The sequence below is a fragment of the Quercus lobata genome, chromosome 6 (assembly GCF_001633185.2).
Source record: "Quercus lobata isolate SW786 chromosome 6, ValleyOak3.0 Primary Assembly, whole genome shotgun sequence".
Classification (NCBI taxonomy): domain Eukaryota; kingdom Viridiplantae; phylum Streptophyta; class Magnoliopsida; order Fagales; family Fagaceae; genus Quercus; species Quercus lobata.
The window spans coordinates 50,928,569-51,044,369 of NC_044909.1; the positions used below are offsets into that span (position 1 = coordinate 50,928,569).

The 115,801-nt window shown below is 36.2% G+C and overlaps 9 protein-coding genes, 1 non-coding gene and 1 pseudogene across 10 annotated transcripts; 7 read left to right on the forward strand and 4 right to left on the reverse strand.

Annotated features, from left to right (window-relative positions):
- The first annotated feature begins 449 nt into the window (after positions 1-449).
- LOC115993566 (alpha-mannosidase-like) lies at positions 450-13,422 on the forward strand. Its single transcript, XM_031117505.1, has 29 exons — positions 450-755; positions 879-962; positions 1,455-1,543; positions 1,649-1,823; positions 1,976-2,095; positions 2,183-2,266; positions 2,370-2,441; positions 2,571-2,684; positions 3,769-3,869; positions 4,291-4,384; positions 4,762-4,929; positions 5,052-5,141; positions 5,317-5,382; positions 5,469-5,525; positions 6,055-6,274; positions 6,500-6,636; positions 7,420-7,485; positions 7,562-7,618; positions 7,871-7,942; positions 8,676-8,723; positions 8,906-9,025; positions 10,240-10,305; positions 10,982-11,094; positions 11,197-11,281; positions 11,981-12,091; positions 12,162-12,257; positions 12,335-12,382; positions 12,801-12,869; positions 13,147-13,422. Exons 1-29 carry the CDS (start codon positions 531-533, stop codon positions 13,333-13,335), a joined length of 3,036 nt encoding a protein of 1,011 aa, XP_030973365.1. The 5' UTR covers positions 450-530; the 3' UTR covers positions 13,336-13,422.
- Positions 13,423-20,060: 6,638 nt separating this feature from the next.
- Positions 20,061-21,312, reverse strand: LOC115950453. The gene is made up of 3 exons (XM_031067646.1): positions 20,784-21,312; positions 20,464-20,668; positions 20,061-20,367 (listed from the first exon to the last, which is right to left on the reverse strand). Exons 1-3 carry the CDS (start codon positions 21,310-21,312, stop codon positions 20,061-20,063), a joined length of 1,041 nt encoding a protein of 346 aa, XP_030923506.1.
- Positions 21,313-26,792: 5,480 nt separating this feature from the next.
- Positions 26,793-39,277, forward strand: LOC115994504 (protein EARLY-RESPONSIVE TO DEHYDRATION 7, chloroplastic-like). The gene is made up of 4 exons (XM_031118675.1): positions 26,793-27,918; positions 28,203-28,369; positions 38,324-38,408; positions 38,799-39,277. Exons 1-4 carry the CDS (start codon positions 27,020-27,022, stop codon positions 38,986-38,988), a joined length of 1,341 nt encoding a protein of 446 aa, XP_030974535.1. The 5' UTR covers positions 26,793-27,019; the 3' UTR covers positions 38,989-39,277.
- Positions 39,278-55,395: 16,118 nt separating this feature from the next.
- LOC115993702 (histidine kinase 1) lies at positions 55,396-62,989 on the forward strand. The gene is made up of 13 exons (XM_031117659.1): positions 55,396-55,993; positions 56,584-56,826; positions 56,946-57,701; positions 57,955-58,202; positions 58,284-58,443; positions 58,806-58,932; positions 59,046-59,135; positions 59,991-60,185; positions 60,291-60,360; positions 60,559-60,601; positions 60,883-61,023; positions 61,131-62,318; positions 62,612-62,989. Exons 1-13 carry the CDS (start codon positions 55,739-55,741, stop codon positions 62,825-62,827), a joined length of 3,732 nt encoding a protein of 1,243 aa, XP_030973519.1. The 5' UTR covers positions 55,396-55,738; the 3' UTR covers positions 62,828-62,989.
- A 6,550-nt stretch (positions 62,990-69,539) lies between these two features.
- Positions 69,540-73,840, forward strand: LOC115949620 (proteasome subunit alpha type-7). Its single transcript, XM_031066896.1, has 3 exons — positions 69,540-69,849; positions 70,751-71,165; positions 73,349-73,840. Exons 1-3 carry the CDS (start codon positions 69,677-69,679, stop codon positions 73,508-73,510), a joined length of 750 nt encoding a protein of 249 aa, XP_030922756.1. The 5' UTR covers positions 69,540-69,676; the 3' UTR covers positions 73,511-73,840.
- Positions 73,841-75,352: 1,512 nt separating this feature from the next.
- Positions 75,353-75,426, reverse strand: TRNAI-AAU. Its single transcript has one exon. It is a non-coding gene; the product is annotated as a tRNA-Ile (tRNA).
- A 64-nt stretch (positions 75,427-75,490) lies between these two features.
- Positions 75,491-78,307, forward strand: LOC115994471. The gene is made up of 3 exons (XM_031118641.1): positions 75,491-75,605; positions 77,604-77,717; positions 77,957-78,307. The coding sequence occupies exons 1-3, from the start codon at positions 75,582-75,584 to the stop codon at positions 78,095-78,097; spliced, it is 279 nt and encodes a 92-aa protein (XP_030974501.1). The 5' UTR covers positions 75,491-75,581; the 3' UTR covers positions 78,098-78,307.
- Positions 78,308-83,322: 5,015 nt separating this feature from the next.
- On the reverse strand, positions 83,323-84,671 carry LOC115994469 (myb-related protein 308-like). The gene is made up of 2 exons (XM_031118640.1): positions 84,293-84,671; positions 83,323-84,043 (listed from the first exon to the last, which is right to left on the reverse strand). Exons 1-2 carry the CDS (start codon positions 84,553-84,555, stop codon positions 83,677-83,679), a joined length of 630 nt encoding a protein of 209 aa, XP_030974500.1. The 5' UTR covers positions 84,556-84,671; the 3' UTR covers positions 83,323-83,676.
- Positions 84,672-103,727: 19,056 nt separating this feature from the next.
- Positions 103,728-104,502, forward strand: LOC115994470 (annotated as a pseudogene).
- A 1,898-nt stretch (positions 104,503-106,400) lies between these two features.
- LOC115994467 (protein POLLENLESS 3-LIKE 2) lies at positions 106,401-108,556 on the forward strand. The gene is made up of 4 exons (XM_031118638.1): positions 106,401-106,694; positions 106,802-107,014; positions 107,158-107,313; positions 107,405-108,556. Exons 1-4 carry the CDS (start codon positions 106,527-106,529, stop codon positions 108,317-108,319), a joined length of 1,452 nt encoding a protein of 483 aa, XP_030974498.1. The 5' UTR covers positions 106,401-106,526; the 3' UTR covers positions 108,320-108,556.
- Positions 108,557-108,654: 98 nt separating this feature from the next.
- LOC115994468 (L-ascorbate peroxidase 3-like) lies at positions 108,655-113,691 on the reverse strand. Its single transcript, XM_031118639.1, has 9 exons — positions 113,484-113,691; positions 113,040-113,164; positions 112,829-112,878; positions 110,855-110,920; positions 110,738-110,786; positions 109,516-109,598; positions 109,343-109,425; positions 109,109-109,211; positions 108,655-108,966 (listed from the first exon to the last, which is right to left on the reverse strand). The coding sequence occupies exons 1-9, from the start codon at positions 113,594-113,596 to the stop codon at positions 108,772-108,774; spliced, it is 867 nt and encodes a 288-aa protein (XP_030974499.1). The 5' UTR covers positions 113,597-113,691; the 3' UTR covers positions 108,655-108,771.
- Positions 113,692-115,801: the final 2,110 nt, after the last annotated feature.

Here is a 115,801-nt window from a genome sequence, read left to right on the forward strand (position 1 = left end):
TAATAATTTACATTTATTATAATTTAGAAATATTTTAAAAAATTTCAAACAAATAAAAAAGATAAACTTTAGAGATAAATAGTAATTGTAATTTCTTTTTTGAATGTGAAGAGAAAAAAATTCTAAATTTTAGAAATTTTCTTTTTTAATTCAAAATGAAATTTATTATTTATAGGTAGAGTCCGCCGTGGAAAAAAAAAAAAAAGAGAGTTCAAAATTACATTTTACATTGACATTTGGCAAACTCTGTAATGGAACCTCATCCAATGATCAGTACGGACACTTCATTTCTTGCATTTATAAATCCAATGGCTAGGCCGGCCGGCCAATATTCCCATTGGAGAAACCGATGTTCAAGTCTCATACATTTATACATATATATATATATATATATATATACTATATTTTTTTCCTTATTTGTCACACCTTGAATTCACAAAACATTGGTTCTATAAATATTAAACACAGCTAGCTCGCAAACCGAGTAGGCATATTGGTTATCTGAGAAAGTTTTGTTTCAGGTTTGGAAAATGAGACAGCTATTTGGCCGTTTAGCTTTCTCTTTTTTTGTGTGTGTAGTGTTTCTGTGTCTTAGTTTGTATGGGAGTGTTAGTGGCAGTTATGTGAAGTACAACACTGGTGGTAGTATTGTGGAAGGCAAACTGAATGTTCATCTGGTTCCACATTCCCATGACGATGTGGGATGGTTGAAAACAATTGATCAGTACTACGTTGGATCAAATAACAGTATCCAGGTCATAGTTCTTCCATCTATGTATTTATGTGTGTAGTTATAAACTTATAATTAAGGTTTGTTGTGAATTTTGGATCATATAAAGACTAATTTTTGTAATGTTGTAAGATTTTTTGGAGTATAGGGGGCTTGTGTGGAGAATGTGCTGGACTCAGTTGTTGAATCGTTGCTACGTGATCCAAATAGGAAGTTTGTGTTTGCAGAGATGGTGAGTTCTCTGAATTGTGTGAGGGGTTTCCGGGTTTACTTAATGTGTAGCTGTATAATCGTTAGTGTTTAAGTTTCAATGTTATGATTTGTTTTTATTGGTAAGTTATACATGAACTTAATGGATTATGAATTCATGACCTTACCTGACCCTTGTGAGGTGAGTCGAGGAAGTGACATTTGAGACAAGGATCATGGCTTTCAATTTATGATGTCACATCAATAGTTTTGACTAAATAGCACGATGTTCTTAATCACATTACATATATTTGATATATACATTGCAATGTAATTGAATATTGACTGATTTTGACTTTTTGTGATTCATGAGTTAAATTTGCAATGATATTGTAAGAATGTCATAATTAATCTCTTAAATTCGTGAAAAATGTAATACATTTGTTTAAGTTGCATTGTTGGTAAATTTTTTCCATATCATGATATTGCTGTTTTCACATCTTTGTTCCTAAAGGAATTTAACATTGAATGATAGGCTTTTTTCACTCGATGGTGGGTAGAGCAAAGTGTGGAAACACAAGAAACAGTGAGAAAACTTGTAGATTCTGGACAATTGGAATTCATGTAAGACATTAGCAAGCAGCTTGAATAACTTGAATGTGTGTGTGAGAGAGACCCAATTTTAAATGCATTTCTATGGATGATAAACAACCTTTTTTCTATCTGCAGAAATGGTGGTTGGTGTATGCACGATGAAGCAACATGCCATTATATAGACATGATTGACCAAACAACTCTAGGTCATCGCTTCATAAAGGAGCAATTCAATTATATTCCTCGTGCTGGATGGCAAATTGATCCATTTGGACATTCTGCTGTTCAAGCTTACCTACTTGGGGCTGAGGTACACTATTTCATGAGTGTTTATTCACTATTTTGTAAACATTATAATTCTCTTATGCTGTGACCAACATCTGAATATGTTATGTTTTAAACAGTTTAGTTTCCTTAATACTAAGTAAGAACTGATACATCTTGATTCTTAATTCTCTGTAGCTTGGGTTCGATTCTGTACATTTTGCAAGGATAGATTATCAAGACAGAGCAAAACGCAAGAATGACAAATCTCTTGAAGTTATATGGCGTGGGTCCAAAACTTTTGGTTCATCATCTCAGGTTTGGAATTGTGACCTCTGCACTTTTACCATTCTTCTTTAAAAAGGGCGTTTGAACTCACCATTCACATGTTGGGGCACTTTGCAGATTTTCACCAATGCCTTTCCTGTTCATTATAGTCCTCCATCTGGTTTCCATTTTGAAGTCAATGATGACTATGAGCCCGTCCAGGTTAAAATTTTTCAACAATAGTTACTTTTGCCAAGCATTCTCTGAATATCAGATATTCTTGTGGAGTGTACCACCTTAATCTGGTATATATTGTGAGTTGCAGGATAATCCTTTACTATATGACTACAACGTTGAAAAGCGAGTTAATGATTTTATTAATAATGCCACATTCCAGGTAAAATCTTTGCTGACTAATATCTCTTAAAATTGTCTGTCTTAAGGGTCCTGATAAGAATATAGTTCACTAATGTATTTAGAGCTAAAGGAGACTGAAATATAACAGTTACTGTAAATATATATACAGGCAAATGTGACACGGACAAACCATATCATGTGGACAATGGGTGATGATTTTCGGTACCAATATGCTGAGTCTTGGTTCAAGCAAATGGACAAGTTTATTCACTATGTTAACAAGGTAGAGTCTTAATGAAAATAATCAATGTGTTGACTGGAAATTTGATTTCAAGGTTGCAATATCTTTGCTGGATTTGCGTTCAATTTGATGCTTGACATGGTTCTAAACATGAACCTAAGTATTTTGGTGTGGTCTAAATCACAATAACTCCTTATTTGGTCCAGCTTGCCCCTCCCCTGGATATCAAATCCATACTAGTTTCATGACTTGCAACATTTAAAAAATATATATACTGATAAGTATCCCAATTTGTATGATGGCTTTCAATAAAGGTTTATGTTATAATCAATGTGTAATTTCCCTCAAATATAAACTAGATAATTTTCCTCAAAAGCAATAGGTATTAGAGTCTGGGAACTAGCCTCTCTAAATAAATTGGGGGTTAGGCTATCTACCAATCACCTCATTTAGACCCAGCAAAAGTGGGAGATTTGTGCACTAGGTATGACCCTTGGTATACTAGAGAAATTTTCAAAACTCAAATATAGCACTAGATTTGCTAGATAATGACTCTTGATATCAAGACCATTACTAGATGATTTGGATAATGGCTCTCAAAAAAGATTGAGCATTTAAGTTGTGGAATTTTCTTTGATTTCTCCACATATTTATACCACTTCTTTCTCTACTAGCATATTTGAGGTTAAAGTGTTCTTAGAATCTGTGTTAAACCATGCTGCATTTCATGTTCTGTACTAAAACTTATTTGTGAGTTGGTATGTTAATAATTACAACATTTAGCTTGGTACTTCGAAAGATATTATGATTTCCTACCATGATATCAGTAAATTGTGTCTTTCAAGGACACATCTTCTAAATTAATTTCGATAATCTTTACTCTTTGTTTGATACTCTTAGTTAGTCATTGTATAAATATACTTTTATGGAGGTATTCACTTTTTATAATTCTATTCTTATCATTATAAATGGTTATGCATCTTTTCTTGGTATGTATTTTAATTAATTTCAAATTGGGAATGGAGCTTTAGAACATTCTTGTTTTTCTTCCTTTCTCTTTATCAGTTGTTCAATATGTTTCACTTAGTTTTTGTAATCCATTTATGAGTGTGGTTAATATTCTCAGGATGGTCGAGTTAATGCCTTGTATTCTACACCATCTATCTATACTAAGGCAAAAAATGCAGCTAATGAATCATGGCCACTGAAAACCAATGATTATTTCCCGTAAGCATTACTTTTTTTCCTTCTACCTTTACGCTCTGTTTGTTTCAGCAATTATGATTTCTAGAAAATGAGTCATTTTTCAAAAATCATTTTCTATAAAACTATCTTATTTTCCAATGTTTGGTAGCAACTTTAAATGAGTTGAAAAACAATTTCCTAACTTCCCTTATTTAGCTTGCTGTGAGATAGAATTGTTTTCCAAAAAAATTTAATGGAAAACAATGTCTAAAAATAAGTCATGCTTTTTATGTTGACCAAAGATAGTTTTTCTTTGACTCATCTTTTTTATGCTATCAAACATTAGAAAACACAGAAAACTATCTTTATACAAAGTTTTCCATCGAAACAAACGGAGCGTTAGTTGACTAAGCAATTTAAATTATCTACTGCATTAATAAGCTTCTCTAATGCTTGTTGGCAGATATGCAGACAGGGCAAATGCATATTGGACTGGCTTTTTCACTAGTCGCCCAGCCATGAAGCGATATGTCCGAATTCTGAGTGGATATTATTTGGTATGACATCAGTGTCACTCTGCCTTGCTGATTATGTTGAGTCAGAATAGATAGGGAGATGCTATTTCCTCCATTCCTGTAAACTTGGTTTTCTGGGTGCAAACAACCTAGCATCTCATGCTACCATCCTAGAAAATCCTGGTTATATATGCTTGGGATTTGGTCTCAAAAGTTGTTCTGGAAAATCCAGGTTATATATGCTTGGGATTTGGTCTCAAAAGTTGTTCACTTAGATAGCAAGAACTCTGCAAGGAACACAAAGATGTGTTCCGTGCAGAGAGAGGATAACTTCTTCCTATCATCAATAGGGCGGAGTTTTCTCATCATTTATTTGGGCTAGAAACATAATGAAGTGAATTTCCTTCTGTTAAAAATAGGCAGCACGACAAATTGAATATTTGGCTGGAAAGAGATCAAAAGGTCCCAACACTGGCAGCTTGGCAGATGCTTTAGGGATTGTTCAGCATCATGATGCCGTCTCTGGCACTGCTAAACAACATACAACCAATGACTATGAAAAACGCTTGGCTTTTGGAGCCTCTGAGGTAGGCAGCTAATCTTCATCTGAATTTGACCTTATGAGTCTTGTTTTATAGTCTTTGCACCATTGTTATCGTATGATACATTTCTCTAAGCTATCCTTTAAAATGCAACAACTTTTTCATAGACAGAAGCTGTAGTTAATGTTGCCCTATCTTGCCTTGCTAACAACAAATCAAGAGATCAATGTACGACGCCTGCATCTATGTTTACTCAGGTGGTGTTTCAATGTGGTTCCTAGCAATTTTGCTTCTATATCTATTTTCCTTATATTTTTCTTGAACTTTCCATCATTTGTTATATGTGGCAGCTCAGATAATCAGCTTGCTCCCCCTCTAGCCTAATCCTGATTCTTCTCTTTTTTCTCCCTTTTTCCTTCAATGTTTGAGCAGTGTCAATTACTCAATATCAGTTACTGCCCACCAACAGAAGAAGATACTCCAGAAGGGAAGAGTTTGGTAATTTTTTCTAATCTTTCTAACTGTGGTATTAGATAATGCTTTGTTGGGATTTTTATTCATTATGTATTAATGTTTACTTTCAGGTTGTAGTTGCATATAATCCCCTTGGATGGAACCGTACAGACATTATTAAGATACCAGTGAGTACATGCTTATTTTGTGACTGTGATATCATCTTCTTATTTCATCAAAAAGACATCAAGGGTTCTTCAACCAAGTATACGAGAAGTATACAACAGAAGAAAATCAATAACAACAGAATAATAAAATCCTCAAAAGGATCTATTTTATAAGCTTGAGTCTGACTTTCAAGTTTATGGCATGCTCAAAAAAAAAAAGACGGTACTTGATTTAATTTATGTTATCAAAAGTACTTGCCTTTTGAAAATTTGAATTTTTAAATTATTATGCACTGAGCATTTCAAGGAATTGATTTGCTCATTTAGTGTATGTAGTGTAGTGTCTGCTGTGTTCATATATCTTGTTGTATTGTTTGACTTTCTCATTCTACATCTTAGTAATTTAAGTGTCAATTTGGCGTCTACTTGTTCTTTGAAATGCAAAATTTAAACGTTTAGTGCAGAAATTTGCTCTCTTTCCTTCCTTTGATTTTGCAAATAGATAGGATGATTACATTTCAGTGTGATCTGAAAGTGGAATAACTGCCAGGTTGACGATGCCAATCTTGTTGTCCAAGATTCTTCTGGCAATACCATTGAGGCACAATATGTAGCTTTAGATCACGTTACAGCCAACTTAAGAATCTTTTATACAAAGGCCTACTTGGGGCAGTCACCAAAACAAATGCCTAAATACTGGCTCCTCTTTCAAGCATCTGTGCCGCCACTTGGTTGGAACACTTACTTCATTTCTAATGCATCTGGGAAAGGTATATGTCTGCTTTCTTTTCTCATTATTGAATGCCATTTGACTTCTCTCTCTCTCTCTCTTTTTTCCCTATTCCCTAAGAATTTTTTTAGGCTGTGAATGCTACTTAACTATGTTGGACTCTTATGAAGTTCATTTACAAGAATGGATTGGCGCAGATAGTATAATATTGAGGCTGAACTTATTTTAGTTAATCTTATTTCATATGCACTCCCATATGGTGCAGGGGAAATGAGAAATGGATTTCTTTCAACGATGGGCACTCCACAGAATGAGACCATTGAAATTGGACCTGGGAATCTAAAGATGTCCTTTTCTTCGACTTCTGGTCAACTCAAACGTATTTACAATACTAAAACAGGGGTAATTTCTTTCACAGTACCCAAATAGTTGCCTTGAATTTGGATAATATTGGTTGAACCAGTTTTTGTACATTATAAACTGCTGACCAAATGATCCAAATTAGATTGTTGTGGCATCATACTAAAGAATATATATATATATATATATATATAGATTTAGAAAGTCAACAAGGAGGAGTAATATTGAGACGGTATCTCATGCGCCTGGTGCATGTATGCATGTAGATGATTTATTTTGTCATTACCAAAATCCTCAAAGTCATCCATGTAGTACATCAGAATCTGTTTAAGTAGCAAAAGAGGGTTTAGATTAGGACTTTGTTTGTCGGGGGAAGCATTAAAGTTGACTTCTTGACCTGTTTGCGCCATTTATTCAATTATTTTTAAACCTTACAAAATTACTTGTTGGTACAATCCAATTTTCCTTCTGGGCTTTTAAAAGAGCGGGATTGTCTCTTCTTGTGTGGTCTGTTATTTAGTTTTGAAGGTTGTAACTATCTGTCTTGCTGTAAAAAAATTATGCATTACCCAATATGATTTTCCATGAATGTCCACAAATTCAATTTTCATATCATTCTATCTTGGGAAGTTGATATTCAATCTTATGTAGATTCAAGAGAAGAGAAAATTTTTGTTTAGCAGTGATGGGTACTGTTCACTTTCCCTGGACGTTCTACCTTGTTCCACCTAAATATATTTAGTTTGTTTCATTCTACTACTAGAGATGCTTCAGAGACTATTTTAGTTAAACTGAAAATTGTCTTTAAATGATTGTCATGGCCAGGTCGATGTACCAGCACAACAGAGTTACCTCTGGTATGCTTCAAGCCCAGGTTATGTCGATCCCCAGGTATGCAAAATTTATGCAGGTTTGGAAGTAATTATGACTGGATTCAGTGATATGATAATTATATTGTCTCTTACAGGCTTCTGGTGCATATATTTTCCGGCCTAGTGGCCCTCCCAATATTGTTGCAAGATCAGTAAGCCTTCTTTTCCCATTGTCACTCATGCTTGCCAAATGTCCAACCACTCACCTGTGACATGTGAATGGAATTAAATAATAAACATGCGTTAGAAACTAATAATGTACTCAACTCAAATCAACAAAACCTTTCCTAACTATTTGGGGTTTGCTGCACTGGATGCTATTCTACTTTTTCTTGTATTTGTTCTAATAATATCTGTTATATATGGTTTCCTTTATATTCTAAAAGTAATTTGATATGCTACAGGTGCCCTTGAAGGTCATTCGTGGACCATTGGTTGATGAGGTTCATCAACAGTTTAATTCATGGATATACCAGGTTATCAATTTGTTTACATGTTTGGTTTGTCAAGTGCAATCTGTTTTGCATTGTCAGGTTATCAATTAGTATGGTGCTTGTACTTTTCTCCATAATTCAGCAAGTTGTATTGTGATCTAGAACTTGTAGGCACTATAACTATGGCTATGTTATCCCCTACTATTTTTGAACACTTAGTATGATTGTTGCAAATCACTGTGGGATATGGGATGTTAAACTCACTTGTCCACCATAAACTAGACAGGAGGACATGGCCTTTTTTTTTTGTCTGCAAATTCACCATATTGAGTGAGCTGCAAAAGACAATTGTTGTGAAAAATATCCAAAATAATAAAATAGCAAGCTCCACAAAGAAAGTTTTATTCTGGTATTCTCACACTAGCTCACATATTAGGACAAGATTTATCTTCTGACATTCACACTCTTAAACAAATGCTATACTACCACTTTAATTTATAGGGACTTTCATACCTTCATATGTCTCTTATTAGCATGCAAGATTACCAATCATACATAGGAATTATTACATCTTTTTATATATTTTAAAATAGCAATACGAAATTCCAAAACCAACAAAGAAATCTCTAAACTTACTACCTTATTATTATGACCCAGTGACAACTGTTTAATAAATACATTAAGTGTTATTGTTATTCTTTATTTATATACTTCAATGTTTTGTGTCTTCCACCATCTATGTCGTGATTATTTTTACTGGTGGTTTTTTTATTAGGTCACCAAACTTTACAGAGACAAGGAGCATGCAGAAGTTGAATTCACTGTGAGTCATAGAACCTTTCTTTTCTAAAGATTTTGATGAAAGAAACATCTTCTATACATTTTAACTATGTAAATAATATGAAAACTGTGGCCAGTAATGATTTCTGTTTACTGCATGTAAAGTAAAAATTGTCTAATCTTTCTGAACTCAAATTAAGTGGCTTTGACAAATCTTATTTGCAGATTGGTCCAATTCCTGTGGATGATAGTGTTGGTAAAGAGGTCATCATGCGAATGACAACAAATATGGTCACTAACAAGGTGTTTTATACTGATTCTAATGGAAGAGATTTTCTAGAACGGGTATGAGTCATGACTCTGTCTCACACACCATTTTCCTCTTTAAAAAAAAAAAATATATATATATATATTGTGGGTACCTAAGGCATGCTTAGGCATGCTTGGCAGCGTCCTAGGCATGCTTGCAACGTCCTCGGCCGTCCTCGGCATGCCTTGCAACGTCCTAGGCATGCTTTGCAACGTCCTAGGCATGCTTGACAACGTCCTTGGCCGACCTAGGCATGCTTTGCAACGTCCTAGGCGTCCCACATCGAAGGAAAACCCCCCCACTTTCTGCCTTATAAGCTGTGAAGTAAAGGGAGTAGTGTACCACCAAGTATCTCTGTGATCACAAGAGACTTGGTGGTACACTACTCCCTTTGCTTCACAGCTTATAAGGCAGAAAGTGGGGGGGTTTTCCTTCGATGTGGGACGCCTAGGACGTTGCAAAGCATGCCTAGGTCGGCCAAGGACGTTGTCAAGCATGCCTAGGACGTTTCAAGGCATGCCGAGGACGGCCGAGGACGTTGCAAGCATGCCTAGGACGTTGCCAAGCATGCCTAAGCATGCCTTAGGTACCCACATATATATATATATATATTAGGGAACCCTTCATGTAGTAGTGCTACTTTCAGCTATAAGCTTCAGAGTATCCCAACCTGGCCACAGGTTGGGACTCAATGGAGGGTAGATTTATGTATTTTTCCCTTTTCTTTGCTAGGTAGGAAAATTTAAATCCTAACTCTTGAAGATTTTCATTGATTTATGCATGTTTGTAGGCCTCAATTCTGTGAAAAGTTTATTGATTTTTTAAAATAAATTGAAGTCCTAGATAATGTACTCTCTATGGATACAGATCTGTTCTTGGTTCTCTCTGGCATGCAAATCATGCAACAAATATAAACTGTTATATTCTAGTCCTCTTGGCTGGCTGATCATAGCTTCCAAATAACACATTTGTCCAGTTTTATGCTAAGTTTCCTTTAAAGAAGTTAGCCAATGAATTTCAGTTCCTCAAAATTATATCTCTAGAATATCATTGTAGTAACATCTTTTCACAGTAAAATCCTCTCTTCTTTCCTTAACACCCCCTTCTATTTCTTTCTTTTTTTATTTTTTATTTTTGAGTTCCTGCATTTGCAGTGTAAAACATTAAGAGTGTTGCCCCCTTCAATGGAGTTTAATGTTCTCAATGTTTATTGTGTTGTAACTGGAAATCTATGGTCATAATTTTGCAGATTCGTGATTATAGAGCAGATTGGCCACTTTCAGTTAATCAACCTGTAGCAGGAAACTACTATCCAGTAATCTTCTTAATACTCTATCAATTAACATTAACCATATATGTGTAAAACACTAGCAGCACTGGATTATTTTACTTGGGGGTGCATTAGGAAAAATGCATTATTAATGAATTAGGCTGCATTGTTTGAGCTTACAAGGATCTTGTTAATTCTTGATCTTGACAATCCTTATGGGTTTTTATTTTTTATTTTTTATATTATAATTTTTCATTTTGAGATTAGAGTTGACTCGTGGTTTCTAATTGCATTCAAAGATCAAGAATTCGAACTCTCTGATTTATAATTTTCTTGATGTCTATATCGGTCCTATCATTTAAATATACAAATATGAAACAACATTCGAACATAAGACTATAACTCCATGTCCACATATAATAATGCATGCGTGCTGTAGGTGTGTGGTTGGCTGGTTGTGAGGAGAATTTTCCTCTTGAATGGTTAATCACACAGCACCTAGCCTAGGCTACTATTCACTTTTGCAATGCATGAAGATCAGGGACACATTTAAGGCCAATACTAGTATAGGACAATAATTATATTCGGGCTCTTTAAAATTAAATATGGTTTTCTTAAAAAGTGATCAAGAGGCTCCCACCTGTTCTTTCTCATTGTGTTTAATGACTAAAATAACATTAATTCTGTAATGGTAATCTTCTTCTTCTTCTTCTTTTTTCAGCTTAATCTTGGAATTTATACAAGGGATAATAAATCTGAATTATCAGTCTTGGTTGACCGTGCAACTGGTGGAGCCAGCATTAAAGATGGAGAATTAGAGATAATGCTCCATAGGTTCAAATTTCATATTTTCTTGCTGTTTAACATTCAGGTTAAATTTGTGTTTTGGTTTAGATGTGGGCATGCTAAGCTGATTATCCTTTCTTTTCATACAAGGCGTACAATCTATGATGACTCTAGAGGAGTGGGTGAAGCACTGGATGAAAGTGTGTGCGTTGATGAATCATGTGAAGGATTAACGGTATGATAGCACAAAGAATGAGTAATTTATGCATTTGAATTACCATTTTTTTCTACACTTACCTCTATGTGAGGATGGCCATATCAAAATGTAAAGAAATGAATGAATTTCATTGAGGAGTAATAGAATAATCTAATACATTGATCTCTGTTATATATAGCTTTGTTCTCTGTTATCCACTGTAGCTTTCTTCCTGCTCTTCTAATATTTTCCAAAAGATGCATTCAATATTATGATTTCGTTCTCAATAAAAAAAGAAAACCAATACATCCTGATTTAATGCTATAACTTGATTACCACACACTGCCTCTGCACGATAGAAGGCATGGGATTTCTTAATTGGTGTTAAATACGTACATTTTCTTTTTATATATAATTTTAGAAAGTTTACATGTCTAATTTATTTAATCTTTACATGCTGGCCGGACTTACAATGAGTGTGCTTTTCCATTGGATTAATTTTGGAGTTGAAAGCTTTTTGTTCAGACTTGCATGTTTTTGATTCTCTTTCTTACTTTTACTTTGATTGTAGGGTTGTTATTTGTTATGTATTAGTGCCCAAGGCTTGCTGAATTTTGCCAGCAAAAGTGCTTTTTAGTATTAAACCAATGGCCATATAATTGAACTACTTCAAAGATAGAAAATGACTCGATTGTATTATCCATAATCCTGATTTCTCATTTGATATCTTTCATACAGGTTCGCGGAAATTATTATGTAAGCATTAACCAGGTAGGGGCTGGAGCACGCTGGCGCCGAACAACTGGCCAAGAAGTGTACTCGCCTCTTCTTTTAGCTTTCACTCATGAGGTATGGCTGGATTGCTGTTTCCAATGTTATCTTCATAGCTGGTTTACATACTAATATAATTAATTTTCAGAAGTTGGAGGACTGGAAAGCATCTCATTTGACAAAAGCAACGGCCATTGATCCAAACTACAGCTTGCCTCTCAATGTTGCTTTGATTACTCTTCAGGTTTCTATGTTTACTCACTGTAGAATAAATTGAGTTTTTGATTCTCTCTTTCTTGCTCCCTAACACTAATGTTGCAGGAGTTGGATGATGGAAGTGTGCTCCTCCGTTTGGCTCATTTATACGAGGTAAATTATAAAAAGCATAAGCTCCTCTTTGTACTCCGATTGATGTGAACCAAGTATGAGTGAAAAAAATCTCGCGTGGGATGGGTACATGCACCCATTGTCTTACTGACATGTGGGTCCATGTGGATCACATGGACCCACATACCCACATAGACCCACATGTCAGTGAGACAATAGGCGCATGCGCCCGTCTCACAAGATACCATCTCCTACGAGTGACTCTTAGATATGTGTCAACTTAAGAGGCTCTTCTCCCAAGTCATACATACAATATCCACTAAGCCCTAGTCCAAACATGACATATCCTACATCTTTTTTTCATTTTCTTTTCCTGGGCTCTAATATAATTTCCTTCCATGTTGCTACGTCAAATATGTAGTTCTTATATACTTTTTGGTGTTGGTGAAAATGTATTCAGGTGGGTGAAGATGCTGAATATTCAACACTAGCCAATGTTGAACTGAAGAAGATTTTTGCTGGGAAAACGGTATGTCTAATTTCTTTTTTTCTTTTTTTTTTTGAGAAACCGGTATGTCTGATTTCTGCCTAGTGTTATTGCAGTAATTTTCATCCTAACAAGGTAGTAAAAGTATGGTCCCAGATCATTCTCTATGATTAAATCATTTAATCTGAAACAAATACTTGGGAAGACACAAACACAAAGAACTGTTATTAACATATATTTTGGAAGAGAGGATAAATCCGAAAAGCCATGTTATGAGGGTGTAAAATATCAATGTGATTATTAGTTTTTGAACTTTCAGATAAAGGAGGTGAAGGAAATGAGCTTATCAACAAACCAAGAGAAGTCAGAAATGAAGAGGATGACATGGAGAGTTGAAGGGGACAGCAGAACGGAACCTAACCCAATTAGAGGCGGTCCAATCAACAATTCAACTCTTGTTGTTGAGCTTGGTCCTATGGAGATTCGTACTTTTTTGTTGAAATTTTAGCAGATCTATCATCGTTGTATAATTTGAACAGGACACAGGAAATAATATTTTTATGCTGTGTTGTATGCCTGTATCAACAAGACAACAAGTCTAGAGTTAAAAAATAAAAAATAAAAAATAAAAAAAAAACTTATATCACTATGTGTTAAATTATTATTGATCGATAAATAAGCAATGTTCGTAATATGTTTAAATGAGAATTAAAAGACAATATCGAACAGCCTAGGTAAATATTTAGAACTCAATAACTAATTTTACGGCTTAATCACTTTTTACTTTTAAACTAGCAATTAGTCCAAATATAAGTGATTAATCAAATTTCATATTGCACGCATATTAGCATAAGAACTAAAGCATAAATAGAGCAAGTTTAATGTGGACGATAGTTTTTGGCCAAAGAATGTAGACTTAGTTTTTGCTATAAAAAAAACATGGTTGATAGTTTATGGTATACAAGTTTACTTTGTCCCAATATTTGCTTGGTTTTAAGATATAATTTATTTTTTTAAATGAACAAATTCAAAAAAAAAAAATTGAAATGAAAATGACTTTACATATTTGCAATTTTTTTTTTTGAAACATTTACAAATTTTTTTCATAATCACTTTACATAAATTTTTTTTCATAATCACTTTACATAAATTAAAATTTTTTTTTCTTTTGGATGTAATTTTTTTTTCTTTTGGATGTAATTTTTTTTTAATGAATCATTATTATATTCATTGATTTTTTTTTTAACATAGAATTTCTCTTTTCTCAAAAGGACAAGTGTCATTAAAAAAAAAAAAAGTGTTTTAAAAATTAGACAAATGAGCGAGTTTTTTTTTTTTTTTTTGAGAAACCTTCATCTGAATTAATAAACTGAAATCAGCCAAAATCGGCTAAAAGTACATCATTGACTTGTGGTCGAACATCCTCCATCCACACAGAGAAACCAACAATATGTCTCGCATATTTTACTAAAGAATGAGCTACTGAGTTGCCCGATCTACGAGTGTGTGAAAAAGAAATACAAGTGCAGGAATGTAAATAATGCTTAATAGAGGAAATTAAATGGCCAAAAGAAGAGAAAGATTCTTTTTCCTTTCTTAAGGCAGAGATGACCACCTTTGAGTCTCCCTTGACAATAAAAGAGGATAGGTTGAGGTCCAATGCTAAGGTGACAGCTCGAACTGCTGCTAATGCTTCCGCTTCATCTGAAGAGGATGGGAGCTGAATGTTTTCTGCCAAGGAGGCAATGACCATCCCATGCGAATCACGTACAACCACTCCTAGTCCAGCCTCGCCCTTATCCTTAAACACAGTTCCATCAAAGTTGATCTTCAATAAAGGTGAAGGAGGAGGCTCCCACTTGGGTGGTTGCCTTTGTGGCCGAGGCAAAGGAGTAGAAATAGCTGGTTGAGCTTGAGTGAAATCTTGGAGCATCTGTTTGGCTGAAGGGAGAACTTGAGAGAGCGGATAAAGCTTGTTGCTTGTTCGGAGCTGGTTGCGCCTAGACCAGATTGTCCACGCCAAAACTGCAAACAGTTCAGGATCCCTACCATTCTCCAACACGAAACTTGCTAACTCATAGAAGTTTGTAAACTTTTTTGACCTGCAAAACAGCCATAAAATGTCAGCTTCCCAAATGGCCGAAAGATTAGCGCAATCCCACAGCGCATGGACACCATCTTTTGCTTTCAAATTACAGTGGCAGCAAATGTCTTCGGTTAAGACTTTCAGACGAACCAAATTAGTCTTAACTAGTAAAGCTTCCGTACACGCCCTCCATAGGAAGTTTTTAACTTTGTTCGGCACCGAAAGCCCCCTTATCCGACGCCAAACACTTGGAGAATCCACCTGAGCTTGAAGAGAAGGCAATGAACCAGCTTTTTCTTTCACCGTATACACGTCATTGGAAACATGGGGCCATATGAGTTTGTCTTCAACGTTTGTAGGGCTAAGTGAGATTTTTAGTATCAAGTCAGCTTCCAAAGGAGCAAAGAAACCAGCCACCACATCCCTATCCCAGCTTCTACTCATTGGGCTGAATAGGCAGTTTACTGTAGCTTCATGTAAATCGCCAATGACTAGAGATAAGACCCTCGGGTGCTTTAAGCTAGGCAGCCAAGGGTAGTCCCAAATCTTGATAGATTCTCCATTACCCACTCTCCAACGTGCTCCTCTCCACAACACCTCCCTGCCCTTAAGTAAACTACTCCAAGCATACAAACCACTAGCACACTCTAGGGCCTCCATGAAAGAACAGTCCGGATAAATGAGCGAGTTGGATACATAGAACAACATAGATGTATTATATAACCCTTCTAGGCTAAATGAGTTATAATTAAAGAACTCATTTGGTTTGAGTGGGTTTGACCATATCATTTGGTGATTTGTCTTTTTAGTTATTTGTTACTTTATTATTGGCCCACTTTTACACATTGCTACAATTGCATATTAACACATTACAGCTGATATGCTCCCATATTAACAATTTACTTTATGCTTTGGTCCCAAATCAATAAGTTAAGAGGTACAAAAGTTTTCAAAAAAACCTTCTAAAAAAAAAGTTTTCAAAAAAAAAAAAAAAGAGAGTAACCGTTGTTAAGATGGTAAGTTGTTAATGGTAGTGACAAAGTAATGTCAATTGCAAGCCCTAATAAAACCAATAAAAAAAAAAACTATCAATTCGGATGATACGAAAATGGTTGTGTTTGTAGTATTACGCCCTTTCAATTTAAGAACTCTAGAAAAAAATGTTTCCCTCCTAATTTTTTTTATTTTAAAAAACCAAATATTTACAATAATGGAACCTTCAAAGATAAAATGATCTTTTATCTGAGAATAAATATATAAGCATATTACACAGAAAATATAAACGTTCAATTCACATTTAATTTAATATAAATAAATCTTTTTGTCAAGAGCTTGTAGTTCGGTAGGTCCCAATCCCTCATCCCTTTTTTTGCAATTATCGAATTAAAAAAAGTAAGCCTTTAAATTATTTAATATTGTCATAGCTAATAGGAAGTCATCTAATTAAAAGTTATAAGGTTAAAATTTTCAAAAAAGAAATTGATTCAATAAATCTATTACTCCACCTATGTATACATACTGAAAGTATCATAGTAGCACTAGGTTCTTCCCAAAAGAATCTCCAAACCTTATTTGATTAAATTAAACATAATGTGCTTGTTGGGCAGTATAATTTTTTCCTCAAACAAATAAAGGTAAAATCAAGTACTTATTAATTAGGTGTGGTGGTTAATGAAAATGCATTGGATTCTCGAAGAATTGCTACAGTCAATTGATTTATTATTATTTTTTGGGTTGTTTTCATAGCTGAAGCTTGTTGCGCAACAAAATCTTTAAAACATAATTGTGACTCTTGTCTATTTCTTAATGGTTTTCATTTAAGGGTACTATTAATTAGTGTTGTTAGGGCAATTATTAACAAATTATTTTAGGGAAGTTTTAATACAACTTTTATGAGAAATCTGTCAAAATATCAATCATTTTTTTTTTCCTAAAATCACTATAAAAAACTGGGGCCATTGCAATGTTTTTAAACCGCGGCTACAATCCAAAAACCGTCAGTATAGGTCCAAATAGGCTATCCTAGTGTTTTTTTTCCTGGCGCTTCCTAGCATTGTCTAACGAGTGTGACAATAGGTCCAGCTGACCTACACTGCTGGTATAGGTTTCGGCAGTTTTGAAACCCTACCCTGGCACTTTTTAAAAACTGCTGGAATAACCTATACTAGCGGTTTTGTAATCCTATATCTGTGCTTTTTAGAAATTGAAAATTGTCGTAGTAGGTTGAATTTATACCAACGATTTTAAATCATTGCTATAGACATTTTTATATTTTTTTAATACAACCTTTACCGACGGTTTTTTAACTTTATACTGGCAGTTTTTCGAAACTTAAAATCACCGTAATAGGCCTAACATATACCTGCGGTTTAAAAAATACTGCAATAGGAATTTTTATACTTTTCTCATATAGCCTATACTAGCAGTTTCTAAACAGCCGCTATAGGTTTTTTTTTTTTTTTCTTTTTTCTTTTTTCAAGCACATAAATTTTTCCTACATTTTGCTTTTCACATCCACTTTATAGCTAAAAAAATACCATACTAAATACAAGAAATGATCTAGTTTAAACCACCAAAATTTTAAGTACACCATATAAGTAAATATACATTACCAACTTAAGCTTATGATCTTTCTCAAAAAAAAACTTAAGCTTATGATAAATGCCAAAAGAATACATTTCAATTTCCAAATGTCTAGAATGTTTTGTGCCCAAATAATTTACATTCCAAATTACATTAATGATTCACTAACTAATGCATTTAGAGCACCTGTTAACATTTGCCTTCACTTAAAAAAAACACAATTATGATTCATGTCTGGTTCTTTATTGGTTTCACACTTTGGCGATGAAATGGTCAGACTTTTGGACTAAAAAGTGAAATATGTGTCAATTTTTTTTTTTCTTGTCTAGTAACCCACGCCTAATGATTCTCCAATTTGCTTTTGGCTTAGGGATTATGGAGGTATATATAGAGAGAAATAGCTGAAGCTGAAGGAGACGAAGCTGTGAAGAAAGGGTGACGTGAAATTAGAATATTTATATGTTCCCCGCACGTTAACCAACTATCAGCTTTTTGACTACAATAGCCATGTCAAGAGAAAACTCAATTTTACATTACAACTAGTACCCGTTTGGATTGCACTGAATCTGCGTTTACATTTTCTGGCTTTTTTTTTATTTTTTATTTTAGTTTTCACATGTTTTAGGGAGTAATGCGGCTACTGTTTATGCACTGTTCATGAACAGTAGCCGCAAAGGTTGACTTTTCCACGATGAACAGTGCACCCGTGCACTGTTCACGGACCTACAAATTCCACTTTTCAATAACTTTTTCATTAAAAATGGGTCCCATGGCACTATTCACACATTTAAAAATTATTTTACTACAGTGTTTTCAGTTTCAGCAAAAATAAGCTCAATCCAAACATACCCCTAATATTATGCTAACCTATGTGATGTACGCCTTAATTAAAAAATTATATGTAAATAAATCAAAATTATATTAACATTTAGATGAGAGTTTGAAACTTTAATAGTGCTTTTCTTAAAATAAATTAAGTATTTTAATAGTAAGTCGCATGAGGACACCAATCAATTTTTGGTGTAGGCAAGGATTGAACCCAGATCTCTTATATAGCCATCAGAGACTTTACCAATTAAGCTAACTGGAACCCATCATGAACTTACATGTTATACATACATATATATTAAATTCCTAAAAAAAAAAAAAAAAAACATACATATATTAAATCACTTTGCGCAATATGGTGTGCAGTGCATAAACTTTAATATAATTTACCATAATACATACATATGATATCTTACGTCTCTTTGAGACTTTTGGTGTAGAAAATATTCAAACCGTAATGTTTTTATTAGTTTTTTTTTTCTTTCTTTTTTTTGGAGAATCGTTTTTATTAGTTAAAATATATTAAGTATTAACATGTATCATACTTCAATTTCTATAATTCATAATCACAGTTAATATAATCTAGTACTTTTTAAAATAAAATCCAATTTGACAAATCTTTTTTTGAATAATTGGATAAAATGGGTTCAATCTTATCCTTGTCTATCCTCAATGAAATTGATCACATTTAATAACTACGTTAAATATCTTGTTTACAAACAAGTTGGTCTAGTAATAAGGATTTGGGCCAACATGCCTTAGACATGAGTTCTTGTTTAACAACACGTCGGATGGTCCAGTGGTAAAGGCTTAAGCCAGCATGTCTTAGGACATGGATTCAAGTTCCTCTATTAGTAGCGTGTAAGACTCATTATACCCTAGTTACAGGATGTTCATCTAGCTTATCAGTGATTGTGATACGAAATCTTATTCCTAAAGCGGTTAAAGTGCTACTAAGGTCACGTCTAGATAAGAAAGTCATACAGATCACTCCCTTATAACCATTTTTTGTTTACACAAAGAAAGAAGATAAAAATGCCTTGTTTAACTAGGCCTACATAAAAATATCACATATCTTTACTATCATAATCAACAACCTAAGGAGACGAAGAAATGAAGAAGACCAGAGGCCAAATAATTTGTACTTTAATTAAATAGGATTAAGAACATTGTGATTGTATTCACTGTTCATAGGTTTCATGTCTACTAGTCCCACTAATTTACCAACCGAGTATATATCGGATTGGTACATCCCCAAGTCTTAAGCCTTGGGGTTTAGGAGGTTCTAATATTTCTAATTCACAAAGTTATTAATACCGTTTCGGTTTGCCCAGTGGAACGGAATATTTTGGTACCGGCCGATTTCGGCATACTGTTTCAGGGTGTTTCGGGGTTCCTAAAAAATAATTTATATATATTCTTGTAGAACATAAAATTGTCAATTCTAATAAATAAATAACTAAATATCAAATAATACAAATCATTTAATCTTAACTCTTAAGTCTTAAACATCAACATAACATCAATTCAACATAACCTTAGTCTTAAGTCTTAAACATCAATTCAACATAACATCAATTCAACATACACTTAGTCTTAAGTCTTAAACATCAATTCAACATAACATCAATTCAACATAACATCAATTCAACATACACTTAGTCTTAAGTCTTAAGTCTTAAACAAATATAGTATCACACAATAAAAACATTTAAGATTAATTTAACATAATATTCCTACTCCTCCTCCTCATCATCCATGAAAAATGGATCAAATTCATCATCAAAAGAACTTCCACAAGAACTACTGGCACCCATTGGAAGATTTGTCAAGACATGTTCATTGTTGTTGTCATCATCATCATTGTCATCAACATCAATAGTTTCAAATTCAGCATCCTCTTCCACATTCACTTCATTAAGGCAATCCCAATTTATGTCATCTGGATTAAGAAGTGTAGGTTCTTCAGCCACCCAATCTCCCATTAAGTCAATGTTATCCAAGCTTATAGGATCCATTGCATATTTATTCCTTTGAATGTTCCTACCAATGAAAATATTAAACATTAGTAACATTTTATAAATTATAATTATATGAAAGTACATTTTATTTACATATGAGTAACGATTATAAATTTACCTTTCTCGAAGCCTCAAATTATAATGGACAAAGACCAAATCATTTACTCGTTTATGTTCCAATCTATTTCTCTTCTTTGAGTGAACATACTCAAATGTGCTCCAATTTCTCTCACAACCGGTTGCACTACAACATTGACTTAGCACACGAATGGCAAATGATTGTAAGTCTGGAGCTCCAAGTCCAAACTGCTCCCACCATGAAACTATAATAACAAATAAAAATGTAAAATAAACATTGCTCATGTAATCTTACAATAACAACTATAAAGAATAAATAGACATATTGAAAGGAAATACTATTAAATTATTAATGTTTACCTGGATTTAGTCTCTCTCGTTGGCGGATTGCTAGTGATGTGCCAAAGTCACCAATTGATTTTTTGTACTCATCAAGTTGTGAACTTATTTTGTCTTGAATGTCAGGATCGGGAACCAACCTCATTAGAGTGCTTAGCAACCCTCTTTGAACTTCATTTTGCCTTTTAAATGAAGGCCTAAAGTATATTGCAGGGTTAAGAAAGCAACCTGCTGCATGCAGAGGACTATGAAGTTGTTTGTCCCATCTAGTATCAATAACTCTAACATAATGTCCATACAAAGAAACTTTGTTCTTCAACCTTCTTTTTATTTCCTCTTTTGCTTTGTCCATTGCTTCATACAAATACCCCATAGCAGGTTTCTCATCCCCATCAACAAGACGAAGTACTCTAACTAAAGGCTCACTAACTTTCACTATGTGCTTGCATTGAGACCAAAACGCATAATCTTCCAAAACAATTTTACTTATCTCCTTCCCAACGGCGGTCTTAGCATGAGGGCATGAAAGCCATTTATCACAAGTGAACATTTGTCTAAGCTCTTTTTTGAACCTTAGCATGCTTTGTAGACTTAAGAAGTTAGTGGCAAACCTTGTAATTGCAGGACGACATAACTCTCTTCCATTTGTAAAGTCTTGCCTCATCAAGTCTAAAACAACTCTATGGTTGTAAATGAACTTTGTTATCTTTTTTGCCTTTTTAATTGCTTCATCAATAAGAGGGAACCACCTAGGATTAGCAATATTCTCCAACACCAAAACAAAGTACCATACTTCTGCTGTAATTTTTTTCCAGCTTTTTTATAGGCAGAAGCATTATCTGTAATCAATTGCACAATATATTCCACACCAATTTCTTGAACAACAGAATCAAATATATTAAACAAAGTTTCAGCATCCTTTGTAAGGCTTGAAGTGTCAATTGATTTTAAGAACATGGCTCCCCTTGGACAATACACCAAAAAATTCACTATTGGTTGTTGCTTTTGATTTGTCCACCCATCAGACATCAGTGAACAGCCATATACTTTCCAATCATTTTTTATATCTAACAAAAAATCATTAACTTCATGGACAGCATTTTTCAAAAGGGGTCCCTTCAACTCATAAAAAGAAGGCCCCTTAAATCCCGGCCCAATAGCAGCAACAGAATCAATCATAGGTTGATAATAAGGTGACTAGATGCATAAAAGGGTACATTAGAATGATACCACCATCTTGCCACACTCATTTTTGCATTATCAATCATTGCTTTTGTAGCCAAAGCACTTCTTATAGAGGGTTGAGCACCGGGGGTTGTTCTAGGAGCAAAATAACTCTTAATTTTCTTCTTTCCTCTTATTTGACTCACATCATTGTCAACATCCTTTCCCCTAGATTTTCGTTTACCTAATGTTTGAGGGGGACTCTTTTCAACAACCCTAACCTCATCATCCTCCTCCTCCTCATCATCCTCCTCATCAATATCATATGGGTTCCCAATTTCTAATTGAATCCTCTTTTTAGTTTGTTTAGATTTTTTCAAGTCTTCAATCATTTGTTTCATTTGAAACCTAATATCAGATGAAGCCTTTTTACATGGTTCAACTTGACCCCTAATCCCAGCAAGATGATACTTAAGTCTAGTAATACCACCCCCTTTAATCAACTTATTACAATGCAAACATATAGTGTTATTTTTTGCATTAGGCACTGCACGAGCATGAGCCCAAGCGGGATCATCTGATCTTGCAGGGGCAGAGGCCACAGAAGCAGAGGAAGCACCTGCACGGGCATGAGCCCATGCGGGATCCCCTGAACTATGATGAGCCATAATTTACTGTTCAATGAAATGAAATGAAATTCAATCAAATGCATGAACAGCCATATGTAGTTAATGAACAAATAAATCAAGTTAAGAAAAAAACTAAACATGGTTTTAAATGCTAATTTATGCAGTTTACCCAATTTATGCAGTTTACCCAATTTGTTCAATCACATAACTTAACAAACAAATCACATATCTAATATCTTAGTAAGTTCTTAAATCTTAACCACAAAACAAATCATAAGAAAAAAAAAAATAATGATTTGGCTGAACTGAAGCTCCAATCCGAGAGAGTGAGAGTAATATTTCTCATCCCCAATTTGTTCAATCACATATCTTAACCAACAAATCACATATCTAATATTTTAGTAACATTAAATCTTAAGTCTTAACCACAAAGCAAATCATAAGGAAAAAAAAAAAAAAAAAATTGGCTGAAGCTGAACTGAAGGTTGAATCCGAGAGAGTAAGAGTAGAGAAAGAATACCTTGGCTGTTCAATCCGAGAGAGTGAAACTGTGAGAGAGTCAGAGACAGCTGAGCAACGGCAGTGAGGACGACGGCGGTGGGACGAGGACGACGGCAGTGAGGATTTGAGAGTGAAAGTGAGAGTGAACGAATGAAAGAAGAAAAGGGTCTGAGCTAGGTATTTACTCAAGTCCAAAACGGCGTCGTTTGGACCTTTTTTTTTTTTTTTTTTTAACTCAGAATCACGTACCGGCCGAAATTGGCTGGAACGGCTGAAACGGGCCGAAACACCCCGAAATCTGGCCCGAGGTGGAACGGGGGGGTTTCCGGTTCCGGTCTTCATGCCGGCACGAAAAATTCCGTCCGTTCGGCCGGAACGGAACGGAATTAATAACAATGCTAATTCAGCCCCCAACCCCCCCCCAAAAAAATCCACTAATTTGTTTTGTTAAAATGGTTAGATGAAGCCAAAAAAAAAAAAAAAAACACACACACACACACACACACACAAACACAAACAATGTTCTCTGGATAGAATTTTTTTTATTTTATAGAAAACTATGATACAATTATTATCCTTTTTGAGTGATATTGATTGTAGGGATGAAGAGCCCAGATATAAGTATTGGGCCGTAGGCCGTGCCCGAGAACGTTAAGTAGCCTAAGGACAGATAGATACTAGCAAAGACATATAGATTAATGGGTCGTGGAAGAAGTCTGGTCATAATGAGTAGGAGACGTTGTCCGAGGAGAAATACCTCATCGGCTATGTCGAGTAAAGGTCAAAGGTCCAACCATCTATCAAGAACAGGGCAACAAGCAATCTTGCTTGGAAGGATAAACATCAGAGAGGGATGAGACAAAAGAGAGTTGAGAAATATCTGAGAAGAAAGTTGCTACCACCGCATTGAATGCTCTGCATCTAACCCCCTGGCCGCATTAATGTGAAAGTGATACCTAAACAGTAATTTTTAGCCTTACAGCTACCACCAAAGACTTTAGGAAGGTGCTGATGGGACATGTATCAAGAGGATTAGAATCTAACCTACACGTGAAGGGCTGAGATGAAAGAAGGGGAGGGAATATAAAAGAAAAGAGCCCCATTACAAAGAGGATGATCAAAAAATATAAAGAAAAATCACTGTATACTCAAGAACTGTAATTTTGTATAAGTCTCAGAGAAATATATAAGAATAGACCTTTCTCAGACTTGACCGAGGAGAACTTTTCTTGTTCAAAACTGCTTGCTTTATTCTTTCTAGTAATAACTAACCTATCGTGATCGTTGTCCACCTAACTCATTGAAAATTTAGTTTCAAGCCCACTCTCTAACAAATTCATTGTTTTGGGCTATTTGGGCCATTGACTATCCATTTGAGCCTTGGGAGCAAATCTAGGCCTTACATTGATAATGCACAATCAATAAATGAAGTCTTTCCCATTAAACAAAATGAAGCCTTTTGCATATATATTAGAGTTTCATCTTATCCCCTTTAAGTAGGGCTGTCCACGGGTTGGGTTTGGGCCTGACCTGGACTCAACTTGACTGGGTCAGGTTACCAAAAATGTGACCCACAACCGACCTGATATATGGGTTGGACCCGGCAGTTTAGGTCATCGGTTGAACGAGTCAAATTTGTCCGTTAGGCGGGTTTGGGCTTCGAATTGGGTCGCTCCTCACATGCCTCACTCTCAACACACACTTTCTCCAAAGCTCAACTGTGACCACTCATCCATCTCGGCAATAGCACTGCTCCAGCACCACCTCACGCACCAACGCAACGAAGCTCAACTCCGACCACCCAATCCGTCCTTTTCCTCCACTTAATGGTGAGTTTTCTCCATCTTTTCTTCCCACTCAACCTCACTGCCCTGCTCCACCACTGCATGTCTCCAATCCACCATTGCCAACATCCAAGCTACCCTCCTCCATGAGTTCTGATCCACATTTAAGCTACCCATCTACCCACATAACCCAATCCCCATTTTGGCAAACCCACACCCACCTTGCCAATCCACACCCACCATACACCCACACCCACCTTGGCCGATCCACATCCCGCATACCCACACCCACCAATCCATATCCAAGATGAAAAACCCATATCTCAAAATAGAGGAAAAGATAGATGAAAAAGGAAGAAAATACTCCTAAGAGTCTTGAGACTAAGAAGTTGATCTGTGAGCATGAGAATGCTTAACCCATGGTTGAAAGTGAGGCGAAGCCATGAGTGTGGTGATGAGGCGGCTGTGGCAACAACTAGGGTTTGGAAAGGAGTGTGGATTGTGGAGGGTATGGAGTGAAGGATTAAGACTTGGGACTAGAAAGACTTAAGATTGAGAGTAGAGAGAACGAAGACTGAGATTGAGAGTGAGATTTTGATTTATGAGAGAGTGAGATACTGAGAACAGTGTTTGAGATGGGATTGAAGACTGAGGCTTGTGTGTGGAACTGTGAAAGACTGATTTCCATTTCAATTTTAGTCGTTCTGAACTGCAGGTGATTTGATTTTTACTTTGCTGATTTGATTTTTGCTTTTGCGTGTAAGATTCTAAATGCATGTAGTTCTCAATTTGACAGTGCTTTAGTCTTATCATCCTCAGTCTCACGTGCTCACCTCAAAAGAACTGAGATATATATATATATATATATATGGTGTGGTTTGGATTGCACATCTGCGTCTGGCGTTTTGCTTCTCTTTTTTTTTTTTTCAAGCCGCTTATGTTGACTTTCAGAGACAAAATTTACTGTTCATGAACAGTGTATGCACTATTCACGTATTTAAAAATATTAAAAATGGGTCACACAATACTATTCACACACTTAAAAATTATTTTGCTACAGTGTTTTCAGTTTTCAGTTTCAGCAAAAATAAGTTTAATCCAAATGGACCTATTATATATATATTTTACTCTAAAACTTTCGGTCAGGTCGAGTTATATAGATTTTTAAACTCTTAACCTGCTACCCAAACCGAATATTCGGGTTTTCCTAGAGAAGAACTCGAACCTGACCGATCATGGGCTTCAGGTCGGTCGGTTTGGTCGGGTCCTAGACCCGTTGGACAACCCTACCTTTAAGGATGAAGAATGTTCCATTATCAATTTTCTCTTTTATCCCGGCTAATTTAGCCTCTTTTTCGTAATAAAGATAGTTGTCTTACTTCTCAAAAAAAAAAAAAAAAAATTTATCCCCTTTAAGAAGGACAAGTAATAACTTTGATATTTGATAATAACAATGAGGAGTGATATATTTATAACATTTTCACAATATTTATTATAATTTTCTAATTTGAATTCAGAATGAAAATTACATTCTTGTGGAGTAGTAAAATAAATAAAATATTATGTACATAGGATTTCTCTTATAAAAAAGAGAAATCCTATATTTATAATATTTTTAAGCAGGTTGTTACTAGTTGTTATTTTTGGATCTAAAAAGTAATCTTAACAGTATGTTTAAATTTGAACAAAAAAACAACTAACCACCAATAATTTGTTATGAAAAAGTAACCATATCCATGCGGGAAGGACCCGAGAATGTTAAATTGCTCACAAGGAGGTTAAGGCCTCATTTAGTATGCAAGTTTAAACACATGTTTTCAGTTTTTAAATAACATTACACATATTTTCACATACTTTTTACCCCACGTATTTCTAAACACACGTACCAAACAGATCATAAATGGCACAGACGACGTATCGTCTGTCTTTTTATCAAAAAAAAAAAAAACATTGTCGGTCCCTCCACGTTTCCAACGCGGGAACTTCGCCACGTATGTCATAAGACGTTACACTCTCCGTTCCCCACCTTCCTCTCCAAAACTCAACTTCCCCAACTCCAACGACAACGCCAACCGCCGATTTAGCTTCTCTGTATAATCATTTTATTTCAAGCCCTTTCATGCTCAAATCATCCCTAATGAATCAGTAACAAACAAAACACCAACACAAAATTTAATCAATGGCTTCCTATTCCCACAGAACTCCTCTCTACCCGGAGGTGGCGATCCAATCAAACCCTAACCCTTATTCCTCCTCCTCCTCCTCCAATCTTTACCCCTCATTCGATATGCGAGACCTCGCCGGTAACCTCTTCCCGGAACCCACAGTCGACCACCAAACTTCTTCCACGGCTCCGCCGAAGGCCATCGAAGAGGTCCTCATCAAGATCCCCGGCGCCATTCTCAACCTCATCGACAAGCACTACAGCGTCGAGCTCGCTTGCGGCGATCTCACCGTCGTCCGTCTCCGCCAGGACGATGACGTCGTCGCCGTCCTCGCCTGTGTCGCCGACGAGATCCAATGGCCTCTGGTGAAAGACGAAGCTGCCGTCAAGCTTGACCATTCGCATTACTTCTTCACCCTCCCCGCCTCGAAGCAACACGCCTCCGATTCCGACGACGACGATGATAAAGACTCTGATAACATGTTGAATTACGGATTGACGATCGCGTCCAAGGGGCAGGAAAAGCTTCTGAAAGACCTGGATTCGATTTTGCAGAATTACAGTAGCTTCTCGGAGCAGAGAGTTTCGGACAACGCGAAGAAGAAGGGGGAGGCGCTGGACGGTTCGATGGCGATGGAGACTTCACCGGCGGATTTGAAGTCTGTGAAGAAGAAAGAGCGGATGGAGAAGCAGTGCGCCGCGTATTGGACTACGCTGGCGCCCAATGTGGAGGATTACAGTAGCACTACTGCGAAGATGATCGCGGCGGGTTCGGGAAAACTGATCCAGGGGATCTTGTGGTGCGGGGATGTCACGATAGAGAGCTTGAGGTTGGGGAATAATGTTATGAAGAAAAGGTTGAGTCCGGGTTCCAATTCCGAGATCAGTCCCCAAACCTTGAAGCGGATTAAAAGGTATGGGAATGAGTACAAATCAACAATAAACTGTGGTGGTTAATGAAATTCTTGTTTTGGTCTTTTTTATATTGGTTAAGGGCATGTTTTATGTAGAAATATATGTATGTTTGTGGTTGAAATGAAAATGGGAGCTATGTCACTGATAGGTGGTAAAGTTTTGAAATGGTTTAGTTGAAAATGGGAAAAGAAACTCAAATACTGTGATACTCTCTCTGGGTGTAGTTGCCAAGTCTTGATTAAAATTTTAAAGATTGTTTTTTTGGCTTTGATTGTTTATGTAGGGCTAAGAGGGTGACCAAAATGACAGAGAAAGTTGCAACTGGGGTCCTCTCTGGGGTTGTCAAAGTCTCTGGATTTATAACAGGCTCAGTGGCAAATTCAAAAGTGGGGAAGAAGTTTTTTGGCTACCTACCAGGGGAGATTGTGCTTGCTTCCCTAGATGGATTTAGTATGTTGATCATCTCAAACCCTTGCGTTATATATTATAATATATTAGCATATATTTCTTTTCTGAATGGCTGTTTTTACTCTATCAAACAGCTTTTAATCCAAAAGTTCATAAATAGATGCATTATAAAATCTATGAAGTTAATGTGGGTTTGCTTCACCTTGCTTCCTATTTGATTACCACAAAATAGCAGAGTGGCACACATGATGTGTGTGGAAACTGGAAAGGGAAAATATTTATAACTGCAGGAAAGGGGCAATAGGGTGTTGAAGGTAGATTTGAGAAAAAAGGAGGATGACAGGCCATTTAATTTCAATTCTAGAGGATTTAAATGTGTGTTCTGGTTTTTTATCTCCTCTTATGGTTCACGTGAATTGAGTGGATGGTACTGGTTTTTCGCCCTTCTGTTCATGGCTTGTCATTGCTTTGATAGACTTCATTAAATATTCTTGTCGTACTTTAGTTCCTGGCTGGAACTATGTTCTCACTGTGTTGCCAAAAAATATCTGTTTAATTGAATCAATCATCCATGAAGTAAGGTTGGTGGGATGGCTTTACATTGCTTTAAGGTGATGGGTTAATGTTAAATAGGATAGGGATATTCGTTGAATTGCATCGTACATGTATTAAGGTTGGTGGGTTGGCTTTTGATTGCTTAAAGGTGATGGGTAGTGTAGGAAAGGGGTTATAAGATGTTGTATGCATAAGAATGGTTTTGGACAGAAAACTATTAACCACCATCAGAGAAATTAAAGGTAAGAGCAGGTGTGAAGGTAGAATAGTAACCATCCAAACATGGTTGAGTAACCATTCCCCTCCCCTATCTACTCTCCTCCCATCTGGACTTCACTCTCCTCTCCCTCCACACACACACCAAAAAAAAAAAAAAAAAAACCCAAAACGCTCATTATCCATTCTAATAAATTGTGAGACCTCTGAAAACTAGAATGAAAGCCAACAAGATCTTTGTGACTGTTTTGAGCCCTCAAATGAGGGTCATTTCAAATTTTTGTCTTCCCTCTCCCCCATCTAAAGATTATTGTTTTTCCCATCATTTTGTGTTACCAAGGATGAACTCCTTGGCAATCAATATGTAGCCAATGATTTTTTTCAGCAATGAGTTTTAAAGATTGGATTACAATGCTTCCATTGGTACTTTTTATTTTATTATTTTTATTGATAATACTTTTTCTGTGAGTTCAATTTTTTACATGTGTCTTCAGATTTCCTTTGTCGAACAGGTTTAATATATTTTACTGTTTCATTATATTAGATGGTTTTTATCATTCTGTGCAAGTATGGTTTGGAAAACAATATATTAAACACTGGCAAAGAACAGAGCACATGTCACATGCACACTTCTTAATTATTTTCATCAACACCAATTTCAAATAATTCTGTTAAAGTTTGGGTAAATTTTACTTTTGACCCTTGAAATATGGGGTAAGTTTGATTTTGGTCACTTAATTCTCAAATATTTGAAAAGGAACTATTTAGTCCTTTTAATTAATTTTTCATCCATTTTTTGTTAGCATGGCTAACAGTATGCTGAATAGATAATGACATAGCTATAGGTATACTTTTGGTCTGTGAAACATGAGATCAGTTCAATTTTGGTCAAATATTTTTTGACAAGGTCACTCAAATATATATATATATTTTTTTGGTCAAAAGGAAATTATATTAAAACTAACTGGAAAAACCAGAGCCAGGACAAAGCTTGTTACAGAAAACACCCAAGGAGTCAGCCTCAATCAAAGGGATCAGCTCTTGAGGGGGGAAAGAATGAACAGAAAAAACCAAAGATTGAGCCAGACCAAACTTAGCTAACCGATCCGCACATTTGTTGGCTTCCCGGAAAATATGCTCAACACAAACCTGAGGGAATTGATCGATTAAGAGCTTGCAATCATCCATCAGGGGAGAAATCATAGTATTGCAGTATGAAGACTTATTTAGAACGTCCACCAGTGACTTTGCATCAAGTTCAATCACAACAGCACCAATGTTCAGATGATGGCAAAGCTGGAGACCATCCCGGAGAGCCCAAATTTCAGCCACAAAGCTGTCAACTCTTCCAATCTTCCTTGAAAAACCCATCACCCAATTGCCACGGTCATCCCTTATCAAACCACCACCAGCTGCATTACCTGCCGAGCCATTTGCTGCACCGTCTGTATTGAGTTTAAACCAGCCCAAATCTGGTTTTTCCCATCTGACTTGCTTGACCACCATATGAATGTTACGATTTGGTTTCGCACCACAAAGCAAGAACTCAGTAGCTAATTTAGTTACCACCTTGTCAATATTCGGATTGGGCCTTTTGTTGGAAAAACAAACATTGTTTCTCTGCTTCCATATCATCCATATCGCATAAGGGAAGAGATTGTTCCAAGGAAGACCAGCTGCATTCTGGGAGGACTTGAGGCTGGAATTAGAAATCAACCATCTTTAATGCCTTGGGAGAAGAAAGAAGGACACAGACAGCTGGTTCCAAGTTTAAGCCAAATCGGTTTAACCATGTTGCAATCCCGGAGGGCATGAGTTAAAGTTTCAGCTTCAGAATGGCACATCGGGCAGGAAGTATCGATAAGGATTCCTCTTTTTGCTATAACCTCCTTGATTGCAATACTATTGTGCATGCATCTCCAAATGAACATCTGAATTCTAGGCAGCGTTTGGAGTTTCCAAATCCAAGATCCAGCAAAAGATTCTGCTTCCATAAGATTTAAGGCAATAAGATAAGCACTCCCCATGTCAAAACTCCCTTTTGGAGAAAACTTCCATGCCAACTTATCATTATTCCTTGCTAGGAGGGGAATCGAGGTTGCTTGGATTTCCTCTCTAATCCCTAAAGGGAGGTTGAAAGGGATCTTCGACCAATCCCATCTTCCCATAGATATCACATCTTTAAGCTTGAGGGTGGACGAGTCTAGAGGGAGGGGACCCTGAATGAGGGCTCTAATGGAGCCAAGATTAGACCAGCAATCAGCCCAAAAATTGAGGTTGCTCTCGTGTCTTGGGATCCACTTTAACCCTTTCTTGAAAGTATCCTTACCTATCTTCATACCTTTCCAAGTAGGGGAGCTTGGGAGATTAGCTTCATTCCTCGAGTTGATTCTCTGTCTCATACAATATTTATATTTAAGAACCTTGACCCAAGGAGCATCATTCTCAGTGTGAAATCTCCAGTTAAGCTTGGCAAGGAGAGCTGTATTCCTGCCTTTAGCCGATTGCAATCCCAGACCTCCCAACTTTTTTGGCTTAGTGACAGCATCCCAATTGACCCAATGCATTTTCCTAGCATGATCAGAGGATCCCCATAAAAAGTTCCTATTGACCCTATCAATGCCCTTGAGGATTTTATTTGGGAGCGAAGCCTGCTGCATGACATAATTTGGAATGGTAGAGGAAGCAGCTTGGATAAGCACCAACTGGCCAGCCATGGAGAGTAAATTAGCTTTCCAACCCGCTAACTTTTTCTTGACTCTATCTAGCACAAAATCAAAATCATGCTTTCGAACCCCTGCATGTTTCAACGGAAAGCCCAAATACTTACCAAGATTGTCAGTAGAGTTAAAGCCAAGCATTTTAGAAAGGAGGTCTCTTTGATCAGGATCTACATTAGGCGAAAAGAAAACACGGGATTTTGCTTCGCTAACCTTCTGGCCTGATCTAGAACAAAACTCCTGAAGAGCTTCATTAATAGCAATACAATTTCCCATATCAGTCTCGGCAAATAAAACCAGGTCATCTGCAAAGAAAAGATGCGAAAAAGAAGGCCCACTCCTTGAAGTTTTAACTGGAATCCAAGCCTTGGCAGCACACTTATCTTCAATTAGATGACCCAAATATTCCATACAGAGAATGAATAGATAGGGCGATAATGGGTCCCCTTGTCTGATGCCTCTAGACGGCCGGAAGGATTCTAAGCAGCCCCCATTGAAGAGGAGAGAAGTTGAAACCGAAGAGACACAACTCATGATAATATCTGTAAGCTTGCTAGGAAAGTTGAACTTAACAAGCATTTCTCTGATAAAACTCCACTCAATTCTGTCATAGGCCTTCTCTAGATCAATCTTGATAGCCATGTACCCTTTCCTTCCTTTTGCACGACCAATGGTGTGAATTAATTCTTGCACAATGATAACATTATCCATACCTCTCCTACCCAGAATGAATACTGTTTGGAAGGGAGAGACAATGTTCTCCAAATGAGGTCTAAGTCGATTAACAATGACTTTGGAAATGATCTTGTAAACAGATTTACAAAGACTAATAGGCCTATAGTTCCCAATAGACTCCGGCCCTTTGATTTTTGGGATGAGAACAATAAGAGTTTTGTTGAGATAATTAGGCACTTTTTTGTCAAGAAAAACCCTCATAACTTCCTTCTTCACCGAATCCCCCACTGTGAGCCAAAAACGCTAATAAAAACCAGCATGTAACCCATCCGGACCCGGAGATTCGTAGGGCTTCATAGACCAAAGAGCTTCCTTAATTTCCTCTAGGGTAACCATCACATCTAAAGAACAACTAACTTCATCAGGCAGTTGCACTTGCCATTGAACATCGTGGCTTGGAACCCTCTCTACCTCCACAAGGGAAGTGGTATATAAGGAGACAAAACCCTTCCTAAAATGCTCCCTCACTTCTCCCCCATCAGTAATTCACTGCCCTCTCTCATCCTTAACCGAGGCTATATGGTTTCTTTACCTCCTAGCAAGAGCGGAAATATGATAGAAAGAGGTGTTGCAGTCCCCTTGAATCATCTAGTTAATCCTAGATTTCAACATCCAGAGGTCTCTCTCTTGGTCAAGGATAGACTCAAGCTCTAACTGTAATTGATTCTCCAAATTGATTAGGGAGGAACTAGGAACATTAGATAGAGCTTTCTGAACCCCATAAATTCTAGCCAAGACTCTTCTATTCCTGTGATGAATATTGCCAAAGTGAGACTTGTTCCACAAAGTTGCCTCTTTAGAGAAAGTATCTATGGCATCCACAAGGCTTCTATCACTACTCCACGCCTTAGAAACAATATTGGGAAAAGACAGATCAGACAACCAGAATTCCTAGAATCTAAAAGGCTTGTTAGGAGCTTGGGTACAGTTAGGGACGGCTTCCATAAGCACAGGGCAATGATCCGAATGACAATGGGGGAGATGGGTAACTTTCGCATCCGGATACAGCACACACCAATCCGGATTCATGATATATCTATCTATCCTCTCCAGAATCAGATTACTAACATCTCTCTTATTGGTCCAGGTGTACCTAGGACCAGCAAAACTCATATCAACCATATTACACCCATCAAGACAATCTTTGAAGGCCAGGGAACGATTAACACTAACTCCCCTGCCTCCAAATTTATCTTCATCTACCAGAGGTTTATTAAAGTCTCCAGCCATGACCCAAGGTTTATTGTGAAGCTCTGCAACCTTTATAAGGTTATTCCATAAGACACATCTATCTTCATTTCTAGGACTAGCATAAATGGCAGAGAAAATCCAAGAAAGGTTGGATGCACGCACCTTTACTTTGACATGAATTTCCTGTTCTGTCTTAGCTAGTTCCTCCGCCAAAACTTTATCATCATTCCACAGCAACCAGAGACCTCCTGAAAGACCGATAGTTTCCGTATGGATTGCTCCATCAAAAGGCAACCTCTCCGTAATCTCCTTTGCTCTGATGCCTCCCAATTTAGTCTCCATAATAACAAATATGGCAAGATCATGTTTCTGAGTAAACTCATGTATGTAATTTTGAAAAGTGGGCTTTTGAGCCCCTCTACAATTCCAAATTAAAAAATTCATAGGGGAAAAATAACAAAAGAAATAGCACAAATTAAACAGGGGAGGGCATTCCAACCTCATCCTCCAATTCCATACCAGCAACACCCACTCCATCTCGATCTGACCCTTCACTGACACCGGGACAAGGGCGAAACCCAACACCCTCATCTCCTTTGCCTTGTGTGATAGGCGTCCCTGCCTTGACTAGATCGACAGAAAGGTCCTTGCCATGTTCGCCGTGAAGCTCACTCTCAACTAAGGGAGGAGCTGTGAACTCAAAGGTAGACTCGGTGAACCCATCTTTCTCGCGATTGGTAGACGAGGCGTGATCGGAAGAGAGTGAGTTGATGTTTGCAGCGAAGCTTTCAGAGAGTGGATTAACGGCGTCACTGGGTTTGGCTTTTAAGGAAGTTCCTCTGGCGATGATTTTCTTTCCTTTTACTGAAGACGCCAGTTTCTTAATAGGCTGGGCTGCTGGGCTTGAGTTGGAGACGCTAATTTGGCCTGACTTAAAGGATATGGGCTTATCAAGCCCCAGATTGCTTCTATTAAGGCCCGAATAAGAAGCACCCACAGGCCCATTAGCTTTAACAGCCCACTTCTTAGCCCCCCTACTGGGAATACCTCCTTCTTTACGTGACTCCCTCTGCCTATCCGCTCTTCCGTTGGATGGCATGCTCGACACATGCGGATCTTTTTTGGTACTCTTACTCCCGTACCTTTTCCTGGCCACTACCATCCAAGGGCCGTACTAACTCTCGCGTTCCACTTCCTCCATTCCATTTGTCGTGTTGCAATCCGTATTTGGCCATTGGTCCTCATGCTTATCGCGTGAGTTGCCAGCTACTCCATTCCGTTCGTACTCTGCCGGAATTCCCGCATCATTCCCACGCCAGATCGTGTATGGGCAAGTCTCCACCATATGGCCAACTCTTCCATAGGTAAAACAAAGCTTGTGAATGCCCTCATACATTACCGGTTGCTCGAAGCACCCAATAAGGATTGTGTCTACCAACGGTTTGCTAACATCAATCTGGATACACAACCTCGCGTATTTCCCCCGAGCTTCCATTGTAGTATGGGCATCTATTCTTAACACTCTACCCAAGGACTCACCAATTTGTTTAAGTGCATTGGTCTCATATAGTTCAATAGGAAGCTCATGAAGCCTGACCCAAACAGCAATGGAGGACACACTCGCCTCTAACGGTTTGAAGAAAGGCTCCCATGGCCTTAAAGAAAGGAAGAAGTCGCCAATAAACCACGGCCCTTTCTCCAAAACTGCATCCAAATCCTCCTTGGCGTAGAATTGAACTAGGAAAAACCCGTGCGTAAGGTCCACACAATCCATTCTCCCCGTCGGTCTCCAAAGTTGAACAAGTTTGCTTTGCATGTAGCCGAAACCGACTGTCCTACCCACCAACTTCACAATGACGGTCTTAGACCAAGATTTCCTAATGCGGTTCTTGGTTTCTTTTGTTAACTTGATTGCAACCATTCCTTTCCGGAGCGACCCAAGTGTTTCAGGATCATCGTCGTCGGAATAAGCGTCTTCATCCATTTGGTCGGTGAGGTCGAAAGCTTTGGCGAAAGCCCCTGGAATAGTACCTATCAATTTGTCTCTGAAGGAAGCGTCCTTGGCAAAAGGTTGCCTTGACCATTCGGAGGGAGGGGGTTCTCCAGACCGTTCATAAAACCCATCCTTAAACCCTTCATGGTGTCCACCCTTAACCTTTTTGTTGCTGCGCGCTAGTTCAGCCTCCTCCTCTCTAGAGAGCATTCTTGGCTTCATCCGTACTGTGGTAATGGTAGCACTAGGGATATTTACTTCACTCAAATATTTAAAAGTTACTAGTTTAGTCCCTCCGTCAATTTCTGTCCCTTTTTGATTATGTTGCTTACATCAAGTTAATTTGACATTTTTTATTTTTGGGCAAAACTTAGATACAGTACCTCATGTCATGTGGCTACATAACAAAATTACTTAACCCCATTAAAACACCTACTCTTCCAGTGAGAAAACCTGATAAAGACAAATTTGCTATGAACGCTTTCTCTCTCAATTCAGTCTGCCTCTTCTCTCTTTGCTAGTAATCACAAATCCATGCCCTCTTTGAACAGAAATCAAGAACTTTTAGTGGAAGTACTCAAACAGGAGTGGTGGCGGCCATGGAATTCGAATCAAATGCGGAACTCCAAAACTTTCATTGACAGATCAAAATTGGAAGGTGAAAGAAGAAGAAGGGGCAAAAATCGAGTCTTCATTGAAAGAGAAGGGGGACTTGTTGAATCACTTTAGGGTCCTTGGATTTGGAATTTTGGATGGTGGATTTGGAATAAGGGATTTTTGTGGATTGCTTTTTATGTTCTTGGATTTTGTAGGACAAGGAACAGAGGTGTCGTCGTCGTGGAAATGCCTGACAACAATGTCAATTATTGGAAAGATGGGAGTTTAGTCAGTTTAACCATTAGTACAAAACGTACAGAACCTTGGACCATTTTTCTAGACCCAAATTCTATATAAGGTCTGCGATTGTACTAGCAAAATCAATTTCTTTACTTCTGAGGAAGAGAAGATGACACAAGAGTATACAGTCCTGAAGGAATTTTTGGACTCAATTTGCAATGAGTTACCTGCTCCATCTGGGAAGTTCTCTTACGGCTGTATCAACAAATATCTTGGGGTTCCACCTCTGAGGCGAATTTTAAGTCTACCACCACTTCTATTAGAGTGATCGTACCAAAATTGTTTGATTTCTGTTCAAGATGGTGTGGGATTTTGATTTCTAGCAAAGAGACAAGGGGGCTGAAAGAGTTTTGCATCTTGAGTTCAGGGGAAGTGACAGAGAAAGGGCTGGGTTTTTCTCACAGGAGAATAGAAAGAGTTTTAAACATTTAACACCATTTAGTGAATTCTGTTAAGTAGCCACATGACTAAATTTATAATGGGGAATCTAAGGTATAGGACATAAGGTACTGTATATAACTTTTGCCCTTTATTTTCATTCTTTTTCCTTCTCTCATTTCTTTTCAAGATTTTTCTCCTCCACTCTTTTTTCTTTTCTTCTCCAGCTGCTGGCCACATCTTTCTTAAGAAATTTAAACTATGCTTCACGGTGGTGGCTAGAGGTGAATGGGATGATCCCAAATAAACTTTTTCCACTGTGAGGTCCCTCTGGATCTGGTCTTCAGTGACCTGTGTGCCATATATGCTTTAGCTGTCCCCTGCCACATAATAAGCTCTTTCAAACATCAATTGAAGGGGTCTCAGTTATGTCACAGATATCTTTCTTGAAAGCAAAACCCAAGATGACAATCTTCTTATTTGAAACAATGTTAATAGAGGAAAATGCAGCCGGCATCTGGAGAAGAATTGACAGAGGGATTAAATTCTAAACCTTTTAAATATTTTAGATAATTCTCACTTTTTAAATTTGAGGTTTCAAAATCAAATTTATCCTATCTATCAGGGACTGAAAGTATGATTTACACTAATATTTAATTAATGCCATATTAGTTAAAGAATGTCACTCCAGCAAAAATAGACTTACCTTTTAAATATTTGAGGGACCAAAAGTGTATTTTAGCTTTAAAGTTGTTTTCAAGACAAAAGTAAGGATGAACTTGACTTGATCTTGAAAGTTGTGTGACAACATTGACATAACTAATAGTTGAGGGACCAAATTAAACTTTATCCAATGGTCTGTGGACCAGATTATTAATTTAACCTAAACTCAAATTTTTGTAGTCCATAATAATTATAGGCTTGTGGATACCATCCCTTTTCTAATAGGGATATAACTCCCAATTTGGGAACTAATAAACTCCTACAGACTAGCATGAAAGTGACAAAGATCTTTGAAACTATTGTTAGCTTTTGAATGGGGGATATTTTAAAGCTTTAGCTCCCCTTAACCCACGTCCCCCACCACCCACACCCCCCCCCCCCCCCCCAACACAACAAAACTTTCCACTTTTCGAGTGATGTGAACTCATTTGCAATGAATACTTCCAATGAATATGTTCAGCATTGATTTTCTAAAGATGTGATATCAATGCTTCTATTGGTAATTTTTTCTTAATAATAAATTATTTCCAAGTTAAAATATTTATTTTTTAGATTGTATTATTTATGTTTCTAATTCCTTGTAAATAGGCAAAGTCTGTGACGCTGTTGAAGTTGCTGGAAGAAATGTCATGTCAAAATCATCCTCTGTGACTACTGAACTTGTCTCCCACAGGTAAATTAAGCAGATGTGTTTTTATTTATTTATAAATATTATGAATGTAGGTATAAATTAAGCAAATGTGTAAAGACTTGAGTTAAATAGAATGAAGCTTATAGACGCATTAAGCGATATCATTTGGGGGCAATTAACATTAGCAATACCGTAACTGGTGAGCAATGTTTTTCTCAAGAAGGAAAAAATGACAACCAATCAAAGTTTGTTTTCTTGCATTCATGCTTTAGTAATGTTGTGAATCACTTTCGGCTTTGCTTTGCCCAACTTTTATGTATTTCTGCCACAAATATTGGGACTACGTTTTCATCCCCAACATGTTTTACAAAGTGGGTCATCATGCGTCTCTAACTATTTAGAGTTTGAATTTGGATGATGTTTGTCCTGCAGGTATGGGGAACAAGCAGGTCATGCAACAAGTGAAGGGCTTGATGCTGCTGGCCATGCTATAGGCACTGGATGGGCTGCTTTTAAGATCCGAAAGGCATTCAACCCTAAAAGTGTTCTGAAACCTACCACCCTCGCCAAGACTGCTGCTAAAGCTGCAGCTGCTGATAGGAAGGCTAAGATTTCCAAGTAATTGCTGATGGAATTTGTTGATAGTGTAGTAGATGTCTGGCCATTTAATATAGTATTTTCTCCCATTTTTACTTAAGTTAGATGAAACATTTAAGTTGTTATTGTTGTTGTTGTAGATATGCCTAGTGTGTATTTGATTCGTTTGTTCTAAAAACAACAAAGCTTTGGTTTTGTGTCACAATACAAACTCGGTCAAGTATGGTCAACAAGAATGTATACAGATCTAAAATGTAATCATGGTATTGTCCTTCCAATATTTATGCTTTATATTAGTATATTGTATTACTCTTTCCCACAACTATATAAAAGTGTGTCAAAAAACTTTATAGGCCATTTCCAAGTCCATCACCAATAAAGCCACATGTACATGATATATTTGGCAGTCATATTCAACACAAGACACCCTTTTGGTAACAAAAGCAGGTGGGAGAACTGTGACTTCTCAAAAGGATTTCTGTAACTCTGCCCAGATATGCAGCCTCTTTACTCATCATCTTCTACTTCCTCTCCATTTAATGATGCAGGGCTAGACTAGGCTTCTCCTTGTTCTTCTATTTGGGGAGGTCTTGTCTGTCGCCAGCTGAAGGTGTGGTAATCTCACATGGCTTTTTCTTGCCACCCAAACAGAATTTTAATAACTATACAAAGGATGGACACTAAGAATAATACCATACTGGGCACTTGACCTTGAATGTTGAACTGGAACAAGTTCATTCTGACTGTCTCAAGAAAAAATTAATGTTCTGTCTATATATTATTAAAGGCAGTAATGCTAGAAACTTATACCTTTTTATTTATATAACCATGCTTTAAATAAAATGTAGTTGAAAAGTTTGATTTAAAAAAAAAAAATTAAGTTGAACAAACAAAAGGAATACAATTTTCTAGGGTTTTTGGTGAAACAAGCTGCTTTAGCCAAGTTGAAATGGAATCTGCACTACAATAGTTGGTTGACTCATAAACTGTTATTAGACTTTTTAATTTCACATGTTAAATTATTTTTTCCTTCTTCACATGATAGCTTTTATTTTTCTCCATAAGCCTTGGAAAATCTTACTCTTCCATCCACCTATAATTATTAATGAACCCAAATAAGTTGATAAGATCGTAATGTGATTCACATGCACTCATTTCATTTTGGATTATTTAATACGTTTTTCATTCATCCATACGCTTGTTTATAATTCATTTCTAGAAGAATCAAATAGGTTGAAAGATCAAATGCGGTAAATTCTACATAAACTTCAGATTTGTTATAAGAATTTGGGCAAATTACAACTTATCAACCTGTGGTTTAACTGAAATTTAAGCTGTCTACCTCTGGTTTAAAATTTGACACTTTATCCACCTGAGATTAGCTTAGTGAAATTTACTTAACCCAACTCTATTAAAAACAAGGCTAAATATGTAATTTTGCTCCACTTTTGTGTCTCTCTCCTCCAAAAAACATAAAAATACAAGATCAAATAATATCAAAAAGAATCCAGAGGAACACTTGCATCATGGGATTTCAAACCACAGATAAGCAACTTAAATTTCGGTCAATTCTCATGAGTAAAGCGTCAAATTTTAAACCACAGGTAGTCAACTTAAATTTCAGCCAAACCATAAGTGGATAAGTTGTAATTTGCCCTAAGAATTTTTATCAAAACTAATTGCAAAGCAGGTCTTCAGCTTAACTTCAATTCAATTTTGATTAGGCCTCATCAAGGCCCATTGAAAAATTTAAACTCAATAACCTTTTTCAAAAACTTCCTCCCTTTGCCATTCCTGTGTGCATGTATCTAACTCAATATTTACTCCAATGCATTCTAACTCATTTAATCACTACACTTATAAAAAAGTCAGAAAGCACATTTTAGTCCCTACATTTTCAGGCTATTCCCATTTTAGTTCCTACATTTTATTTTTACCGCTTTTAGTCCTTATCCTAAAAAAACGCTTCCCGTTTTAGTCCTTGCTGTTACATCAAAACGGAGAAAGTTGACGTAGCAAACGACAGGAATAGATAATACTAAATTAATATCCACGTGGCTTAAATCGATAATAAAAAATGTTTTTTGACATTAAAAAATGCCACATCAGTATCTAAATTTAAAAAAAAATATATTAATTTATTAATTTTAACTCAATAAAAAAAATTAAAAACTAAAAATCATATGAATATGAATTGAAATCTAAGTGTGTCTTGAACAAAAACACAAATCCAGATCCAAGAACACAAACTCAGAAATTAAAAAAAAATAAATAAATAAACAAAAAAAAAACCCACAAATTGGCCACAGATCCTTAACAAACTCGAAAAAAAAAAAAAAAAAAAAAAAAAAAAAAAAAAAAAAAAAAAAAAAAAAAAAAAAAAAAAAAAAGCCAGATCCTCTATGCTTCTCTCTTTTAGATTTGGACCAATAGATCACCCAATCACTACTGATTGGCCATGGGGTTAAAGAGAGAGAGAGAGAGAGAACGAACTAGACATCAAGAGATTGAACTAAGAAGATGAAAGATCTAGGTTTTAATCACAGAGCGAGATCTTGGTTAAATACAAATTCATAAATCTCGAAGCTCCCATTTTCTCAAACCCAACAAAATCATCAAAGACCCATAACCATAATAGGCCACACCCAAAATTTGGGTTTGTTTTCACTCACTCTCTCTCTAGCAGCTGCGAGTGAGAAAAAGTTTTGGTGGGATTTTTTTTTTGGTTCTAGGTTCGATCGGAGGAGGGATGGTGATGGCGGAGAATGATTAGGAAGCGAGTGGTACCAAGTCGAAGTTTGCATGGAAGACTCCAGCGGTGATGGCAATGATGCTCCTCCTCCTTTTCCTGTAATAATTGGTGCCTCGCCTGATTCTTAGCCAACTCTTTCCGATGCGGCCGCAGTGGCGGCGACGGGAGGAGCAACCTCAAAGCCTTGAGGTAGAGGTTGGAGAGCGAGCCAATGGCGTCGCAGCAGGCGGTCGGAGAGTTTCAAGAGAGAAGTCAAGATTTTTTGTTTTAGCTCCACCATTGCTAGGTAGGTTGATATGGAGGGAGATCTTGTGTTTTGCTTCATGGCTTTTGGATTGGATTTGGGTTCTTGGCTTCTTGTTGTTGCTGTTGTTGGGATGGCATTTTTGAGAGAAGAGAGAGAGGTGTTGTTGGTGTTGTTACATTTGAGATCTGGGTGTTGTTTTTTTGAGTGAGTTTGAGCAAAAGTGTGTGTATGTGGGTGTTTTTTTTTTTCTTTCTTTGTTCTTAGATCTGGAATTGTGTTCTTCTTGTTCAAGATACACTTAAATCTCAAGGTTTTTTTTTTTTTTTTTTTTATTAATTTCTGGGTTTGTATTTTTGGATCTGAGTTTGTGTTCTTATTGTTCTTGTTCAAGACATACTTAGATCTAAATTCATATGATTTTTAGTTTTTAATTATGTTTTAAAATTTTTTTTTTTTAGTTAAAATTAATAATTTTTTTTTTTTTAATTTAGATGTTGACGTAGCATTTTTAATGTCAAAAATATTTTTTATTATTAATTTAGGCCACGTGGACATTAATTTAGTATTATTTATTCTTGTCATTTGTTTCGTCAGTTTTCTCCGTTTCTGATGTAATGGCATGAACTAAAACGGGAAGCATTTTTCAGGATAAGGACTAAAAACGGTAAAAATAAAATGCAGGGACTAAAATGGAAATAGTCTGAAAATGTAGAGACTAAAATATGCTTTCCACCTATAAATAATAAATGACTTTATGTCACTTGGATCCGTTTGGATTGAACTTATTGTTGCTGAAACTAAAAACTGAAAATATTGTAGCAAAATAATTTTTAAATGTGTGAATAGTATCGTAGGACCCATTTTTAATATTTTTTAGTGCGTGAACAGTACTGTGAACAATGATGAACAGTGATTTTTGTCTCCTGCACAGTAAACTCATGTGATGTTACTGTTCACGCGCAGAAAAAAACAAAAAAAAAAAAAATCTGGAAACACAAACTGGTAAACGTAGACGCCCACCCCAAACGGCATCTTTGTGAGCGTTTGGTTTCAGCTGAAACCAACATTTCCGCATTTCTGTCCTTTTTTTTTTTTTTTTTCTTCAGCGCATGAACAGTAAATTTACTGTGCAGAGACAAAAATTACTATTTATGCACGGTAGCAATACAGTTTACGTACTGTAGCAGTACTGTTCGCGCATTAAAAATATTAAAAATGGGTCCCACGGTACTTTTCACACATTTAAAAATTATTTTGCTACAGTATTTTCAGTTTTCAATTTTCAGTTTCAGCTGAAAATATTGTAGCAAAATAATTTTTAAATGTGTGAATAGTATCGTAGGACCCATTTTTAATATTTTTTAGTGCGTGAACAGTACTGTGAACAATGATGAACAGTGATTTTTGTCTCCTGCACAGTAAACTCATGTGATGTTACTGTTCACGCGCAGAAAAAAACAAAAAAAAAAATCTGGAAACACAAACTGGTAAACGTAGACGCCCACCCCAAACGGCATCTTTGTGAGCGTTTGGTTTCAGCTGAAACCAACGTTCACATTTTCATTTCCGCATTTCTGTCCTTTTTTTTTTTTTTTTTTTTTTTTTTTTTTTTTTTTGAACAGTAAATTTACTGTGCAGAGACAAAAATTACTATTTATGCACGGTAGCAATACAGTTTACGTACTGTAGCAGTACTGTTCGCGCATTAAAAATATTAAAAATGGGTCCCACGGTACTTTTCACACATTTAAAAATTATTTTGCTACAGTATTTTCAGTTTTCAATTTTCAGTTTCAGCAACAATAAGCTCAATCCAAACGGACCCTTTATATCCTTATCAATGTTGGATTCCATACTAGACTTACTTTCTGTCCTTAACTCACTCAATATATATATATCTCTCTCTCTCTCACACACACACACACAAGCAAACAAACTCACTCTCTCTTTCTAATCCCTATCACAGTTTTGACATAAAAATAAAATATAAAGCTAAAAACTAAAAAGTAATCGAGTCGGTGTGCAGAAAAAATCTTGAAGTAGATATTACACATCTACATTTCGATATTTTTGTTATATTTCTTTTCTTATATTAAAAAAAAAAAAAAAAAAAAAAAAAGGTGAAACCCACTTATCTGCAAATCTGCAACTAAAGGATGTTAGCTATACATATAAACTTTTCTATCTAATCTAATCTTTATCAGATCTTTGCCAAGCTTTTCGAGTGGATCATAAATAAATAAGGAGATTATACTGATCTGTACCTCATGACACTGAGTCAGAATAAAATTTTTCATTGGGAATATTATATACAAGAATGTATAAAGATCTAAAATGTAATCATGGTATTATCCTTCCAATCTTTATGCTTTATATTAGTATATTGTATTACTCTTTCCCGCAACTACATAAAAATGTGTCACGAAACTTTAGACTGTTTCCAAGTCCATCACTAATAAAGCCATATACATGATATATTTGGCAGTCATCGACTCATCATCAACACAATTACCCAAGGCACCCTTTTGGTAACAAAAGCAAGGTGCTTCCCACATACTAAGAATACAAAACTTAATGCAATTTAACAACTGTGGTAATCTCACATGGCTTTTTGTTGCCAAAACAGAATTTGATAACTGTCCTAAAGGTTTCTCACAAAAAAGAAAAAGAGAAGATAACTGTCCTCAAGGATGGACACTAAACTTGATTAGCCAAAACCCCAAGGTAGGTTGGGATTTTCAACTAGCAATCATCATGTGTCACATTCTTGTAGTTCTCTTTTTAAGAATTATTCCATACCGGGCCCTTAACCTTGATTGTTGAATTGGAACAAGTTCATTCTTATTGCCTCATGAAAAAATTAATGTTTTATGTCTGTCATTTTTGTGTGTGTCTATATTGAAGAAAGTAATGTCAAAAACTTATACATTTTTATTTAAAAACCTATGCTTTAAATAAAATGTAGCTGAGAAGTTTGATTTTTTTATTATTTAATTTTTAAGTTGAAAAAACAAAAGGAATCAATAGGAATACAAGTTTTTAGAGGTTTTGGTGAAACAAGCTGCTTTAGCCAAGTTGAGATGGAATCTTCACTACAATAGTTGGCTGACTCATAAACTTCCTGTTTAGATTAAATTCTATAACAATGTGGCGTAAAACCTAAGTTTTACCTCTTCAATCCCAACATGCCACATTATTATATTACATATTAAAGAATAGGCGTAAATACAATCAATCAATTCTAATTTCTAATATCTATATGAAAATCCAACTTAACTGTGAGTTTATTGAAATGTTATTATGTCTGGTAGGATGTATTGAGTTTTAACTTTTAAATAAAAAATTGATGTGAAAATCTCTTATTGAATGATGTAAAACATGGGTTTTACATTCTATCCATACCAAATTTGGACACCTCTTTCTTTTTCTTTTTTTTAAAAGAAGAAGACTATTGAATCCATTAAGAGAGTTCATGATCTTGATTCTTGACTTGTTAATTAATGTGTCTTTTTTTCCTTTTTCTTTTTAGGGTCTGTTTGGTTAAGCGTTTTGGGAGTCTAAAGGGGCGTTTTTAAAAATTCAAAACTCTATTTTACAACCATAACTCCTCATAGCTTTTTTTTTTTTTTTTTTTTTTTCTTAACAAACACTTTTGGAGAAAAACTCATCCTAAATCCTTTTTCTCCTTAGCCTAAAGATATGTCATATTTTAGATTGTATTTGCAACGATTTTCCTCTATAAGAGATGAGATTCCCAGTGTGGCCGTGGAAAATCATACTCTTCCATCCACCTATATTTATTAATGAACCCAAATAAGTTGATAAAAGATCGTAACGTGATGCACATAAACTCATTTCATCTTGATTATTTAATACATTTTTTATTCATCCATACGCTTGTTTTATATTTCATTTCTAGAAGAATCAAATAGGTTGAAAGATCAAATGTGGTAAATTCTACGTATAAAAAAAAAAAAAAAAGCTTAACTTCAATTCAGTTTGGTTAGGCCTCAACTAGACGCATTGAAAAATTTAAACTCAGTAAAGGATAACCTTTCCCTCCCCCTTATGCATGTATTTGACTCAATATCTACTCCAATATATTCTAGCTCATTTAATCACTATACTTATAAATAATAAATGAGTCTCTCTCCTTATCAATGTGAGATTTCATATTTAAGTATTTAACTAATTTCTTATCTTCCTTTTTAACTTCCATATCTTTACATTTAGGTTGCTAGTTTTTTTATTTATATTAATTATTTAATATAGAAATGCTACAACATATGACATAACAAATTTTTTTTTTTTTTTTTTTTGGGTTATAAATTTCTTAAGTTTGTAACTGTGATTATTAAAAAATAGTCACAGTTACATTCAAAGCCCCAAATACTGCATTGAGCAAATGCACATGATGCTTCCCCAAAACAACACCTGCTTGACACAAGAAAAACAACGCTAACATCGCCAGCACCATCGATCGATTTACTGCTCTCAATTTCCCCATCACCACATTCATATAAGATTACGTATTTTTTATTCGGGTTTAACTTACCTCCCGTACTTTTGTAACTGGAATATCTTTTTGTGTTAATGAGAAACTATCACATCACCCACTAACTAAATAAAAAGTGGAGATTAAAACCCACTAACACTTACTATTGTGTATGTGGGGAAGGATTTGTTCCAAGGTCACAAGCAGTTTGTCCGCTTTGGGGCCGAAGTATCCGCATGGCTTTGTTCTTTTCAAGCGATTTTAAAACAAAATGAGATCTCTAGTTAAAAAAGTACTGGAAATAAGCTAAATCCTTTTTATTCTTGAAAAAAAAATCTATATTCTAACTTAAAAAGGTTATTTCTTTATTTAATTTTCATTATGTTTCTCCCCTTTTTTTTTTCATTAACCAAGGCAAAATAATAGTAAATAAATAAAATAAGAATTTTTGGGGGAATGAATCGAGGATCATATAACTATTTTGAAAAGTGACTAGCTAAAATAGGAAATATATGTTCTTATTTTAAAATATGAAGACAAATTTTTAAGGAGATTAATGTGTGAATCTTCACAATTATGGAATGAAATGGCACTCATTTCATCCACACCGGAAGAAATTATAAGATCCACATGATGGACAAGTGATGTGGTCCACCATTCCATTAAAAAACTTCCACTTGTTTAAAATTGTTAGTTAGAAAATTTTTTTAAACATAAATTAATTACTGACTCAGCAATTTCAAATAAGTGTAAGTTTTTTAGTAGAATGGTGGACAAGTAATGTGATTCACCAGAGGACTCTATAATTTCTCCCACAATGGATACATGTTATTACAATTACCTAATCAAAGAAAGATTGCCAAGTTAGATTTTTTGTACTATTGATTGAATTGCAAGATGTTGAATGGCAATCAATGTGATAAGTATTGCTACCTAAATTGGAGAGAAACAAGGGATATAGAGAAAACAAATCCCCCTAAATTGTGTGAAATGACATGTATACCTTCACTTGTTTTTAATCCTATGCTGTGTTGTATGTGGCAACTGTGACTCTTTTGGGTCTTTTTATTCTTGCTTTTATCTTATTTTTTTATTCTCAATTTTTGTCTTGATAGTCATTGCTGGAACGTGGTATAAGAGCATTCACATCAGCTCGTCTAAAAGATTCCGTCTATTTTACACAAAAAACCTACTTTTTCTATTTTACACCATCATTTTTACAAAACACCCACATCAGTTCATCTATTCTATCACCTCTTTTATTTAAATAATAAATTTTCTTAATTATTTTATTATTTTCCATCTAACCCATATACCCGTTTTTAACGCGCTTTCCCTCTCCCTGTATCATATTTTCTGATTTCTTTCTCTCTCTCTTCTATCTCTCCATACCGGTCTCTCCCTCACGGTCTATCTCTCCATACCCGGTCTCTCCACTCTCCACTCACGAGCCTCTCTCTCTCTCTCTCCACTCACGAGAAGAACTCCGAGAGCACGGCGCCAAGAAGAACTCCGATAGAAGAACTTTCGATCCACTCTCTCTGTCTCCGATCCAAGCACGGCGAGAAGAACTCCGATCCAAGCACGGCGAGAAGAACGCCGATCCAAGCACTCCGATCCAAGCACGCCGATCTACCACAAGTTCCGATCCACTCTCTTTGTCTCCGTTGGTGTGTCCGTGTGTGGGTGTGTTTGGTTTTGTGGTGTTTCTGGGTGATTTTGTTGTTGATTTTGTGGATGATTTTTTATTTTTGTGGTTGATTTTTGATTTTGACTGTGGGAGTGTGTGTATAAGAGGAAGAAGCAATTGATGATGATGGTGGTGTTGGTTGTGCAGATAGAGAAGAGAGAGAAAAAAACGAGCGAAATTAGAAATTATTATAATAATGTATAGACGAGCTACAGTAACCGTGTATATATGCACGGTTACTGTAGCTCATGGAAATTTTTAGATGATTTTACACAGGTTTACATGAGCTGATGGGGGAGGTTTTTTGGCCAAAATGTGTAAAATGAGGAAGTTTTTGTATTATAGAAGAGTATCCATCCACTGATGTGAATGCTCTAAGTACGAGTATGTATAATAGTGACAATTTTTCTTTTTCTGTTTTTAACGCAGTTACTATATATTTTTAATCTGCGCTACATTTCTTTTTGGTTCTTTTTTGTTGTGTGTGTATGTGTGTATATATATATTAAATGATAAAATTATTTTTTTTGTAAATAATAATAATAGAAATAATCATACTTTATTAAAAAAAAAAATTGTTTTATGTAATAGAGGCGTGAAAGAAAAGTTATACAGATTAAAGAATTTTTTATCTCTTTACTTTTCTGCTCCTGAAGCTAATCATCATGAGAAAAAAGCTAAAAAAAAAAAATTATTCTTCCACTTTTCTATCATTTTCCCATTTTCTATTCATTCACTTTTCCATCAATATTGTGGTGTCAATTTTATAAAAGTCATGTACACACTATGATTTCTGCCGTAGCACATACATAATTATTGCTAATTATTAAACTCTCTTGTAGGTTAATTTTATGAAATAAATATTTATTGAGAACCCTGTGTTTTTAGGTCAAACTTTGATATGAGTCTTAGGTGGAGTTTGGATCCACATTTCTGCACCCACGTTTGCATGTTTTCTCCTTTTTTTTTTTTTTTTTTTTTTTAAGATCAGCGACTATGAACAATAAAAAAAAAGAGTGAACAGTAATTTTTCACACATTTCAAAATTATTTTGTAATAGTATTTTCAGTTTTCAACAAAATAAGTCGTATCCAAACGGACCCTTAAAAGAAAAATTTTGTCCATCAAAAGGCAAAAAATGGTATTCTGGTGTGTTTAGTTATTCATTATTGTTGTTGTTGTAGTGGAATAGTAGATAAGCCATTGTTTGTAGGTGGAAATATTAGGGCCCGTTTGTTAGAGAAGTTTGAGTAATGTTGTTTGTAGTTTTTTAAAATATATGTGGGTGAAAATATGCATAAAAATGTGTGTAATGTTGTTTAAAAATTGAAAATATATTGTTTAGATAGTCTACCAAACAGGGCCACTATCTAATATATTTGATCCGTTAGATCTAAGAACCACAAAGCTTTGGTTTTGTGTCACAATACAAAATGTTTGCTGGGATTGGAAAAAGCTGCTCGGGCCCTTTTTAGATGCTCTTAATATAATGGGTTCGCACTCAGGGCATGTTTAATATTCCATGGCAATGGAGTGACTATTGAAAGCATCTTCAATTTTGAAGGCTATTTAAAAAAATGAAACCTACCAAAAGGGTCTAGAGGAAAAATGGTTTGAGTTACAGGATTAACAGCATATTATAATTATCTCAAAAAAAAAATAAAAAAATAAAAACTGGAACACCTCATCAAATTAGTGCGTAAATAAAAATGACCCTTTTTACTTTTCCCTACAATGGTTTTTTATATCAATAATGGGATTGTGAATTCAAGAAAATGACCTAACCTATGTATGGATTGGACTAGTCACGACCTTAGCTAGACACAGACTGATCTTTTGTCACAAAATTACAAATTAAACACCATCTTTTCAGTGTGCTTTCCTTCCTAGCCTTTTGCGAGTGCTTCTAGCCTTCTAGGTAGAGATTAGAATGATACTTGTGTTTGGCATGGTGTGGGATGCCCAATTAGACAATCTTATTCTTCTTTCTTTTTTTTTGAGAGAACAATCTTATTCTTCAGAATATCATTATCCTTATCCTTGCATCAACATCAAAAAATATCCGTATCAAAAAAAATTATCAAAAAATATCCGTACCATACAATGGGCTTTGGTTATTTATTGCCTTGCTTTCATTGGCAAGCAGCCACGCATGCCACCCACCTCTTTTGAGGTAATCTTATGTAGAAAATGAGTCACTTTCTATTAGAAAATGTTTTAATCACAGATTTTTAGTGATTACATACAGAACATTTAGGTTTTGGATTTTAAAAATTCTGTGTCAAGGCATAGAGTAAACTGTAGTTGGCAATTACAATTTGATTGACACAATTAAAACTTATATTAAATTTTTGAGTAAATGTCTAGAGATTTAAAAGTTTTTGTTTACTTTTTTGACTTTTGAATTTTACAAACACCACTCATGACTCTGTCGTTAGTATCAATTTTGTCTTTAGATTTTTTTTTTTTTGAGAATCCCGTCATTAGATTTTCTAATTAAATTACTAGTAGCATATAATTTAGGTTTGTGTCAAATCAAACCTTCTATTAATATTTTCTATTACAACCTTTGTTTTTGTTTTTTTAGAAAAACTTTCTATTACAACGTAAAGAACTTAATCATTGGAAGTATACATGATAATAATAATGGCACTTTCAAAATTATAGATGATATGGTAGAACTATATGCACATCACATGATTAACTTCATTAATCTTTTAACTGAAAATACTAACATAAGCCATAAGGCCTAAGTTGTCACAAATATAAAGTTTAGGGTGTTAATTGTTCAAATAAAAAATGTAAGGACTAAACACTCGTTTCAAACTCTAGAGTGTTATTTTTGTAATCCTCCATTGTAGTTATTGAATTTTTTTTTTTTTTTTTTTAAAGAGTTGTTATTTGTAAAAAGCCCACTTTTTAAACCTTGGGGTTGAATATTTGTAATAAATGAATTTAATTAATTTTTTTTTAAGAATATTTGAAAAGTAACACCAAAGAAAGCTAATCCAATCATTCTAGCACTAAAGATGGATTGGTGCAAAATTGTGGTATGATTCATTCCTTTAGTTTTAAGCCACAAGTTTTCAATGGTGGACTTTTGATTATCAATTAATTGACGAATCAAATGCTCCGTTGGTGTGAAGACCTCCACATTTTTTCAATGCTAGCCTTCCCTGTTGATTCTTTGTCTGATTCAGATAATTCAATTCCTTGACATACAATGTACTGATGAGTTTGATACCGACTGACAGATTCTTGAAATCTCTGATCTTTGCCGTGTATTCTTTCAAATAGACATAAAAAATCATACCTAAGATTTTCCAAGTTTGGTTGTTGGAGCTGAGATAGGAAGATCCTATGGGACAAAAAGACATTTCCTTAAAATGGATCCCAGTTGTTCATTATCAAAAGGTTTTGCGAGCCATGGATATCCATGGCAGATAGCACACACACACACCATGAAAACGTCAATCATAGTGGAGTTTTGGAATGTGGCTAAACATGCACCCAATCCCTCCACTCTCTTGTGGGATTGACAAATCTTCCTGTACGACTTTTGCCATTTTGTGTGTCTCAAAATAAGTACGTGAAGCATGTTACATGTGCATCTAAGCAGAGGCATGAATTTTAATGAAAAAAAAAAAAAAAAATTACAAAGAGACCAAACTCTTAAAATTCCAATCTTTTCCTTTGCTTTAATCTGAATTGTGGGAAAAAAGAGATTAAAAGAAAATATTTCCAAATTTCTTTGGGTAAAAAATCAAGAATAACAAAAGGCTGAGTTGCTCTACCATACTGATGATAATGCTTCTTAATTGTGTTCTTGTTTTGGCTAAGGCAATAGGAATGAAATGGTGTGGAGAGTGGAGAGTGGAGACTAGTGATTAGCACTAAAGTCATGTAAGTTTAAAGGTTGATTAGGACTTTAATTAAGCTGAGCTCTCGGTGTAGTGGCTGTTTACATAAGCCCATGAGAGACCTTACAGCATGGGAGATTAATGATTATGGATTAGTGAGGTGGAGCACAAAAGCTATGTTCTAGAGGATCAACCTTGTCAAATCAAGGTACCTAGTGCACGCCCCATACATTGTTGTGGCTTTATTAATTAGTCTTTGTCTTATGTATCACTGTATGATTACTATCACTCTTATCAGCTACCACCACTTGCCCCCCAAAAAAATCATATTTATTTAGCTGCTACCACCACTTGCGACAAGGAAATTATGACCTATATGGTTTTCTTACTTTCGGTATACCCATGTTTATATTGCTTTGTTAGGTCGTTAAGGAAAGTCTTGCAAGAAAGTAGTTCTCAGGGAAAAATATAAACGAAAAGAATGGTGGAAAAGAAACAAGAATTAAAATTTATCATAATGTTTTGTTAGGTCGTCTAGTGTTTGAATTATGTGGTGAAAATGACATTTTCCTCCTATGAAGTAGTTGCAATTTTGACTCGGGTAAGCCCAATAATAATACTTCTCATTCCAACTAAAAGCTCTTTGCTAAGCTTAATTTTTATATGCATAAAATGAATAGTCTTGTAGTTTAGTGACACTGCGATTTAAAATATAAAGAGGAGAAATATTATGCAAACAAAACACAATACATATAATATGAATTGGGTAAGAGACAAAGGACCCGGAAGTAGGGACAAGTAAGCAAGAAGCGTGTGCGTGCATGAATGCACAAATCTTTGTGAATAGAGTGTGTGTGTATGAGTGCTGCTATAAGTGAATGTTTGAACAAGTATGTGTATGAAATGGTTTGTGAAAAGAAAAATGATAGGAATTGGTATTCAAAAATGCAATGATCACAACTAGGTCAACTATGGCAAAGTTGTGGTCCTAGGATTATTCATTGGTATTACTTACATTGTGTCATTGATGTTAGTGTACTTAACTTGTTACTGTTGATGGCCATTGTTGCTGGCGTTATTGACATAAAAATTCTGACTTGACTTGTTTTCTGGCCAAAGTTAAACCGTGATGATGAATTCCCCTTTACTTGTTTCCTACCAAATCTTACTCTAGAGTCTCGACTTGTTTTCATCTGGCATAACAAATGAATTGTGCAATCGTTATATCTATCAATCACAATATAATGTGCCCAAATCACACAACCACAACAATCATGTCAAAGCTCTACATGTGTAAAAACCTAATTCCTAGGTCCCACAGAAGTCTTCTAAATACATCTACTTTGTGCTAAAAATCTACCATATAGATTTTGCAAAATCCTATAAATTGCCAATGACCTACTTTTTAGGCCCCACAACTAGAATGAGACTACAAAACTGACATAAACTAATTAAAGAATTAGCCCCGCCAATTCCATAATGAAAGGAAAAATGTGAAGAAACAAAAAAGTTTTGTAAGTCATAAATACATTCCATCCTCTTGAAAAAAAAAAAAAAAACACTTTACACCTCCTTCTTCAAATCTCCCCTCACCTAATTTATTATAAGAAATTAAAAAAAAAAAAAGAACAAATATTTATAGAGATCATACTTAAAAGAAACTACCCAAGATATTTTTTTTTTTAAATAAAAATCAAACACTTCTATTATTATTATTATTATTGGGAAAAAAGACCGTTGGCATAATTATATAGATTATGTTATTTAAAAATTTCCACCGATGAAGAAAAACAATAAAGTTGAAAAAGGGAAAAAAAAAAGTTTATTCTATAAGACATTTTTACTATTTTACTTTGGATAAGAAACAGTAATTCCGTTCCGTAATTCCGGTCTTTTAAAGATGTGCATTTCAAAAGTCATAGGCTTTTCCCCTCGCTATCTTTTACTACGGCTCTTTTTGCGGTATTAGAATTCAACATTGTACTACTAAAGGCTAAGATCCAAATCATAATTTATCCCACACGACCGACAAAATAGCCGCGCACATCATTGCACAATGCATACCCAAAGACCATGTTCAAATTTCAATAGTCGAAAGTGACACTAGAATAGAATAGACCCCAGATCTTAATCATACAATTCAATTCCATGTTCCCCAACCCCCCAAGTTTCCAACAATGAGCCAATGACATAACTGATAACTTCATGGTTTGTATATAATATTCATATGGCGGTGCAGTGCTATCTTTTTCCAACTCCCAAACTTTCTCTTCCTTCCAATATCATTTCTGTGGATTCAAATCTAGTATCCCATCAAAAAAAAAAAAAAAAAAATTCTAGTATAAATTGGGTTCTACTCAACTATTAAAGTTTCTAATGATTAAATAAGAGATCTACGGTTCAATCTCCACTTGCAACAAAAATTGATTGATATCTTGGTCTGATGATAAAGAACTATCATTAAAAGCAAACATCATAGGTTGAAACTCTCTTAAAAAAAATCTAATATAATGTTGAATCACTGGATGAGTTGAAAGTTAAAAATTCACTTTTAATCTTAGCCCTTGAATTGAAATTTTTTTATAATCTTTCATCCTTTTTTACTTTTCTAACATTTACATCTCACACTCACAATTAATTAATTATATGGCAATGACTAATTACAGCTTGCAATTATCGCACTGGATCCAAATCCAATTTTAATATTGCTGGTCATGGTCAAACCCGTGCAAGGAGGAAATAGTTCTGCCTAGTCTCACTCGGTCAATTAACGATCTCCTCAATATTAGGTCTGTTTCAACCTCTTTGAATTTCAATAATTATGTCTTACGGATAAACACTTGATTGTTAAAGAATAAAGAATAGTAATTAGAGACATGGTATTGCATTTGAATAAAATTTCTATCCTGCGTTATTTTAGGTATGATACTCACTATGATCATAACCATGATTTCCAAATGTTTTAATTTTCACAGTTTCTTAATTAGTGAATATAGGTTATGATTAGATCTCTCTTAAAATAAACAATTTTATCATAGACTCCAAAAGTATTATACAACAACAAAGCTTTAGTTCCAAATTTTTTTGGATCGATTACAAATCTTCTACAAATTAGCAGGAGTTGGTCACATGTACTATAGCCAAAAATATTATAAATAATACTAAATAAATTGAGAAAAGTATAAGTAAGTTAGGTACTAAGTAGGGTAAAAGAATATATATCCCCAAGTCCAATTGGCTGTAATTGAAGTTTTTTAAAGCTTAGTTGAGTTTAGTTTAGGTGAGATATATGGATAAGGACAAAAAAAATGTAGAAGTAATGTGAGTGATTTACACTGTGGACTGAACACTTGATAAGTTATCTCTTAAATAAGAAGTGTCTTCAACTGGTTTGCCACATCGGGTGGTGGCCTAAGCAAGTTTAGTCTTTTTTTCATGCTCAGAATCCAATTATACAACAACGGTCGAATTTGGCAAAGTGCAATTGGATAAAGGGTGGGCGGTGTGGCATGAATGTTGTGGATGAGGAATCACCTACCCACTTCAGAAATTTGTAAACCAAAATATGCTTGTTGCCTTGAAAAAGTGGGAAATGACACAAGCAGTGTATTAAAAACACCCACCCAAGAACCTCTCTCTCTCACTGGCACACACTACCACACAGGCACAACACACTAACACAGACGCAGACAGGTTCTTTGTTAATGCATGCTTTATAGTTTGAGGAGGGTATGGCAGAAAAGGCAGATGAGAATCATTGTGGAAGTAGTGAATATTGTTCACCAACTCCAAGTACACCAATGGGAACTCCTCTGAGAAGGGTGTTGGATAGAATATCAGGCTTTGCCTCTCCTTGGAATAGGAGCACAACTCCAAGCGGTCGAAGAATCTTTCACAGGGATGTTGAAAGAGAAGAGTTTGAGTTTGCTAGTACTCACTGTCTCTCCTCCTACTACAGTGTCTTTGTGGCTCGCCTTGCAATCATGGTTTGTGAAATTTTGCCCTGCACTTTTGTTTTAGTTACATGTTTGATATTCTATCATATAAACAATAATATGATCAGCTTGAGTAAGCAGAGTCTACAATTGAGCTAATACAAATGCCTATTAATATCAGCATACATACTACATATAATACTAGTGTAGTCAGCTTCAATGATATTGAACATGATGGTATTAATCAAGGAACATCACATAAGTTTAGCGCCTCTAAGTCTCTGTAATTTTATACTGGAACTGCAGAAACTCCCAAGATAAGAGAACCCATTTTGCTTAAATGGTTGGAAGTCATTTCTTTGCCTAACTGTTTCAGATTCTGTTGATACTAACTAATAATGTCCCTGGCCTTCCCTAACCTCCCAAACCTTCCTCCTGCATATACATTTTCACTTCTGCCAGAGAAGGAGATTTCTTTTAATTACTTTTTTTACATGGTAAGTATAAGAAACCAGAATTCAGTTGTTAGAAGATCTTATTTGGTAAAAGAAGAAACTGGAAAGTGGAAACTTATGTGTATACCCAGAAACTCATATTTGGTTCTTTAATCTATTAACTTTGTCTTTTGTGGTTTTAAACAGGTCATGCTAGCCATCTTAATTGGGCTGCTAACCATATTAACATGGCATTTTACAAGGGTCTACACAACAAAATCACTGAATAACTTAGCATATGGCCTTCGTAATGAACTTCTACAACGTCCCATTTTACGGATGTGGAACATCTTAAACTCAACTTCTGAGATAACTACAGTGCAGCTTAAACTGTCAGAGTACGTGTTCAAACGGTACAGCAAACCTGCTACGCAAGCAGACGAAGTTGAGGTTGACTGTTAAACCATTCATTATATCTTATGTTACTTGTACATTTTATTTGAGACTTATTTATCCCAAACGAAAATGTTTGGCAATATTGTTTATTAATAGTTTTCTAACTCTTACAGCTATACGAAGCAATGAGGGATGTAACATGGGCACTATTTGCTAGTCGTAAAGCTCTCAATGCAATAACTATCAATTATAAAAATGGTTTTGTCCAGGCATTCCATAGAGATCACAGGAGTAACAATACATACTACATCTACTCTGATCTGGTAAACTATTCAATAAGTGGATCTAATGAGCAATCCATTCATGGTAACATTACTGCAATTTGGTATCGAGAACCCCTTGATCCCCTTACTGGTGTGAAAATAGGAAAAGCAAAGCCAATCCCACCAGATGATCTAATCCATATTGCAGGCCTTCCACAAGTACCAGATGGTGTGGCTTCATGGCATGTGGCGGTAAGCAAATCTATAGATTCACCTGTTCTTTCAGCAGCACTGCCAGTTTGGGACCCTTCAAATAAAAGTATAGTAGCTGTTGTGGGTGTTACAACGGCACTATATAGTGTTGGCCAGCTTATGAAGGAGCTTGTTGAAGTTCACAGTGGGCATATATATTTAACATCCCAAGATGGTTTTCTACTTGCTACTTCTTCAAATACTCCACTTTTGACAAAATCAACTAAGGGGCCCAATCTTACGATGGCTATTGATTCTGAGGATCCTGTAATACAAATGGGAGCCCGGTGGTTGCAGAGAGCCTATGGAAACAACTTTCCTCCAAATCGTGAGGTTCATCAAGAGAACATCAATCTCGGCGGTGATCAGTACTACATTGACTCATTTTTCCTAAAACTAAAGAGGCTTCCTATGGTAAGTCTTGACCAGAATTTTGCATCTTTTGTTCTGCTGAAATTTTAGGTCCTATGTTGTTAAGAACTTGGATAGTAGGTGCTGCAGACCAGATAGAAATGATTGTATGTTAAACATTTTACTGATTATTCTTTGTTGAACCAAAATTTCCAGGGGGATTGTACATGTTTTCACTTCTTTTTTAATCAGCCTATACTAATATGAAAGTTATTAGCATAAAGCAAGAAATTGAATTGAGTTGAACTTTGTGCAGGTGGGGGTCATCATCATTCCAAGGAAATATATAATGGGCAAGGTAGATGAGAGAGCCTTCAAAACAATGGTTATATTGATATCTGCATCTTTATGTATCCTATTCATTGGATGCATCTGCATTTTGATACTGACTAATGGGGTGTCTAAGGAAATGAAACTAAGAGCAGAACTAATAAGCCATCTTGATGCAAGAAGAAGGGCAGAGGCTTCTAGTAACTATAAAAGCCAATTTCTAGCGAACATGAGGTGAGTAATTTCAAGTGTTAGATTTTGTAGATATTTGTCTTATGAGGTTATGGTTCAATAATAAAACCTAATGCATTGCAGTCATGAACTGAGGACACCTATGGCTGCAGTAATTGGTTTGCTAGACATTCTCATATGTGATGATTGCCTCACAAATGAACAATATTCAACTGTTACACAGATTAGAAAATGCTCAACAGCTCTACTCCGGCTTCTTAACAATATATTGGATTTGAGCAAGGTGAGCTATAAAACAAGCCAACTACTGATTTCTACATATTGTGTATCAAAACAAGCTAGAGTATATGTTCATACAGTTACTAAGTGGAGAGAATTAGTTGATCACCTTCCAGTAACTATCTACCAGACAATTGAAAGGAAAAACACCTAGATTTTTATCAGAAATTAAGAACCACACTTAATCAGATGACAACATGCTTAGTATAATGTTTGTTGAGCAGATTTACCACAATAATTACTTCTTCACTTTCAACTATCACAGCAATATTTTGAATTTAAAAGAAACAACTCTAAATAACAAGAGTGACAGAACTTTATTCTACATATTGTGCTCCTGACAACGAAAATAAAAACACTATGTAGGTTGAATCTGGAAAACTGGTGTTGGAGGAAACTGAGTTTGACTTGGGGCGAGAACTTGAAGGACTTGTTGACATGTTCTCTGTGCAATGCATTAACCACAATGTAGAAACTGTTTTAGATATCTCTGGTATGACTTTAATTCTCATGGTATAAGATAATTCAAATTACTGGCCAAAGATTATTATTATAAGTTTAGCTATCTGTTTCTGATATGCCTTATCACTATCTGTTCCTGTGTAGATGATATGCCAAAATTAGTTCGAGGAGACTCTGCAAGAGTTGTTCAAATTTTTGCAAATCTAATCAGCAATTCTATCAAGTTCACGACATGTAAGTGCAACTCATATATCGAAATTTTGCCAACCCTAGTTCTGCAGTGCTACAGCTACAATTATGAAAGCTATCATACTGTAAAAAAATGAATAAAAAAAATGTTTATCTCTAAATTGGTTTGGAGGAAAATTCCTCCAAACAATTAAGTGGTGATTGAAAAAGCATCCATGTCTACTTTAGTCACATGACCTAAAAGAACTTTTTTAGGTCACATAATGGTTGGAGGAGATTCCTCCAAACCGGTTTGGAGGAAAACTTTTTCCCTAAAAAAAGGGGGGTATTTTTCAGAAGTTGGAGCTACAAATAATTGGGGACCTTGTGCTTGAGAACTATTTTTCGTTGTTTTTATTGTAGCTTAGATATCTTGCAAGTTATCATTTATTCATGGAAGCATCTGATCCCTGTTCTTTCCTCACTAATGAATTTAATATTTATCAAAATAAAAGTTAATATTTCTCCACTACTCATTTTGGTTCATCTCATTTTTTATGGATGTATAAGAAGAAAGTAGAGATGTTTGACTTAATTGTATTTATAAACTGTCCAAGAAACTACCAATTAATAAATCCGTTAGAAGTAGGTGACTCTTCATTTGAGTCCTTGCAGACGGTAAAGCAAGCCAATGATTTTTTAAATCTTGTAAGTTAAACATTCACACAATGTTTGGTATTTTACATTATGGAGAAGTAATTTCATCCCCAAATTCATCATAGGAGAATATACAAATGTAGGCCTATTGTCAATAATGATAACACATAAAGTAACAACACAAAGTACATTAATTACAAAACGATCACATTTCTCAATAAATAAAAAGTAACCTGCAACTGAACTGTTCTGAATGGCTTACAGCGGGTCATATCATCCTTCGAGGATGGTGTGAGATCTCAAATTCTTCCGTTGATGCTGAGAAGTTTCCTTTCGATCAGAAGAAATCACGATGTGCACATAAGATGAAGTGGAAGCAACAGGGAAACCATATGAAAAAGGCCTGCAAGAAAGACAATAGAATGATTCTTTGGTTTGAAGTTGATGACACTGGCTGTGGTAGGAATCTCAAAACATTCTATAATGATATTGAAACTCTGCATCCACTTGTAAAATTAGACACTCCATTAATGAATAAAATTAACAGTTAGTTCATATTTGTAGGTATTGATCCAAGCAAGTGGGAATCTGTATTCGAAAGCTTTGAGCAAGCTGACCCCTCAACAACACGAACGTAAGTAAAACAAAACAAGCTTCATTCTCAAAACGAATGTGTCAATTACAGATTTTATCTGATGAATACGGTCTATTGTTTGCTATTGAGCTGTCTGAATAAAATAGACCAATATTTCTAAAAGTGTAAGTAATTCATCAAAAAACAAGAACTGAAATTGCCAGAATGTTATTTCTGAAACCTTTTTGATAATTTCAGGCATGGTGGCACTGGTCTTGGACTATGCATTGTACGGACCTTGGTGAGTGAAGTTTTCCAGTATATATGTTGATGATGCATAGCATATAACTAATTAGAAACAACACACCTATAAATATCAAATTTGTGAAGTTTTTGACCTTTAGGCCATCAGCTGTATGTTTAGAACTGTGCCAAATAATCCTGGAAAGCTACTATTATATTATACTAAAATTTTATAGGGAGAAAAGAAGGTTATATCTTACTTTCTATGTTTTATATAGTCCAATGCACCATATAGAGTGAATCTCTTTGTCCAGCTTACAATTATACTGGTGATGACAGGTTAACAAGATGGGTGGAGAAATCAAGGTTGTAAAGAAGGATGGTCCAGGAACTCTAATGCGACTATACTTGCTTCTCAGAGCACCTGTAGATGGCATAGAACAAAATTGTCAAGTAGATTTTGCAAAGCATAATTTAGTAGTAAGTAAAAAATTATTTTCTTTAGAATACTATTTGAAAACTCATGTGCAGTTCCACTATGGAACAATCAAACAGCAAGTGCTTATATATTTGAAATATGAATGCAGGTGCTGCTTGCACTACATGGCAGAATGGGTAGATTGATTATGTCCCAGTGGTTGCATAAAATTGGAGTTTTCACTTTAGAGGCATCTGAATGGAATGAACTGACACAGATTCTCCAGGAACTCTTCTGTGCCAGAAAATCAGTTCATGATAATGGCTTTGATGCACAATGTTCAGTAAGTGAGCGCTTGAAGGAAAAACTACTGAAAATAAAAGACATGGCAAACCCAGTTTTCATCATTGTTGTTGATATAGGGCTACTTAACTTGAGCACGGATATATGGAAGGAACAACTAAACTTTCTTAACAATTACTTTGGGAAAGCAAAGTTTGCATGGATGGTTTATTATGATACTTCCAATGCCATAAAGCTGGAGCTTCGCAGAAAGGCAAATGTATTGATGGTTAACAAACCTCTATACAAGGCCAAGATGATTCACATCCTGGAAGCTGTCATAAAGGAGACAAATCTTGAGCAGCAGAAAAAAAGTTCAAATGCTTTGAGAATTACCAAAGAAGGTGATCTGCATGAATGTCTTGAGATTGATGCCACACATTTTGACACTGCCAGCTCTGATGATTCTGATTTGTCTGAAATGGGGGGTCCTAATTCTGTCAAAGGGTTTCACACTGGGGAAAAACAAAGAGAAGGGATTAGGAAACCTTGTTCTTTAGGATACAAGACAATTAATAACTGCTTAGAGGAATTCACTCCTGTCTATTCAAAAGAAAATGATTCAACCAAAAGTGATCCATGTCAGATCAGGCTGAACTCTCATGATGTTAAAGATGAAGAACCTAAATGTTGCACAAAAGAAGCATCATTTTCAATAGAACCTCAGCGTGAAAATGCTGAATGTGAAGGTAGAAATTTGGTTAGCAGCTGTCCTACACAGCAAGGTAATTTATATTCAAGTAAAGCTGTGAATGAACAGAAATCTCTTGAAGGCCTACGCATAATGCTTGCAGAAGATAACCCAGTACTCCAAAGAGTTGCAACCATAATGCTAGAAAAAATGGGGGCAATAGTTATTGCTGTGGGAGATGGACTTCAGGCAGTAGATTCTCTGAATTTTATGATTAATGCAGAAGATTGTGGAAGGGAATCTCTCTTTGAAGAAAGAAACAAAAGATCACAAACAGAAATCAAGGATTCCCCTCCATATGACTTGATCCTCATGGATTGCCAAGTAAGAATCTATGACAATGCATACTTTTCTAATGCTCTAGTGTCTTGGTTATCATAATATATTGAATAATAGATGAATAAAAAGAACAAAAAAAAAAAATCCTATGTAGTTTCCTTAGATAGCTCTTGCTTTTGAGAGTAAAACTAGAAGCGATTTTAAAAGGAATGCTTAGGAAATATCACCTCAGTCTGTTTCATTTGACAATGATCATATTGAGTTGGTTTACCATGTGAATGTGCTTAGATTGATCTTATGACCTGAAAGTTCTGAACATTTCTCTTTGTGACAAACAGATGCCAAAGATGGATGGTTATGAAGCAACAAAAATAATCAGGAAATCGGAAGTGGGAAACGGATTGCACATTCCCATTGTTGCACTGACAGCCCATGCAATGTCATCAGATGAAGCCAAGTGCTTGGAGGTGGGCATGGATGCTTATCTAACAAAGCCAATTGACTACAAGATGATGGTGTCCACAATTCTTTCACTCACTAAAAGAATGGCCTAACTTACACGTCAAGCGAAAGCTAACAAAACCAGTGGCTTAGGCGGCCTTCGGATGTAAAATTGGATAGTAGTACTGAGATAGTGCATTGTAAAAGTATGTTGAGTTTTCCTGTATGATTCTAAAGATCCAACTTCAATATATATTACATGACCCAATGCACTATGCTTGATTGCCCGAATATAATAGACAATATAATTTGGAAAAATGTCAAATCACACCTGTATAATATGTTGGGTAGATAAAGACAAAACTTAATTAGAGACAGCAACAAGGCGACACAATAGGGTTGGATCAAGGGTGCCCTATCCCCAATTTGGGATGGGGCAAACAAAACCATATGGAATGGGGCAAGTTATAGGTATTTTTGCCGTCTCCAAGTTGAGATGACTATAGGCATTTTTGTCATCTCTAAATTGAGGTGACTTTGGCTTTTAGGTCAAGTGTACCAAATGCCGATGGCAAAATTTCCTCGTTCTACTATGTCCCGCAGGTTTTCCCCACCCAAAAAAAGGGTGACATGGCAATAATAGGTTTTGCTCACCCCACTCTAAATGTATGTGTGTATATATATACAATGTCCTTATCATTCCCAAACAACTTGCTCTCTCTCTCTCTATTAGCACTCATACACTTTCCCTCACATTTTCTTTCCTCTATCTCATTAAACCTAAAACCTAAAAGCTTAAATATACTCATTGTGTTTAAAGCAATCATGTTTTATTAATTTCTATTTGCGGCTACACGCACAAAGAAAGAGAAGGACAGTCGATTTTTCTTATTTGATTAATTGACTCAAGGGGTTTGGATTTTGGAAATCCTAAGATGGGGTAGGAGTTAGATTTTTTTTTTTTTTTTTTTTTGATAGGAGGTAGGAGTTAGATTTTTTTTTTATTGTTCATAAAAATCGTAAACTAAAAGTGTTTGGTTACACCTTATTTTGTTTAGGTAGTGCTTCAATTGTTTCTTTCCATAACAAAATTTTAGTTTGCGAATTTGGTTAGAGAAATTGTAGAAACTGATTTTTTCTTTTAAAAGAATTTTGGAAAATTTTTATTAGGTATATTTCTTTTTTAATTAAATATTTTCCTTTGTACAAAATTACTTAACTAAAAAAAAATTAATATAATTTTCTTGTTACTGAAAATGGTAGAAATTGTTTAATTAGAACTTTGTTTATGCAAGTATATTTCTTTTATTATTGACTCTTTATATTTGTTTAGAATAGGACTACATGCTAGTAATAATAAAAAAACAAAACAACAATAAAAAATTTGGAACCATCAATATATTATTGTCAATATATATATATATATATATATATATATATATATATATTTAGAATTCATGACTAAAAACACAATTTCATTCAGTTTTTACTTATAATTAGAACACCAAATGCAACTTTTTAGAAAAATGCATTATGTTGGAGCTCCAAGTTTTAAACTACTTTTTTTTTTTTTGCTGAATTAGTTTTAAACTACTTCAAATACATTCAAAAACTACTTCTAACCCATTCTATTTTAAAGCCCTTTAAAAACTAATTTAAATTTTCTTAACAAAGTTGATTAGTATTTTCAACATAAGGGTGAATGTAAAATTTTATCACGTTCTAATTAATTGATGTTCACTATTAATATATTTTCATAATTTATCAATTTTTCTATCTTATTTGAAAAATGTAAACATTAAATAAATTCAGTGAATAATAACAAAAATTAAGTTAAGAAGAAGAAAATTACCTTTTTTTTTTAGTGAAATAGTGCAATCAAGTATGAGAAAAATTGCATAATCAAACTAATAATATTCTTATAATTTTTAATTATTAACTTAGGTACAAAGTTTAATATATATTGTAAGGACTCAATTTGTAACGACCGCAAGTTGGTGTGTTGGGTTCGAACGTTGAAGGCCTAAACAATAAAATTTGTAGAGAGTGGGCTGAAAGGCTAGACCGTGGTCACCAGACGGTGGTTAGTCATGGTTTTCATAGTAATCACACAAGGGTGAACCTAGCGTGTCTAATAAGACTTTTCCCGGCACGGCTTGAGTGGCTCCGGTCCTTAGACCTCATCCGAGGAGTTTCATGTTCTTATTATTCTTCTCTTTTAGGGCTCCATGGTCCGAGAGACGATCTGCCCCCCCCCCCCTTCTTCTTGGCTGCTTCCCCTTTCTTTTATACTAGTTTTTCCCCTCTCTTATGCGTCCACGTGTATGTTTCGCTTTTTAGGGCTGATACTTGTCTTTTCAGCCCATACCCAAAGTGGTTGGGGGTGGTTGTAAAAACTGAAGAGCATGATGAAGAGTATGGACCTGTCAGGCGCAGAGTACTTAATTGCAGAATTGACAGCCTTTTACTTGGGCCGCTCCTACACTGTGCTCGCCCTTTCTTTTATGAGCGCTCTGGGATGCCAAGGACAGAATCGTCCTCAACTATATCCTTAGGCCATTTGGACTTTCATTGTATGTCCTCGACAATGCCCCTCCTCGGCTCGGGCCTTAGGTCTTAATGTAAAGTGGGACGGGGTCATAAATTCTCTGGCCCCACAATAGCCCCTCAAAATCCTGCTGTCCGACCCCTTGGTCGGAGATGAGGGTTTTGGTGATGTCAGGCCTACATCACAGCTTGCCCAGCTTTGTCCTTCATCAATGTCGGTGTCTCTTCATTTGCCTGGGAAATGCTCCTGGTTATGAAACATTCCTTTAGTTTTACTCACGCCGCGTTCCTGTCGTTTCAGTGCACGAGGCGCATCTTTAATAAGTTCCATTTACGAGGCGACGCAAATCCAACAATTGTAGACGGCGTTAGGAGTCGAATGGAAATTATCTCGTTTGTAGCTTTTCTTGGAAATCTGTACAGATTAAATGCCACCAGACCTGCTCTCCATATAAGAAGTAAGTAGGAGGTCATTTCCTTTACGTACAGACCCCTCAATCTTTTCAAATCCCTAAACCTCCAGTTGTGCTCAAAGTCCTCACTACTAGTGTGATTAAGCCTTAGAGAGTGATATGGTTGAGGCGAAGATGGGGGTGAAGAGACCACACCCTTTCCAGAAGCACTGGGTCTCTCCGAGACTCAAGATGGCCCGGTCAAGGCAAGGGAGACAGAGACTCAAGCCACTTCTCCCCCTTCATAAGGCGGGAAAGAAGCCCCTTCTTCCTTCAGCCAAAATCCGAAGCAGGTGCTAGTCGCGTCATATTTTTGGTGCGATAGCAATGGGGTTTCTTATCGTCGGTACCATCCGCTCTCTCTCGAGCGTTGCTAATATGGCACTTGCCTGATGGGAGTCAGAGCTGGTACGGGGATTTGGCATCCCCGCTTTTGCCTTTCTTCCTTCACTAGTGCCACATTTTGCCACCGCTTCCCCCTCTCTTCCATCACTGGTGACATCCTGGTGCTTCTACTTCTTCTTCTGCTGCTTCTTCCCTTCCATCAATGGGGCCATCCTGACATGCTTAGTCACTACTAGAGCAGAATTTTAAAGGATTTATCGTTCCCTTGTATCTTTTTCCTTTTTGCTTCTATAGTTAGCTTCTAATATAGGCTTGCTTAAGCCTCTCATTGTACGTTGTACTATTTCTTTGTCTTAATAAAAGATGACTTTATTTTATTCTACGTACCCTTTCTTTTCTGCAGCAGTTATTTTGTGAATGGATGTGCTGGTTTTTTTTTTTTTTTTTGAACGATACTTAGGGCCGAAACCCTTGTTAACAAAAAGCTATTATTTTGAACTTATTAAGACTAACAGACACAATGATGCCGACCTGAAGTAGGTTAAACATATAAGACTAACCGAGGTAATAGCTGAATGCTCTGTATTGCGTATGAGGTGATCATCCGAGGATGGGTAACCCAAAAATGAACCATCCGAGAGGGTCGCCGAGTACTAGGGTGCTTTGCCACGATCCTGCAAACTTTCATAGCCTTAACCATTTTTTGCATCTGGTCCAAGGATCGAGGTATGACTATACCGAGCCTAAACACTCATTTGCATTAGTTTCCTTAGAGCTGGGGATCCAAGGATAGGGCGGGATTTCCATTATGTCTAGAACTTAACCCATTTTCTAATGACTAATCTCCCCATAGGTCTGAGTCCGAGGACCATGCAATACCTTGGTTCAGTCCAAAACTTAGATTTTCTTTAAGTAGTTGGTTTCCTCATAGGTTTGAGTCTGAGGACCATGCAATACCTTGAATATGTCCAAAACTTAGATTTTCTTTAAGTAGTTGGTTTCCCCATAGGTTTGAGTCCGAGAACCATGCAATACCTTGGTTCTGTCCAAAATTTAGATTTTATTTAAGTAGTTGGTTTCCCCATAGGTTTGAGTCCGAGGATCATGCAATACCTTGGCTCTGTCCAAAACTTAAATTTTCCTTAAATAGTTAGTTTCCCCATAGGTTTGAGTCCGAAGACCATGCAATACCTTAATTCTATCCAAAACTTAGATTTTCCTTAAGTAGTTGGTTTCCTCATAGGTTTGAGTCTGAGGACCATGCAATACCTTGTATCTGTCCAAAACTTGGATTTTCTTTAAGTAGTTGGTTTCCCCATAGGTTTGAGTCTGAGAACCATGCAATACCTTGGTTCTGTCCAAAACTTGGATTTTCTTTAAGTAGTTGGTTTCCCCATAGGTTTGAGTCCGAGGACCATGCAATACCTTGGTTCTATCCAAAACTTAGATTTTCTTTAAGTTTCGAGAATTAACCCCTCGACTAAGGTGTGGGGCATTGGCTTGATGTTGGAAGCCCCTAGAACTGCTCGTGCCACTGGCACTGTGAAGTGTAGCCCCTAGTGGAACTTTATATTAGGACAATAACAGTGTGCTGCTAGAAATGATGGAGGGGCTTCCGCAGGCCTTCATTTGACAGGAGCTTGATCCTACCACCGCCTGTGCCAACGCACAAGCCTTCTCACAGACGGCGCCAATTGTAATGACTCAATTTGTAATGACCCCAAGTTGGTGTGTTGGGTTCGAACGTTGAAAGCCCAAACAATAAAATTTGTAGAGAGTGGGCTGAAAGGCTAAGCCTTGGTCACCGGACGGTGGTTAGTCATGATTTTCATAGTAATCACACAAGGGTGAACCTAGTGTGTCTAATAAGACTTTTCCCAACACGGCCTGAGTGGCTCTGGTCCTTAGACCTTATCCGAGGAGTTTCATGTTCTTATTATTCTCCTCTTTTAGGGCTCCATGGTCCGGGAGACAATCTGTTCCCCCCCCCCTTCTTCTTGGCTGCTTCCCCCTCCTTTTATACTAGTTTTTCCCCTCTCTTTTGCGTCCACGTGTAGGTTTCACTTTTTAGAGCTGATATTTGTCTTTTCAGCCCATACCCAAAGTGGTTGGAGGTAGTTGTAAAAGCTGAAGAGCATGATGAAGAGTATGGACCTGTCAGGCGCAGAGTACTTAATTGCAGTATTGGCAGCCTTTTACTTGGGCCGCTCCTACACTGTGCTCGCCCTTTCTTTTAGGAGCGCTCTGGGATGCCAAGGACAGAATCGTCCTCGACTATATCCCTAGGCCATTTGGACTTTCATTGTATGTCATTGGCAATGCCCCTCCTTGGCTCGGGCCTTGGGCCCTAATGTAAAGTGGGTCAGGGTCATAAATTCTCTGGCCCTACATATATCTAACTATGTTTATTTTTATATGCATTTGCACATATGTATTGAGTTACAAACTTAATTTTTCTTCTATTAAGTTATTAGGGGAGTGGGACTTATTAAGTTATTAGGGGAGGGAGATTGAATCTTGAACTTGGGAAAGCGAGAGGTGTCAACTAACCTCTAGGTCATTGGCATACTAAGTTACAAGTCAAATTTTATCTCCAAAAAAAAAAAAAAAATCCAACTCTAATAAGTTGCATCAAATTACAAGGTATTAAATTTGAAAGTAAAAACAAAATGCATGTTAATCTTTAGGGAAAAAGAGTTCTCTATATCTTACTTGAATTGAAGTCTGAATCTATTTTACAGTTAAAATTTCTGAATTTGACAATGTATAAAATTTCTGAATTACTATTAAATGACGTGGCATTGAGTACATTTTTAAATTAATAATATTTAATCTAAATCATGAAACAAATTCAATTCAAATAGAAATGGTCCTAATATATCTTGGGATGGTTCGATCTTTATTTGAAAATGGAAAATAATCGAGAATTGATAAGGCTCTCTAAAGGCCTTGAACATTTGCATGGAAAAATAATTAGAAGAGAAAATGACTATATTATTCCTAAAAGTAGCTCCAACTTCTAGTGGTGCCACTCAAATCAGAAGTAGACTTAGCAAATGGGTTTGAATCAATTAGGTTTGGATTTGATCTCATCGAGCTTGCTTAAAAACGAGATTGTTTTAAATGGGCTGTAAAACTTATGACCATCAAAATGTATTTTAAAGGTAAAATCAATATGGTATTAGTAGGTTTTTTTTTTAATGTCAAAAATAATAAATAAACAAGATAATATTGTATTTGTTTTCCTTCCAATACAAATAAGAGAAAACATAAATAAAAACTCTTCAAAAATGGTAAATAATACACAAATTCTTGATGCAAAATAAGAGAACAAATAAACAAAAACTCTTTAACAAAAAAAAAAAAAAAAATCATTTGAGAAAAAGGGGTCAACCCATGTAACATATATCCATGTTTTTCTTTCGGGTTATCGGATCCGGTCCAATTTTTCCGGGTCTCCAGTGAGAAACACAACACAGCAACTCTTCAGTGGGTGGGTTGCCTTGTGGCTTAAGTTGAGATCGGTAATTAAAAAAACGCAGCGAGAGAGTTTTATAGAATTGTTTTCAGAAACAAACAGAGAGAGATCAGTTGAGTTGAAGAAGAAGAAGACGAAGAATGGCAAGGTACGATAGAGCAATAACGGTTTTCTCACCAGATGGCCATTTGTTCCAGGTCGAATACGCCCTCGAAGCCGTCCGCAAGGGCAACGCCGCCGTCGGTGTCCGTGGCACCGACACCATCGTCCTCGGCGTCGAGAAGAAATCCACCGCCAAACTCCAAGACACCAGGTCCCCTCTCTCTTTCTCTCTCTCACTACAAACAATTAAACACCTTTTTCTGTATTTATTTATTGGCTTTTCTTCTATTAGATATAACAATCATGGAATTGGTTGAGATTGCCAATTGATCTGTCCTCCCTTCGTGTACATGATCCGAGGGTTAGGATTCTTTTTTTTTTTTTTTTTTTTTTTTTTTTTTTGGTATCATTCTATTTCTGATTACTATTTTCATATACCATTTTTATAAATTTGGGGATTTTTTTTTTTTTTTTTTAATGTACTACTCAGATGATGAATTTTACTGAAATTGATTTTAACTAGGCGGTGCACAATTTAGCCCTATGAATTGTAATTTTTAAAGGAGACAAATTTTGTGTTTGGACTCTCTATGTTGAATACCTTTGCTCAAATTCTACTTCACCATTAGATATGATGGTGTTTTTAGCTAGAAAAGAGTTACAATGTGTTATTTAACCTACAGTATGTTATATGCTCTACAATTTCTTAGCTGCACAATGTTTTGCTTATTTAGATTATTATTATTATATGGTATTTTTATAGAAGCATTTGTTAGGATTTTCATATTAGAAATATACATTACTCTACTTGGCGGTCGCCAAACAAAGATAAAAACTTTGTTATTTTTTGAAATTGTGTCCACTGCCCATTTAGATTAGATTAAGGCCCTTCCAATTTCTGAAATGTATCTAATCAAGATATGAATTAAAGAAGATACTGAATGAATCATCGTATTTGGGGGGATTGTGCAGCTCACACTGTATTAGAAATGCATCCTTGGCGAAGATGTTGCTTACTAATTTTATTTTTCTTTGTTTCAATTTGTTATTTTCTTGTTATCCTTTCTAGGTTTGGCAGTCCTCTGATGAGTCTTTTTTTTTTTTTTTTGCAGATCAGTTAGGAAGATTGTGAACCTGGATAATCACATTGCACTGGCCTGTGCTGGACTCAAGGCAGATGCTCGTGTCCTAATAAACAAGGCACGGATTGAATGTCAAAGCCATAGGCTTACAGTGGAGGATCCAGCAACTGTTGAGTACATCACTCGTTATATTGCTGGTCTTCAGCAAAAGTACACACAGAGTGGGGGTGTGAGACCATTTGGCCTTTCAACTTTGATTATTGGTTTTGATCCCTATACTGGTGCTCCATCACTTTATCAGACAGATCCTTCTGGGACATTTTCAGCTTGGAAGGCCAATGCAACTGGAAGAAACTCTAATTCGTTAAGAGAGTTTTTGGAGAAAAACTATAAAGAAACTTCTGGGCAAGAAACAGTTAAGCTTGCAATCCGTGCATTGCTTGAGGTAAACTATTTTGACCTGTTTCCTGGAAACACGAATTCATACTTCATTATATTTCTTTCATATTGCAGATTCCCCCTCTTCTATGTGTTCTGTGGCACAAAAATTAGTAACATTTAAACTCTAGGAACTCTATAAAATCTAACTTATTGGAGAAAGAAAAACAGCTCGTTGCCTCAATCCATCCAATAATGTTCAAAGGAACAGATGTTGTATCTCTAAAATTGCAGTTTCACACCCCTCGAGTGTATGGAGATTTTGCTCTCACCAAATACACCATATAAGAGCCAATGATACAGTGTTCCAAATGATAACTCTTTGATGTCTCCCCAAATGATCTATCAAACAAAGCCAACAAGTCTATGATTGAGCAAAACATGACCCAAAGTACTCCAAAAAGAAAAAAAGAACATAAAAGAAATGACCAAAGTTCTCTTGCTATGGAATAGCAAAGCACAAGATGATTCACAGTCTGACTTCTGTTTTTGCAAATAAGTAATCACTGTATCTCTACTTCTTGCGCCTATAATAACATGCCACAATGATGTGTGATTCTCAAAGGGATGTGTTTTTCATTCTGAGGTATCATCTTATCTATAATTTGTATCTTGGCAGATCTTGCTTGTGGAGAAAAAGAGATTAGAGCTCAATGAATGTTCCAAATTATAAAATCTAATTGGTGGAATGATATGATTGTTTTTTATTTATTTATGATAATTTGATAGTTGGGGGAGGGGGGATTTGAACCCTAGATGTCTCCATTGGAAACACTAGGAGGTGCCAACCAATTGAGCTACAAGGCTGTTGGCGCTAATTGTTAATTGATTGAAAACTATCTGAACTTAGTTGTATTAGAATGGTACAAAAAGTGCTGGCAGGCACTACAAATCAAAAGGTAACGTGGAATATCTAGCCTAAGGGTATATCACTGTGCTCCCATTTTTTAGGATTTTTAGCATTAGCCAATTCCATGACAATGGTTGTAATCAAACATCATGATTTGAGTGTACTTGTTTATTTTTAAAAGTTGGATATGAGCTATTTGAAGATGCATCAAAGATTCTGATCCCTAAGAATTTCACTCGAGTGAAACAATAATTCAACTCGAGACTTTGTCTGTCCCTTGCTCGAGCAAGAATGTTAGACTTTGTTTTCTTATTCTTGTTTGACCTAATTTTTGTGTTGTCTCTTTAAACCTTAGTTGTGCACTTATATAAACTGGCTTTTGCACAATTTTTCTATAGGGAAAAGGCTTCCTCACGCTATGCTTGTCAGAGAGAAAACTTTGTGCCTTTTCTACTGTACTTTAACTGAAAAACCTTGTTCTTTAGCTTCTCATATTGTGATCCCAAAGAGAGTGAGTGAGGGATTAATTGAACTCACGAAGAATTATTTTCTGTGAGGTTCACTACAACAAAATCTTCAAAGAGGTTCCTTGAAGTACCAGAAGTTCTACTTATCAAAAAAAAAAGTACCAGAAGTTCTAGTTCATGCAAATGAGGGTAGGAAAGTAAGCAGTGCTTTTGCAGATTTTGTAATAGAGAGTCTAGCTAAACAAAGGTTTTGTAAATAGGTTGTTGTAGTTGCTTTTGCAGATTTTTACTGCTTTCATATTTATTGCTTTAAGATTTGGTATTGATATTTGTGGTAGAACTGTGTTACTTTTGTGGACTAAATAATAAATTTGATGATTGAACAATGTTAGAAAAATACGAAGATAAAAAAGAATCTGTAAGATGTATAAGGGAATCAGAACCAGGGATCTTTAATGCTGTGATACCATGTTGAAAAGGGAAAGAAAGTTGCAATAGAAATATTTACAAAAAGGAGGTGCTGGAGAATCATTCCTTATATAGAAAATGATGATTACATTAGGACAAGGAATATTCTTGAATATGACAGATGGTGGCTAGAAATTTCCATACTCTTCTAGAAGGGTACCACCTGTTCACGATCCATTCTCTTCCCTATCCTCTCTCCTCGTCTCCCCCAATTCAGACATATAGTAAGATCAAGTTAAACTGCATTATTTAATCTAGTGGACTGCAATGGCATTATTTAACCTGTAGCCCATGGTTGACTATATTGGTTTTAGGGCATATATAACCTGTAGTCCATCATTTAACCTGTAACCCACCATTTAATCTGGAACTATAACAGTTTGAATTGTTTATGCTTGCATATAGGTTGTTGAGAGTGGGGGAAAGAACATAGAAGTTGCTGTGATGACTAAGGAGCATGGCCTGCGGCAACTTGAGGAAGCTGAGATTGATGCTGTTGTTGCTGAAATTGAAGCAGAGAAAGCAGCAGCTGAGGCTGCAAAGAAGGGCCCCCCAAAGGAAACATAATCTTATTTTTGATTTCTTTTTCCCCCTAGTTTTTATTGATGCTCGTAATGTTATTTGGAGTTGTATTTGGTGCTGTGGTTAAACCTGAATAGTATTGCCATAATGCCATCTATTTGGATGCTATTGGAGTTCTGAGGTGCGAAGCTTTTGAACCATTAGAAACATGACTGCTTCAAGTATGAAAATGGATGGCTTTTTTTATTTTATTTTTTTTTTGTTAAATTATATTTTTAGTGATAGTTACAAGGTATGGAACGTTATGTCCTAATGTATGGTTTATAAGTTGGAGGTCTGACTTGATTTTATATACGAGCAGAAATCTTGATTAGAGCCAAGAGTTTCTACCCTTATGATCCTACTTTCTGATTTTGGAATGAGGTTAAATTACCATTCTAGTGTCCGTGATAGCGTATTGGGGGCTCTAATTGAAAGGAATTGGTTTGATTTTCTACCATATCAAACATCAAGGAAAATATCTCACCAAAATAAAGTGAGATCATGTTGCTTGTTAATATCTCACCAATTTTGTTCTGTTTGGATTACGATGTGGTTTTTATGTTTGGATTACGATGTGGTTTTATGGGTGGTCGCATTACGTTATGCTATGCGAGACGGTACTTCGAACCAGAAGGCTTGGGCTTGGGCTTGGGCTTGGGCATGGGCTAACTCAATAGGACTTAAATGCGTAAACAACCACAAATTGACGAACAAAATTCCTACCTTATGCATTTACAAGAATGAGATAATTGTCTAATTGATCAAGAATGATAGTTATCGCATAATAGTAGTTATTGCATATGTGTCTCGATAAGGTCGCCTACTTTCTTTCTTCTTTTTTTTCTTTTTTTTTATGCTTTTCGGCTAAAAATAACTATTTGCACATAAATGTTAATGACCATGTGATCTTCACGTGTTTTCATTCAAATGGTTCTGCAATCTCTCTTTGGCTCTAAATAAATTGATAATAGGCTTAATAACCAATAATATGACGTCACTTATATTCTTCTAAGAGCTTCATGGCAGTTTAATTCACACATTAAAGGTGAACACGTGTGCCATTATTTATTATTTATCGGTCCAACAAGTTCTACTCCTTCAAATTCAATACATAGCCTGATTCCATCTCTCGATTAGCCCAAATATCTCATTTAAGTTAAACGTATTGCCAAGCAAAATTATTTCCTCATATCAGACGGCCTTACACTCTGTATTACAAACTTACAATTAATTGACCAAGTCCCTTGAAGCTAAATCCAAACTATCTCCCATGCTACGCACGCTCCTCTTCATTTTAGCTGGAGATGTCAAGTGGACTGTGATGAAAGGATTTTAGCTCAGAGGTCTCCTTGAGAGTATGGAGTTGCATGCTTTGAAGTTTCAATTTCTAATGCATTTATCAAAGAAAGAACAAGAATCGCTTTTTAAGTAATTATAGAGAAGTGCTATGTCCACAACATTTTTATAACAAATTACAAGTAGTTAGTTATTATTAGTTCAAATTTGAACCTATCACTAAAATTACTTTTTGCCTCAATAATAATATCCTACCACCTATGATTTATTATAAAAATATTGTGAAAATATTGTGTACATATTATTTGTCGTTAATATATTATTATATTATCTCAGCTGGATGGGAGAGAGAAGAAAAGAGCAGATTTTGTTTTATTTCATTTTTTGCCAAAAAGTTTAGTTCTGGAGCATAGATGGACGACAAATAGAGAGAAAAAGAAAGAAGATTTTGTTTTGTCTTTAATTTTTGGCCCAAGACACATTATCCATGGGCTCGGCCCAGAATTTTATAACTCATATTTTTGGCCCAAAACAAAAAATCAAATATTTTGGCCCATGCAGGTCTCGAACCTGCGACCTTCGCGTTATTAGCACGACGCTCTAACCAGCTGAGCTAATAGGCCGCCTGGCAAAAGTGTAAGATATTTCTTATTTTGTATTAATACAAAATGAGGGCGGGTTATATTTTAATAAGCACAGGTTCACCTTCATAATTCATTGGTAGCGGTAGTGAGGCCAAAAGTTCAAACCGTAGAGCGGAGAATAAAGAATTTCGGGCATGAAAGATAAAGAAGATTACGAGGTACTGTTTAATTTTCATTCCTTGGAGTTGTACTATATTTCTTCTGTTTCAACTTTCATTCTATAACTCTCTCAAGATCAACCCTAATATTTAAACCAAACACCAGCAAAATCGTCTACTTTCTCGTTTTAGGTTTTTGTTTTATTTTAAATTTAAGGGAATAAAAATAAAAAAAATCCCAAACACTATTCACCTCCTGATTCCATTGCTTAGTTTTAAAACTATAATTCCATTTTTGCCCAACATGTATAGGAAATTGAAGATTTGGATAAAATATAGGAGCCCTAAAAATCCATCCAATTCTAAATCCAAATCCAAATCCAAAACCCCTGTTTGGTTGTAAGGGTAAATTGGGGAAAGATAGTTCAATTCCTTACCTAAGCACTTGTGGTAGGCATTTTGATTTCCTGTGAGTGTCTATAAATGGTTTAAACTTGAAAGTCTTGAGTTCATAGTTATAGATGTCTTTCTGTGGAAATTGTAATATACATCAAGTAAATCCCGTATTCATTGCCATAAATCAAAATTTTGATTGAAAATTTATGTGCTTTTGGGTTCCTCATGTTTAGTATCCAAAAAAAAATCCTTTTTGTAGTGTTTGATGCTTCCTTGATTTACTTTTGGGAAATGATGAATCACATTAGTATAGCTATTTCGGGCTTAGTTTCGGACTCTCTTGCCATTGTGTGCACAGATGTATACAGATTACCGTCTGTATGTTTTATAAGAATGGAATAAGTGTGTACATAGGAAGTAACTGTGGTCAAAAGACTCAAAACTCAAAAGGAAATTGAATGGAATTCCCTTTTGTTGTTTGGCCTCTGTACCTTGGTTTTATTCTTACTCCGGAAGAAAGACAAAGAAACAAAGAAACAAAGAACTATCTATGAATAGAGATATCATGCTTGATAACCTATTCACTTGATTTTGTATCTGTCCTTCCTGTCTGTTGAGTGGCATTGGATTTCTCCGGGGGCAGGGTGCACCATTGGTCATTCATTAAAGGGGGAAGCTATAATCAACCATATGCAATATTAGGTACAAAACATAGGAAGAAAATGGGTAAAGTACAGGTCAAATACAAACACACACACACACGGACATGTATGTATAGATTAACAAAATTGATTTTGGCAAATATATGTGCAAGGTTATTGGTCTATGCCATGGTTTACCCTTTAGTTATTATTGTTATTTTGAATGATGGGGATCCTCTTCAAGCCAAGGTCCTTTAAACCCACCCTCATCAAGTAAACCCTAGATGCATGACCTCACCCACAAGAACCATGCACCAAGTAAATTTAAGACTTGATCCCAGGACCTTGAGGAGCACACCCCAAGGCCTACCAATCCAAATAACCTGTCACTAGTAGGGCTGTAAACGAGCCAAGTCAAGCTAATTACTAAAGGTTTAGGCTTGTTTATTTAATTTCCTTTCGAACACAAGCCGAGCTCAAGCTCATCACCAAACAAAATTATAAGTTCAAGCTTGATATATTTTCTTGTCGAACAAGTGCAAGCTTATTCACAAATTCGTTGATTAACTTATTCTTTTCTCATATATAGTAAAATCATTACTAATTTTTTTCACCTCTTTAGAAGTCAATGAATTTTAATTCGAACAGACTATTTATATTATTAACAAACTATGAATAATAATTTTATATCAGATGAACCTATTTACAAACTTTTACAAATCCAATCTCAAGTCTATGTAAGTATAAACAAGTATTTTCCGGAGCTAAGCTCGAGCTATTCATAAACAACTCGGTTTATTTATAGCCTAAAAATAGTGGCAGCCTTGAGACGAGAGTTTAAACTTTAAACCTTTATCATCACATATTTCTGTATCTCAATAACTTATTTCATATTTTTAAACATATGCTAATGCTGGAAGGGTTTTATTAGTTAGTCTGATATCATTAGAATAGTTGCATAATTCCCTCTCCTATTGTCCTTTTTTCTGTTTCATTCAATCATCAAAAATACAATTTGCAGAGCGAAGAGAAAAAGCAAGCCGCTGCTGATGTTTTGTTTCAGTATTCAAAATTTGTGATGGCATGTATTGGAAATCAAGTTCGACCTTGTGACTTGAGATTGCATTTAATGAAGGTATTTTGGAGACTCTTGTTTAAGTTACTTGTTGGGAACAGTAGCAGTTTTATTTCCTTTGGTTTTATTTGTTTATTACAAAGATATGTTGGAATAAGTCTAGGCTTTTCCCTTGTGGAGGGATGTTATGAAGAATTTAAATATGGTTCATCTCATAGGAGCAATAGGCCAGTGGGACTTAAAGTCCTTTCTGATTGTTATTTCTTACCCAGCCTTGTTAACTTCTTTTTCCCTTTCAGGAGATTTCTGGGATGCCAACTTCTCTGAAGAGAGAATCATCCCAGGCAGCAGCTTCTCCTGATGCAATGGGGGAGTCATCAAGCTCAGGTACAGCTAGAATTGATAAACCAGACAGGGTTTTTGGCAGCCCCGATGCATAGAGTTCTTGTTCTGTTTGAGAGATTTGTATAATTGGAGAATGTCACATAGCAGAAGTTGATGCTTTATTTCATATGTGGATGTTTGGATGACTTTCTATGTGTAAATTCTAATGCCTAGTTTATTCTTTCGTCAACAAATTTCTTGCTCGAGAAAGCATAACCCGTGTGTAAGTTTGATTGTAATAATAAGCTTGGTTGGGTTTGGCTAATTGCTTAAGGCTGCATTGGTTTTTTTCCACTTACAATGGAAAAATTTACTGTACATCCGATGCATGTAATACCACATCCCTTACAATAAGTGGGGGGCGGGGGGAGGGAAGATTTGAATCCAGATTCTTCTTCATGGGAGAACTGGTCAGTGCCATTGAGTTCCAGGCTTCATTGGTGTTTGTACTTCGTAACCCACTTTACTTTAGGGCTTGATATGTGCGTGATTTTCGGATCACAACAATGTCTGTAAACGTGGGTGGTCCTACTTATTAAGGTTATGCTGGAATCGAGGCCTAGATTTGTGTACTTTGTAGACCTCTATCCTTTTGGGCTGGTGAGTGTAGATTGAATATTTAGGTTCACGACGTCTATAAATGTGGGTAGAAATTGGGCTCTACCCATTAAGCCTTAGTTGGAACAGGCCCCACACACAGAGACATATATATTTATTTATTTATTTAAACTATGCATAAAAGATGAGTTAATGCATCAAAAAGTAAACAATATCTGATTAGTATTAATCCAATAAAAAGTTATTAACAATCTAATAATGGGATTTTTATTGGATACGAGTTTTAAAAAATTAGCTATTAAATTAGTTTTTTTTTTTTTTTTTATATTCTACATGCTTGCAAAATTTCAATATGATATGAGATCGATAAAAAAGCCATTAATCGAATGTTTAAGTTTCAAAAATTTTATATTTAAAATTGTGCATAAAAGATGGGCTTCTAGATTGGATAATAAATTTGATTCTTACAAAAAAAAAAAAAAAAAGATTGAATGGTAAATAGAATCCGATTGAAATGAAAAACTTGGCATATGTGTCAAGAAAATATAAAAAAATGTAATCTAGTAAGACGTAACAAATAAAATATAAAATTTTTTTTTTATGCATAAATTTAAACTACAAAAATTTGAAATTTAAATATATTATTGATTACATGATTATTAATCTTCAATTGTCTTGAAAATTTGTAAGCATAAAGGATTTTAGAAGAAAATGTAATCCAATAAGTTTAATCAAAATTTGCATCCAATAGAAAAATATTTAGTGCAATAATTTTAAGTAAAGTTACACCACCATATAAGAGAGAGAGAGAGAGTGCAAACATGATTTCCGTACAAGTTACAATATGACCTCTAATTTTTGCAACATATCAAAGCACAACTTCCACTTAGATAGGAATAGGATTTTGGTTATGATTTATGGTGGGAGGGAGTGATAATAAGTGTTCATTTGTACTTCTAGTATTTAGTTTTTATATGCAACTTTTTAAAACCTTTAGCATACTTTAGCATATTTTCAGCCAAAAAAAATCAATAAAAGTTAAATAAGTTGATGTCAAATGCAAATTAATGGATTAGATTACCAGCAAGCTTTTAACATCTTCTTTTTTGTCCCTGTCGTCATAAAATAAAGGAGCTTTTATTTTTTTTTCCTTTGATAACATATTTTTTGTGGGTTCCACTATTATGTTTTTGGTTAAAAAGTCAATACAATTAACTGAATGCGGGTCTCATGTAATGATTTTTCTCAAAATGTCAAGTACTTTTTTGCTTACCGCAGGTTTAGCAAAAATTATCTTAACTATAGTTCACAAACCCTATTCCATGACGAGACTTTAGGGATGTTTGGTGATAATTTCATCAACCTACTTCTATGAGTAATTAAGGAAATAATTATAATTATAATTATTTTAAGAGTATATATGTTCCTCCCTTTTGAGATAGTGGCATGCAAGGTGAGACGACATTTCACAGAGGGTGAGGGATGGGAGGTATTAGATTGGAGAAGAAGATAAGTAGATGCACTTACACTTGACCATCTATCATTGTATTTTCAGTATTAGATTACACATATAGTCTCTGAAATATATTAAGCTTTCATTGCAGCTATCATAATCTTGTTTCTCTTTTCGTCACTGTGCTAGACACATCAAAGAATATTAGAATAGATATATACATACACACAATGTGGTTTAGTATAATTTTTTTTCAGTGAGATCAGTGGTTTGGTATATAATTGAAATTGATACATAACAAAAGTTGCCTTAATGATAAGACGGTATGAAAATGAACGTTGCTCCTATTATAACTTCCTTTCTTCACAAGTTATGAAAAATGTGTTACACAGGATGTGATGCTAATAAAGAAGAGTGCTGCGGTCTGGTGCATGAATCTCAATCCCTGTCTCGGCCCCCCGTATACACCCACTGTCTCTTTCTCTCTTCACGCACACACAGCAGCTATATCATGTATTATTGCTTCGGTAGTTGTCATTCCACTGTGCTTGACAAGACCTGCATGCGTGCAGATGTTGAGCGCAGTTTTTCTTTCTTGTCAATACTCTTGGCTCTTTAAACCAATAAAAAACCGAGATACAATAAAATATCATAATAACTTTACTAACGCTGAAATGTCAAATCATCAAACCCCAAATGTTATAAACTTTGTTTATGTACCTAAAACATTTTTAAGAGGCTATTAAGCTACTGGTGGAATTGGCATGTTCAATAGATTATATTCTTTTGAGATGTGCCAGCGTGCGTGGTATATTTGTGTCATAACAAAATTTATAATTGCTGAGTTGATAAACCATAACAAGTGTACGATACAAATTACGTCAATAATAATCCCGTGTGAAATTGTTGTTGTATTGATCATAATCTATCATCTTAATAGTTTATTGTGTTTTTAATTTACCATATTTTCATTAGCAATAAATGTAACTTTGAATTTCTTAAACTCATGGATTGGAGTTAGTATGAATAGGATTTTAAAATTTGTGATTAGCACGTGGGGCAACATGCTAAATGATAGTAATTAAGTTGATATTAAAGACCTTATTCTTGAGATCTGACTTCATATTTAGAAAGATGTGATTCAATAATGCCTTAATGAAGAGAACTTTAGATCTTTACACACTAAGATTACTAATTTATGATAAGTTGATTAATGAGAAAAATGCAAAATAACAACTATTGATAGAAGACAGTAAGTTGCAATTAAGAGATCTACAAAACTACAAGTTTACTAGAAAGTAAAGGGATTTAGAAATCTACCAAGCTACGAGGCTACCAAATTATATCGGCAAGAAACAGTGAACTATAATTAAACTAAGGATTTCAAGGATCTTGTTGAATTACTAACTACTAACTTGCTTTGAAACTAGCAGTGCTTCATAAATAAAAGAGTGATGATTATAAACAGATTACTTAATTATATTGACAGCTTACAATAATCCTAAACTAGAAACAAAGGAAATAGCATTACAAGTGAGAGAAGTTTCTATTGAAAGAGAGGTACGATGTGTGTGTTTTATTCTTCAAAAATAAGTCATTTATTATTTATACTTGTGTTCTTGACGGTTATTGATAGTTTTTTTTCGTGCCATGTAACATCTTTACCCTTTTTTTTTTTTTTGAAACCAACATCTTTACCTTTCACTCCAACGACACTTGACAAAAATTTAAAGCATGTTTCCCTCATTCACACGTTTTTTGTTACTATCCTATCCAACATCAACATTTGTAGATTATCGACATTAGGAATGTTATTTTGGAGGGAACTCTTTGGTCACCATAGGGACACCAATGTCTATAGAACAAGGCCACTACCTTAAAATAGGACATATGATAGATGATGTAAAGTGTAGGTTGAGAAGGATTAGAGAAGTTGGCATATATCTCATGTTGGTAGGGAAGGAAGGAAACAAGGTTGCCCATAAACGTAGCAAGGCCCGCATGCTCAATACAATTGGAAGTGAGAGAGTATGGTCGAAGATACTAATAATGTAATATTGACAATGATGTACCTCCCGTTTCCTCTTTAATGAGTTACCAAGTATTTTTTATTTTTTATTAAAAATAAATAAATCTTTTACACAACATGATTCCTATATATTAAATAAAGTATGATTCACGATTTTACCATCTTAACCAATTTTAAATTTAGTCTATACGAAATGTACAATAACAAGCGTGTGATAATATATTACTCATGAAATAAGAGTAAGACTTGTGTTTAGTGGCCAATTTTACTAGACATGTTAAGATAATGACACGTGTCCAAAACTAAACACATGTCCATATTTCAATGTGTCCAGTAGAACTAGCCATTGGACACAAACTCAACCCTTAAATAAAGGGGTTAAACGTGTTATACACAAATTGTTCCAAAAGGTAATCTTGTCTCTCGAAATTATATGCAAGTGTTTTAAGTACTTGTACAAGAAGTTTGCGTTGCATTCATTCTACTTCTTTCTTATTTTTACCCTTTTTTTCTCCAAGTCCAACTCTTCTTCGATTACTTTAAAATCCAATTAGACTACTAGTATTTGAAGTGGTAATTCATCACTTAATAGCTTTCGACTATATTAAGTTAACTTTTGAAAATGAGTCAGCTTGCAAGGTCACCATTTTCATTAAAGTTGTGGAAACAGTCACTCTTTGTTCCCATTTGCTGTGTAGTTAAACATTTTCAATCGTGTTGAGTTTTAATTAGAAGCTCAATGAAAAAAACACTAATCAGTTAGACTAGTAGCTGGGGGTTTCTCAACGTTGATTGATATCGTGGACAGATAAATTATATATATGGACCATAACCCTCGTTTAAGAGATGGATTAACTCCCATTAATTCAAAGGTATGTATGTGTGGATATGAGAGAGACGGAAGCACTACGGCAATATTTTCTGCAACCATCTTAATTTCATATTCTACCAATACCAACCAAACAATTATTGTTGCAACTTGCTACCCACTCACAAATCCATCAAAATGATTCCCTTACATATTTACACCCACTCTCTCTCTCTCTCATTGTTATAGATGATTGGGATAGCTTACCTACTCCTTGTGAGTCATTTTCCTGTCTTCTTCTCCTTCTCTCTCATGATCATAGCTTTATCTATTACCATTCTTCCAACAGAATCTTTCAGTACCAAAAGAATAAAGAAAGAAACATATTCTATCTGGTGAATGGTGATAGATCAATGTTTCTATTACCAGTACCATTACAATGATGATGGTAAAGAAATGGTATTAAATTACTTACCATATATATATAAAGCACACACAGTACACTCTTCAATTTTCCGTTGAACAAGTTGGTAGTTCATAAGCATGGACTACTTTCAGCATAGATCAATTTTATACATAATCAAGCAAAGCAGAAACCCCAGAGAGATAGAGAGAGAGAGAGAGAGAGGGAAAGATAATTTAACAATATTAATCCCTTTTAAAATTGATTTCTCCATGCCAGGAGAGCTATGCATCCAACTTCAAATCCTTCCTTTCAAAAAAAAAAAAAAACAAACTTCAAATTCACTTCCTCACCAAGCTTCTGCAATCAAGAGTCGCATATTCTTCAAAAATCATTAGTACTATTGCTACTACTCCCACAAGTGCAATATTTACTGTTTTCTAGTCCCAGGCTGCAGTAGAAACAGACTTTCTTTTCTTTTCTCTCCAATGGCAAAGGTGGATGTTGGTTGGGAGGGCCTATTCTAAGCTCAAGATTCAATTCTGTTAAACTTTTTTCAACTGGGTTCTTCTCAATTTTGCACCCAAACCCATCCATGAACTTCTCTCCTTTGTCAGTGTCAGTGTTAATCGGTTTGTGAGTCAAAGGGTCAATCCCTCTGCTCAATAACTTCCTCCTTAAATGGCTATTCCAGTAATTCTTGATCTCATTATCCGTTCTTCCTGGTAACCTTGCTGCTATCAGGGACCACCTTGTACCAAACAAAACCACTGTTTTGTTAGAACTAGAAGCTGAATAGCACTGCATGCTCCTATAGATATTGAGACCATCCATGCATTTGTGTAGGATTTAACAACTTAATCTTCACCAAGAACCTTACTGCTCGACTGGCATCTCCAAATGTTTCCATTGGAGACGCCCAGGATTCACATCCCCCTTTCCATTATAACTATAAAATTATCAATAAAATAAAATAAAAACCTTAATCTTCAACACTTACTTGTTACCAAGGAGGCTGTGTAGCTTGATGATGAAGTTGTCTTCTTCATTTGTGAAATTACCGCGCTTTAGATCAGGGCGAAGATAGTTAATCCAGCGGAGACGACAACTCTTGCCACAACGAAGAAGGCCTGCAGCCTTGGGAATTTGGCGCCAGCAGCCCTCCCCATGAGCTTTGATATAGGCAATGAGTCTCTGATCTTCTTCTCTAGTCCAAGTTCCCTTGTTAGTGTGAGATTTATCACAACAAGGAGACCTACCCATCTTATGGTAAAAAGAACACGATTGATATTACTACTCTTATCACTAGCTAGGCTGAAGTGGCTGTGCCTGTCACTTGCGTAGTTATCAGTGGTGAGGAGTAGCTAGTTCGGTGCATATTTGCCTATATATTGGAGTTAAGCCTTCCAGTGTCACTGAGGGTTTACTTTTATAGGATCAAGGTTGGTGCAACTTTACTTTCATGTTTTACTTAATCTTGTTTCAGTTAGTTTATGATTTGTCACTAATTAAGTCTCAAGTACTCTAAATTCTTTCCCTAATTAGTTCACCAACTGCATAATTATATTTTACCTTTTTTGTTATGACGTACATCATCGGATCTTTAGGTGCGATTATGTCAAATTTTTTTCTTTAATATTAAGTTATTTATATATTTACACACGAACACCCCCATCTCCATTAAAAAGGAGAAAGTGAATGGCTAGGCAAGTAAGCCGCTAACAGTAATTGCTTCTAGATGTGAGCTTGGTAGGCTTTGGGGACCTGTCTTTCACTCTCTAGCTAAGATCATCTGTAAAAAGTATAGAGTACTGGATGTAGCCGACACCAGTAGAAGGAGAGAGAGCTATCAGTACCTATAAATATTAGAATTAGGTTGGTATTACTGTTGTAATCTGTGACATAATCCTGAACCACAAATTCACAAACATGGCATGGCAAATGCTATGCGAGAAAATTTTCGAAGAATATGGTTGACATGAAAAAAATCTTCTGTCAATGATTGTTCTATCGTTATTTAATTGTATCTCAGCATGTAATGATTGGTTTCCTAGTACTATGTTATTTTTTCAACACAAATGGAATTGACCATGCTTTTTTTTTTTTTTTTTAATAAGATTTTAATTTTTCTATATTCTATATATTACTAAAAGCTGAAACGTGGCATTTATTGCTAGTGAGTTCCTGTTACGCCACCTTATCGCCAAGTCATTCGCTACATAATTATTATTTATTGTTTATTCTTTTGTTTACCAAATAAATAAATAAATATATATATATATAAATAGATTATTGACTTTACATATTCATTTTTGTCGATTTTAACATCTATATATATTTCTTTTTTATTTCCAATTTTCCTATAATTTTTTTTTACATTCACTTTTTTTTTAAATATTTACACTTTCTTCAACTTTTCTTCTTCCCTTATCTTTTCATCTCTCTATTACCCTTTACTTTAATATTGTTATTCATCTTCCTTTATTTGTCTCTTCTTATCCCTTTCCTCTTACTATCTATATATTATTAAAAGCTGAAACGTGACATTTATTGTTGCTGAGCCCTTATTGCGTCACCTCATCGCCATGTCATTCGCCACATAATTATTATTTATTATTTATTCCTTTTTTTACAAAAAAAAAAATTATATATATATAAATAGATTATTGATTTTACATATTCATCTTTGTTGATTTTAACACACACATATATATATATATATATATATTTCTTTTTTATTTCCAATTTTCCTATAATTTTTTTTACATTCACTTATTTTTTTTAAATATTTACACTTTCTTCAACCTTTCTTTTTTCTTTATCTTTTCATTTCTCCACTACCCTTTACTTTAATATTGTTATTCATCTTTCCTTTTATCTTCCTTTATTTGTCTCTTCTTATCCATTCCTTCTTACTATAAATTTGTCACTCTTTTTCATTCTTTGCATAGTTTTCTCTCACAAAAGGTCTCTCTCTCTCTCTCTCTCTCTCTCTCTCTCTCTCTCTCTCTCTCTCTCTCTCTCTTAATGTTTTGGTGGATTTTTATTTTTTATTGCATCTCCGCTTTAGGTTGATAAATCTTTGTTTTTTTAAGAACTCTAATTTAGGTTGATAAGATTTAGTTTTTTGTTTTAAGTTATTGTTATTATTATTTTGCTCTTTGATTGTTAAATTTTATCCGATTACATTATAAAAAAATTAAAGATAGTAGATAAAAATAAAATAGTAATCCATTACATAGCATAATTTAGATAATTTAGTGTTTTTTTGTTATATCTTTTCATTTTTCATTTTTCTTTTTTCTTTTTTTCTCTTCTATTTTACTCAATATTGAAATTTAACCACATCCTCCTTATCATTAAATTATTTATATTTTCTTTCTCTTTTTGTTTAAAAAATAAAAATGTAATATCTTACTTAAATTCAAATAAAAGAAAATTGTGCTCATCAAATTGTACTCAATTTTTTTTTAACATTTACACTTTCTCCCACCCTTCTCCTTCTCTTTACCTTTTCATCTCCACAAACATTCTACCTTGATATCACTCTTCCTTTTTCCTTTTATCTTCCTTTATTTTGTTTCTTTTTATTATCATCCTCTTAGTATAAATTTGTTATTCACTCTTCCATTCTTTATATAATTTTCTCTCACAAAAAAGTGGTTACTTCCCACTCTTTCTCCCTCAATTTTTTGGTGGATTTTTTTTTCTTGCATCTCTATTTTAGCTTGATAAAGTTTTGTATTCTTTGGAACTCTATTTTGGTTGATGGGATTTAGTTTTGTGTTTTAAGTTTTTTATTTTTATTTTTTTATGACTTTGATTGTTAAATATTATCATATTGCATTACAAATAATTAAAAAAGATTATATTACATAGAACTTTTTGGATAAGTTAGTGTTTATTGTTATGTATTTTATTTTTATTTTTTTCTCATATAATTTTATTTAACATTTAAATTCAGCCACATCCCTCATATATATCATTATTTATATTTCCACTCATTTTTTATTTAAAAAATTTTAAAATATAATATTTTGCCTAAATTAAATAAATAAATTGTTGACATTAAGTGGAGTAATGCTAGGGAAACACTCATTCTCACATCCAATGCATCAAAGGAAGAATGAAATACAAAACAAATCAAGTTAGAAACACTAAATTAAAAATAAAAAAATAAAAAAAAAAAAACTAATAATGCATAATTAATGTCATAGAATCATTGTAGGGGCGGTTTTTGGGGTCCAGGCCCAGCAAGTAAGTGGATCTGGCTCAAAAGTCCCCAGACAATGAATTTGTAGAGAGTGGGTTACAGAACTAGGACTAGTCGAAGTGAACGTCAGTTAGATGTACGCCATGCAACATGTTGAACGTGAGAATATTCCATTTATGTTTAATGGGATATCGGTCCGAGGAGACGTATAAGTGCACCTTTTGCTCTGTTTACGGACTATAGAGTTCTTTCACCTTTCTCTCTCTCTTTTTTCTTCATTTCCCGATCCCTCTTCATGGGGATTTTCTTCTCTTATATAGCACCCTCAAATTGATAAGGGTCCTACACTTGTTAACCATCTGGACTTTCACTTATGTGTCTGTCCCATCGAACATCCACCCTATCTTTCTGTGAGTTGCATTGGCCAAGATAACACTATTCACCTGTCTTCTCTACATTAATGCGGCTGGAAAAGTAGCTCCCTTGCATTTAATGCGGCAGCTGTGGTTGCCTCCCGAACATCTAACATTTTCCTCTTGCTTGGGATGGTTCCTCACTGTGTGCAGGGTGCACGTTGGACTCCCATTTGGTGTGTCCGAGGAGGCACTCCTCCTCGGACGCCCCTTAAACAAGTCCGGCCCAACAGAATTGGGCTGGAAACCTTCTGGCCCTGTTTTCCCTTCTTGTCATGGCTAGACTCCGCGCGGGGCCCAAAGCCTACTGTTGACTTGTAAATTTCACTCCTACAATAGCCTCTCAAAATTCCGGCTCCTTCTTTCTTGTCCGAGGAGGAAAGGCGGGATTTTGACATTCATAGGACTATTTACTGTGGATTCCTGCTTCACCCGTGCGGCGGTATGCTTCTCACGTGACTCATTAATATCGGAGGTATTTAATGACCCAGGGGGCGCTAATTATTGCTTTTAGCGGTTTTATATCTTTTTAATTTGACGGCTGGATGTTGGATCAACGGTTGGGATCATTTCCGTTTCCCTAGGTGGGAGTATGCCCGTTCAGCTTCTCCCGGATACATAAGATTTTTGAAGGCGTTTCCTTCTCATTTTTGGACAAGCATCCAAGCACTCAGAGCACTCCCGCACTTTCCTTTTCAAAGCGTTCAAGCCTTCGCAGTCATCCCTTTAAAGATTTCCTACAAGTTCCTTACCCGTAAGTGTGCACTCCTTTTTCCATTACCTTTTCCGGCGTTATTCCTTAAGTAAATCATCTTCGCGTCACTTAGGATTAGGGGGATGGGTAAGCTTGACAAATTGGTAGATTCCCCGGCCAGTATGGAAGGCTTCAGGGCCAAATACCGCATTCCACTGGAGGTAGGTCTAGAGTATTGTTCTCTGGAGGAGGTCTTAATCAAGAGAAGAACGGGGCAGGTTGCCATTCCAGTGATAGCCTTTGTGGAAGGAGGAATGACCATCCTTATGGGGAGGATAACTAGGGATTATTTGCGTGGTCATAGGTTGGCCCCTCACCAATGCGTCGAGAATATGTTCCGGATCCTGGGGTGCATAGAGGTCCTGAACAATCAAATGAACCTCGGCCTTACATGGCATGACGTGGTTCATCTATATGAACTGCACAGCCTCGGCGACCCATATTACTTGAAGTCCAGGTCCGATGAGGTGAGGTTGATATCTTGCCTTCCCAAGTCCAACAAAGGCTTGAAGGACGACCTTTTGATCGTCTCCGAACAGTGGCACGACGGTCTTCACTGCCTAGTCAAGGCAGAAAAACCAGGTAGGTCACCATAGAGTTAGATCCCTTGGAAAGGATTTTAGTTTTTATTTTTTATTTTTTTTTTTTTATTGTTTCGATTCTGACTTTGTTTGTTTGCCTCCTCGGATTAACATAACCCTCTCTTCGGATCTTGCAGACAAGGCGCATACGACTCCTCGGCTAAGTTTGGTCAACGTCCAAGCACTTAATTTCCTTCTAAGGTCTGAGATTTATGTGAGTGCAGACGGGCAACTGCGGGCTACTCCTCTGATTTTGGACTACGTGCCTCTTACTCGTGCTCTAGTGGAGCCCGACCAAGCAATCAAGGCTGGTAGTCCGCAATTGGCACAGATCGACGTCTCCATACCAGGTTTCCTTACTTCAAGAGATTTACCTCCCGTTCAGCTGCTTGCTCAGCGTGCCTTTCCCACAGTAGTTGTCCCAGAGGAAGAAGTTGGTTCCTCGCACTCATCTTTGGAGGATCAGATAGACCAGTTCCACTTCATCGAGGAGGGAGAGGTGTCGGCCAGGATAGTAGAGCTCTCGGATTCTGATTCAGATTTAGACTGCGCCTCGGCAGCCCCTGACCTTGGCTTAGTAACTGCACAAGTTGGTACTAGCCAAGAGCTTGAAGAAGAAGGAATGAACTTGAAACAAAGGTCTGGTCTCAGGGGCCTCCTCTCCAATAGGAACAAAGGGTAGTCCTCCAAGGATGTCCCGAAGGAGCAGCCATCCTCCAAGACTCCTCCTCCTCTTCCTCCCACGTCGGATGCGGCACTGCAGCCTATACCCAATTTAAGGCGAAAAAGGCCTGTAGGGGAGTTGAAGGAGGGTGAGGTTGGCCAAGAAAAAGCCAAACCTCAGAAGAAGGGCAAAGAGACCAAGGAGCCCAAAGAGAAGAGGACCAAGTCCATTGATAGTCGAGACGAGGCGGCTATTCGGAGGGAACAACGTATATGGTCGCCGCGGCTCGAACTGGATGGCGCTCCGATTTCTTGGGATGCAACCTTGTGGGAATCCCAACGACGAGAGGCGTCATTCTTGGTTGAGGCCCTACAGCAGCCTCTTCTTTTGCCTCGCGACATGAAGGGGCTCCGGGATACTTAGCAACCAGAACTCTTCATGTCGCTGAAGAGGGACATGGCAATGGTAAGCGAAAACTTTTTCTATCTCGCTCTCTTGTTACGCATCCATTTATTTACCATTCTCTTTGATTAAGCCTTAACTTTTCTGGTGCAGGTCACTCAGCAAATCTTTGTTGCTGAGGAGTGGGCCAAAAAGGCACGTGAGGACCTTCATAATGAGGCTCAATCCCGCCGCGTGGCCGAGAGGACTGCTGGCGACCTTAAGAAGGAAAACGATGGCCTGAGCCATGAAGTGAAGGAGGCAAAGAAGGGCCGGGCGAGCACGGAGGCCGGCCTTAAAAACGCTACTAAGCAGGCTGAGGATCTGCGCCTACAGCTCCACCAATCCGAGGAAAATCTCGTGACAGAGAAGCGGGCGGTTTCAGATCTCAAAGCCGAGCTTGAGAAGGTCAAGGGGGAGGCCCGTCTAGCTAGGGAGGCGGCCGAGAAAGTAGTAGCAGCCTCTTATGATCGCGGGGTCAAGGACACTGAGGTCAGGCTGGCCGAGGAGGTGGCTACTGTATGCAGGGAATACATTACCCTGTCTTGGGGTGTAGCTTTGGACTGAGCGGCAGTCCCAGCGGATTCCGATCTTAGGAAAACTGAGAATATCTTTTTTCCTGAGAACGTTCGTGAGATCCCTAATGAGGTCACGCCTGAAGAGCCTCTCCCAACGAAGGCTTTAGCCTCGGACTCCGTTATGCCTGAAGCTGAGGATGCGCAGCTGGCCGTGAAGGACAAGTTGCCCGAGGACGGTCTTTCAATCAGGGAGGTTGTTGCACATGCTAAGGAGACTGTCCCAGGGCTACAGCCAGTAGACAACCAACCCGGGCCTGCTCAAGGATCAGATTTAGGAAAGTAGTGTAGGATCTTACTTGTTAGACCGTTTATATTTTGTTTTGTTTAATGGTTGTAAAAGAATCATTTTTGGGGATTTTAATGAAAGGTGTTGTTTTCTTTTATTCTTTTTGTTTTACTTTCTCTTTTGTTTTCATCATGAATGAATGTTTATTCTGCCCTTAGCTGTTGAAAACCAAACATAAGTGAATGAATGTGTAAAAAATGGTAGTTGATAATTAGACAAAATGGCGGCAATGCTAACTTCCCCCAAGTCTGTGGTCCGAAGAGCCAGGCAGGGCTTGGGTTCTGTTTAACACTTAGCGAAAATTGTCTGCGAGGTTAATTTCCCCCAAGTCTGTGGTCCGAGGAGCCAGGCAGGACTTGGGTTCTGTTTAACACCTAGTGAAAATCGTTGCCAGGTTAATTTCCCCCAAGTCTGTGGTCCGAGGAGCCAGGCAGGACTTGGGTTCTGTTTAACACTTAGTGAAAATCGTTGCCAGGTTAATTTCCCTCAAGTCTGTGGTCCGAGGAGCCAGACAGGACTTGGATTCTGTTTAACACCTAGTGAAAATCGTTGCCAGGTTAATTTCCCCCAAGTCTGTGGTCCAAGGAGCCAGGTAGGACTTGGGTTCTGTTTAACACGTAGTGGAAATCGTTGCCAAGTTAATTTCCCCCAACTCTGTGGTCCGAGGAGCCAAGCAGGACTTGAATTCTGTTTAACACTTAGTCCAAGTAGTTGTACAGTAACACGGCGTCAAGAAGGATGTCTTTCATTAATAACAGTACCTTTTCAGGTTATTTACATTCCATGGGCGTGGCACTACATGTTCATCCAAATCTTCCAAAAAGTATGCCCCAATGCCAGCTACAGAAGTGATACGGTATGGGCCTTCCCAGTTTGGTCCAAGCTTTCCCCATGCAGGGTTCCTCGCGGTGCCCAGGACTTTCCTCGGCACTAGATCCCCGAGCGCTAATGGCCTTGACTTCACGTTGGCGTCGTAGCCCTGTTTGAGCTTTTGCTGATAGTATGCTAGGTGGACCATTGCACTTTCCCTTTTTTCTTCGAAGAGATCCAAGCTTTTTTCCAGAAGGCTGTTATTAGCAATGGGGTTGAAGGCAGTTGTCCTCTGTGTTGGGAAGTTTATCTCCAGTGGGATGACGGCCTCGGCTCCATAGGTCAATGGAAAGGGGGTTTCTCCCGTGGACCTGCAAGGCGTGGTGTGGTATGTCCACAAGACGTGGGCTAACTCTTCAACCCACCTCCCTTTCGCATCGTCCAACCTCTTTTTCATTCCATTCACTATGGTTTTGTTGATGGCTTCCACCTGTCCATTACCCTGTGGGTAGGTCGGTGTGGAGTATCGATTGATTATTCCCAGCTCATTACAGTATTCTCTAAAGGCTTTGCTGTCAAACTGGAGGCCGTTGTCCGAGATCAGGGTATACGGGGTCCCGAACCTAGTGATAATATTTTTCCAAACAAACTTCTTGACATCGACGTCCCTGATGTTTGCCAACGCCTCAGCTTCGACCAACTTTGTGAAGTAATCAGTGCCGACGAGGAGAAATTTCTTGTTCCCAGCCGCCTTGGGGAACGGTCCTAGTATGTCTAGGCCCCATTGTGCGAATGGCCAAGGGCTGGACAGCGGGTTAAGTTCTCCGCCCGGCTGATGTATGTTCGGGGCGAACCTTTGGCATTGGTTGCACTTCTTCACATATTCCAAAGCCTCTTTATGCATGCTCGGCCACCAATAACCCAACGTCATGGCCCTGTGGGAGAGGGACCTGCCCCTCGTATGGCTTCCACAAATCCCTTCATGTAACTCCTCCAGGATGAGTTCTGTAACCTCTGGGTGCACACACAACAGGTATGGCCCCGAGAATGAGCGTCTATAAAGTTTGGAGTCTTCAGACAACCAGAATCGAGAAGCTTTCCTCCTGATTTTGTCAGCCTAACCTTATCGTCCGGCAAGGTGTCGTACTTTAAGAACAGCACCAGAGGGTCCATCCAGGTCTTGCCCCGATGCTATGTACCCGAATTCCGTTGGCCATCTCTGTTGTTGGGCGGCAGAGGTCTTTAACTAAAATAACCCGCGGAAGGGGCTGAGCCGAGGAGGTGGCTAGCGTTGTGAGAGAATCAGCATGGGTGTTCCCACTCCTGGGTATATGCGTCAAGCGGAAGTGATAGAAATGGGTCTGCAGGTGTTTAGCCCGGGCAAGGTACTCTTGCATTCTTCCATCCTTCGCCTCCAATTCCCCATTCACTTGTCCCACGATGAGTCTCGAATCCGAGAATATACTTACGCACTTTCCACCTAATTTTCGGATCATTGACATCCCCTCCAACAGCGCCTCATACTCAGCTTCGTTATTCGTGGCAGAGAATCCGAGCCTCAACGACTTTTCTATGGTTATCCCTTCAGGAGAGACTAGAACGAGCCCCACCCCTGAGCCCCTTTGATTCGCTACACCGTCGATGTGTACTTTCCACCAATTATGTTCGTGCTGAGAGACTGTGCTTATTAGTTTCTCATCAGCACTTAGTGATCCCGACATTTCCATTCCTTCTAGGGTGGGCTCCGCAAATTCAGCTACTAAATCAACGAGGACCTGACCTTTTATGGCGATGCAAGGCATGTATCTAATGTCGAAGGCACCCAGGATCGTTCCCCACTTAGCAATTCTCCATGTGAAGTCGGCGCTGCGGAGGACGGATTTCAATGGAAGTTGAGTTAGCACAACTACTGTATGTGCGCAAAAATAGTGGGGGAGCTTCCGCGTGGCTTGTACGATGGCCAAGATAGCTTTTTCAAAGGGGAGATACTAGGTCTCTGCCTCCTGCAGCGATTTGCTCACGTAATACACGGGTCGCTGCGTGCCGTTGTCTTCTCAGATTAGCACTAAGCTCACCGCATGAGAGGCTACTGCGATGTATGCGAACAACACCTCATCGGCATCGGGACTGGACATGATCGGTGGTCGGGCGAGGTATTTCTTGAGCTATTGGAAAGCTAAAGCGCACTCCTCAGTCCACTCGAAGCCCTTCCATTTGTGCAATAGGAGGAAGAAAGGTCTACACCTGTCCGCTAAGCGGGAGATGAAACGGTTTAGAGCAGCTATCATGCCAGTAAGCTTCTGGACCTCTTTGGGATTCCGAGGGGGCTACAGGCTATGAATGGCTCTTATTTGGTCAGAGTTAACTTCTATTCCTCTGTGGGTCACCATATAGCCTAAGAACTTTCCTGATCCCACCCCAAATGAACATTTGGATGTGTTCAGTCGTAACTTGTACTTTCTCAAAATTTGAAAGACTTCACCGAGATCTCTGATGTGGTCGGCCACCAATTTGCTCTTTACTACCATGTCATCTATATACATTTCAACGGTCTTACCTATCTGCCGTTCAAGCATCCTAGTCATCATCCTCTGATAGGTCGACCCGGCGTTCTTCAAGCCGAAGGGCATCACCTTATAATGATAGTTTCCAACTGGGGTGACAAAATCGGTTTTTTCTTGGTCTTCGGCAGCCAGAGATATCTGATGGTAGCCCTGGAAAGCGTCCAAAAAACTCATTCGGGGGTGTCCGACAGTCGCATCTACCAATCGGTCTATCCGTGGCATTGGGAAAGGATCCTTCGGGTAGGCCTTGTTTAAGTTCGTGAAGTCTACGTAGACTTGCCATTTCCCGCTCTTCTTCTTTACCACGACTGTGTTGGCTAACCATTCGGGGTAGAATACTTCCTTGATGGCCCCAGCTTTCTTTAATTTTGCGACCTCTTCTCTCACAGCGTCTGCGTATTCTTTTGACGGCCGCCGAGGAGGTTGCTTCTTTGGTGTTATAGCCGGGTTAACATTAAGGTGATGGCATATAAGATTTGAGTCAACCCCGGGGGCCTCTTAGGGATCCCAAGCGAATACGTCCTCATTCCGTCGAAGAAAATCAATTAGCGTTGTCTTCTCCTGTGGTGGTAATTCCGAGCCGATCTAATAAAACCTCTCAGGGTCTGATCCGACGAGTACTTTCTCCAACTCCTCACAGCTCACCTCCATGGTCGATCCTCCACTACCCGCAGTTGGGACCGGGGTCATTGATTGCTATAAGCTGCTCTCGGCTGAAATGAAAGGTTCGCTATTTGGTCGTCGTGAGATTGCCGACACCATGCATTATCTGGCCATTCCTTGGTTCCCCATTATTTCTTCGATTTGACCTCCTGACGGATACTTCACTTTTTGGTGCAAGGTTGATGGCACAGCCCCTAATGCATGAAGCCACGGCCGGGCCACAATAGCTGTGTAAGGGGAGTATGCATCTACAACAATGAAGTTCACCTCTACCACGTCTGAGTCTGTCTGCATAGGCAGCCTAATCATGCCTTTCGGGATGACAATTTTTCCTTCAAAGCTGACCAGAGGGGAATCGTATGGCGACAGGTCTTCTGGCTTCAACTTCAACCCTTTATACAAATCAGGGTACATTACCTCCACGGCGCTGCCTTGATCGACTAACACCCTTTTCACGTCATACCCTCCTATTCTGAGCGTAACGACTAGGGCATCGTCGTGGGGTTAAAGGGTTCCTTGCTTGTCTTCCTCTGTGAACCCGATTAATGGTGCGGCACTCACCCTGACTCTCTTGGATTCCCTTTTGTCTGACTCAGTCGGGAACCTGCCCACTGACATTACTCTAAAAGGGCTGGAACCGGTCCTCCCAGGTGCGGCAAGAATGACATTTATTGTGCCAATGGGTGGCCTCAATGTGCCCTGTCTGGTTTCGACATTCGACTGTTCCTACCATCCTTCAGGGCGGTGCAATAGATGCCTCAGCTTCCCTTCTCGGACAAGCCGATCCAAATGGTTTTTCAGGTTCCGGCAATCGTCGGTGGTGTGACCTGGCTCCTGGTGGTACGCGCAATACAGATTCTGATTGCGTTTTAAGGGGTCGCCCGCCATCCTATTCGGCCACTGAAAGAAGGGTTCGTACTTCACCTTCTCCAGGATCTTGTGCAACGGTTCTCGGAACACAGCATGGACTGCCTGAGTCCCAATAGGTCCGGACTGTTCCGCGTAGTCCCTTCTCGACCTGTTACTGCTGTTAAAGCGGTCCGACCTGAAATCCCTCCTCTTCTAAGGAACAACCTTCGCTTTACCCTTCCCCATCTGCTGGTCCTCCTTGACCCTTTTGTACTTGTCTATTCTGTCCATAAGTTGGCGCACGCTGGTGACTGGCTTCCCAGTGAGGGACTTTCTTAAGCCATGCTCTGTCGGTAGGCCCCTTTTGAACGTACTAATGGCGTCGTCATCGTAATTTCCTTCTATCTCATTGTACATTTCCCAGTATCTGTCCGAGTAGGCCTTCAGCGTTTCTCCTGCCCGCATGGACAAGGATAAGAGGGAATTGAGGGGCCGAGAGACTCTAGTGCTGGTGATGAAGCGGGAACCAAAAGCCTACGTCAGCTGTTTAAAGGAATCTATGGAATTCGGCTGGAGGGCATCAAACCATCTCATCGCCATGGGTCCCAAGTTAGATGGAAACACCTTACACATTACATCCTTGGAGTGGACGGCCATTCTTTGGTTGAATTGGCTTACATGCTCCACTGGGTCAGTCCGACCATTGTATATGGCAAACGTTGGTTGATGGAACCGCCGAGGTAGCACTGCCCTCTCTATTCTACACATGAATGGCGACTGGGAGATGCGATCCAAGGCCTTGCTCATGGCATCATTGGCCAGGCCTTAGTAAGACGGGCTTTTGTGGCTGCGTTTACGAGGCCGCTCTTCCTCATAGGAAAAAGTCTCGCTCGGAGGGGTTCTTGACCTTCGCCTGTATTCGCCGTCCTCATCACTGCTAGTGTCCGAGCCGGGTGAAGGACGTTTTCGCTACGCTCGACGCAGCTTCTTCTTCAAATCATCAATCTCTTGCTGTAGAGCCTTTCGCTCATTCTGCTTATGGGATGTATGATCTTTCCCTTTTGAGCATCTTCTACTCGTGTGAGAGGTATTCATACTGCCCTCTCATTGATTATCTTGGTCCTTCCCTCGTTCGAGATTTAAAAAGTTGTCTTACCGTTGAGATTCTGCACGTCCGGTTTGGCGCGGACCTGATCCTTCCATCTCTTACTGTTTCACTTGTCGAGACACAAGTTCTCCCCACAGACGGCGCCAATTGTAGGGACGGTTTTTGGGGCCCAGGCCCAGCAAGTAAGTGGATCTGGCCCAAAAGTCCCCAGACAATGAATTTGTAGAGAGTGAGTTACAGAACTAGGACTAGTCGAAGTGAACGTCAGTTAGATGTACGCCACGCAACATGTTGAACGTGAAAATATTCCATTTACGTTTAATGGGATATCGGTCCGAGGAGACATATAAGTGCACCTCTTACTCTGTTTACGGACTACAGAGTTCTTTCACCTTTCTCTCTCTCTTTTTTCTTCATTTCTCGATCCCCTCTTCATGGGGATTTTCTTCTCTTATATAGCACCCTCAAATTGATAAGGGTCTTACACTTGTTAACCATCTGGACTTTCACTTGAGTGCCTGTCCCATCGGACATCTACCCTATCTTTTTGTGAGTTGCACTGGCCAAGATAACACTATTCACCTGTCTTCTCTACATTAATGCGGCTGGAAAAGTAGCTTTCTTGCATTTAATGCGGCAGCTGTGGTTGCCTCCCGAACGTCTAACATTTTCCTCTTGCTTGGGATGGTTCCTCACTGTGTGCAGGGTGCACGTTGGACTCCCATTTGGTGTGTCCGAGGAGGCACTCCTCCTCGGACGCCCCTTAAACAAGTCCGGCCCAACAGGATTGGGCTGGAAACCTTCTAGTCCCGTTTTCCCTTCTTGTCATAGCTAGACTCCGCGCGGGGCCCAAAGCCTACTGTTGACTTGTAAATTTCACCCCTACAATCATCATCAAATTTTGGAGAGAGAGAGAGAGAGAGAGAGGTGGTATGGAAAAAAAAAATCAATACAAAGTAATTAAGACTAGATAAAGGAAAAAAAAAAGGTCAATTAGTAATCATTGATTGGAAAACAAAGAGGTTGTAAGGAGAAGTAAAAAATAAAATAGAGATTACCATGTGTGGAGAATATTAAAAACTTTACAGTGTAGTAACATAAACTGTTAAATTTACTTAAAAATTAAATCAACAATCAACAATTAAATACAATTATAGTACTAAGTTTAAATTTAAAACTAATCAAACTCTAACTATAAAAACCATATTAATCATAACTAAAATGGATGTTCTTTGATAGTAATAGAAATTAGATAAGAAATAAAGTTAGAAAATTTAAAAATCTATTTTTTGACATTTCATTTAACCTTATTTATAATATATATATATAATTTTCATACACTATTACTTTCGAAAATCTAATGAACAATGCTACCTCTCATTTATCGACCTTGTTATGCAAATCATCAGTTAATAAATATATAATAATAGTAAGAAGCGTTGCAAATGAGATCACTAAAAAAAATATCTAAAATTAATTAGCCACTATCATTATGGGGTAGTAGTTTATAATTTTACGCATCCAAAAAAGTGGAATATATAGAGTTTTTTTAAAAGTATGTGTAAAGATTCACTATATGTGTGTGTGTGTGTGTGAGTGTGTAAAGGTTAAAAAAAAGGGTATATTTAAGGTTTTTATTAACTTAAAAACTAATGAAAAACTAATGGTTAATAACTAAAATTATAGCATTAATAAAATATTTAATGAGACCATTCTAAAAAAAATTATCTCGTGCAACGTGCAGGTATGTGACTAGTGAATAATAATAGCGAGCGCATACATAATTATTTTATATAAAATGGATTAATTGTTAATTTTTTTTCCTGTTTTTTAATAGTACGCTTGCCTAAATAGTTGTTATACATCCACCAGAAACATGGATAAAGAATATATTATTTGTCCTGCTATTTTGCTAACAGCCGGGTTGGACACGACCAAAGCTTGAGGAATGTCTATTAGACTTTAGGCTCTCTCGCTCTCTCGTTGAAGATCTATGGTTAAAAAAATTGTGCAATACATATGTGTGTATATATATATATATATATATATATATATATGATTGAGTTCAAATTACAACTTTGTGTGATTTTTTTTTTTTTTTTTTGGTAGAAGGTAATTAACAAACATTTTACATGACTTTAATTAATGTTATACTACTCAATATTTTATCATTCAATTAATTTTTGACAAATCCATCATTAAATTATATTTTATTTGTTTACCCTCCGTACTTACAAAATTTTAAGATCATTTAAGACTAATAACTGTCTCATCCATAAAATACTTAAATTTTAAGTATTTGTATACTTTAAAATTATTCATATATAAAAAATAAAATAAAAAAGAGTTTATGGTACAAATAGTTAATAACATCTAATCAATCAATCTATATATATCTAAAAATTGAAGGGTAACATTTATTATTGCTACACTTCTGTTGAGCCACATCAGCAGCCACATCATCTACATGTTTCTCACTTCTCTCCACTATTTCCAACCGTAACTTTTTTTTTTTTGGTTAATAGACGTTATATTCAACAAAGAAGAAAATTACATACTGGCCACAGAGGCCAAAGTATTGGCTACCTGCCTATAACAGTACAATCCATTTCTATCAAATACAAGATATCTATCTAATTCATCCGAGGGGGAAACATCAAAGACAACAAAATCCTCCCTCATACAACATCCATTTTTAGCCTTAACTTTTCTTTTACCTTTTCATCTCTCAACTACTCTCAACCTTAATGTCACTTTTTATCTATCTCTTTCTTTTCCTTTTATTTTGACTCGTCTTATCCTCATTCTATTATTATAAATATGACATTCTCTGTCCCATTTTATACATATTTTCTCACATGAAAAAGGTTATTATACTCTCTCTCTCTCTCTCTCTCTCTCTCTCATGTTTTATTTTTGTGTGAATTTTTTATTTTTTGTATCTCTACTTTAGGTTGATGTATTTATGTGTTCTTTAGAATTTTACTTTGGGTTACAATTTGGTTTTGTGTTTTTAAGTTTTTTCTTTCTTTCCTATAATTGTTAAATGTTATTTTATTGCATATAAATATAGTTTACAAGAAAATAATGTTATTCTATTATATATCATGGCTTGAATAATTTGGTGTTTCACTTATGACTATATTTTTTATTTGATACTTCTTTTTCTCATTTTATTTTTATTTCTCTCCTGAAAAATGTGATTACTCTCTCTCTCTCTCTCTCTCTCTCTCTCTACATATATATATATATATATATATTCTTTTTTGCAACTTTACTTTAGGTTGATGAATTATTTTATTTTTTATATAATACGATTTGGTAGTGTGTTTGATTTTTTAAATTTTCTGTCACAACTCACAAATCTTCTCTCTCCCTCTTTTAGCTTTTGTTTGATTTTTTTTTTTTTTTGACATAATACTTAATTACTTATTTTGGTAGTGAGATTCTGAATTTATATCAAAATATAATATTGTTGACTTTGTATTTGAATGTGTCTATCAACTATTAAAATTAAACCCCCTAAAAAAATATTAAAATTAAACTGACCAAGATGAATATTGTAATGACCAAATTTGAGTCTCTAGCCCAAACGGTGGATGAACTCGGGCCCAACAAGTCCAAAACAATGAATTTGTAGAGAGTGAGTTGGAAAACTGGGTTAATGAGATGGATGACAAATAAAGTGGATTCAAATGACAAGAACAGAAAGATAGATTGATTTAAGGCGTAAATGCACTTTTAGTCCCTATATTTTGACTTTTTTCCATTTTGGTCCGTACATTTTAATTTTACCACTTTTAGTCCCTAAACCAATTAACACGTGTTATTTTCGTTCTTTCCGTTACTCAACCCACAGAAATAGTTGAGGTGGCAACCGGAGCAATTAAAATATTATAAAAAATGCCACATCAGCATCTAATTTTTTTTAAAAATAATAATTTGTCAATTTTAACTAAATAAAAAAAGAAAAAACAGAATTAAAAACAATAAAATCAAATGCCTATGAACACAAGAACACAAACCTAGAAAATCAAACCCAAGAACATGAATTCAAAATTAAACCCATCAAATCAACTTCCTTTCCCACTTAAAATCAAATCAATAATGCAATAAAATTTGAGAAGACAACAAAGACCAATGCTGAAAAAGCCATGCTGAAAATCCATCAGTTTTTCTCGTTCTTCTCTAAAGATTCATAGCCAAAATCATAAAATCAAAGAAAACCCAGTAATCTCAAACACTCAAAAACCCAGAAACCTAAAAACTCAAACAAAACCCAATTTATTTCAAACAATCAACAATAAAATCAACCGACCTGACCAACTCGACTCATTGAATCAAACAAACACACAAACCCAGAAAAACCCAACCAAACTCAGCTCATTGAATCAAACTCGACTCATTGATTTTTGTTTTTTGTTTTTCTGGTTTCATTTTTTGGGTTTGGGTATTTGATTTTCGGACTTGATTTTCTGGGGTTGGGTATTTGTTCTGGGTTTCTTATACTCGGCTTCGGATCTAGCCAGTGCTTCTTTCGACCAAGCTTGAAAATTGCTGGTGTCGGATTCTTCTTCATTTTGGTGGGTTCGAAGCATGGTCTCTAAGGATGAGAGTTGAGCACGCCAAGAGAGGAGAGACCAAACGACGTCATAGAATTCAATGCAGTCTAGTTAAAGCCAATCCAAGGTTTCAAAAGCCTTGTTCGTCAATGCCACCATCATTTCCACATCCTCAAACCACGATGAAAGCTCCAAAACCAACAGCTTCTTCAACGACTCCGCCATCTTCACGTAGAGTTCACATGTCGCCGGAGCAAGTTGGTTGAGGTTATTGCTGCTGTTGTTGTTGTTGGAGGACCCATTACTCCACTGCCGAAGTTGCTTTTGACTTTAAGCAAATACCCAAACCCAGAATAGTGTTCAAGTTTGGATCTTATGTTAATTTTTTGGGTTTTAAAATTTTTGGGTTGGTGTTCTTGTTAAATGCACTTTTAGATCTTAATTCATGTGAATTTTGGTTTTTAATTATGTTTTTTTTTTTTTTAGTTAAAATTAATAAATTAATTTTTTAAATTTATATGCTGATGTGTCATGGGTAATGTGGCATTTTTTATAATATTTTAATTGCTTCGGCTGCCACCTCAGCTATTTCTGTCAGTTGACTGACGGAAAGGATGAAAATAACACGCGTTAATTGATTTAGGGACTAAAAGTGATAAAATTAAAATGTAGGGACCAAAATGGAAAAAAGTCAAAATATAGGGACTAAAAGTGCATTACGCCTTGATTTAAACTAAAGAAAATCATCCTCAGCACAATCCGAGGAGATCCGTTCTTATATGTTTCTCACAAGTTTGGTTACTGATTGCTACAATGTTTCTCTATTGATTTGACGATCACATTCTCTCATTGCTTCCTTCTTCTTTTATACTCCTTTCCCTTTTCATCTCTACCCTCCACATGCAAGCCAGATGGTTGGTCTTGATACTTGTCTCATCAGCACCTTCTTAAAGTCTTTATGTAGTAACTGTAAGGCTGAAGCCACTGTTCAGGTATCACCTCCACATTAATGCGGTTAAAGAGTTAGCTGCAAAGTATTTAATGTGATGATAGCAATTTTCTCCTTAGATATTTTAGGATTCCCCCGTCCTATGTTTCTGTAATGCTTATCCGTACCAATAGAACTCTCCAGAACGTTCCCCTAGACGGCAAACCATCTCTTCGGATCTTGGCTTAGTTAACCGAGGAGGCATTAATCCTCGGCCCACCCTTATGGGCCATTAAGACCAAAATTAGCTTCTTCATCTACTAACACGAACTCTCTTGATAATATTTACTCCTCCTTGGACGTCCTCTAGTCCTCGGCTTAGGCCTAATGTATACACAGATAATGAGCTCCTGCGCCCAATATCTCTACAAATATGTATAGACAATATTTTTATTTTTCATTGATTTATTATTTAGTTATAACATCAAAATTAAAGTAAATAAATATGTAGAGTTAAAACTGCCTAAGATGAATTTGTAAAACCAATATATTTATATATTTAATATTTTCAAAAAATTAAAAGTAAAAAAATAAGAATAATGATGTGGCCAATTTTAAAAGTGTATGCAATAAATAAATAAATAAATAAAAAAGATCATGTTCTCTTTGTGTTATACAGATTATTTTCTTTCATTTTGATAGGTCAAGTGTTCAACTTTAGACATAAAGTCTACTTTTTTCCTACACATTATTTTAAATATTAAATTTATAATATGGTATAGTCTCTTAGGAATATCTAAGAAATATGCAGTTTCAAGTTCATGTATCTATATTAGTAAACGAAACTCAATCAATAGTTCGAAACTACTCCTACAATAAGAAAAATTATAAATATAATAATCTCTTTTTAAGAGAATGAAAATTTTGAATAATATATTTGAAACTCAAATAGTTTAGTTGTATAGGAAAAAAAAAATTAGGAAAATATAATGCACAATAACATAATTTATCAAAATAGGCAATGGCACCAAAGCCGGGAACTCTACGTCATGCCATGATCCAGAAGAAGCCCTTGTGGATCATATTTGCACACAGCATGGTGATCAAGTTGTCCCAGGAGTTGATTGTGAACTCACACAAGACCATTGATGCACGGGGGCTAATGTTCACATTGCCTATGGTGCTGGAATTACCATTCAGTTTGTTAAGAACGTGATCATCCATGGGCTTCACATACATGATATTGTTTCGGCACCAGGTGGCACAGTTAGGGACTCTGTGGACCATGTGGGGTTTAGGACAGCGAGTGATGGAGATGGAATTTCTATCTTTGGATCCACAAATATTTGGCTTGATCGTCTTTCTATGTCCAATTGCCAAGATGGTCTTATTGATGCCATTCAAGGATCCACTGCCATCACCATTTCAAACTCCCACTTCACCCATCACAATGATGTAAGTTTATCTATATTTTATGGTTAAGATTAAATATTATAAATATAAGTGTATCAAATGTTACGCCATTTAAGATAATTTTTCAATGATGTGACAATTTGTACATTATTAAGTTTACTAAATAAAATTTAAACTGTAAAATGGATATACCATGATGAGTTATTATGATGGTGCAGGTAATGTTGTTTGGTGCAAGTGACACCTTTGCAGGTGATAAAAAAATGCAAGTCACAGTGGCGTTCAATCATTTTGGAAGGGGATTGGTGCAGAGAATGCCAAGGTGCAGATGGGGTTTCTTCCATGTTGTTAACAATGACTACACTCACTGGCTTATGTATTAATTGACTTTTCAATAGGACCATATTTTCTAAGAGAACCATATTTTCCAATATCCAAAAATTGAATGGGATGGGGTCTAGTGGTTTTGGGTGATGCACAAGATACGTTGAGTGTGTGGTCCAAGGTTTGATTCCGAATATGGACTCACTTGGTTTGCTTCTCTCAACAACTCAAAATTCACTAGTATACCTCGTGAGACTGGGAAGTTATGGCTCACCATGTTCCTCGTGTACCCCAGTAGGGCCCCGAACCTAGCAAGTAGGGTGCTACTATAATCACGCCTAAGTAGGATTGCCACATTGGTACACCCCCCCCCCCCCTCCACCCTTTTTTGTTCATCAAAAAAAAATCCCAAAATTGAATAAAAGAATAACAACATGGGAAGAAAGTAATATCAAGTTAATACCATAAATATACACACATGTAATATTTTAATATTTTAAATTAATAATATACTCTTCTTAAATGAAGAAAAAAATATTGGTTTAAAAATAATAATAAATGAAGAGAAATATTAACTATATAACAAGACACTATATATATATATATATATATATATATATTCTTTTTTCCTTTTTTTTTTAGAAAGATATAACAAGACACTACATTCTTCTTCCTCTCTTTTTTCTTTTTTGAAATTTCAAAACTACATTAATTCATACAATAAGTGAATATTCTTGTATCAAACATACAATAATCAAATGAGTTTAGCTCTTCTCAAAAATAAATAAATAAATAAAATTTTACAGCTCCAATGTATTTGAGAAAGTTTTTGATGCATACTTGTATGCAACAATTGCTGCATAATGGGTTATGTGGCAGCAAAAAAAAAAAAAAAAAGTAACATAACCAAGGTTCATGTGCAATGTATATGATCAGATGGACCTTTAGGCACTTGTCACTTTCTTTTTGCTACCACATAACCCATTATGCAGCAATTGCTATATACTTGTATGTAGCAAAACATTTCTCTTAGTATTTCCTATATTTCAACACTTCTCTATACATCGGTATTTAGTATTTTACTATATTTCACTACTTCTCATATATTTCTAGTGAGGGAAAATTACATTTATCTTATAGTTTAGGGGTGTAACAAATTAAACCTTATAACTTCAAATGTAGTAAATTAAATCTTGAGGTTTTTAAAAAATCACAAATTGTTCCTCAATAGTTTCAAAAAGTAAAAAATTAAACCATAAATTTTCAAAAAGTTACAAATTAAACCTAAACCAATTTAAGTAGAATGACATTATTTTGGGGTTTAATTGGTTCACTTTTGACTTCTTAGGCTTATTTTATTACTTTTGAAACAGTAGGGTTTAATTTGCTATTTTTTTTATTTAAATTTCACTGGACTAATTTTTACACTCCTAAACTATAGGGTTTAAATGAAATTTTCCTTCTCTAAAAAATATAAATAAAATAAAACTTTCCTTTCATTTAATGAATAATTTACTTTTTCCACAAGTTTTTGAAGTCACAGATTCTAATATTAAAGTAATTATCCATTACTCACAATATGTGAAAGTAATTGTGTTTGTAGCAAAGTTGCTGTTTAATATGACGTAAAAGAAAAAGTCTTCTAAAAAGGATAGAGTAGCCTAGGGGTATTAGTGAATGGAACATTTTTTTTTTGAAAGCAGTGAATGGAACATTACTAGATATGATACTTTTCTTTTCTTTTTTTTTGATAAGATATGATACTTATTAGAAGAATAAATAAAAAAATTGGGCAAATATGAAATTACAGTAAGCTTGAGGACTACCGTTGCAGATACGCAAATTTCAATTTAAATCTGCCCTTAACATATAGAAAACACCCAACGGCTAGTTCGTAGAACGGTAACCCCAACGGTCAAAAATTCAAAATACATCTCATAATACCCCTCTAAATCTCAGCGTTCCCTTCACTCTCTCCCCTCATCTCTCTCTCTCTCTCTCTCTCTCTCTCTCTCTCTCAGAGACTTCCGCTTCTATCTTCCTTCTCTGGGAGATCACTGCCACTGAAAAAAATCACCCAAAGATGTTGCAAGATATGTGGAACGCTCCCCCAGGTTTCAGACCCACCAAGTCCGCTCCTTCCTCACCAGCCAAGCCTCTTGGGGTTTCAAGAACTCGATCTGAGTCCTTCCACGTTACTCACAAGGTCCCAATTGGCGACAGTCCTTATGTCAGAGCCAAGAACGTTCAGGCAAGCTTTCTGGGTTTTTTTTTAATTGGTTCAAAATGGTGTTTTCTTTCTTTGTTTTATGTTCTGATTAAATGGGTCTTTTTCTTTTTTCTTTTTTGCTTGAACAGTTGGTGGATAAGGATCCGGAAAAAGCGATTCCACTGTTTTGGTCAGCCATTAATGCTGGGGATAGGGTGGATAGTGCTCTGAAAGATATGGCTATTGTGATGAAGCAACAAAATCGGGCTGAAGAAGCCATTGAAGCTATCAAGTCACTGAGACATCGGTGTTCAGATCAAGCCCAAGAGTCTCTTGACAATATTCTTTTGGATCTTTACAAGGTAATTCGCTGATGTACATTTATAGTTTGTGCATTATTTCTGGTACTTTAGGATACTCAAGATTACTAACTGGTGGTACTTTAGGATCTTGCTGACAACTCAAGATTACTAGTATTGATTCTTTTTTGCCTTTGTTTCTACAGAGATGTGGGAGGTTGGATGACCAAATATCACTCCTCAAGCACAAGCTGTTCTTGATTCAACAAGGGCTGGCTTTCAATGGGAAACGCACCAAGACTGCCAGATCTCAAGGAAAGAAATTTCAGGTCTCGGTGGAACAAGAAGCAACTAGGTTATTGGTAAGAATGCATATGCCTCTACTAGTTTAGTTAATTGTTGTTTAAAGACTTATAATGGGCACATGAAATTGAGGGCCAATTCTTGTAATAGGGGAACTTGGGATGGGCACTGATGCAGCAGAACAACTACATTGAAGCAGAAGATGCCTATCGGAGGGCTCTTTCAATTGCTCCAGATAATAACAAGATGTGCAATCTTGGAATCTGTTTGATGAAGCAGGGGAGGATTTCCGAAGCCAAAGAAAATTTGCGGCGTGTGAAACCTGCAGTGGCAGATGGACCAAGAGGGACAGATTCACATCTCAAGGCCTATGAAAGGGCACAGCAGATGCTCAAGGACCTTGAGTCTGAAATGATGAACAAGGGAGGGGACCGGGTCGAACAGAGTAGACTCTTCGACGCCTTCCTTGGATCTTCATCGATTTGGCAGCCTCAGCCTTGCAAGGATCATCATACTAGCTTGCCTTCAATCAAATCCCAGGATGATTTTGCTGATGAGAATATCAATTCCAACGTAATGTTGGCAAACCAAGTGGTATTACCCCAGCAGAAAAGTATCAAACAAGTTGCTCCTAACTTCAATTCACTAAATGTTGCTGCACCACCATTCTATTCAACAAAATTTAAGGAGCCCATCGCAGAAGACCCAGTTGGGAATCAATTTCCTGAGGGCCTAAAGAGATCAAGGTCTGGAAATGCTGCCAATTTGATCAGAGTGAACGACATTGGGGAGATTAAGAAGCCGCTTATGGAATCAAGACAGCCCGAAAATAAGACCCGAAAGCTATCCGTTTCCCCTGAAGAAAAAGGGGACAAGTTGACAGAGTTGTTGCCTGACAACAAGGATTTTGAAGAAGCTATCATGGCTGCGGTTTTGGGCACGGATGAGGCAGGCAAGACAGTTGGTACTAGCAACACGGCCGGGATATTTCAGAGGAAGATTGAGAAGAGGCTTAAGGTTTTTCAAGACATTACACTCTCTTTGAGTCCAAGAGTCTTGAATTAATTTTAATTTATTAAGTTATATAGCAATTTTTTAGGTGGGAGATGCACTTGTTCTCCTTTTGACTTCAGTTCCTGTAGATGGCTACACATAATAGTAGCAATTCTACAGGTAGAAGCAGTAATAGTAATGTATGGTAGATTATTTAGTGTTGGTCTACTCAGCAGAAGTTTATTCCTATTCCTGTAAGCCCCTTCAACGAGGGGTTTAACACAATAATAATAACTTTATTATTTCTTATTTATATCGCCGATCTTATTTACAAACTTCCGGAGAAAGGGGGCAACATTTAAGACAATCTGTAGAAGAAGATGACTAAAATATGGTTTTCATTTTCAAATTAAACATATAAATATTATTATATCCGAATATTCTTCTTTTTGAATAACAAATCGACTGCTGATTGGGTTGAAATGTGACTTATTACTTGAATATACTGATTTTGTGTAGAAATTCTATTCAAGTTGAGTCTTGTTCACTTGACTTTTTCTGTAAATATCGAAAAGGTAACTGAATAACACCACAACTGCAGCAAGTGCAACTACAATTCTAGCACTGCTCTTAGCAGCTCCCAAGGAAGGTGGATTGAAGCCCAGCTCGGAAAGCTTCTTATGTGATACCGCATAATCTGTGAAGAAAGCATCCTCATCCTGCCAATCATAACGATAAATTCCCCTTGGTCACAAACTTGATTTTTTTTTTTTTTTTTTCGCCATAATAAAATCAAAACAACTGATAGATGGCTAGTAATGTGAGCATTTTGATATGAATAAATATATGTCACACTGCTACCTCTGCATATAGCTCAACATAGCGGCGGAACTCAGGATCCTCAACTAAAACCTTGTCTGTGGGAAGTTTCAATAATCTCTTTGAATCCCCTTTTAGTAGCTCCCTGATTCATCAATCATAACATATATATCAAATAAAATTTCAACTTGCCTACTATATTTCTTGTAATAATTGAAATTGAATATAGTAACCAAGTTTTTATCTACCAATATAAAGTTTTTATTGATTTCTTACACAAAGTATGAGTTATCAAACTTCAAAGGATCATTTGTCCAAGGTAGACTTTCAAATCCTGATCTCTCCTTATGTGCCTTTCCCTAAAGAACCAAAAAGAAGGATAAATTATATTTATGTTTCAACCATGGTGAAGAACTTTTTCCATATTTTGAATATTTGGAGAAAGTTACCAATGTGTGGCCTCCAGATAATGCCACGATGTCCTTGTCAGAAAGACCCATGCGATAAAAGACGTCCCTCAAATGCTTTGCACCTACAATGAAAAATAATAAGCAGAGAATCTAATTTGTTTAACATCTGTTAAATGTGTGCATATGATTGCATGTTCTGTCACAATGAAGTAGATTGTGCATTCAATTTCTCTAACAATAATACAATATGCATATAGCCAAGCTTAGAACAAAATAACCAAGTTTTATAATATAAAAAAATCTCAGGTAACCAAAAATGACAAGAGAGTGTCCAATAAAAAAAGCCAACAAATCCAACCCCTGTTGTCTTACAAGTCCAAATTGACGAATCTTGTGGTTTGAACTTGGAGGCCCAATTCTAGCCCAATTATCCAAAGCTAGTGCTATTAGTCAAAGCCATTAGGGCTGGTCCTAATGCACTTATTTAGTCAATCTTGAAATCTACAATTTGTGAGAAATACCATATCATTATTTTCTTCTATTTGTTTCCTATGTACTGGGAATCATATAGTTATTTAATTTTCCCATACTAAGAGGGCTGTTCTAAACACCATATATCCTAGTTGGCTAGAATGAATAAATCAGAGAGTGATTATTCTGAAAATTACTTGTGTTAGTACTTTGTATCTCATTGGGTGCATTCCATATTTCCATTGAGTGGTGAGTGTGTTCGGTGGCTTCAGCCCTATACGGTTATACCCTCGGTAATTTCCTTTGGGTGGTGATCTTTTGGTATCCCATTGGATTTTCCCTAGGTGGTGAGCTTGTTATACTTGTGTGTGAGGTCCTGTTTCTTGTTTTTCTTCAATTCCAATTTTCTTGGTATTAAAAATACATGTTTTCAAATGGATTATAAACTAATCAAAGTATCAAGTGCATGAGAGGAAAGCATGGCCAAATGAGGATGATGGCAAATTTGAGTAACAAAATGCCATTATAACATGCAATAATGGTACACCAGCATGTATTAAATCTTTTGTCTTCTTTCTAAGATCCTTCAAACTGTTGAGCTTGGGGTAGCAACACATCCTGCTAAACCACCAAGGCAACTAAGAAGGCTGGTATATTTACTCTAACAACCATAGAAGAACAGAGTTAAACCTTATTCTTCATTCCTTAATCTGAAACAAAGAGACTGAAGAAACTAATGTTTCACAAAATGGCCCCATTACAAATTAAAGCAATTTCATTAATGGCATACCTTGTTTTGCATCTGGAAGGCGCCCTTCTTCAGGAGATTCCATCGAATCCTGCTTGGGATAAAGAAAGTTACTAAAGACTATTAGTTAGGTGTTAAAAACTTCTACCACAAACTTACCTTTCTGCCTGGAACAAAGTCGATAGAAGGACCTCCAGTGACCTCAACTGCAACAACACCAGCAAGCTAAAAAAAAAAATTGAAGATGAGTCAATCATTATTAATATATTAAGATACCAGCTTGATTAATATTAACAAAGGTTGATGATCCCAAGTTGATTCAAATATTAGCCAATATATTCTTAATGTAAACATTTATTAATTTCTTATCTAGCATATGTCCTCATCCATGATAAGAAAAATATCAGGTTGAGAGGATGTGAGAGAAGAGAAAAAAAAAATGTATGAACAATGCCAACTTTTTCGTAAATTAGATATACTTCTGCCTTTTTTTTTTCATACAGAAGCAACAATACATCAACATCTTGAGGATGTGAATGAAAAGCATAAAAGTGTATCTAAACAATGCCGATGTACTTCCTTTTTCTTTTTTTCTTTTTTTTGTCATGGTAACAATGATATACATTTGATATGACCAGCACCATCATTCATTTTGGTGTATGACTGGTGGACATGCTCTGCCTGTGTTTTAAAAGACTAAAAAAATAATAATTATCCAAATCATGGGAGAAGGTTCTCGAAGGAAAGAGATGCAGATAAACATAATTTCACAATTACCAAAAGCACGGGATCCTCTATCAAATTGATACATGAAAAAAGAAGCCCTTTACAGTTTATACCGTACCTAAGTGTGTTATATTTTTTAGAGTATTTTTAACACCCTGCTGCTTGGCACAAATATCTACACTAAATACATTATTTAATAATGACAAAGGTTGTCTGTGATTATATGTTACATGCCAAGACATAATAAATCTGAAGGTATTTTGAATTGAAAATAATTCGGGATTGGAATAGAGCTCTTGTGATGATATATATGTGGTTGCTCTTGTTCAAGGTGGCTCTTTATAGGTAGCCTGGGTTCAGGCTTACCAATGATAGTCCCTGGTGTTTTGGTGAAAAATTTTGCAACTTCGACCTCTATGTAGACCTCCTACTAAGCATTTATGAGGCATATACATGGGCAAAGTTCAATCTATATGAGCCATATGGAAGGGCCTCTTTATGATTCATTTTCTGCAAAGTTGTCTGGTGTAATTAGAAATGGGGATTGGTGTTGGCCTGCTTCTAGATCTGAAACTCTTGTTAGAATTAAAGCTGGTCGGAGTGGTATGGAATTGGCTACTGATGATAAGTAATTTGGTTGCCTACTGCAGATCATAATTTTGATTGTGCTTCAGTATGGGACTAAATTAGAAGGAAGTTTCCAGAGGCTGAATGGTGGGGATCATTTAGTTCTCCAAACATGTCCCAAAACATGTTTTTATATTCTGGCTTGCCACTCAACCAGAGACAGACTTTTTAATTGAGAGTTTGAGAGTATAAAGGTGATCTTTTACGCACTTTCTGTAGAACAAAATATGGAGTCCAGGGACCACCTATTTTTTTAATGTTCTTTCACTCAAGAGTATCTGGAAAGTTAAGGTTTAAGTTCAAAAATTATAGAAGAATGGGCAAGTGGGCTTTTAAGCATCTAAAAGGCAAAAACTTGAGGAGTCTGATCTGCAGAATTGCTTGGCAGGCAGTACAGAATTCATGGGGACAGAGTTAAATCTAGATTAGATCTCTTAAAAGCCATAGCTTATAATATGAGAGGGCAACTAGCTTGCTCAAGGAAAGTGAAGAACTCTATTTTAAATAAAGACCTATGCAGCTCATGTTGTTTATTTTTTATTCTGTATAGCTTGCTCAATTAAGCTTGTTTTTATAGGTGTCATTTTGGTTTTTTAGACTCTTCTGGACAGGTTTCTTTCTGTTTTGTCCTTAGACCTTGTACAGCTACTGCTGCTTGTTTTGTTTGTTGGTTGGTTTATCAAATACTCTATCAAAAAAAAAACAAAACAAAAAACAAAATTTAAAAAGAATAAAATAAAATATTGAATACAACTATTGTTCCTGGAAGAAAATAATCACCTGGTATAAGTCAGCATACGTGATTTTAGGATGTTTAGCCTTCACTTCCTCTGAATCAAAAACAAAAGCAGGAGCAGAACAGTTAGATGAAAATGAATGCTAATTGGCTTCCAAGATCACTCACTGAGTGGTGAAATTGAATGGAGCTCTTACAAAAATTCATACTATCTACAACCAGTTCTCTAAAAACCATAAAGAAGCAAAAGCTCACCACAAAATTTAACAGCATTTTCCAAACCAGCATTTGCAGTGTGTTTCAACTCCTCCAGATTCCGGATTGAGCCATTAGGACCTCCAGTCTTCGTTTTGGCATCATAGGTTCCAGCACTATGCCAACTGTCAATGATAATGTTATGCAGCATTATTGAAAATTTGCAATTAATTTCAATAGCAGTTTCTCGTGTTTGTAACGGAGACATTAATAAGTGTTCAAATCCACCCTCTCCATCTATCGAATTATCAAAAAAATAATAATAATAATGAGTGATCTATAAGTCGGTACACTGTATCACAAAATGATTCAGTCCATTTCAATATTGAATGCATGTATAAGCTGATTCAGCTAATGGTTGCAAATATAACACATCAGTTTCTTATAGTTCTCTGTTTGGACAATCAAACATATGTGAGAAGAGGAAAAGATAAGTGCAAATACGCTAGGCGGAGCATGATAGGAGCGCAGCCCTTGCTGGAGATGAGAGCACGAAGGTCTCGAAGTGCCTTTTCGATTTCCTTGAGGTACTCTTTGTCTACCACTGGTGTTGCCATGAAATGAGACCGAGTTTGTTAGCACAGATTGCACTTTCTCAACAAACAAAAACAAAGAAGGCGCATAATAAAAACAATAATCGAATTTGAAAGTTTATATAAAGGATTTTTTTCTTTTTCTTTTTTTTTTAAACGAAAGGAATGATTGAGTTTGAAGGGAAGGTTAGACTGGTTTTGGCAGAGAAGAAGGAAAGTATTGGTATTTTGCTCTCCTTGGAGGGAAAACAAAACTTTACCATCAAAGTATATACTTTTGAAGAAAAACATTGAAAAGAAAAATTGCTGTCAGAGACTCAAAGTATATACTTTGAAAAAATACATTTAAAAATGGAGTAGTGTATGAGGCAGGTTCAAATTTGATCTTACAACTGAAATTAATTTTTACAAAAAATTATTGGTGGTAAGTTTTTATTGGTTAAAATTTAAACCCAAAACTGAAATTTTTTTTTTTTTTATGTAACGAGAAATACTATGTCCACAATATTTTTACAACACTTTCACAATAAATTCTAAGTGGTATCCTGTTACTGGTTGTAAAAAAGTAATTTAAGTAATAAATTCAAATTAGAATCAATAACAACTTATCACTTATGTTCACAATATTTTTATAACACTCTCCCAACAAATCCTAAGTGATATGTTGTTACCGGTTGTTACGGGCGGGCAAAAAAGTAAATTTTTTTTTTTTTTTAGTGTGACAAAAAAGTAATTTAAGTGGTAAATTCAAATTAAAATTAATAACAACTTACCACTTATATTTGTTGTAAAGTGCTGTGTAAAATGTTGTAAACATAACACTTATTCTTTTTTTTAAATAAAAATTAATAATAACCTATCATTTAAGATTTGTTATAAAAGTGTAATCAAAATATTTTGTATAAAGCATTTCTCTCTTAATAAAAGAAGGAAAATATTAACAAATGTCTTAAGACTTAAGATCATTGGTTTATGAACTATTTTTATAAACATTTTATTGGATAATAATAAAGCAATTACTTTTTCTAACAGATTTTTATATTTTCCATAAAAAGTGATGTTAAAACTTTCCTAATATAGTTTATTAACTATTGTCCTAAAAGTACCAATTAATAAGACCCATAAAAGAAATGAGAATTCTTTTATAGGCTCATTTATGGCCCGTTTGGTAATGTTATTTTAATAACGTTATTTGTATTTTTTGAAAATACGTGTGGGTAAAAAATTATTTGAAAATACGTAGACGGGCCTCTTATAAAAAATAAATAAATAAATAACAAACGGGCCTTAGTTTCACGCTGGGCCTTGGGCCATCAAAATTCGGAGGGAGCTCCTAGAACGAAACACATCAATCTCCTTAACGCTTTTCTTTTCAGGCTAGTCATTACATGGTCCAAATGAGAAAAGTTAGAAATATTTTCTGGAAACAACACAAAAAGTCACAAAACTAGAAGCAAAACAAAAATATATAAAAGATTAATAGCTAATTTGTTGACTCAGCTTGAGCTAAGCATACTCAATATTATAATCGTGAATTCTCAGTCTGAGGAGGTGGCAATGCTGGAAATCCAAAGAAGATCCGAGGCATTTAGCCTGAAAATGCTCTGATAATGTGATTCCATCATCACTGTTCCCAATAAAATATGAAGCAGTAAAATACAAAGTTTAATTCCCATTGATATACACATTATTCCTTGGCATTGTTTAATCCTGGTGGTTTTTTAAACTTCATTTTTTGTTGTTAGGTATTGTTTTTTTCTCTAACAATTTATTTTTAAAAGTGTGCATATATTATTCTTTACGGAAGTGGTCTCAAAGTCATGCTTTACACACTGTAATTGCAGTGTATCAAATCAGCTTAAGACAAGCCTAACTAAGAAAATGATAGTGGTTGCTTGGCCGGGATAGAACCAGCGCTTAGTAAGCGGTGGCGACAGCCCGGTTGGAGCTATCAAATGGCTACCATGGATGTATTTGAGCTGACCTTTTTTTCTAATAGAAATCTAAGAGAAATGATATGTCCACAATATTTTCACAAGATTTTTACAACAAATCCTAAGTGTCAGATTGTTACTAGTTGTTATTGTTGGAGCAAAAAAAGTAGTCTTAGTATTAGGTTCAAATTTGAACCAATAATTATTAACCACCTAGGATTTGTTGTAAAAATATTGTAAACGTAACACCTCTCTTTTTTCTAATGTCTAATTATATTGGTGGATGGGATTAATG

What these genes read in the sequence shown, in the direction of transcription:
- LOC115994467 (XM_031118638.1), top strand. Translation starts at nt 106,527, where the DNA reads ATGTTGCAAGATATGTGGAACGCTCCCCCAGGTTTCAGACCCACCAAG. An exon ending in TCAGAGCCAAGAACGTTCAG is followed by an intron (nt 106,695 to 106,801) that starts GCAAGCTTTCTG and finishes TTGCTTGAACAG; the next exon opens with TTGGTGGATAAGGATCCGGA. An exon ending in TTCTTTTGGATCTTTACAAG is followed by an intron (nt 107,015 to 107,157) that starts GTAATTCGCTGA and finishes TTGTTTCTACAG; the next exon opens with AGATGTGGGAGGTTGGATGA.
- LOC115950453 (XM_031067646.1), bottom strand. Translation starts at nt 21,312, where the DNA reads ATGTTCACTTGTGATAAATGGCTTTCATGCCCTCATGCTAAGACCGCC. An exon ending in ACGAGAGAGACTAAATCCAG is followed by an intron (nt 20,669 to 20,783) that starts GTAAACATTAAT and finishes TTGTTATTATAG; the next exon opens with TTTCATGGTGGGAGCAGTTT. An exon ending in AATTTGAGGCTTCGAGAAAG is followed by an intron (nt 20,368 to 20,463) that starts GTAAATTTATAA and finishes TTTCATTGGTAG; the next exon opens with GAACATTCAAAGGAATAAAT.
- LOC115993566 (XM_031117505.1), top strand. Translation starts at nt 531, where the DNA reads ATGAGACAGCTATTTGGCCGTTTAGCTTTCTCTTTTTTTGTGTGTGTA. An exon ending in CAGGTTATGTCGATCCCCAG is followed by an intron (nt 7,486 to 7,561) that starts GTATGCAAAATT and finishes TGTCTCTTACAG; the next exon opens with GCTTCTGGTGCATATATTTT. An exon ending in TTAATTCATGGATATACCAG is followed by an intron (nt 7,943 to 8,675) that starts GTTATCAATTTG and finishes TTTTTTTATTAG; the next exon opens with GTCACCAAACTTTACAGAGA.
- LOC115949620 (XM_031066896.1), top strand. Translation starts at nt 69,677, where the DNA reads ATGGCAAGGTACGATAGAGCAATAACGGTTTTCTCACCAGATGGCCAT. An exon ending in GCCAAACTCCAAGACACCAG is followed by an intron (nt 69,850 to 70,750) that starts GTCCCCTCTCTC and finishes TTTTTTTTGCAG; the next exon opens with ATCAGTTAGGAAGATTGTGA. An exon ending in CAATCCGTGCATTGCTTGAG is followed by an intron (nt 71,166 to 73,348) that starts GTAAACTATTTT and finishes GCTTGCATATAG; the next exon opens with GTTGTTGAGAGTGGGGGAAA.
- LOC115993702 (XM_031117659.1), top strand. Translation starts at nt 55,739, where the DNA reads ATGGCAGAAAAGGCAGATGAGAATCATTGTGGAAGTAGTGAATATTGT. An exon ending in AGTTGATGACACTGGCTGTG is followed by an intron (nt 60,186 to 60,290) that starts GTAGGAATCTCA and finishes TCATATTTGTAG; the next exon opens with GTATTGATCCAAGCAAGTGG. An exon ending in TTGCAAAGCATAATTTAGTA is followed by an intron (nt 61,024 to 61,130) that starts GTAAGTAAAAAA and finishes ATATGAATGCAG; the next exon opens with GTGCTGCTTGCACTACATGG.
- LOC115994468 (XM_031118639.1), bottom strand. Translation starts at nt 113,596, where the DNA reads ATGGCAACACCAGTGGTAGACAAAGAGTACCTCAAGGAAATCGAAAAG. An exon ending in CCTATCATGCTCCGCCTAGC is followed by an intron (nt 113,165 to 113,483) that starts GTATTTGCACTT and finishes TATCATTGACAG; the next exon opens with TTGGCATAGTGCTGGAACCT. An exon ending in AAATGCTGTTAAATTTTGTG is followed by an intron (nt 112,879 to 113,039) that starts GTGAGCTTTTGC and finishes TTTTTGATTCAG; the next exon opens with AGGAAGTGAAGGCTAAACAT.
- LOC115994471 (XM_031118641.1), top strand. Translation starts at nt 75,582, where the DNA reads ATGAAAGATAAAGAAGATTACGAG. An exon ending in AAGATAAAGAAGATTACGAG is followed by an intron (nt 75,606 to 77,603) that starts GTACTGTTTAAT and finishes TACAATTTGCAG; the next exon opens with AGCGAAGAGAAAAAGCAAGC. An exon ending in TGAGATTGCATTTAATGAAG is followed by an intron (nt 77,718 to 77,956) that starts GTATTTTGGAGA and finishes TTTCCCTTTCAG; the next exon opens with GAGATTTCTGGGATGCCAAC.
- LOC115994469 (XM_031118640.1), bottom strand. Translation starts at nt 84,555, where the DNA reads ATGGGTAGGTCTCCTTGTTGTGATAAATCTCACACTAACAAGGGAACT. An exon ending in CACAGCCTCCTTGGTAACAA is followed by an intron (nt 84,044 to 84,292) that starts GTAAGTGTTGAA and finishes GTTTGGTACAAG; the next exon opens with GTGGTCCCTGATAGCAGCAA.
- LOC115994504 (XM_031118675.1), top strand. Translation starts at nt 27,020, where the DNA reads ATGGCTTCCTATTCCCACAGAACTCCTCTCTACCCGGAGGTGGCGATC. An exon ending in ACCTTGAAGCGGATTAAAAG is followed by an intron (nt 27,919 to 28,202) that starts GTATGGGAATGA and finishes TTGTTTATGTAG; the next exon opens with GGCTAAGAGGGTGACCAAAA. An exon ending in ACTGAACTTGTCTCCCACAG is followed by an intron (nt 38,409 to 38,798) that starts GTAAATTAAGCA and finishes TTTGTCCTGCAG; the next exon opens with GTATGGGGAACAAGCAGGTC.